Source organism: Trifolium pratense, linkage group LG6 (genome assembly GCF_020283565.1).
Source record: "Trifolium pratense cultivar HEN17-A07 linkage group LG6, ARS_RC_1.1, whole genome shotgun sequence".
In the NCBI taxonomy this organism is placed as follows: domain Eukaryota; kingdom Viridiplantae; phylum Streptophyta; class Magnoliopsida; order Fabales; family Fabaceae; genus Trifolium; species Trifolium pratense.
The window spans coordinates 42,725,222-42,869,400 of NC_060064.1; the positions used below are offsets into that span (position 1 = coordinate 42,725,222).

A 144,179-nucleotide genomic window follows, 5' to 3' on the forward strand; every position below is an offset into this window, starting at 1 on the left:
GAACAAACTGATTAAAACTCTCCGGCAACGATTGCAAGATCAGATCAGTTGCAAGCTCATTTCCAAGTGGAAATCCCAATTTTTCTAAGTTCCCCACGTACCCAATCATCTTGAGCACATGTGGACTTACTAGAGATCCCTCAGATAGCTTGGCTGAAAACAGGACTTTGGAAACCTCAAACCTCTCAATCCTGGCTTGCTCTTGATAGAGCGTTTTCAAGTGTTCGATCATATCGAATGCATTCATGTCCTCATGTTGCTTCTGAAGCTCAGAGGTCATGGTAGCCAGCATGAGGCACTTTGCATCCATGGCATCATCAAGACGCTTCTGATAAGCATCCCTTTGTGCCTTAGGAGCATTGGCCGCAGGTTCATCCTCAGGGTTAGGTTGGGGTTCCTCAATAGCATACAACTTTTTCTCGTGCATGAGGACTATCCTCAAGTTACGATGCCAGTCAAGAAAATTTGTCCCAGACAATTTCTCTTTGTCAAGAATGCTTCGCAAAATATTGTTTGAAGTATTGGTGTTTGACATGGTGATCTACAATTGTAAAAGTGAAAATATAAGTATTGAACAATTTTAATACACATTTAATTAGGCCTTTAATTAAACATGTGCTCTCACTATTTTACTCAAAACAAATGACCCTCGACATTTGATTCGGAAAATCCCGTTGGAAGATTTTCTAGTGAGAATGAGATCCATATTTCACTTCGTTTTAAGTCAGCGTTGGGCTGATTACACAAAACTTAGTTATTTAGGTAGGAAACTCCTTTCCAATTGTATCTCATACAACTCTCATATCCTTTCTATTGGGTGAATAACGCTTATTCTAATCCATCACATGGAATAACCCAATATTTGCTTCTAAAGTCATATAATCTTATTATATTTTCTTTAGTTAAGTTAGACCCATTAAATAGCGATCGGATAAATGAATTACCTCACCGCAACTTATCAATATTGACAATGCACTTCGCGTTGGCAAAACCTACATTGATCGATATTGATCTTGAAGGGCGCTATTCGTTGGAAAGCGATAAAACTTAATATTAATTCCTTTGAGGGCTTTTATAATTAATTTGATCTCACCTTACCACGGCTTACATACAATGACGTCACTCCATACATAACATGCATCAACATACATAATATAATAAAATGATATGGTTATGGCCCCTAGCGTGATTGTTCCCTCAAGCCAATGAGAGAACCTATGCTATGTCTAAGAACGACCTACTTCTCCAAGATAGATCTTCATTGCTGTCCTTCCTGTCCTATTTGCTAATCTTATATTACATCACTACAAGAAACTCGTGTTCATACGAGGGAGTGAGATGAGAAAAGAAATTACATCAAGAGAATATAAGAGAGGCACGACACGCAGACCGTATTTAAAATCCCAAATAAAACGAAAAGAAGAACTAAGGCCATAACCATTCATCATGCAACATTAATAACAATAAACATACAATTTATTATTATTACATTAGTCCAATTAATAAAATACCATGATTGATCACCTTACGCAGAGTTAGCCGGGGGTTCCGCTGCCCGGTCAGCGGACGGTGGTTCCTAATCGCACCAACACTTGATGCTTCAGATACAAAACCTAGCCGTACTCTGTTTTTATAACAACACAACCCTTGTATTGTTACAGTAATCATTCATCAAAACGTTTCAGGATTTTGTTCACCATAGACGATTGGATATATGATGCTTCACCAGTTATCGGTTCCGAAGCTCACGCTCACAATCATCCATGCTCACGACAATCACTTAAAACTTTCAATGAACAATATTTTCTGTTTATATAACAACACAACACTTGTATTGTTATAAACCCTAATACAACTACCATTCATCAAAACGTTTCAGGACTGCTAGTTCTAGATGAACGATCGGATATATGATGCTTCACCATAAACGGTTCCGAAGCTCACGCTCACAATCATCCAAATTAAACGCCAATCACTCAAACATTCGAATGAATGACACGATCAATGTATCACATACACCGATGCGTCGTATCAGAAATATATATCACATATATATTTTAAAACCGATCAATCAAATTTTATTAATCCTTGTTGTTCTTATTATTAATACCGATTCAAAACCATATTAATAAAACAGTAATAAAACAACAAACCGATTCATGGTTTCACAAGTGGCTCTGATACCACTATTGGGAAATCGTTTCATAAACAATTTTATAAACGCAGCGGAATTTTAAAATTAAAATTTCCCATCAATGGATTCTTGTGAATGAGCATGATCAGGTCTAGAATATTACCATTGAAGAACAAATTTGTGGCCGCCTTTCTTGATCACAAGCACCGCACTTGCAGCACCTCCACTTAGTCCACACGAACAGGAACCTTCGATCTCACAGTGCTAGCTGTTCTTGGATGAAGGCTGAGGGAATTTTGTGCGGTTTAGGGTTTAGAGAAATTCAGAATTTCTCTAAATTCAGTTAGGGTTTCTAAAAAAATAACTTCTGAACCTCATAAGGCTCTATTTATAGAGTTTCTTATGAGGTCTTTAGTTTACACGAAATTGGGCTTCTCAAGCCCAATAACCGTTTGTCACTAACTGCACCCCCGCAATAAGTCTTACTTATTTTTTCCCTTCTTAACTGTCCTTATGTGTGTGACCCTGTAGGTTCTTATGACGTTGGCAATAATATTAATCGTAATATTATAAACAGTGAGCGGTATCTAGCAACACATCACTGTTACCCAAGTCACAGGAATGTCACGTGATCTGACTAACCTTTTCGTGATAAATATCTTGTGCACAATTACCCTTTTGCCCTCATGTCTATATTGAACACAAGGCATAGTATGTCATCCTTGTCTAGTTCAATATTGGGCCCATAGACATATCTCCCGTTATGTAGGAGGGACAAATTCCATCTAGGTCACTCATGTCCCTCAGCATGATTCGTGAGATACCCATCAACCAACTTTATAATTATCCAGTTACGGATAACGTTTGAATGGCAACAAGGTATTACACTCCTGCATCTAGGGTACATAGTGGTTTCAGGTCGAAGGGTGGGATACACCTTTTATCACTATGAGAAAACTTATGACATTTCATAACACTCTATGTAGTATTCTCATGGTGGGTCAATCCGATATAAAGTTACCCTTAACATTTATATCTATGTGAAGACTTGATAACTCATTATCCATGATCAGTGAGATATGATCATCAGTCTACCAACATAATAGTCTTTATGCTTTAACGTTATCCCATTTCACAATAAAGCTTGACTATGGATATGTTTAAGAATAGTGTTCTTATATTTAATGGAATCTCACGATTAAGTCATACTTAACGTTCCATACAATGAACTTACTATTCTAGGGACTCTATTATTATTTAACACATAAACATAATAAAGAAAAGCCTTTATTTAATAAGTAAATATCCAATACAAGTATCATGCAATTATAAATAATTGGCCTCTAGGGCTTACACCAACAATTAGAGTGCGTGAGAACTGGTTTGACGGATACCGAAGCAGGTCCATCTGAAGGATGAATATGATACACGTTTCCAGGTATCTGAGAAGGATCTTGCGGAGGTTGCACCGGCGGTGCAGCTGCTCCGGCAACGGCGTTGCGAGCCATGGAAGAAAGGAAGAAAACAGAGTAAAGAAAAAGGTTGAGAAAGAAACGGTTAGAGAAACCGTTACGGCGGCGCAATAGAGCTTATTGCTCTGATACCATCTTAAAGATGGCAAAGAAGAATGGAGAGAACAGAATTCATTGGAGAAGAGAGAAATTCTTTATTGAATTGAAAGTGTAAAGTGATGATTACAATGTGTAGTTACAGAGCTTTATATACAAGTGGTTCAGCTTTAACTGCCTATGATGTGGCATAACAAACTCTAACAAACTTCTACTAAGGACTATACTAGTATACATTCTCCCTAGAACTCTTATTGTGTTCACTATCATGTGATTCAAACACCTTTGCATCAGTGGCGTGTGGCTCAAGCAAGTTAGCATCACTTTGTTCTTCTAGAGTGTCACTCGTATTTTCCATACTTAATACAATTCAATCAAAGCGGTCCTTGCAATTTCTTACTTGTAGATTTTTCTTTTTTGTTGAAAAAACTTGTATAGAAATTAACTTCTAGTACATATTAGTCTCTTGGATGGCTAAAACGTGTTTTACAAGTTTGACCATGTAGCAAAATGGAGTATCATACTAGTACTTTTCAGCAGGGGCATCTCCGAGTTTTTAGAGGTTTTGTGCAAAATATAAAAGTGACCCCTTAATATATATATAAAATCATTCTTGTTGTAAACATATAAATTTTCAATATTAAACTAATTGCATTAAATCAAATGGGACAATAAATACAAAATAATTATTTTTTGTACATAACGTCAAAAAGGAACATCCTAATGTAAGATTAAATTTTATGCAAAGATTAAAATAGACTAGAACTATATTTAAGAGTATAGATAACTAATCTATTGATACTCATATGATATTTTATGAACATTACCAATATATAACTATTATTTTAGGACCTAAAAATTAATCTATTAATATACATTTGATATTTTATAGGTATAAACAATATATAAGTAATATTATAGAACCTCAAAATTTTGAGTTGAGACCCTCAAAATTTTGAGCTCGATGCTGTCGCACATGTGTTGAGGCCGCCTCTGACTTTCGGTAGAGGACACGTGTAAATCCCCACCGATGGTCTAAATTTAGGGATGGCAATTTGACCCGTACCCAGAGGGTACCCGCAAAAATTACCCACAACGGGTAGGGTAAAAACCCACATTTTGGGTACGGGCACGGGTATGGGTAATTACCCACAAAAATGAACGGGTATGGGTGCGGGGACGGGTACCTTAGTACCCACCCCGCCCCATACCCGCATAATATATATTTATTTATTTTATTTATATTATTATATTATAATATATGTAAATCAATTTAAAACAATACAACTCTACTAAACTATTACATATTTTTAATAAAAAAAGTTATTTATAACCTAATATAAAAATAATGTGAATATTTAACATAAATATGAACTTTAACATAAGGTTAGTAATAATTTTGTTTATAATTTTCATTAATCAATATTAAAATCTTTGAAATTTTTTTAATTCTATTAAAATTATATGATATTTTATAATTGATTAATTTATTTTTATTAAAAATGCGGGTAACGGGTACTGGTATGGGTACCTAGGTACCCATAGGGTATGGGGACGGGGGCAAAAGTTGTTACCCACGCGGGTATGGAGATGGGTACGGGTATTTTTTCAATCCGCGGGTATGGGGATGGATACTATAGTACCTTACCCATACCCTACTCATTGTCATCCCTATCTAAATTTCACAAGACAACACTTTAACGGGAGAGAATCTTTTGCGTACTATACAAGATTGTAGAAACATGTAAATTAATGCAAAACTCGAACATATTGCATAATGCATAAGCCAATTTTTAAGATCAATTTAGTGATTCGGTCATACATGAATTTCTTGTTCTTTTTGTATGAATTCTCTTCTATTTTACATAAATAAAAAAGTTATAGCCCGTACATACACGATCCTATATCACGATTCAACTTCTGATGTTGGACTCTAACCTCGAACTAGATATAAGTAAGAGCCATGAGCCCAGCTCGGAACTTAAGAGCGGTGGCGGTTAATGAAACTAGATTAAGGCAATTTCTCTTCGTTCCTACACTTCTCAAAATCCTATAATTTGTCCGGATTTAAAATCATAATGTTAAAAAAGTAATCTCTTTTCACGCATTAGGATTTTGAAATTCGATCAAATCATAGGATTTTAAGAAATGCAAGAGTGCGAGGAGAAATAGAGCTAGATATAAGTACTCATAAGTCAAATCCAATATTAGAAAAACAACCAGGTTTCATACTTATAATAACTTGTTCATCTAAATTTTAGTGATTTAAATTTGAGGCTCCTTTATCTGTGAAACAGTGAAAGTGATTAATAAATATTTTCAAATTATTTATACTGTTTAAAGAATATTTACCAATTATTCACAATTTCAGTAAAAAAAAAAAAAAATTCACACTGTTACAAGCTAGGAAGCATAGACACCTCTATAATCAAGTGTGTCGCAGTGTCCGACACTCGTATGACACTCGTACGACACGTGTCGGATAGGTCAGACCGGTGTCTAGAAAAAGTCAAATTTTCCTTAACTTTGACACACCTATGATCGGTGTCCGACACCTGTAAGAGACTCACACGACACGTGTCGGACAAGTGTCCTAAAAACAATTGTTTTATCTTTACGTATACTCTCCTTACGCACATATCAGACATATCTACAAGAGTTAAAGATGCGTCGAAACAACAATATTGATCAATGAGGGATTGAAGACATTGCATTTTAATTACAATAATTTTAGTTTTCTCGATAGTAGATGAATAAATAAAGGTAAAATATTATTATATTTTGTTTTAAATCTTTTTTTAAGAAACAACTTGCTCAACTTAAATTTACATGTATATATGTTGATTTTCAATTTATATCTTTTATAAATATATAGCGGTGTCGGTGTCCTATATTTTTTACATTAACGGTGTCGCGGTGTCCGTGTCAGTGTCGTGTCGCGGTATCCGTGTCGGAATCCGTACTTCATAGGTTACAAGTATAAAATTCTAATCCAAATACTTCATTTTAGCATTCTAAAAAAAGAAAGAAATGACAAAATGTTTGAACATGCTATATCATCCATTGTTTACTTCATTTGTGTAGATAAGTTCCATTCCATGTTCAATTGCTTAGTGTAATTAACCAAGACATTATACTCAAAATGATTAGTGAGCTCTCTTATAAAAATGAATTGTTCAAGAGAATCCAAATTCGATTTCTAGTAAAAATAATTCGTAACCAAGCTCGCAGTCGAACATTAAATTACTAAAGTCCCTGTGTTTAGTGTCCTCTCCCGGGCAAAAGGACCGAGAGTGAACTAAACTGCATAAATAACGATCTGATTAAGACTTCAACTAACAATATCCAAAAACAATTTTGAATTAATTCATTAATTTATTATACACCTAACAATTGTGGCACTCACTATATCCATCATTGATGTTATTTTTTTTTTATCAGAATCCATTGGTTTTTTCCCCTATTCATTTACTCTCATTTTTTTTTTTTGTTATAAAGTACTCTATCTCATTTTAAGTGTCACATTCATATTATTGGTTCTGTTTGTTTCAGATTTTTCATCAAAAAAATCTATTTTTTTTTATCTTACTTGTGTTTGTTTCAGATTTTTTCAAAAATAATTTTAGTAAAAAAATAATTTTTTTCATCAAAATGAGAATATATTTTCGATAGCTTTTATCAAAATTCATTTTTTATCACTCATCATCCCTCACCATCTTTAAAAAAATAGATTTTTATGATTGTAAACAAACGGAAAATAGCTTTAGATTTTCTTCAAGAAAATCTATTTTCTTGAAAAGGATTTTTTTCAAAAAAAATCATTTTTTTAAATCTCAAACATACAGGCCCATTATTTGTCATTTTAAATACTACCAATATAGTATTATAATCACTTTTTATACTAATGCATTTATTTATTGTATCTCAGTCTACTTAACTACTCCACTGAAGATATGAATAAAACACAAGAATCAGGTACATATATATTTTGCCTAAGCATAAGTTGGCTTCTGTCAAGTCCTATAATGATAGTAGATATATAAAGCAACTCGTGCCTTCAATAATTGGACATCAGAATTATTATATAAGAGCAATTTTTTTAGCTTCTACTCATATAACTAGTGGTACACATTTTAATACTTTACCAGCTAATTTCTGTTTCTCTTTATGTTCTGAAGAATTCATTCAAGTTGTCAGCATCTATACGCTCTAATATACGGCGTGCTTCTTCTTCTGTTGTCGGTACTACATTTCGAAGTTTAAATCCATTTTTCATAGCCTTTGCTTCTGGACGTACAGTGAAAGTGAAATGGAAAGTATTTGATACCTGTGTTTACATAATAAACAAAACCGAGAACCGTTTTCAATAACTTGGAAGTTTTCAAATCAAGTGCAGCCGTCAAAACTAAAGAAAGATTGCTTCTCTAATGTGCAGATTAGTTAGACTAACCTCGCTAGATCGTAGCTCGGGTCTCGTAACATGAGCAACAACTTCAACATTGATAAGTGGCTGATCTGGATCGTGAAGTTCAGTGTACAGAACACATGATTTGAGACGCAAGAAATCACCCACATCAACCTGCTCAATGGTTAATTTCAAAGATTGTGCAAATTGTGCATATAATACACAATCATGTAACTGTCAAATTTTGATATTTTAAAAAGAATGAAGAAAATACTCACAGGTCTGAGGAAATCAACATGATCAACTTCTAGAAAGTAAGGAACTAATCCAGCAAAGGCATATGCTGTTGAGAAAGCCAATTCAAACGCACGATTCATCAAGAAACCTCCGAATATTCGACCGTGGATATTCCTTTGTTGCGGATGGCATATTAAGGAGTTCTCAAGGCTGGTATCCCTGAGGAGAATGCTGTCTCGGTCGGCTAAGGCTGGCATGTCACAGAAAATTCTTCCCTCAGCCAATAGGTCACGGAGTTTCTTTTCTTCCGCATTCTCGTGGTCTTTCTTTTCGCCTACTCTTTTCCGCTTTTTCAAATTGTTTCTTGCTTCAGCTTGTTCGTAAAGAAGTTTTTCGCGAGCAGTTTCAGGTGAAAGTCGATTCACTGGAGCAGCCTTCCCAGTTTCTGAGTCTCGAGCAACGAAGATGAAGTTGGCTGTTAGTACTACTGAGTCTGAATCACTGTTCTCTGCATGAATTACAAAGACACCTAAGTTGTTGACCACGTGTGGTTTAATATTTTAGACCCTGTAACACTGACACTTCAGATTGAAGACGTGTCTGCTGTCAAAAACTGACACGATCCCGATTCCGAACACATTGTTACTTTCAATTATTTCAAACCCTGTGAACCAGTACAGTTTTCTAAACAAGTAGTTTAAGTTTGGAAATGTCAATTACTAAAATTACAAGTTATGCGTGAGCCCTAAGAAATGTACCTCGTTTGGATTGAGTAACCTCGAGTTGAATTTCAATTGAGGAGCGTCCAACCCAAATGACAGAACCAACTATCGTGAGATCAATGTCAACACTAATTGGCTTCTTTAGTACAATCTTATCAACAGAAGCGGTGACAAGTATAAGAGGCCTTGTTGTACTGTCTTCATCAGAACAATGCTATTCCACAAACACAGTAAAAAAATAGGAACATGAAATCTTAATTTAAATTCAGTGGTCACATGCTACACCAGATAACAGTAAACTAGTAAAGTAACATACTCAGCCAGCCTAATGGAAAAAAGATAAAAATATACTTAATTTATGCTGTCTCCAAATTTAGATGAAAGTTCAGTCAGCACTTCATGAAAATAACTAATAAGTATCAAAATCAAACTACTTTTGACCTACTAGGCTTCCAGATACAACCTAGTTTGAAGTTCAATCTCATCCTAATTTACATCCCCACTTGAGAACATTATCATATTATAAGCACTACCTACATATCAATTCTAAAATATATACCTCGAAAAATCAGAAATACAACTGAAACAATATGCATATTCTTAAAATAAAAATAAAAACCGAAACCATAACTGCCTGTCATCAACTCACAACCTACTTTGAATACCAAGTTTCAACCCCATTTTACATCCTCACTTCATCATATAATCATATAATTTTATAGAGTAAACGGTTATGGTCTTTGAATGTGTCAGGCGCTATCACAATAGTCCTTAAAAAAACCAAAATTTCTCGAATGTGTCTTTCATTAGTCACTTTAGTCATCAGATGTATTTTTCTTAAGTCAATTTGGTCCTTAAACGTGTCTTCCATTAGTTAGTTTAGTTCACCAAATTACAAACAGAATATACACTCGAAGATGTTTTTGTAATTTTGATACATTCAGGATTATAGTGATAATGTCTTACACATTTAGCAACCAAAATAATTATTTAGTGTATTATAAACAATACCCACAATCATAATAAATTTCTAGAAAAATTTCAAAAGCTTAAAAAAATTACTAAAAAACAAAGAAAAAGAAAAAAAAAAGGAAAGTTTGACATGGCACCTTAACAGAAATGGTTCCAGCTAAAGCATCAAGATCTTCAAGCAACTTGCCAATTCTAACATCATTCCAAGGATCCCTATATTGTTCTCTAAGAACAAAATCAGAAGAAAAATTATAAAGAATACTCGTTCTACTCTGAGAAGGTGTTTTAGTGAGCAATTCACTTTGTGGAGGAGCATCTCTTGGTGGGTCAAGAAGTCTCTCAAAGATTTTGGTCCTTGCTTCCCATAGAGCAGTGGTGACTGGAGAATGGTACATCCCCGGCCATAAAGCGATAGGTTTCCGGTCGCCGGATGTGTTGGCTGGAAGAGGGTTTTCAAAAGGGGTAGTGGATGTGGCTAAGGTGGATGAAACAGGGATTGTTCCATTGACGGGAATTGTGGTGTTGTTGGAATGAGTGGAATTCAAATCCATTGAATTTTTGCTAGAATTCTTCCTACAACGAAGGCTGATGTATAGTGCTGTATAATCTTTTTTTTATTATCGCAAGAAAATATAAATATATAAATATTTGTGCCTGTTGTGGTGTGTGATGTGATTGATTAGGCAACCTAAAACTCACATATATATTAAGAGTATTTATTAGTTTTTTTTTACCAAGTTTCCACTACGATTACTAATTACTGATCTCCGTAATAGAATTTGTTGGCATATTCTCTATACGCATGAGTCATGAATCGAACTCTTGACCACATAATTAAAGAGATCAAAATCTATGCCACTTGGATTAAATGTTAAGACGGTTCATTAGTTAAGAAAAATAGTTTAATTTTTAGGTAGGTAAAATTATTTTTATACATGCATTCAATAATATATGAGTTTAATTGTTGTGCGCCGGTTGTTTTATACATGCATCAAATGATGTGTTGCCACACCATTTAATGAATGTGACACATCATATGTTTTTAAACGCAATACAAAATGTATTGGTATATTATTGAATGCGTGTGTAAAATAACTTTACACTGACAGTGTACATAAATTAAATTTAATATATATAAATATATGGGGAGAGATCAAATTACGCCGGTGTAACATTTGAGTAATGTTACACCGTTCAATAACATTTCAGATCAAATTTTACAAAATACATCGTTGGATTGAAAATTTATATCATATAGATCATTCATGTTAAATTTTATAAAAAAGTAAAATTATTTGATATGTTATTGAGATTAATCAAGCTTAACGATATTCAATAAAAACACATAAAACATTAATCTTGATCGGTCTCAATAACATATCAAATGATTTTAGATTTTTATAAAATTGATCCCTCCCCTATATATATATATATATATATATATATATATATATGTTGGATCGTTATAATTGATGATAATTTTGAGAAAACAAAGCATAATCCATAAAATATGATGAGAGAATAATAGAAGGGTATCAAGAAATAAATTTAATTCAATTTAATTCAGTATTTAATAAAAATATAACTTGAAAAGTTAATATATGAAAGAAGAGATTATATTGCGAAAACATTTTATTTATATTGGAAGATACTTACAAAGGATCTCGAGAATTCTTCAGATTGTTGTACTCAGAGAATTTTTCAATGATCCATAATGAAAACTAAACTTCCTTTTATAGAGAGGAAAGAAGAACCTATACTGACAACTGTCAGTTAAAACACAATAATTACATGACAATTATTTCTAATACAAACACATAACTTTTACAAAATAGTCAAAAGTAATAATAATGATGTCTGCCACGAATCACAATACAAACAAATAACTTTTACAAAATAGTATGTACCAAAAAAAAAAAAAAAAAAAACTTTTACAAAATAGTCAAAAGTAATAATAATGATGTCTGCCACGAATCTATCTTTTTGAAAAGCAAAGATTCCCTATAATTGTGTCGTCCATAATGACAATAATGCCGTTTGAACCAATAATACCTTTAATCTTGAAGATCTATAATCCCATAACAATCGTCTCCATTATCCCGGGTTAAGCTTTGAGACGAATCTCCCGAGTCCTCATCGTTGTTGATGTCTGACTCCGAAATTGCTGCTTGTAATTTCTTTAGTAATTCTTTTTTGCTGGTCGAAGAAGATAAATCGGCCAAAAATTTTAATTTTTCGGCTAAGAATTCTCCTTCTTTCTCTGTGGCTTCTTTGGTAACGAAACACTTGGGGTTTTTATTGAACCAATCTTGTAATCCTTATGCTCCGAACGATCCAGAAGATGTTGGCATTTGGAACTGATAATTCTTTTTTGAAAGTCCATGAAGTAATCCACGAAATTCCGAAAGTAGCATGAAAAGCTAATACCTTTAAATGATCTGACACATTAATTCTTGAGTTAAACAATTCAAAAGCTATAGCTGCATAATCTGGATAGATATTGATTTCTGGGCCCCATTCATGGAACCATTTAATAAACCATAATGGGAACTTAAGGGGGAAGTCTTTCTTAAACCAGATGAACCAAGAATGATCAAATGGTTGATAATATAACATATTGGACCAGGCTTCCATGTAGTCATAATTGAAGGGTGATCAAGAGGTAGACTTTTAAAACTCTTTTAAAAATCAAACTCAAGAGCGGAAAAACCCCTTTACCTAGAACACTTAGAACAACAAGAATCACTATGTGTTCATATGTTTACCTCTTGAAGCGTCGAGGAGTTTGATCACGAGCGCTGCACGAACGACAAACGCCTCTACTCAGTCCACACGAACAGCCCCTCCGTATACAGTGCTAGCTGTGAATGATCGGAAGTAGAGAGATTGAGAGAACAAGAAATCCTAGTGCGGCTAGGTTTTCTAATAGTTTTTCACGTGAAAAAATAAGTCTGTACAAAGGTTCTATTTATAGAACCACTTGTGTGTACCATTCCTTATGGTGTACTGTATTTCTCACTTAAGTCTACCGTACCTTACGGTGTACCAAATTATAAATGAATCTCATCCATTTAATTAATCTCTCTTCTATCTGTTCTTATGTGTGTGACCCTATAGGTTCTCGGAACGTTGGCAATAATATTAAATCATATATTTAATATTATAAACAGTGAGCGGTATCTAGCAACACATCACTGCTACCCAAGCGACGAGAATATCATGTGATCTGACGAATCCTTTCCGTGATAACGATCGTGTGTATAATTACCCCTTTGCCATTATATCTATATTGAACACAAGGCATAGATCGTGTCACCCTTGTATGGTTCAATATCTTATTTCTTGATCCTAGAATATACTGAGCAACGAATAAGCTCAATATCTCATATTGACTTAGTTCGGCGTGGCCACGCATTTTATCAGTCATATTCCATCAAGAGGCCTACAGATATTGCTCCTGTTATGTAGGAGGGGCAAATTCCATCTAGGTCACTCATGTCCCTCAGCATGATTTATAGAGTACCCATCAACCGACTTTATAGTCATCCTGTTACGGACAATGTTTGAACGGCAACTAAGTACTCTACTCCACATCTAGGGTCCATAGTGGTTTCAGGTCGAAGGGTGGTATACACCATTATCACTATGAGAATAACTTATGACACTTTTCATAACATACTATGTAGCATTCTCATGGCGGGTCAATCCAATATAAATATTACTCCTAATATTTATATCTATGTGAAGACTTGATATCTCATATCCATGACTCGTGAGATGAAGTCATCAGTCAACTCACATAATAGTCTCTATGTTTTACTGTTATCCCACATCACAGTAAAACTTGACTATGGATACTTTAGGAATAGTGTCATTATGTTTAATGAAGTCTCACTATTAAGTCACACTTAATGTTCCATTAATTAGACTAGCTATTCTAGGGACTTTATTAGTTTGAAACAAACATAATAAAGAAATGCCTTATTATATATATTAAATATATAAATCAAAGTCATCATATAAAAGACGATTCTATCAAAATAGATTGGCTTTTAGGGCTTACTCCAACAATCTCCCACTAGCACTAAAGCCAATCAGATATTAACTCAACATCTATTGGACTAGCGTCATCATCAAGCATCTTTTATGCAAGATTTTCTATTAGTGGATAAGGAACTCTTTCCTATGTTGGTACCCGATACATCTTCCAATTTACACTTTTGATCTTCTATCAAAAGAAATAAAGTGTCAAAACTTGTATTTGAATCGTTGGTGAGATCTGGTTTTCCGTTGCTTGCAAGATTAAACCATTACCATCTTTAATGAGGTCAATGGAATCTGCAACGTAAGGAAAACAATTTTCTGTCTCATCTTATGAGACAAACTATTCAAATCATATATTTGACCTTTGTAATAGATATATCAATCTTATGAAGCTTGTAAGCTTACAGATTTGACATCCGAGCATAAAGTTTATTCCAGACTACAATCTGGGTATACTGTTCTTCGGTTTTGGACAATCAGTATCATTGTAACTCATTTACAATGATCATTTCCAGATCCGATCAAGAAACCATCCTTAGTGATTTTAAGATATCCATCGATATTCTTGATGGTGATCTAATGGCAATCACTAGAAATAATTGGTACATATTGTTTATGCTAATAGCATATAGTACATCTGGTCTAGTACATATCATGATATACATGATCAACCCAATTGCCAAAGCATTTGGATACTTCTCATGCATCCCTTTCTCATCCAATGAGGTTGAATATTGTCTTTGAGACAAAAATACATCATGTGACGTATGCAATAATTTCAATAAAATTAAGCACATGAGGTGTCTGTACACTTCATCAAATTTGTACATAGGTTAAGGTTGAGATATGTCAACAATCTATTTCTATAGATCTTGATTCCTAACTTTTAGGAAGTCTCGCCTAAGTATTTCATCAAGAAACAATTACCTAATCATGTCTTACATGTGTAGTGTATGAAAATTGTCTTGATGATCAGTATGTCATCCACATACAATACCAGATTAATTTAAATACTCCCACTGACTTTCTTGTGTGCACAAGAGTTCCTTTATTAATCTTAGTTTTCATAAAACTTGATTAATAAAACTGATAATTCAACTTTGAGAAATTTGAACAAATTCATAAATGAATTTTGTAATTTATATACTTTTCTAGCATCCTTTAGATTAACGAAAGCCTATCCATATGTCAAATACATATGTAAGGTCATTCCAATTAAGGAATGCAACCTCGTTATCCATCTGCCAGAACTCGTAGTAAAACATACAATAATTGCAAGTGGAATCAAATGAGTTTAAGCACTATGATTGAAATAAAGGTTTCATCATAATTGCATCATGATTTGTATGAAACCTTTCACATTCAATCACACCTTAAATGTATTCACAATACCATCCATGTGAGTCTTTACAATAAGACTCATATTTATCCTATGAGTCTTACTCAATTGGATGACAAAACAATATCCATATATGTTTTGTGTACATGGACTCTTTATAAGTCACATTCTCATCTTCCATGAGCATCATATATCACCTTGTCGAGTCATGGTAAAACTGTGACTCTCAACTGTGTGATATGACATATCCGACTTATATAGGTCTTGTGCTACTCGAACTGGTGATCCAACAACAACTCTTGTTGAACCGATTCATGTTCCATTCTCAAAACATGTGTTTTGTGGTACTCGAATTTACTCAAGTTCTACATCACTCCCACTATCTCTTCTAGAGACACTTCCTTCTAAAGGAATATTTTAATTCTAGTAACAAAACAACTTTTGTCCTAGAGAGTGTTGTAGAATTAATATTTCTAAGTTTCTTTAGGATCCCTCCACAAATACACATTAATCCAAGTTGGAATTATGTTTATCTTATAAACTGTGCAATCCCAAACTACCATAAAGTTAAACTAGGTACTTTTACCTCCATATCAAATATGGTGTCTTTATGATTTCTTTAATTGGAACTTTTGTGGGTAAAGAATAACTCTAATTAAAATAATTTTTCGAAAGAGTCGTCGGAGATAAAAGAACTATCTTATTTGTAATCATGTCAAACATGATGTAATATAAATAGTTGTTACTATACTCCTTATCTAAGTATTTACCATTACGACTTGTTTGTATGGTCTTAATACTTTTCAAAATTATTCATTTACTTCATAAATTCTTTGAACAAATTCAAAGAATCATACTTTGTGTCAACCACACATATTCACATCTACTAAGTTAATTAGTAACGTAAATGAAGTAAAAGAAATAAAATTATATCTAGCAAATAATTAGTTTAGTAGTTCATATACATCTCATATGTATATATTTCAAATAGATCAAATGTCACTTTACCTTAGTTGGTAATTGACATACTGAACTATTTTTAAAAGTGGAACTCACATCCTTCAAATGATATAAATCAAATGAGTCCAAAATTCCTATCTATGGAATCTAGAAATGTGTGACTCACTTATTAATACTAAACAATATTGCTACTAATATGCATAAGGTTCAAATCTTATTTGATTCCTTTTCATGATTGTTATATATAAGGTTATCAAGTTAATGGAACTCACTTCCATTACTTGATTAGAACACTAGAATAGAAATCATTGTTGGAATAATGTAACAACACTTGTCTATTATTCATGCAAGCAGTCATTTTTCTTGTCAATACAAGGTTTAGGTTCAACGTTTCTATTATTAAAGGAAACTTAATAACAATTATTTGGTTCCGTGTCAAACTCAACTTCTACGATCAATGAGACTATTTCATTCTAATCGTAGGTTGATTTTATCTATAGTCAAATTTTCACTTCTTTAAAACAACTTCATATTTCAACAAATATGAAATCAACAACCGGTATCATATACCTAAGATAAAAGATGGATAATTTAACTTTCTATAACAAGGTCAATGAAGAAGTCTTACTTCTTTCTTCAACTTTAACTCTTTCAAAATCATTAGTAGTTTTTCTCGTATTTGAGAGAACAATTCTCAATACATGTACCAATTCAGAAACTCCTTTCTGAACTATTTATCCTTCGTAAGGACATTTTACAGTAAAATATAAAATATATGTCAAATATATCTAACTACGAAAATAAGAATATTTGTATCATGATTAAAACATATTTAACTAGGTCTTTAATTAAATATGCTCCCACTATTTTACTCAAACCAAATGACCCTCGACATTTGATTCGAAAAATCCCGTTGGAAGATTTTCCAGTGGGAATGAGATCCATATTTTACTATGTTCTAAGTCAGCGTTGGACTGATTACACAAAACATAGTTATTTTAGGTAGGAAACTTCTTTCCAATTGTATCTCATACAACTCTCATATCCTTTCCGTTGGGTGAATAACACTTATTCTAATCCATCATATGGAGTAACCCAACACTTGCTTCTAAAATCATATAATCATATTATATTTCTTTTAGTTAAGTTAGACCCAATGAATAGCAATCGGGTAAACTAGTTACCTCACCGCAACTTATCAATATAGACAATGCACTTTACGTTGGCAAAACCTACATTGATCGATATTGATCTTGAAGGGTGCTAAATGTTGGAAAGCTTTCAACTTAATATTTCTTTTAAGGGATTTTAATTAAATTTAATCTCACCGTATTTTGTATCTCATACAAAACGTGTTTCAATTTACATGACACTCATGTAAATATTTGTTTAACAATTATATAAAATATTCAAAACATATATAATTAAAACATTCATCTCATGCATCACATACATAAAATAAACTAAGGTAGTATAGTTATGGCCTCCTAAAACAAAAGAATTAAATAAACTAATTTATTACAATTCTTTGACCCTCGAGCAAACTTCTCAAGTTTCTCCATCGTCATCCTTTGTTTGACTTTGTCTCCCGTCATCACGAGCAATTACAATTATTTAAAATAAATAAATAAAGTAAATAAATTGTCACGACACACAGGTCGTATTTAAAAATAATAATAATAAACCACGACACGCAGGCCGTATTTGAACCAAATAAAATAAACACCAAACATGCTAAGGCCATAACTATACACCTCTAATAATTAATTAAAATTTAATAATTAATTAATACATGTTTAGCACATATCTGATATGCATCATATTTAAAATTTAAGAAACGTACCGAAACTTATTTGGAAAGACAATTAAATATATGATACTGCTTAACAAACAATCCGGATACAATCAGGAAAAATAGAAACAAAATAATAAGAATCGAATGCATTGATTTCCATAAATCAAAAATTAATTCACATTCCTAAAATAAAAATTGTAGAGTTACACATCTGACATGCTTATCTCGATTTGAAACACTTTTCAAAAGCCATTGCAAAATCAATATCCAATAGTGATTGCAAAATTAGGAACCATCCTCTTGAAAAACTTTGACTTGATATTGAAACAAATATATATATGTCAACAGACAAAATTTAATTAAATCAACATGTGCAGTAGAAAAATTTAATTAAATCAACCGAGAAAACAATCCAATTGTATTAATTTGATTAAATCAAAATTTAATTTAGAAACATGTGCAGTAGCAATGTTTATCAATATCAAATCAAAAAATTTCAACATCATATTGTAAATCATATTTACAATACGACCTTCATACAAAAAGGTGTTAATTTATATTTTAATCAAATTAAAATAAATCAAGCATGTCAAGAATGTAACTCCTTATTCAAACGATTCAAAAGGCAAAAGTTGGATCCACATATTCAACAGAATCATATTCTGTTCTAGAGTTTCCAATCATATTGAAAACTTGGAGTATATCGCAAAACCTCTCTCTCTTTGAAGCGATTGGAAAAATATTAGCGATTGAATCACATAAACAAATAGGAATCATATTCTTATCAATATGCTAACAAAACAGTAAACGAACATATAGAATTCATGATATCTAAGAAAGCTCTGATACCACTGAAGGGTGATCAAGAGGTAGACTTTTAAAACTCTTTTAAAAATCAAACTCAAGAGCGGAAAAACCCCTTTACCTAGAACACTTAGAACAACAAGAATCACTATGTGTTCATATGTTTACCTCTTGAAGCGTCGAGGAGTTTGATCACGAGCGCTGCACGAACGACAAACGCCTCTACTCAGTCCACACGAACAGCCCCTCCGTATACAGTGCTAGCTGTGAATGATCGGAAGTAGAGAGATTGAGAGAACAAGAAATCCTAGTGCGGCTAGGTTTTCTAATAGTTTTTCACGTGAAAAAATAAGTCTGTACAAAGGTTCTATTTATAGAACCACTTGTGTGTACCATTCCTTATGGTGTACTGTATTTCTCACTTAAGTCTACCGTACCTTACGGTGTACCAAATTATAAATGAATCTCATCCATTTAATTAATCTCTCTTCTATCTGTTCTTATGTGTGTGACCCTATAGGTTCTCGGAACGTTGGCAATAATATTAAATCATATATTTAATATTATAAACAGTGAGCGGTATCTAGCAACACATCACTGCTACCCAAGCGACGAGAATATCATGTGATCTGACGAATCCTTTCCGTGATAACGATCGTGTGTATAATTACCCCTTTGCCATTATATCTATATTGAACACAAGGCATAGATCGTGTCACCCTTGTATGGTTCAATATCTTATTTCTTGATCCTAGAATATACTGAGCAACGAATAAGCTCAATATCTCATATTGACTTAGTTCGGCGTGGCCACGCATTTTATCAGTCATATTCCATCAAGAGGCCTACAGATATTGCTCCTGTTATGTAGGAGGGGCAAATTCCATCTAGGTCACTCATGTCCCTCAGCATGATTTATAGAGTACCCATCAACCGACTTTATAGTCATCCTGTTACGGACAATGTTTGAACGGCAACTAAGTACTCTACTCCACATCTAGGGTCCATAGTGGTTTCAGGTCGAAGGGTGGTATACACCATTATCACTATGAGAATAACTTATGACACTTTTCATAACATACTATGTAGCATTCTCATGGCGGGTCAATCCAATATAAATATTACTCCTAATATTTATATCTATGTGAAGACTTGATATCTCATATCCATGACTCGTGAGATGAAGTCATCAGTCAACTCACATAATAGTCTCTATGTTTTACTGTTATCCCACATCACAGTAAAACTTGACTATGGATACTTTAGGAATAGTGTCATTATGTTTAATGAAGTCTCACTATTAAGTCACACTTAATGTTCCATTAATTAGACTAGCTATTCTAGGGACTTTATTAGTTTGAAACAAACATAATAAAGAAATGCCTTATTATATATATTAAATATATAAATCAAAGTCATCATATAAAAGACGATTCTATCAAAATAGATTGGCTTTTAGGGCTTACTCCAACAATAATATGAGTAATTCTGGGGAGTAAAGCGCCTAGTGAAACTTCTGGTATGAGAAGGATGAGCCTTCCAATCAGAAGGTGATAATATTTTTAAAATTTTAAATTTTGAGAAAATAATTTTATTTTTATCATTCTTATCAAAAGTATGAGTTATATCAATGGACTCAGTATCCACTAAAATAAACTCATAAAATAATCTGGACTTTTCTGGGTGAGAAGGTAAATAATGAAAACCTTGAGGGAAAAATTTGGAAGTAATTTGTAGTAATACTCCATCGGAATTAAATTCTGGTTCTAATAGGAAAAGAATCTTCTTGTAATCTTTTTCCATGAAAGGACGAGATAATGAATCTGGGGGGTGTAGAAAGATAATTTATCTGGGATTCTTGAAGGGGTATTTAATGAGGACGGAGTGTTTAAAGCAAAAGTTAATGGCGAAACTAATTTTGAATTTAATGATGGCCTAATACCTCTAGGTGAAGAAGAGGGATAGAAGGCTGGTAAGGCCAAATGGATTAATGGGGTGAATTTATTCTGAGTTGATAATGAAGCAGAAGCAGATGAATTCTGTAATACTTGCTTTGCTGTAATAACCTTTTTGGACTCCTCAAGAGGAGGGCCATAACTGTCTTTTTTACTTATTTTCCCTGTAAAAATTCTCTGGTAAGAAAATCTGGTAATGAATTCTTTTCTCCTTTAATATGTTCTATATCAAAATCAAAACACGATAATAAGGCTTGCCATCTGGCAAAAATATGTTTGGAAACTAAATTCTTAACATCTTTTTGTAAAACTTCTTTTGCAGCCTTACAATCAGATCTTAATAAAAATTTCTTTGAAAATAGATCATCTTGAAATTTAGTAATACATAAAACAATAGCTAAAACTTCTTTTTTAATAGTACTGCAATTTAGTTGTGCCGGATTCCAGGTTCCAGAATAATATCTAACCACTTGCTCTAGGGATGACTCAGGTAATCTTTGTTTTAATATTCCTCCAAATCCTAAATCAGAGGAATCCGTTTCTACAATAAGAAAAGCTTGGGGATCTGGGATTCCTAAGCAGGGTAGTCTTTTAATTAGTTGCTTAATTTGTCTAATACTTTGACTCATGGTATTATCCCATGGGGGAGGATTCTTCTTAAGTCTTTTGAATAAAGGTAAACAAATGATCCTAATGTTGGGAATAAAGTCAGCCACATAATTTACACAACCTAAAAATCTTTGTAATTGAGTTTTATCTTTTAATTCATCTGGGAATTTATCTCCAAATTCTATAGCTCTACTAATGGGAGTAATGGTTCCTTGATATATGTTAAATCCTAAAAATCTCACATTAACTTGGAATAATTTCATTTTTCTGGCTGATAAAACTAATCCATTGTTTTTAATGATTTCAAAGAATTTTTCTAAGTGGTCAAAATGTTCATTTAGAGATTTGGAAAATACTAATATGTCATCTAAATAGACAATAGAAAACTCTTGATAATCATTCAATATATCATTCATAATGTGCTGGAATTCACTAGGAGCATTTTTTAATCCTAGAGGCATTACATTCCATTCATAATGACCGAAGGGGACTACAAAAGCAGTTTTATATTTATCCTTTTCTTCTAATTGAATTTGATAATATCCTGACTTTAAATCAAATTTAGAAAATATAATTGAATTAGATAATCGTCCTATTAAATCCTTTTTATTAGGAATGGGATATCTAATCCATCGAAGCACTTTATTTAAGGGTTTATAATTAATAACTAATCTGGGAGCACCTCTCTCTAATTCTCCCGGATTATTGACATAAAATCCTGTACAACTCCAAGGAGATTTACTGGGTCGAATTAATTTTTTATCTAAATAATCTTTAATTTCCTTTTTACAATATTCTAAATATTGGTGATTCATTTGAATTGGTCTTGCCTTTGTGGGTATAGACCTTTCATTAAAGCTAGGTTCATATGGTAATGATACAATATGCTTCTTCCTATCCCAAAAGGCATTGGGATGTTCGGAACATATTTCTTTTTCAAAATGTTGCTGTAATAGAATAATTTTGTCTTTTAGGGCCCGTTTGGTGCACAGGATAAGAGACAGGATAGGATAACTGTATCATATCCTGCCGCAATCCAGTGTTTGGTGATACAGCAGGATATGATAAGTTAATCCTGAAGCTTATCCTATCCTGTCTCTCTAGTTATAATTCTTATCCTGAATTTGAGCTGGGTTACCAGCAGGATAGGATAAGAAAAAAGAATTACTGGTTTATTTTATAAAATATATTTTAAAATACATAAAATAAAATTAATAAAATATAAATAATTAATTTTTAAATATATATGTGATTTTTTCACAGGGGTAATTTTGTAATTTATATATTCTAAAAAATCAAAACTTTACTAAAATTACAATATTTTAAAGTAAATTTATTATTAAAAAATTGACAAATAGGGATATTAATTTAAATTTTATAAAAAATTAAATATAATTCTTTTGCAATAGTAGTTTTATTATTTACGTATGAGATATATCATATATTTATTTGGCTTATCTAACATGTATATATTATTGAGTTATTTATTTGATCATGATTCATATAAAAAATTAAACTTGATTATTTTCTCATGATTTTTATTTTAAATTATATAAAGTTATTTGATTACTTATTTATATTTTTTATTTATAAAATTCAAAGTATTACAAAATAATTTTTAAAAAATAACAATTGCTTTACAAGAGTAATTTTGTCAATTAAATATGTTATATATCTTATCATATTATTATGAGCAAATATGTATTAAAAACAAAATATAATAGTTATCATGTTTGTTATCCTGTGTGCACCAAACACAGGATATGATAACTGAGTATAACTGTTATCCTGCTGTTATCCTATCCTATCCTTATCCTGTTTTATATCCTATCCTGTCACTATGCTATCCTGCGCACCAAACGGGCCCTTATATTTTTAGATTCTAATTGGCTTTCTATCCTTTTATATTGAATTTCTTTATTTAGCATATTAATATGTTTTTTCTTTTGAGAAATTAAATTAATTGTAGATGTAGAAAGGTTTTGAACAATATTTAAATCTTTAATTCTGGGTGCTTCGAAAAATCTAAATATAACTTCCCTTCCCAGGGCGTTTGAAGTGATAGCTTCATGAGAAACTGTAAAAGGGTATAATAATGAAAGAAACGGTGTACCTAAAATAATATGTTGATGTATATTTTTTACTAATAAAAAATGAGTTCTATAACAAACATGATCTTTACAGATCTTAGCATCTGTTAATTTATACTGAACTTGTAATTTATGACCTCCTGCACCACTTAATCCTTGCAAAGTTTTTTCATAAAATTTTGTAGGTATTAATCCTTCTTGGATACAGTTCATGTCTGCACCAGAATCTATTAACGCTACTAGATCAAATCGTTGATCCTTAACAAGCAAAGTAATTGGACAAAGCCATTTATGTGTAATCATTCTATTTAGAGTGACAATATAGGGGGGATTATCCATATCTTGCTTCATATTTGAAGTTCCAACTTCATTATTTATAATTTGTTTTCCCTTTAATTCTAAGTATTTAACTTCTAGCTCTAAATCTTTTACCTTTAATAAATCTATTTCTTGTTTCATAAGAGAGATTTCATTTTGTAAATCTTTAATAGTTATTGAGGGAGTAATAATAGGTTTAAATCTATTCATGATTTCTTTAAATTCTATTTTTTGAACTGTATTTTTGTTCTTTTCTTCTTGATCTATCATGTTTTTAATTTGTAACATGAATTCTTCCTTTTGTGAAGATTCAGGCATGTCTCTTAATATACTTATTAAGGTAGTAGCTTGATCACTAGTAATTACATTTATACCTTTAATACATTTATCGCAAGTACATAATTCAGCTCCTAAACAACAATCTTCTTCAGAACTTATTTCTGACTCGGAACTAGTTAATATTTGGTTAAGGTCATCTTCTTCATAAGAAGATTCTTCAGAGCTAATAGACGAAGTATCATTTAACATAATATCTCTTAATACATTAATAAGATTTTCTTTTAACTGATCACTGATGTCTAATTTATGAATTTCGTTAATTTTTTGTTTAACACGGCAAGTTTTTGCATAATGACCAAAACGCCCACACTTAAAACATTTAATATCAGATTTATCATTCTGAAATGTTTTCTTCTTTCCTTTAGATTTTTTATAAGATTTATCTCCAGAGAGTTCTTTATTTTTTCTGTAATGATTTTTCCGTTTTTTATAAGGTTTATAATTGCTAGAAGTTTTCGTGTAATTTTTTCTAGCCTTTTTACTAGGGGCTCTAATGGGCTCTATTCCAAATTGTTCACAAAATGACCCTAATTCTTTTTTACTTTGAGTTACCTCTGATTTAATTTTATTCTAAATTTTAAAATCTGTACAAATTCCTATTCCAGTTTCTATAATTTGGCTAGATATTTGTCCAAAAGTTAATATAGAGTAAGGAATGACTCCATTACTCTTAGCTTTAATGGCTATTCTAACCTTTTCTGCTAATAATCTAGGTAATCCTGCTATAAATCGTTCTTTCCAATAATCAGCACCACCATCAGGTCTATTACATAATTTTGATAAAAACATATCTTTATACCAACGATAATCACTCATTGTAGGACAATAAAGGTTTGCTAATTGATCTGCAGCTCTATCTTGTATTTGAGCTGGATCTCCTACAAAGTGTTTGGTAATTGTATGTAATAAAGTATTTACAGCATCTTCATCTCCTAAGACGCCTGTTGTTGGATTTAATTTTTTAGCTTCTAAGATAGCATGTTTTTCCTCAGGACTAATTATATTATCCCACCATCCTTTTAATTGTCCAGTAAAACCAGTAATTATTAATATAGCAGCTTTTTTATCTGAATTTTCACCTATATTGATTTAAAAGCTGTAGCTGCCATGGTCATCTCTTGAATGGTATTTAATATATTTTGTTCACTATGTCCATCTATGTTCCATTCTATAATTGAATTACCGCTGTAAGAGCTGGCAACCATGTCTCTAGCTTCTTCAAATTGAAGATCCGGAAAACTAGGTCTAGGATAATAGTTTCTCGTTCTTCCTTGGTAACCCATGTGTTTTCTAATTCTATTAATCTCAGAATTATCCTCATTCTTCTCTAATATATTTACTTGTGCTTTTGCTTTCCCCTTAATAGATAAATCAGATAATTTCTTCATAAGATTATCTACTAATTCATCTTTTCTAGGCCCTAATTTAACTTAGCATAAATCCTTCTCAGGGACATTAATCAATTTATATATAGGTCTTTGCGGATCTAAAGGAAAATCCTTGTAAGACTCTATTTTATTATTTGTAAGAGGAGTATGAGACATTTGAGTCTCTACTCTATCTAACTGATCTGCTATGGTGCTATGGTATTTGAAAAATTCAGCTGAGACTGAACTTTTCCTATATCAGCATTTTCTGGTGATTTAAAGGGATAAGCTTCTAAGGGTATATTATGACTTTCTATCTTAATGGCTTCTAATGGAGGATGAACAGATTCAATAGTTTTATTGGTTAATGTTGTCCATTTTTTAGCAGTTTTCGTAGCAACATTCAAATAATTTGTTTGTATGAAAGGATTAGTTATTTTTTGTTCTGTACAATATTCTTCAAACCAAGTGAAGAAATAGACATTAATTCTTTTATTTCTAATATAGTCATAAAATCTTTTAAGATAATAAGCAGTTTGTATTTTCTCAAAAGTTCCAAAGTACCAATCTCTTTTTTCTTTATTATAATCCGCTTCAAAGTCTTCTCTAATCCAAGCTTTATCTATTTCAAACTCTCCTTCTAATTCTATAACATTAAGAATTTGTGAGGCAGTAGGAGACATAGGAGGAGAATCATTTCTTCCCTCAGTCTCATAGATAGGTTGAGGAATATTAGGAGTAAAATCAACTCCTGCTAAATTAATATTAATGGTAGAATCTATAGATCTTCTAGAGCTTGTACTAGCTCTACTACTAATAGGTTCTTCAATCCTCATGGATTGACTTCTATTCATTCTGATCCTAATGCTACCATCATTTTCTAATATAAATTGTCTAGGTTGTCTTGATTCTAATTTTGGGGGAGGCATTATATCCTGTAATATCCATTCTTCTGGTAATTTTTGTCTTAAGTCAGAAGCCTTTAATCTTTTTGCTGTAGTAATATTTGATCGTCTTAAATTAGCTTCAACAATAATGGTTTCATTCTTCGGCGAACTTCTAATTGCTTTAAAATTGTAATTAATATTTGAAACTTTATATTTAATTCTATGACATACATCTATATTGGCAACTCCTTCATTAAATAAGTCATCCATACATTGAATATTAATTACTAATGAGGTAGGTGTGAAACTATCTGTTAAGTTCATAGAGTAATTAGGATAACAGTTAAAATAAACTGGTCCATCATTTAGATTTGATTCAAGAATAGCTATTATAGATTCAGGAAACGTTTTAATTCTGTTGTCCCTTAATACCAGTAATATTGGAGTATTTAATCCTAATTTATGTAGAGGTTTTACCGCAACTTGAATTAATCCTAAATGAATATACCGAAAGCCTTGTTTTATATGTTCTTCTAGTAATTTTTCATTTAATAGATTAATAGTTTCCCGTTGATGAGTTATCGATTTTGATGATTCTATAGTTTGAGTAATACTATGTGCTCTAAAGTTGTCAAACATACTTGATTTATAAATCTCTTTGTAACTGATTTCAGGTAATTTCCAATTCTGTAATTTGTTTTCAATTTCAGCTATTTCTAATTCATGGTTTTGATATCTATCTTGGTCACCTCTAGCTTCTAATTCTTGGGGTGATAATCCAGAAGTAACTATGGCACGATCTCTCCTAGAAGATCCTAGTTCACTTAAAGTTCTAAGTATTCTAGACATACTCCTTATTTTCTTATTTGTTTTTTCTATTTCCTAGCGTTGGTAAGCCCGGATAGTTGTGTTGGTAAGCCCGTTAAAATCCCAGGAGATATATATTGTTCATTCGACTGAAACTTGGTCTAGGTTTGATGATTTTTTATTGGGTATAAAATGAACAAAATCGTTTAAACTTGGTCTAGTTTTGATTTGGATATGGAATTTTAAGACTATATTTGAATTGATGAAATGTGATGGAGTGGTAGTTAATCATATTCTATTGTTTGGATTTGTAAAAAATGAATAGAGTGAAACACAATGGAATTCATTCCATCTCATTCCATCCAATGCTAATCAAAATAGAGCTATAGTTAATTTTTCTTTCCCCCTAATTTGGGGTGTATGGAATAGAATGAAGCTTCGCAATTAAAATATTACCATTTTATCCCTATTTTAATTTCATGTTTCCTATTATTCCTCTTAAATAGGCTCTTTGATTCTTTCACGTTTTTTTCTCCCTCGACGAGTCTCTTCTTGCCTGTGAATGCGTTATTGTTTTCATTGTTCTTGTTCGATCTATGTATCCGGTATTTTTCAAAGTTTCAAACTAGGAAGGTTTGTTTCTATACTAGTTTCATTGTCTCTGTAATGTGCTTCTTGTATATGTGATGCAAATATAAAAATATTAATCAAAAGGAATGTTTCTTCTTTTTTCAAGCCTTTCCCAGTTTTTATTAGTATATAAAAAAAAACTTTCCGGTTTATATTTTGACACCTCTATTACTATTCTAGAATTTGTGGTTCAATTGGAGTCTTTTTTTGATATAGTTTCTGCCAGTCCAGAATGATTTTCTCATTCGAATATTTAATTTTGACTTAAATGCAGTTTTACCTTTCTGTTTTGAAAAAATCGGAATTTTACCTCATCCCCTATTTTAAAATGCGGAATTTTACCCCCTATTTTGTAATTTGTTGAATTTTGCCCTCCCCAAAATTCTGCAAAAAATCTGCTTTCGGTCTTAACTTCAAAGCTTCGCACATAACTCAATTTGGATCAATAATTCACAAAACTGATACCGAAATTACCGTAATCGAGTTAGCTTTTCAAAGAATCAAACCTCACTAAATTTGGAGTTATAGAGCGAGATTAAATACCGTTTTAGTGAAGGTCTATCATATTACTAATTATACAGAAATCTACTTCTGACCTTCAAATTCATCATCGTCTACCGAACGCATCATAACATCAAATTCGACGAAATTAAAATGCCAACATCGTCTACCGAACACACCGAGCCTCCAAATTGTTAGTTTTCCAGACATGTAAATACTGTTAAAAAATGAGCTGCAAGGTGAGAGACATGACAAAAATACCAGTAGTAGTTCAATAAGATAATTAATTTGGACATACCTTTACTAAACGGTAATTAATCTCTCGCTGTAACTCCGAATTTAGTGGAGTTTTATTCTGTGGAAAACTAACTCAATTGCGGTCATTTTGGTATCAGTTTGGTAAATTATTGATCCAAATTGAGTTCTGTGCGAAGCTTTGAACTTGAGGCTCAGAAGTAGTTTTGTGCAGAATTTTGGTTGGGGAGGGGGGGGGGGCAAAATCTAACAAATTATAAAATAGGGGGATAAAATTCCGCATTTTAAAATAGCGGTAAAATTTCAATTTTTTCGAAACACGAGGGGTAAAACTTCATTTATGCCTTTAATTTTTATTTTTATTTTTGAAGGAGATAAGATTTTAGTAATAATACATATATTTATAGAATTTTATTTATATAATAAATTTTTTGAAACATTTATATAATATTTTTTAAATAAGGGTATAATTGGAATAAAGAAGTAATAATTTGTTCCATTCCGTTTAATTTCCAAACAATGAAATATTATTCTATTCCGTCTTAAAATATCCAAACAATGGAATGAAATTTTTATTCCATTCGTTCAATTCGGCTCTATTTTATTTTTAAGGGGTTATTTGATTCCAAAAAAAAAAAAAAAAAGCAAAGGGGTTACAGCCATTGTGAAATATCAAATATGTGTGTATGAATCTTACGCTATGTGCATTTGTGAAAAGAATAAAAATTCATTTTTTTTCTTCTTCAAGAAACAAGAATTTATTTTTCTCCCATTTTCATTTCACCCAAAATTACACTTTCGATTCTTCCAAAATCTCTCGCATTCTCACCGATTCCCAAAATCACACTTCAAACTCACAATCTCTGGCGTTTCTCTTTTCTCCGCCGATTCTTCAATGATCATTTGTGTGCATCTTCCGCATCCCGCGATTTCAATGAGAAATTTTCAAGTCGATTTCTGAATCAATTGTTTGCGGTATCAATTCTTGTTAATTTCATGTCTATTATATGGTTCTAAACATATATTTTCTGATTCAAGTGATTTTCTATATCATCAAGTGGTTTTAGGATCAGAGATTTTAACTCTGTTTAGGGTTTTGATTTTTCTAATTTGATGTTATGTATGTTTAGGATTTGACATTTCAGATTAGATTTTAAGTCGATTTTCACTTTGCTTAGGGTTTTTCTTCACATCATCAAGTTTGATTTATGCATGTTTTCAGTGACTTAAATGTTGTTTGATTTATGCATGTTTTCAGTGACCTAAATGTTTTCAGTGGCCTAATACATATATTGTTTGCAGTGCTGGAGGAATTTGGTTTGTGATTGATTTTCGTGGGGGAATTCTGTGGATGAATTCTAAAATTTATACATGTGATGTTACAGGGCTGAGGTAGAAGGCAAAAAAGAGTGCTATGGTGTAAAAATAGGTGAAAAGTGGGCTATTAATTTATGTTTCTGACATGAAAATGTGGCCGGAAGTGGACTATTAATTTATGTTTCTGATATGTTGCAGGGATGAGGTAGAAAGCAAAAAAGATAGATACTCCATGATGCAATAATAGGTGAGAAGGGGCTAATTTGTAGTGTGAGATTTATCAACACTGTGTGGTTTCTTATGATTTGATGACTTAATAAATTGGATTTGTTTATAACATTATATAAGCTACTTATTGACACAGTTCTGTAGCAAGTAGCAACTAACACATTTGTTTATATAACCCCGACCATTACTAGTTGGTTCATGCATTATGGGTGGTGGCACCATTGGTGTTCCATCCCTCTGGGCTTTGATTGGATAAAAATTGCTTATAATTTTGATGACGTTATGAACTGGATATGGTACAGTGGAATTGTGTTTGCTAAAGCTGAACAGAGTTGGTGGTATGAAGAGCAGGATCTTCGGTTCTTTTTCCAGTATGGAAATAATCTTAGACCTCCAGTTCTTCTTTTTCCAGGATCAGCAGGAGCTTATGCACATCTCAGATTGTTACGGGAAAAAGTCTCAAAGTTGACTATGAAGCGAGGTAATTTCAATTGTTAGTGATGTAATATATATAATTATATCTTGTTCAAAAAAAAAAATATAATTATATATGAACAACCATGTTCGGCGCTGCCGAGTAATGTAAATTAGGATTCGGATGTTCCTGTTGCTGCTGTTTCTGAAATTCTGGTTTCTATCACATCACTTGAGTACTTGTTCTAATGTTGGCACTGAAAAACCTGAACCAGATATTCAAATAAAACGTTTTGTGAGAAAGATATAAAAAAGTCTTTGATTGATTAAACTACCAGTTTTTTGTTGAGCAAACAAGGTATAAAAACTACACTTGGGGCTGAATTAGTGATTGTATGTATAATTCTATTGTGTGGTTCACAATTCAAGAATTTGATTGAAATCTTCAATGTATAATTCTAAAATTTGTGTTGGACCGTTGGTAAGTGTGTTCCATACCCAAGTTATTCTTCTATCTCTACATTATACTCTTTCTGTGTTCCAATTCACACCCTAGACTTTCAATATGCTATTTATGCTTTTTGATTGATTGCAGAAATACCTTAAAAGTTGGATCAGTTGACTTGAAATTAGTACAGAAACTCACAATTTATGAACTGAGTTTGTTTCTATCACATCATAAAATTAAGTGTCTATGTTTCTTGTCTATTCTTATACAATAGATATGTTTCATTATTACCGACAGTAGGCATATACTCTACAAAGGCATATAATCCTCCAAAGTTCAAAGTTCTTATGAAGGAATATGTAAGCCTCTGCAAAGGCATGTTTTCTCCTACCTTATTTATCTTTTTTGTCCGGTAAGTTCCTTTGGCTAAAGTTGTTTCTCTTATGTTGTTCATTTGGTTAGAGCATATCTTGCAAAGAAAATGATGCGTAGAATTGCTTTAGCATTAGATGGATCACCATGCGTTTGAAGGTGATAGAGCTTATGATCTATTTTGGATTATGCGGATAGTTGGTTACCCGGGTGTAAATGACATAGGATGGTAATGAAATCAATCTAGCCTATCTAGGACCTGAATCTCTAAAATTTTTACATTTTTTATCTATGTTTGTTAGACCTTACATTATTGAACTAAGGCATCATACTTCTAGGGCTTTTGACAGAGGCTGTTGCCTGCATAAAATCTACTAACAATTCATTAAGAATGATTGGATCTTCTGCTTAAGAAGGAAAAAAAACCTTAATCGTTTAAACAGACAGTTTTTTGTTTGTCAGGATAATGGACATATCTGGTTTATAATCGATATATGTTGGGAACGATTGTGGCTGCTGATTTTATCATTCTTAATTATTCAAACATATTTGCTACGGTAATTATGGGATAATTCAAGAACATTCAATCTTCTGCTTGAAAACACGAAACTTTAATTGAGGAAACGTGATTTTGCATTATGAACTTAATAACCCTTGTCCCTAATGTTACATAAGTTTTGTAAGGGATGGATACCTCAATGACCCTTGAGAAAAATGCATTATGAATTCTTCATTCATAATGGAAAAGTTGGATGGCGGCTTAGAAGTGATTTTACATTAATATAGATAACAATTTATATTTTTTAAGTTATAATTTTGACCCCACTTACTAAAATTTCTGGATCCGTCCCTGAATATAGGAAACGTGTTCTGTCCCAAAAAATTTAAATCTTCTGCTTATTGCCTTAATTGCGACCCAAACAACTGTCTCTATCGATGTCCCCTTTTCTGTCAGAAATAAAGTATGAACCTTTATTCATAATGCATGAATGGATGCCTATTTTGATTTGATGACCCTTAGTCCCTAAATTCAATTTGCAACTGCAACTAGATGTGATTTTGTGTTATGAACTTAATGACCCTCATAAAGGAAAAAAGGATGGTCGCCTTTAAAGAAATTTTAATATGAACTTTTTATTCAAAACGTGTATGGTCTCTATTGCCTTATTATGACTGTGAAACTGTCACTGAGATGATATATGAGGCACATATGTTAGAAATTTTGCTTTGATGACCTAGTCCTAAATGCAATTTTGCAACTACAATATGAAGTGCTTTTGCAAATGCAAAATGGAGTGCATGGTTGTGTTGGATTAGCCTATTGATAATGGTTTCAAAGGAATTCTCTAAGGAAGAAACAAATCAACTCAGGCAAAGTACAAAAAAGCTAACTCTTTAGAGTTTGAACTATTTCTCACAACATTTATCCTGTATATATGACATTATGCAGACCACCTATGTCATATAGTGATGCTTGCATTGTGATCAATGAATAAACCATAACAAGGTTGCATCTGTTAATGTTTTTGGCTGCAGGTGATTTTATAAGAATCAAATAGCACTAGATTTGTGTTGATAATTATAAATGCAAGTCTTGGATTTAGTAATTGACAATACATGTGAACTCTTATAAGTGGCCTCTCGGTTTTGCAGCATTGAATCAATCGATCATGTAGGTGGTACAACCTCTCCGGTATGCAGCCTACAAACTTGCTGTGGTGACTGATGACAATTCTTCCAGACAATATTATTATGTAACAGGTCTGTGCCGAGAACCCTCAAAGATATTTGCATTCAATTCATGGATGTTGAGATACCCATTTTCTCATCTTGTTTATTCAAAAATATCCAATCTTTGTCTTGATAAAAACAAAAGAAACATAATAATTGAGCAAATGTATTTTGTCCCAAGACCCTGTTTAGTACTGATATTTTGAAAGTTAACTTTACTCTTTTTGTTGGATTAGGTAATTTTGGAACTTTGATTTCAATGTATATTTGCATTGATACTTGTTCGAATACCCATTTTTTATTTATAATTATTCAAATTCAAGACCATTCAGTCTTCTGCTTGAGAAAAAAAGTGAACCTTCAATTTTGTAAATCAAAATTTAAAAGGGGTGGAGTATATTGCCCTAGTAACCCCAAATTTGACCGTTGGAATCAATGAATATACTTTGTTTTATAAATTGTGTAATGGATGCTTAATGACTCTATTCCCTAATGTTTCACAAGTTTTGCATGGAATGGATGCTTGAATGAGACAAATCAGATAATGACCTCAGAGTAAAGTCCAGTATGACCCTAATTGTGGATGGTATTTATTGTTTTTTTATGACCCTAATCGTGAAACTGTCAGTGAGATGAATTTATTTTCATTATGGATAAAGCGTGGTGTGGTAAACATGAACCCACTAACTCAAAATTCCACAATAAGATGAATATACTTTGTTTCGTGATTTTTGTAAGGGATTTTCTTGATTGCCCAAAAATGCAGGCTGATGCCTTTATGTCCCATGACCCTTTTGTTTCTTTGATACCAATGTTTTCAAATATTAACTTCTTTGGCACTCTTGAAATTTGGGCATCCCTCATACAATTATACCTCTATCTGTGAAATACCTTTAAGTAATTCTCTTTCCAAGCTAGCACCACAGAAGCACTTCTGTGGAGAGCGCTTCATGTGGTCTTTTAACCACTAGTATATGTCATCTGTGTGAATCCTGTTAAAAACCCATCCTTGAAACAAAAGGAATAAAAGGAAAACAAATTACCACCAATTGTTATTAGAAAATAGTTGTTTTGTGTAAGAAACATTTTCCTTTATAAAGATTTGGAAATATTTTTTTCTCAGCTAATCATTATCTTTTGGCTGTTTTTCTGTGAAAAGTTTACCTCTACAATACCATCTTTCATTAATGAATTCTTTCATAAAAGAATTTGAATCAATTGATTTGTGCTGGTTTACTTTTGCAGGTTGGTTCTGCAGATGCGTTATCCTTTTTTTTTTTTTTTTTTTACCTGGCATTGTTAGTAACTTATCTAAAGTTTTGCATGGTGCAAAATCAATGATAAGTGGGGCTGCCGGAAGCATGGAAGCTATTGACCTAGCAATTAGAGTTTTGGCAGAGTTCCATATAGTTCTCCAGGATGATGCTAATACATCTGTCCTGGATATGAAAGTGTCTGCAAGCTTTGATTCAGACGAGTGTATTACTCTTTCTCTTTTGGACGAGATTCATAAAAAATAACTAGTTCTCAAACTCAAGTTCAAGAAATGGGAATACTGGTCCTGACGGAGAAACCTTGTATTTGCATGTGACCCCAACAAAAGATTACATCAGCACATGTAAATAAGCTGTTGACTGCAACTTTTCCACATGTAAGTTTGTATTGATGGTCAATAACATTCGTTTCCTTGGATTATTTTCAGCTTTCGGAGTTCTTTATGACCATAATGCTATGTGTTTATTTTAATACTTCAACGTAATGATTTATGTGATCAGTAAAACCATTGAATTTCAGATCTGTATCCACTCTTCACAAAAGGTGAGAAAGGGACTTGTTGATGCCATAAAAGGACTCTTATTGGAGTGCTTCTACACACTGGGGGACAGTAGACTGATGCTTCTGGTGAGCTCTGAACTGGTTAACCAGAAATAATGTTTGCTAAGATTGTGCTATAGTATGTTTCACTGTGGCTGTCTGGTTGACATATTATGACGAAAAAATTGCTTATATAGTTATGTGCCATAGCTTAGTGTAAATTAGTGTCCTTTGCAAGCACTTAATACTGAGTTTGATATATGCCTCAGTTAGTGAAGGTAAAGGTAAAGGTGTAGTCAGTAACAACTCATTACTAGTATTACCAATTAGGGGTGTCAAAAAAATCCATTTATCTAGAATTGAATCTGATCTATGTATTAGGTAGTACTAGTAATGAGTTGTTACTGACTACACCTTTACCCAAGGTTGTCAGAACCGGACCGGTCATCGAACCGACGAGCTCACCGGTTCAAGGTTCAATTGGTCGGACCGGGTTCAATCGGGGTCGAACCGTTTTTAATTAAATATATATTTTAATTAATATATAAATAAATATATATGAATAATTGCTCAATATTTCATAATTTCACACAATAAAAAGATAAAATATCACAAGTCAAAATAAAATAAAATTTATAATTCAAACCAAATGAAAAATAGATGAAAAACAAAAACTTTCCCTATTCCTACGACGTCGTTGTTTTGTTTCAGATTTTTAAAAAAAAAAATAAATTAAAACGACGTCGTTTTGCCCTCTTTTTTTAAAAAAAAATAAAATCTGCAAAACCGCTTGAACCGCCCGGCCGGTTCGCCGGTTCGACCCGGCCCGACCCTGGGTGACCCCTCAATATACAAATATCAACATCAAAATCCTGCTACACAAAATTATAAACCAAAATCAACACACCAGAAGCCAAAAACACCAAGACAGTAGCCCGCAACAAAATTGAAACTATTACCATTGACATAATGTTTGAATTAAATTAAACTTCCATAGTATTACAATTTAAGATGCATGGACAAATCAATGTGAAACTGCAAGTAGTAAAGAGAATCACCTGCCTGTATAGCTCAAGTAACATATCTCATGTACAAAACAAAACTATGAATTTCATTTAAATAAATGAATGAACAATAGCTTTTTTTTGTCACTATAGTTACATTATATTTCCTATTCTCATTAACAATTGCTTCTCTCCCTTGCAGCTGCAAAGTGAACACTGACATGCTTCTTCTTTTCAAATCTCAGCTTGTTGCAGCACAGTAAATTAGAGAATATATAACACTAGTTCATAATAGAAGGACAACAACATTATAATATAGATAAGGTGATGCTTACCTGAACAAGGCAAATAGTAATATTCCTTCTTTGATTTCCATAAAGTTATATCAACTGCATCCATTCAAAATTGACACATCCATTGAAGAAGGCTGCATGGAACAAAGAATGGATTTCACATAATACCACATAGTAAACAAATCAAATTAATTTCACTTTCCCATATCAATCTATCATTCAAATTGGTTACAGAAAGACATGACAACACACAATTTAAACCAGAATGTTAATAAATTAACCTCAAACTAACTTCGATTATTTGGAAATCCTTCAACGAATAAAAGGTGGAAGCAGGTCAAAAATCGTATTCTCAGAAGAACAATTGCACACATTGCAGAAATACAGATTAAACTAAAAAATGCAAATAAGTGAGAAACCTTTATTGACATTCTGAACCCTAGATCTCATGTCCTCCATTTTTGGTTAAGTTCATAGTAACATGATCTGGAACCAAATAAGTTCACAATCTGACTTCTGAAGAAAGCTCTAAATTAATGGAAAACCCAGATTCATGGAAAACAAATCGCAAATTCATGGACTTCTGAAGCGTTTTCGGAAGATAGAAACCGAATTGAAGCGTTTTCGGAAGATAGAAACCGAATCGAAGCGTTTTCGGAAGATATAAACCGAACCTAAGCGTTTTCGAAAGATAGAAACCGAATCGAAGCGTTTTTGGTAGATAGAAATCGAATCAAATCATTTTCGGTATATAGAAACCGAATATAAGGAAGATGAAGATGTTAAGATGGCGTTTTCAGAACACAGAAGCGTTGTTGTTCTGTTTTCATCAACACAACACAACCCAAAAACATAACAAGTTAGGAAGATGAAGATGGAAGCATTAGACAAAGGTGATGTTGAAAGTGGAAGAAAAGGAAAAGTGAGATAGGAAGATGAAAGCCATTAGCGAGTTAGCAGTGTTTTTGGAAGATGCTGTTTCGGTTGTTGCAGTACGAAACAAATTGAATTTGGGTCGTAGAAACTGAAATGAAACATTAGGGGCATTTTGGGATTTTTGGGGGGTTTGGGAGCAAATAGGGAGGCCTAAAAAGCAATTTTCGTGTCTCGCCCACTCACTTACAACACAAAGGCCTCATCAAAATGCATCCAGATCCAGCAGTGTGCAACAACAACAAGATGTTTTCTCTTCCGACCCCGTGTTTCTTTTATATCTCCTGAATTTCTAATTTCGCCCTTGCAAAAATCTTCGGTTTATAGAAACCGAAGTTTTTTTTGCCTTGAAAACAAATTTCGGTTTATAAAAACCGAAATTTACTCTGAATTTGTACTAAAAAAAATTCGGTTTCTTCCAACTGAAGTTTTTTGCAAGGGCAAAATTGAAATATTCGGAGGTATAAAAGAATCACGAGGTCGGCAGAGAAAACATCCAACAATAATTTTGTCAAGATTTTGGACCACGTGGCACTCCGTTAATTTCTAAGAATTTTTTAACGTTTGTGTAACGGTAGGGACCAAAAGTAAACTGTTTTCAAATTGCAAGGACTAATAGCCAACAAAAAAAAGTGCAGGGACTAATACCAAAACTTGATACAATTACAGGGACTAATTGCATATTTAAGCCTAAAAAAATTGTACAAAATTCCTTCCACGGACTTTTTCCCAATCATCAAATAATCCCCTCAAGATCTTGACACAATGGTTGCAATTGTTTAAATTAACAAAACTAATTATATAATTTTAAGAATGATTTGTTTTATGGGAAAGTTTGGGGTAGTTTTGACAAAAAAATGTTTCTTTTTATTAAATCATTTTATTTTTAAAAAAAGTTTTTATTCTTCAAAAAAAATAATTAAAAAACAAAACCTGACGTAGCCATCCACATAGGATGCTACGTGTTAACAAAAACCTAACATTTGAGACTAAAACCAAAACTAAAAATTATTTGGGGACGAAAAAGAATGGTTTTAAAGTATATAGACGAAAATCAAAACTCCCAATAAAATTGGGGACTGAAAATATATTTTACCTTTTATTAAAAATATTCTCCCACCTCTCCTCCACTCCATCTACTTCAAACCAAACCGACCATAAGTTAACACTCCTTAATTCCAAGCCATTATTTAATATAAAAATAAATAAACGACAAGCGAAAGAAATAGAGTGCTACAAATTAAGGTATTCAAATCCTTCTGCAATCTGATCAAACAAAATAAATATGATTAAATAACACAAATACTAGATTGTCCCATAAGTGTAGCTCAAATGATAATTATTATGAATATTATTGGAGTGACCGAGGTTTGAATTCCGGATTTCACATTTCTCCACATTTAAAATGTTTGAGAGTCTAGGCAATAGACTACTTGACAAAAAACACAAATACTAGATTAATTAATTGGTGAGTCCATGCACCTCATTGAACAAGCTGGTCACAAATTCTACAATGTTGTTTTGAGAACTTCCACCCTCACCAAAAGCTCCAACAGCCCAATTCTTCCATTTTGTGGCATTGCTCTTAATCTCTTTGCCTTTCTCACTCTCCATTATTTCCAATATACATGCCTTCAATTTGTCTTGCCTCAAAATCTTTTTCACGTCAATTGGAGCTCTAATTCCAAATTTCCAAACATCGACAATAAACTTCGCATTGGTGGCTTGATCGGACCATTGTGGTATTGCAATAGTTGGAACTCCTAAGCTCAATGCTTCCAATGTAGAATTCCATCCACAATGTGTAAAAAAACACCCTATAGCCTCATGTGCTAGAACTTTTAGTTGAGAGCACCATGTCACTACTAAGCCTTTTTTTGATTCCTTTTCAAAATCTCTTGGGAGTTTAGTCTCTTGAGAAGCTCTAACGACCCATAAGAAGTAGCTTCCACTATCTCTCAAACCGTAAGCTAATTCTTGTACTTGCTCTTCATCAAGACTTACCATAGTTCCAAAAGAAACATAAACAACAGAACCTTTTGGCTTTTCGTTTAGCCATTCCATATATTTTCCATTAGTCTTGAATTGTGCAACACCATAATCTTCATCATCTTTGAGTCGTTTATCTAAAAACATCGATGGTATTGATGGTCCAATGGACCTAAATTTTGGCCAAATATTCATTGTCCAATCGGCTATCTACAATCATTTTGTACATGTTACAAAAAACAATAAAAATAAACAAAATTAGTCTAGGAATAATGGGAGCACACAATTTAAAATCAACTAAGCTTTTTATTAATTAATAATATAAAAAGTGAGATTGTCACTGGAGACCGGAGATAGTTCACTATTGATCTAACTAAACCATTATTTTTTTTTTTAAAAAAAAAAACTAGTTTAAAGACCAGTGCATTCGCATGGGTCATTGACTTTTATTTGATATTTAAATTTGTCATTATATTATGGTAGAAAATTTATTTATAATAAAATATTTAAATATTTGTTATATAGTATTGTTCAAATATAAGTGAAACTATTTTTTGTAAAATTTATTAAATGAATAAATTTGATTATAATTATCAGTGATAAATTATTCAATTTTTATGTATCCGTCACAAATAATAGTCCAGTGTATATTTTGTAATAAAAAATTAGAAATTTGATTAGGAATATTTAGGATAATTTAGTAAATTTGATAATTAACTTTATTGTATTAGTATTATTATATTATTAAAAGTTAATAGTATATTGTTTATTATTTTTTTTTTTATGAAAAATATTGTTTATGTTTCTATTTCGGGTGTGGTTATGGTGCATAAGCATTCCTTATGCACCATGCATAAACAATGAAAATTACTCAACGTACCCCCTATTTACTCCACGCACCCCCATATGCTACCCAATTACTCGCGCCCCCCCCATTTACTCTGCGCGCCCCCATATGCTACCTCATTACTCACGCGCCCCCCATTTACTTGCGCCCCCCATTTGCTTAGCGCACCTCCCAATTTTTTTCTTTTTCTCCTAGATTTCTCACGAGCCCCCCAGTTATTTTTCCTCCCCCAGATTTCTAGCGCGTCCCCCAGTTTTTTTTTCCTCCTCCAGATTTCTAGCGCATCCCCCAAATTTCTAACGTGCCCCCCATTTCCAATTAAATAATAACTTTTGTTCCTTTGAAGTACATATTATAAGAATCTATTTTCAATTAATTGTGTTGGATGATTATATAGTCATATTTTAATTTAAAATTATATATTAAAACATGTACTGTAATTGTAACAAAAAAAAAAAGTACTGTAATTATGGTTTAATTTATTACAATTAAAATAAATCATTAGACGAAACTATTGGTTTTTTGTTTTATTACAAAATCATTAGACAATTATTTTGGTTTCACATAGAAAACTATCAAAATCATTAAACCATACTTATGGTTTCAGTAATAATCAATATTTAAAATCATTAAATCATTTAGTGTAAAACCATTTTACAATACAAATGGTTTCAGTGTATAACTATATGAAACAATTTAACCAGCATAATGGTTTTCAGGATTTTTAAAACCATAAAAACACAATATTGGTTTCAGTAAACACATAAAACCATTTTATAATACAAATGGTTTCCCTGTTTAACTCTCTGAAACTATTTAACCAGCATAATGGTTTACAGAATAATTGTAACGAAAATTCATACTTATGGTTTCACTGTTGTAACGAAAATTCATATTCTCGAGGAAAACATACAACCAGAGAGAGTGACTGGCCTCAAAGGGTCTCAAAATATTCAAATAATTTTGTATAAAATTCTGCGAATTTTTCAAGAAATATTAATATTTTTAATAACATTTCTTCCTCATTTAAATAATTAAAAATAGTTACAGGTGTCCAAAAATTCACAAAGAGATACCCAAATTTCAAGAAAATTATGTATTATTTTTATATAAAATAAAATTAAAAAAACGGATTTAATAGGACCCACACGCGCCTACACGCGCCGCATGACTTTTTTTAGAGAATATATAAGGTTTTATAAAATGGATATAAGGTTTATATATTTTGTAGCTATGGCAAGTGAGTTAAGAAGTGAAGTGATATCGTAATCGATGACTTGATACACTTATAAAATACAACTAACAGTATTATCGTTGCTTGGCTCAAACCATGATAAAGTAGAAAAATACTACTAAACATAACGATTAACTACTAAAATTTTCCTATAAAAAACAAGTTCACTCGATCCTCAAATTTTAAAGTTTTTTTTTTTTAATTTAAAAATAATTGAAATTTTTTACTCCTCTCCAATACACGTGTACATGTAGCAGCTCTCTTTGTAGTGTATGGACTGATAAATGACTGTGCATTGTATGGACACTTATAATTGGTAAAGTTGTAGGAGAAAAGAGAAGAACAAAGTGCATTTGGTGCAAACTTAAAAATTTGAGTGGGTGCAAAAAGTATAAAATTGGAAGTATTGGTGTAAATGCATAAACTTGAGGGTGTGCAAGTGCACCCACTCAACACAACATAGCTCCGCCCCTGCCGGTTCGTTCTCTCTTGTTTCTGAACGGGAGACGACGAAACTTATACCGTTTTGATCGTCGTTCGATTTTAGATAGATACCTTATGTTAGTTTAAAAAATAGACAATCGAATCACTCATAAAAAGAGGTCAAAGTATCTCTCTAAATTTGAATATAACAACACCTAAAATGACACCATCACCGTTAGGATTATAACACGTGTGAACCAAATCTAATGGTTGTGAAAGCCTTATGCACCATAACTTTTGCCTTCTATTTCTATATTCCTAATTTTGTGCATATTCATCTTATTTTTTCTATAATTTTTTTATTGACTATTTTATTCTCTTTTTTCTTTTAATAAATTATTGTGTTGATCGTATTAATCTGTTTTGTTGCTATTTTTATGAGCATAGATTGTTTTGTTTTGTTTCAATCTATATTTTTTTTTTGCTCTTTTAATCTGTTTTGTTTTTATTTTTAAGCATATCATTTTTTTTTGTATTTATCTTATATTCTTTTTATATTTTTTTTAGTGAAATTACAATGAAGGATATAAAACTTGCAACGTGGTTAAAAGTAACAAGGATAAATTAGTAACTTTGGTGGTAATCGATTTTAATATATTAGTAATAGTAATAGATTATCCAATTTTTTATGTATCCGTCATAAATAATAGTTCCGTGTATTTTTTTTTAATAAAAAATAAAAATTTTGATTAGAAATATTTAGGATAATTTATTAAATTTGTTAGTAATTAACTTTATGGTATTATTATTATATTGTTATTATTAATAGTTTTTTTTGTACGAAATTATGAATAGTTTTTTTTTGGTCTTAAATTAATAGTTAATAGTATATTGTCTGTTTTTTTTAATGAAAAATATTGTTTATGTTTCTATTTATATACTCCTAATTTTATGTATATTCATCTTCTTTTTTCTATAGCTATTTTATTCTCCTTTTTCTTTTAATATTATTGAGTTGATCGTATTAATATGTTTATTTTTATGAGTATAGATTGTTCTGTTTTTTTTTAATCTATAATCTGTTTTGTTTCTATTTTTAAGCATATCATATCATAATATTTATTTTTTTGTATTTATCTTATATCCTGTCTATATTTATTTTATATTTTTTTTAGTGAAATTATAATGAAGGATATAAAACTTGCAACGTAGTTAAAAATAATAAGGATAAATTAGTAACTTTGATGGTAATCGATTTTTATATATTAGTAATAGATAATATAAACAGTGATCTAAAAGAGTGGCTGAAATGCCACCGAAGAAAAAGTGCACTTGAGGATATATGCGCTCTTCATGTTTTATAAGAAACAATTCATTGAATAACTGATGTATTTTATATATTATAGCTCAAATATATTAATTTTTGATTGAGTCTAAAAAAGTCAATTGTCTAAAATGATTGGATGAAATATTATGCAGTAATCAACAACAAATTGGTGACCAAGACTCTTTAAGATGAAAGAAAACAATAATTGGACATGTTTTTCTCTCTAACATTAGATTTGATTTGTCCAAGAAAACAATAATAAAAAAAGCAAGTACATAGAAATAGAGATAAGAGTAAACCATCTTTGTTGTCCTTCAAGTATGGATCTTTCTTCTACTTAATCTCTAAATACAAAAATAATAAATGGTGCTAAAGAATATTAAAATTGTTTTGCTAGTCATTCATTAAGATACTATGAGTTGTCAAACATGAACAAAATACTTTTAAAAGGAAGAAGTGAAAATGGAAGAAAACCAATCATAGGACTTATATTTGTGTGTAGGTGAGAGAGATAAGATAAGTCTAAATTTATGTACCTCTTTTTCCATATCATAAAATGTATTGCATAAAATCCAATCAGCTTTGTCAATATTAGAGAATTGACCCACCAACATATCAAGCAAAACTTGATTCTCTCCTCCTGCTAAGAAAAATGAAGGCATGTCCCCAACTTCAAATCTAGGCAACAAAGGAAGTAAAATCTCATCTTCATCTATGAGTGGAACTTTAAGCTCTCCTTGATGAACATGATAGTAAATACTACTCACAGACATATTTTGAGTAAGATAAGAAACACCAATAATTCCAAATCTCTTAGCAACATCAAGAGCCCAAGTAAAAAAAGAATCATAAATAACACAATCAACTTTGTCACCTAATATACCAAGTTTTTCAATAAGTTCAGCAAGAGTTTTTGGTCCTTCTTGCCAAAATCGATCCAAATAGATTTTTTGTGACCCTGCTTCTTCAACACCGCCATTATCGAATCCATCAGAAATGGTTTCGATTGCAATGGAAGGTGGTACACTTTGCAAGGTCTTACGGTAGTGAAGTGTGGTCACTAATGTCACTTTTACTCCTTCATGTTGTAAGAGTTTTGAGAATTGAAGCATTGGATTTACATGACCTTGTCCTGGATATGGTAACACTAAACAGTGCACTTTTTTTCCTATGATTTTCTTATCCATTTCTTCTTGATAAGTATATTTTTCCTCTTGTTTGCTCTTTTTTTCCTATGATTTTCTTATCATACAAATGTTTAATTTCTAGTACATATATGATATATCATTCGTACTTATGCCAGTGGGAGTGGCGTCCCTTCATCTTTTAGGTGGCTCCCACCCTCTTTTTAAATTTAACGAGTGTTTCTTATAAAAAAAATCAATTTTCTTTCTTTAAAGTATTCCTTATAAAAATATTTGGAGGAAGTAAAAAGCTAAATAAACGGAAGGAACAAATTGACTCAGGCGATATTTATGCTTTTACAGTATACTCCCTTCGTCCCATGTTATAAGCAAACTTTTTTTACACTTATTAAAAAAAGTAAAATAAAATAATTTAAGTATGACTTTTTGTTTCAAGAAAAAACACAATTATATATTTGATTATCGGAAAAAGAAGATAGTGAGTAAATTAAATTCAATTTGTATTAACTTTCATAAGAATAAATAAAGATAAATCTTGAAAATGATAAAAATTTTGTTTTTTATTATAATTTGTGACAAGAAAAAATGATTTTTTTGACTTATAATATAAGACGGAGAGAGTATGCGCTATGCTACCTAGGGAATGCCATGTCGTTCACGATAAGTGTTACTCCCTGTGTCATAAAATATATGATTTGTTTGACCACATTTACGTTTGTCAATGTACAACTTTAATCATTAATATGTTTATTTATTTATTATTAAAAATTATAAAAATTGTATATTTTGAAATACTCATTGAGACGAATCAAATAACATCTCATATGCTAATATTTGGATATATATATATATATATATATATATATATATAGAAAAATATGATCAAAATAGATCATATGAATAATACACTAATGGTCCATTTGATCTGCAAAATATAAGTACTGGACATAACAAGTCAAGACAGAACAATACAAGACAAACATTTAAGGTATTGAACCAACTTTATATTTTACGATGTTTGGTGGACAAAATGTTATTTTAGTATTTTAGACAACTTGTGCAGAGAACAAAAATTTATCCCGTGGTTTTGTGGGGACAAGAATTTCAGTTTTTGTCCTGTACCTCGCCCGCCCCACAGTTTGTCCAGTATCAGAAACAGTTTTAAAATCAAACATAATACAACATAAGTTGTCTCATCCAGTCACTTATTTTTTAACAGGTCAACAAACACACCCTAAGTCAAAATTAAGTCATTTATTTTAGGAACAAGAGTAATTATTATATATATGACCACGAGGTAACGTGCTACCTACCAAAACTTGTAATTATTATATATATGACCACGAGGTAACGTGCTACCTACCAAAACTTGTGTATTCAATTGCCAATCATACACATGATATTTGGTATCAGCATCATGAGTGCTATCACTTATCAATGCTATGGCACATTTATTTATTTTTAGGCTTAATTGTATTTTTGGTCCATTTATTTTACCTGTTTCCTTATTTTGAAATCAAACATTCTTTTTTTTTTTTCTTCTTTGTTACTAATAAAATCAAACATTTTTGTCCTCCTATTTTGATTTGTTTTGCATTTTTGGTCCTCTGCCCCCTTTTTAAACTAGGTGGCAAGAAAATTTCTTATGTGGCAATACTATGTGCCAAATTAAGCAATACATATTAGCATATGTATTTTTTTAATAGAAAATATAATTGAAACAATTAAATAATTATATTCATATAAAAAACATTTATCTAAATAAAAAAAATTATAAATTCAATTGGGGCCAAATTCAATTATAAATTCTTTTTTATGGTGCATGTTGCACAAGTTAACGATATCATTATAACGAGTACGAATTTTGTACGAATTAACTACTATTAGATTGATAGTTTATATCATAGAGATCATCCATGTCAAATTTTAAAGAAATTGAAAATCATACGATATGTTGATACCCATAAAAATTAATGATTTATGAGTTTTTATTAAATACCTTTAATCTTGATAGGTCTACACTTTCTATATTCTTCCTTAAACCCAAACTCTAAGCAATTCGTTAACAAAAATAAATAAAAATTACAAGCAAACATTTTTTTTTTGTACAAGCAAACAAATTATTAAATAGAGTAAAAATTAAGGTACTGCTTTTGCAAGCTAAAACAAAATGAATACGATAAAATAAAAAAGGAAATAAAAAGTACAAGACTTGTTAATTTTTGAGTCCATGCACCACATTGTGTTGAGGCAAAATCCATTTTAGTGTTTTAATGACAACAAACCTTATGGAATAAATGTTTAGTTTTATGAATGATGATCTACTGATGTTTGCACTTGAGTTTTTGTTGAAAGATAGATATTAGCAAAAGTGGACGAGCTAGAAGCCACTCACATCAACAAGTGCATTTATATACTCAAACAGTGAAAGATTTGGAGTATCATCAGATGATCACAACAGTAGTATCACAAACATCAAGAAGATTTTTTAAAATACTGTTGTTTGAATCATACGAGGATTGATTTAAGGTTCAAGCAAAGAAAGTAAACTTCATGATTAATAGTCTTCATCTTCATCACAAGGTTTACAATGAGAATTAAATATTCAAGGAAGATTATGATGATTGTAGTTGAAGAATCATAATGGAAAAACCTGCATCACAAGCTACAAAAGAATATACTATGGATAGATGTTACAAAAGGATTACAAGCTACAAAAGGATCGATGTTGTGTGACAAAACTCACATTGAGTTTTGTACTACATGCTTTGAGGATTTACTACTGCAATTAACATCAAAGTATCATCCTACCAAAGCTTCTTAAGATGACAATGTTTGAGAATGATTTTCCATGAGTTTTACAAAGGAGCTTATGCACAAGGCATAAAGGTTTTAATCATTCTCATTATGAGTACACTCACACCATTACTGAAGAATCTCAAAGATACTCAATGAACATACAACTGTGTGAAAACATCAAAAGGAATTATGGGAAGTTTTGCAGCAACAAGATTATATGTCCCACTAATTAAGAAAAGTGTTGAATACTATTTCAAGCATGATCCGAGAACATTCTCCAGTTCAAGGAATAAACTCTTCCAGGTTAGTACTTCAACACAAACAGTTATTGTGATCTAACAAGTGTTCTTGAGTGATTAATATAGACAAGAACTAAAGCTCATTCATTATATATCACTCTACTTGAAATTGTTGAAAACTGCAAGTTTATGAGAATGATCAGAGAACATTCTCCAGTCTGCACTTTTTCTCACGTGCAAAGCTATACATCAACAATAAGCACTTAATTGATATCATCTGAACAAGAGATATACAAATAAACACTTTTGCAAAAGGACTTCATTGAATAGAATCTCTACAGGATATAAGTCATTTAAGGCAAGGATTAAATGATAGAAAAAGAAAGCTTCCTATTTGGTCATGTTTAAGGAATAAACATGAACATGTCTTTGACAATTTATTTCTCAAGTTCACATGCTCTATTCATAGATTATTTGAAGACATTTATGGACCAATGAAAAGGAGACAACAAGTTTGAAATGGTACTTCTCAAAGGACTTCATAAAATATATTCTACTATGTTCTTGATCTACAATGGAAAGCTACTTGTACTTTTGCAAGTATACATGAATAGTAAAAGGATAAGAAGACCAGCTATCATCATATGATCATCATGAATATCTTGAGGCCCACAAAATCAAAACAAGCAAAGCATACCTCTCTATTTGATCTAGGCCAAGAATCAAAAAATACATTGGGAGAACGATCTAAGAACGTTCCAGAATCAAGCAAATTTCCTGCTCATGTTTGAAAGATTCTCTCCAGCTGTATCCAGCTGTTATAATTGATCTTCCAAGGCTTCAACAGTGCTTGTTTGTGGAGAAAAAGTTTATACAGCTCAAAGATGCTCAAACTCACGCTCCTCATGACATCATCATTCTAAGAACATTCTCATGAAGCATCTTCTCTCTCATCAAATATTATTTGAATAATATTTTGATGTGGCTTTTAAAGGACTAACGGCTAGTCTTGTGCTCCACTCAAACTTACTTGGAGACCACAAAACAAAGGACAAACAACATCTATAAATAGCACACTTGGGTGCTTTGAAGACTTGAGAGCTCACACTACAACATTCATTCTATACTTGTCTTTTTCGTACAAGGTGCCAAGCTCTTCTTTCATCACTCATACTCAAGCTCTCCATTCTCATCAGTACTTCTGAGTATATTGAGTGTTTTGATTTGCTTCTCAAATTAACCTTTGAGTTTTTCAACAAGCAAATATCTCAAGAGTTTCAACTACAAATTTCAACATCTACACTTGTCTTTTTCGACCAAGTCATCAAACTCTTCCACTCTCACTCCAGCTCTCTAACATCACATACTTGGATCAGTATATCATTGAGTGAACTGAGTGTATTCTTCTATTAGCTTCTCAACTTGATTTTCTCTTCATTTGAAAGCTTGTGATTCGAACAACTTATTGTAAAAGAAAGATTGGCTCAAGTCAATACGTAACTATTGATTGAGTGACACCTTAGTTTGTAGGACTGAGGTAGATATTAAGCTTGTAGGGCTTAAGATTATTGATCTTGGTTTAGATCAAGGAGGTTTGTAATTTGAGATTACTAGTATCTCAAGATTATAGTGGATACTCACGGAGCGTGAGGGACTGGACGTAACCCATACTATTAGGGGGTGAACCAATATAATTGTTGTGTGTTGATTCTCTCTTCCCTCATCTTTTATTTCGAGCAAACACTAAGCACACAATTCACTTTGAATTTGTTTGACTGCTAACCAGATCCTTCTGAGATCATTCTAACGTTTTCTGTTGAGTTAGTTTTTAAAAGAGTGCAGGATTATTTTTTAAAAGGGTCACAATTCAAACCCCCCTTTCTTGTGCCTATTTGTTCCACTTCACATTGAACAAGCTGGTCAGAAACTCTATGATGTTATTTTGAGAACTTCCACCCTCACCAAAAGCTCCAAATAGCTAAATTTTTCCATTTAGTGGCATTGATTTTAAATGCTTCCAATGTGGAATTCCAACCACAATGTGTTACAAAACATCCAATAGCCTATGTGCTAGAACCAAGCCTTTCTTTGACTCCTTTTCAAAATCTTTTTGGATCTTAGTATCTAACAACCCATAAGAAGTAACTTTCACTATCTCTCAAACCATAAGCTACTTCGTGTACGCTCTTCATCAAGATAAGACTTACGAAACTCCCAAAAAAAAAATACTATGTATAACCAAAGAGTTGAAATCATCAATAGTAAACTATAAACTAATATCTACATTAATATTTAAACTAATATGTATCGAGAAATTTATAGTTATTAAAAATAAACTCTAAATTAATATTTACATTAATATTTATACGAATATGTATATAGAATAATTTAAAATTATTTATAAAATTATTATTATTTTTAAAAACTATTTGGGCTGATACCAAGCCTCACACATGTCTGTCGCTGTGTGTCAAGTTATCAATACTCTTAACTACAGGCTTATTAAAAAGCTATATAGTACGAATAATATATAGAAATTAGGTGGGAATACACATTCTAAGTGGCTTTATACTTTTAATATAAATTAAAGTAAAAAAAAAAAAAAAAAATGCTAGATAATTGTTACACCCTCCGGTCCTATATATAAGGAACACTTTGAAATATTTTTTTTGTCTTTTTTATAAGAAACACTCTTTAAATTTATTCTTTATTAAATAGATAATTCCTTGTATACCCTTATTAAATTATATAAAATGCAAATATTCCAATGTTATGCGTTAATTACACAAATACATTCCCAAAGTTAGTTTTGGAATAACACATAACATTTTAGAATAAAAAAATAAGTCTCCTTGATATGTGTGTTTTTCGCAATGTATTCCTTATATATATATATATATTTAGGTAATTTGGTTTAAAATTATACGATAAAATTACAATAGATTTTGCATGATATAAGTTTAATGATGTCACATGATAGAGCAAGATAAAAACTATTATTTCGCTTCTCGTTCTACATATTATTTCTCTTATTTTCATTCACGAGACTATATAGTGACTCTATAAATATAAAATTATTATAAACTCGATTCTCAAATGAAAATTTAATTAGTCAAGGATCATAAAGTGCTCTACACTTCTCATTCTACACCAGTTAGAGTCTCTCTCTCTCTCTTTCTCTCTCTCTCTCTCTCTCTCTCTCTCTCTCTCTATATATATATATATATATATATATATATATATATATATATATTTCTATATCTCTCCCACAGGATAATTTTCATTTTTTAATAATATTTATTTTCTTATGTGTTTCTTTTTTCTTTTGAAGGTTATCTATTTCATTTTTCATTTTATGTTATTTTGAATGTTGTATATATTTTTCTTTCAATTGTTTATAAGATTGATTTTATTTAATTTACTTGAGTATGAAAATACGATATATGTTTAAGGATGTTACAAAGACATAGTGGGGTGAGAAATACTCCCCCGTTCCTTGTTCTCCGTTCAATAAAACTAAGAAATTTTCTCTCCCTCGCTCTCTCTCACATCACTATCTCCTATGACACATACTTTGATCATTGTCCCAAAAAGAAGCAATCTTCACGTATAAACGTCAAATTAGAAAATCTATGTATGGATCTTCACTCACATTGAACAGCCGGATGTAATCTAGTGAAAGTGCGATGAACACAAAATATGGAAAAATTTCTGTAGTCGGAATTAAAATTTTAATTAGTCAATGTGTATTTATAATAGTGGAGTGGTAAGTGTTTCCTGTTTTCTATGATATACCAATAAGAGATTCTCTCTATCTCTATCTCTATTTCCATCTCTTTCCCGTCTCTGTTACAAGACTCTATAGAGAGTCCATCAACAGAAAACAATTGTTAATTCTATATTATTTTTTAAAAAATAAATATCAATAAAATTCTCGTGCTCAGTTATCACTATCTTCTACTTACACTTTTTATTATTGGGGGTCACTTTTCATCGTGCTAAATAAAATATGAAATATGAAAATTTGAAATATGAAATATGAAATTTTGAAATATGAAAATATGGATAACGTCCGCAATCGATATTCAAATTTTAATTAGTCAACGTGTATTTTTAAGAGTCGGGTGGGAAAAACTCATTGTTTTCAATTTTACACAACTAAGACTCTCTCTCTCTCTCTCTCTCTCTCTCTCTCTCTATTTCTATCTCTCTTCCGTCTCCGTTATAGAACTCTATAACTGCTCTATGAACAAAAATTAGTTGTTAATTCTTTATTATTTTTTAATGAATATCAAAAAAATTCTAATACTATATATAGTATTTTATTTGGGATTTTTTTATTTTCAAAAGAGATAATCTCTAAGTGTTGTTGAACGGGGAACGAGGGAGTACTTCATAATGCACTATACCACTGCAACATCTTTGAACATACTCCCTCCGTCTCATATTATAAGAAAAAAAAATCACTTTTTCATGTCCCAAATTATAAGAAAAAAAACCAACTTTTATCATTTTTAAGATAGACTTTTACGTTGTTTCAAAAAAAAAATAGACTTTTATTTAATTTACTCTCTCCCTTCTTTTTCCCATAATCAATAACCAATAAAAACTCTTTTCATATCTTTCCATGAAACTTATTTCAAAAAAACACAAAAAGTCATTCTTGAAATTATTGATAGAGATTTAGCAAGTGTACTAAATAGTCGTCAAGTAATAAAATTTATAAAGTTCGTATCCGCAGGGATTTTTTCAATCTCGACAAAACAATTAAAATAATTTAGGATTAATAATTAAAATGCAAACGGGAGAGTTTAACTTAGTTTGAATTTTTATCATAAACTTATAAATAACTTGGGATTCAAATTGAATGAAAGAAAAACGATTGATCCTTTTGGTTCATCTAATTACTACTTCTCTTGGTAATTTCATGTATAATAACGAATTTACTCAATTTAGTTTCACGATTAGACTAAATCAAAAATAATTATGCCCAATGTCTTGGTAACATAATCCTCTCCCTTGATCATCGATCCCTAATGTCTTAGGTAATCTATGATCAATTGATGTTTACAACCTTTAATCCTTTAATCTCAATTAACGATCCGAAATGTCTTAAGTGAAAGTTAATTGATCAATCGTTCCTAGATCGATCATTCATTCCTATCGTCATAGTAAAACAAATAATTGAAAACATTACACAATTGATCAAGTTATGCAAAGCATTAAGAACAAGGAATGATTGAAGAAACTAACTTCGTAATTCATTGATCATAACATATGATAATCACATGGTTCAAGAAAAATAATAATCAGAATCCCCTAAAGACCAATCATGAGAATTTAGCTAAACATCATACTAAAGAAACAATGAAATAAAGATAAAACCATGTAATAGTGTGCAGGCTTGGTGTGCGAGCTGTTTGTTTCAGGCTTAGTGTGCAGGCTTGGTGTGCGAGCTGTTTGTCGGGTAATGACTTCAACATAAGGCCCAAGTTGTCTTCCTTTCATTGTACCAAGCCCATCATATTAAATGATATACTCCCTTTTAGGCCATCACCCACACTACACAATATGTTACTAACTTCATAAAATAAAAACTACACAAAATGAAATATTAATAAAGAAAAATACTTAATTGACTCAATAAACTAAAAAAAATGCAATTTATTTAAAATGACTCAAAATTAAACACTAAACTAATAAAATGATCTTAAAAACTTAATTAAAAAGACTCTAAAAATAGCGATTGATGAAGATTCATCACAACCCCAAACTTAATCTGTTGTTTGTCCTCAAGCAACAATTCTTTCAAAAGAGTGCAACTCAACCTCAAACACCAAACCAAACATTCATGTTAATCTATCTCCGTAATCAATAAGAACAAGAGTAATGCTAGCGTCACTCGTTTGGACACTCTCTTTCAAAGACACGCTCAAGTATAACGCCACATTACCCCTTTTTTCTAATGACCAACCTATTAACCGGTTCAATGAGTAAATCCAATTTTTTTTTTTCTGTTTTTTTTTGTTGTTATTCAGTTCTACACTACCCATTCAATCTACCTGCATAACATCAAACCCTCAACCATCAATATCCTCCACCGGCTTCTAGCTCCTGCTTGTCTCTTTCCCTCTTATTTTGACACCATAGTTTGTGGATTGTGAGAAGAAATTTTACTCTCTCTGAAATAGTCACTTCTCTCAAGCCTTTGGATTTCCCTAATGAACACCCATTTAACAACTGGAGACGAGATCTGGTTCCTCCTCTGTAAGTTTGTGGATTGTGTTTTGTTTGGTCCGAGACAACCCATCACCTTCGTCGCCATCTTTTGCATAATGTTTTCCGACTATCATCTCACTAGTCACTACACATGAAAAATCAGATTCCAAACATTTAATGAGTACAAGGATTATTGATGAACGATGAGATGGTTTGGGAGATGATGATTTAATTAATAATTACCTGCACGACGGGACCATCGTTTCAGAGAGAGATTTTGGCGTTTCAATTGTTGAACCAGTTATTCAGGTTGCCGGTTACTCTCTTTAATTAAAAGAGTGACGTGGCATAGTATTAGAGGGTGTGTTAGAACGCGTGTGTTAAAATGAGTGACCATAACATGTCATTTTACAAAAATTATCATGCTCAAGGTCACTTTCATCTACTAACAACCAATCAGAAATTCAAAATAATTCATCCAACATTCATCCATCAAGCTCAATTCTTTCTTCACACAATCTCACAAAAATTCCCTCAAGTGTTTAGGGACATACACTCAATCAACACAATCTACATCTTTCTACCATAAGCTTGCAAGGACTCTGAAAATCGATCGACAAACAATGAATATGCACCTTTTGAGGACTTTTCAGGTTATAGCGTGGCTTAGGGTTATTGAAGGGTGGACATTTTTAGTAAACTAGGTAGAAAAACTTGAAGTTTTTAAGATCACCTATTTCAAACAAAAGTGGACAAATTAATTGATCCCCAAAATCATCACATTCATACTAGAGAACTTAGTTTTCACAATTTTTTCCTCATGCAAATGAATCCACAATGTGTGAACTCATTCCATGCTCAATTTTTTTTTTCAAAGAAGTCCCTCAACAAATTTTTTTGATTCATTTTTTTTTCCAAACATAGTTATGCATTTTGCATTCTATTTGATTTATTTTTCATTTCTTTCACCATTTCCTTTCTTTTCATGAGCGACATTCTCTTCATTTTTTTTTCACAAACTTTTTCAAAATATTTTTCTTTTAGTTCTCTAGTACCCCACCCCAAACTTAATAGTTTGCAAATCCCAAGAGCAACCCCAAACTTAATGATGAGCATTGTGCTCAAATCACAAGTTAGGTGATCAACTTCAAGAAAATCATTTTTTTTTTTTGTAAAAATTATGTGGTTTTCAAAAAGAAGTAAGATCAAAACATTTTTCTTTCAATAAGGCTCAAAGGGGCTAGCAAGGGATAATAATATTCAAGGGTAGGCTACAAAGGCTCAAGCTCACAAAGACGTGCCTCGGTGCATTATTCATCGCAATCAATCAATTAAGAGAATTCAAGCAAGTTCTAGAGAATAGGAGAGACGTGGAACTCACATAGTCAAAAAATAAATTCAAGTGTTTAGGCTCAAGACCTCACAGTTAGGATAATAGAGAAGAATTAGAGCCATTAGGAATCATGCCAAACAAACAGAAATCATTTCCTCAAAAATCATCAGCAAACTAATATAACCAAAGAGCAATAAATAATGTAAGTTGACAGTTACTACTTAGATGGAGAGTAAACTAACAAGCACATTCTAGTTAAATGCTCAAAATCAAGTCACGCATAAAATATTAACTCAAACAAATAAGAATAGAGTAGTGACAAATTCATTCAACGGTGCTTTTTATTACTTAATAAAATGCAAAAATTAAAAGAAAATTAAATACCGAGTTACCTATGTTAGGGTGGCATATATGTCAAAAAGAACACGTCATCCTTCTTTTTTCGCTTGTTGGTTAAGAATTCCATGAACTTAGCATAGAGAAGCAAATGTTCCCATCTTCCAACAACTAAGCTTTTGGAACAAGCACTCTCCCACCTTGGAGAAGGTTGAAACTTCTTTTGCAAGAGACTTTTTGCTCTAATCTCCATTGGTTGAGACTCAAATGTCACATAGAGATCTATGCTCTTCACTCTTCTCATGCCATTATTTTTGTCTTTCAATTTTTCTTCTTCTCCAATAGCATGATGTTTCATCTCCATCTTAACCAACTTGTCACACTCATTTGCCTTTTCAACAAGATTACCACACTCAACTTCAAATTCATCAAATGAACCTTGATTTGACCTCAAAAATTCATCTAAAATCTTTTTGAGTTGAAAGTTGTAATCAATGTTGATCACTTCGCGCTCTTTTTCCTTCAAACAATACTCCTCACAATAGTCATTGTGATGATTCGCTCCACAAAAATCACTTCTCGCCTTAAATCTCAAAATATTTGCATCCAATCTCTCTTGCTCATAAGATAGTAAACATAGTTGATAACAAATGATAGCTATTTCTTCGGAATCAGCCAATCTATTATCAATCCATTTCATTGCTACCAAACTTAGAGAAAATTTTTAGTAGCAAAATAAACTAAAGAAGACATAAAGAGAAAATTGCATATATACAAAAATAAAATGAAAATATCATGAAAAAAAAATCCTAAGTAAAATAAATTGGCTTGTCAAAATTAATCAACAATCCCCGGAAACGGCACCAGAAACTTGATAGAGATTTAGCAAGTGTACTAAATAGTCGTCAAGTAATAAAATTTATAAAGTTCGTATCCGCAGGGATTGTTTCAATCTCGACAAAACAATTAAAATAATTTAGGATTAATAATTAAAATGCAAAGGGGGGAGTTTAACTTGGTTTGAATTTTTATCATAAACTTGTTGAGGCAAAATCCACTTTTGATGTTTTAAAGATTACAAACATCTTTAATTATATTTTAAATGATTCTGATCATTTTGTTATCTAACAAGTGCTTTTGAGTGGCATAAGTTTAAACAGATTCTAACAATCCACTTGCAAAGTAAAAATCCTGCAAAGTTTAAGACCATTCTGAGAACATTCTTAACAGACAGACTGCAGTTTTGGTTATAAGCACGTTTTGGAATAAGTGCTTTCTGGTTTTTCAAGTCAACTAAGAACAAAACAAATAAGCACTTTACAATTGATTTTTGGACCAAATCACTACAGGAGATAATCTCTTTTGGGATCAACAACATGTGATGGAATTTAAGTATATGCTTTCCTAGTCATATATCATGAAGAAAACCATGAGCTTGATCAATTGTGGTATTGACCAACCAATGAATATATCTGATATAATATCATAGACCAATCACAATGGAACAACCAGATTTGAACTATGAGTTGTATTGTACTTATGCAAAGTACACAAATGGAACATTCTTCAATGGTGGTGTCATAGAAGTACTTTTTGTCTCATATGCTCTTGTACTATTCCAGCTGGTTTTATTCTCAAGCTAAGGCTACTACTGATCAGCCCTTAGAGCTATTGAACAGCTGCACACCACAAGGAAGGAAGGATGAAGGTTCATCACAATTGGCTGGTGCAGTCAAGACTGTTTCAAGACTGATGCAAGACTGATCCTGCACACAGTTTTTCAAAACCATTTCCAACTGTCATAAGTCCTTTTCTGAGCATCCAAAACGGCTATATCTGATACATGACAGTGGAAGGAAGTAAGAAACAACTCATATGTACTTGGTTTTGCTCACACATATTTGGATCTTATGGATCAAAGCCAAATGGAAATCAAGACTGTTCCAAGACTGAACAGAGAATCTGCAAATTATACAGAAGTTGTCTGCTGCATGTAGAGCACTGAGTAACAGCTCTATTTTGCCCTCTAACTGATATACTTGAAGGCCAAGCTTCAATCTCAAGCAAGCATCTATAAAAGGCAATCAAGTCCAAGGGAAAGAGCAAGAGTTTTCAAGCAATTCAAGTGATATAAAACACATTCAATCTCTTTAGCTCAAAGTTTTTTTTTAAGTCACTCTTTTGTATCATAATCCGAGTACCAATCTCTTTTAGAGTGCTTTCATCTAAGCTTCTCTTTTGTATTGAGTCTGAAAATAGCTTAGAACCAAATCATTCACATTGTAATTGAGTGTTTTTTTGGTCAAGGTGACTAGGAAAGTTCAAAGCTCTAGGAGCTTTGGTAAGTTGTTGATCTTAGGTCAAGATCAAGGTAAACTTGTAAGTCTTGGATCTGTAACTTTTAAGTGATTCTAGTGGACAAACTCACAGGAGGTGGGGACTGGACGTAACCCAAAGATTAGGGGTGAACCAAGATAACTCTTTGTGTTTATCTTCTTTCCCTTAACTTTTATTTTCTGCAACTGTTTTTACACAGCACAGATCATTCTTAGAACGATCTCACTGAGCACAAAAATAATTTTATCATTAACTATTTATTTTGTGACTTGAGTTTAAATTTTAAAAGGGTCACAATTCAAACCCCCCCCTTTCTTGTGAAAAACTTTGCTACTTCAAAACTTATAAATAACTTGGGATTCAAATTGAATGAAAGAAAAGCGATTGATCCTTTTGGTTCATCTAATTACTACTTCTCTTGGTAATTTCATGTATAATAACGAATTTACTCAATTTAGTTTCACGATTAGACCAAATCAAAAATAATTATGCCCAATGTCTTGGTAACATAATCCTCTCCCTTGATCATCGATCCCTAATGTCTTAGGTAATCTATGATCAATTGATGTTTACGACCTTTAATCCTTTAATCTCAATTAACGATCCGAAATGTCTTAAGTGAAAGTTAATTGATCAATCGTTCCTAGATCGATCATTCATTCCTATCGTCATAGTAAAACAAATAATTGAAAACATTACACAATTGATCAAGTTATGCAAAGCATTAAGAACAAGGAATGATTGAAGAAACTAACTTCGTAATTCATTGATCATAATATATAATAATCACATGGTTCAAGAAAAATAATAATCAGAATCCCCTAAAGACCAATCATGAGAATTTAGCTAGACATCATACTAAAGAAACAATGTAATAAAGATAAAACCATGTAATAGTGTGCAGGCTTGGTGTGCGAGCTGTTTGTTTCAATTCATCCTCCACCACTATTCTGTTTCCTTCCTCCGTTCCTTTCTCTCGCGCTCCAGTGCCCAGCCCCTCAATTTGCCAAGAAACCTTTCTTTTCATTTCCTTGGTTCGGGTAATGACTTCAACATAAGGCCCAAGTTGTCTTCCTTTCATTGTACACAAGCCCATCATATTAAATGATATACTCCCTTTTAGGCCATCACCCACACTACACAATATGTTACTAACTTCACAAAATAAAAACTACACAAAATGAAATATTAATAAAGAAAAATACTTAATTGACTCAATAAACTAAAAAAAATGCAATTTATTTAAAATGACTCTAAATTAAACACTAAACTAATAAAATGATCTTAAAAACTTAATTAAACAGACTCTAAAAATAGCGATTGATGAAGATTCATCAATTATCATGTTTTACTTTTCTTAATAAGTGTGAAAATATATATTTTTCTTATATTATGGGATGGAGGGAGTATATAGCAATTTCACACTCAAATAAATGAAATAAAATCAATCACAAAAAACAATTGAAAAAAATATAGACAATAATCTAAATAATATAAAATGAAAAATGACATAAACAACATTAAAAAGATAAAAGAACACACAGAGAGAGAGAGAAAAAGAGAGAGGATCTATCAATGTTGTTGAACGGGGAACATGTGATTACTTCCCGCCCTACTCTTACTATGCACTTGTAACCAAGGTTGTCAGGATCGAATTTTTACCTTAACTCGTTTTGCATAGGTAAACTCGAATCATAAAATCGTACGAGTTTGCCTAAAATTAATATTATTATGTCTATGACATATACTAATATAATACTATAAAAATCACAATATTTTAAAATGTTAACTTAATTATAAAGCCAAAAATACTAAATCACCATATAAATAGCATCATGTCCATAAACTTGCATCAATATACATAATTAATCCAACAAAATCATATAAATATCCAAATAACAATCCAAAATAAGAATATTCATAAGTTTCTAACTTAATTATAGTCTCCTAAAAGTCTATAACATCATCTTCAAACTGTGTTTTTTCTTTGAAAGACGTGTAGGGAAAGTTTTTGTCTAATGGGCCAAAAAAAATGAAATTGGGCTAGAAAAGTTTGAAAATGTAAACTCGGAAAAACATGTAAACTTGCCCTAGTTTATCCAAGTTTACTGTTTCCACTCCGAGTTAACTCGGCTAAACTCTTTTTTCCATGATTTTACCAAAAATCGAGTTTACCTTCGAGTTAACAAGTTAACACTCGATTTTAACAACAGTGTGTACGCGCGGGCGCACACACACACACACACACACTCCACACACACACACACGCACACACACACTCCCTCCGTCTCAAATTATAAGGGAAAAATCTCCATTTTGTTAAGATGTTTTATATTCAACGGTTGCGATTGTTTTAATCCGGATAAAATTGACCAAAATGATTACTACATATATAAACCAAAACTATTGGATTGTTTTTCTATATATTGAATAACAGTTAGCACTAATTAATTAATAATAATACATAATAACAATAATTATAAAAAAAAAACATAATAACAATAAATTTATTTATTTTAAAAACAATTATTGTTGTAAAATAAAAGCACCGTGCTCTAGTGCAATCCGCAATGCATGCATATGTCAACAACAAATAAGAAATGTTCCTTTCCCTTGATCAATAATTAATTTGTGAATGTTTGCTTGTTTGCAAAATGGAACAAACTATTCACAAATTCAGTAATGTTTTCATACGAACTTCCCCCAACACCAACTGCGCCTTTTGCCAAATCCTTCAATTGCATGATATTACTCTTAATCATTTTTCCTTTTTCACTTTCCATTATTTCCAATATACATTTCTTCATTCCATCTTTTCTCACAATTTTTAATTCATCAGTTGGTGGCCTTATTCCAATTTTCCAAACATCGACAATAAACTTTGCATTTGTGGCTTGATCCGACCATTGAGGCACCGCGACGATTGGAACTCCTAAACTTATCGCTTCCAATGTGGAATTCCAACCACAATGTGTTACAAAACATCCTATAGATTCATGTGCTAGAACTTTCAATTGGGAGCACCATGTCACAACTAAGCCCTTATGTGACTTTTTCTCAAAATCTTTTGGGAGTTTGTTCTCTTCAGTGGGTATAACTACCCATAAGAAGTAATTTTCACAATCTTTCAAAGCACAAGCTACTACCTCTAATTGCTCTTCATTGATTGATGCCAAACTACCAAAAGAAACATATAGAACTGACCCTTTTGGCTTATCATTTAGCCATTCCATACAATATTCTTCACTTTTGAATTGTGTTGCACCATACTCTTCATCATATTTAATTCGCTTGTCTAAGAACATTGATGGTATCGAAGGCCCTATGTTTCTAAAGTTGGGCCAAATCTTCATGATCCAATCTGCAACCTACAAGGAAATTGAGTTTGTAACCCTTGCAATTTGAAATATGAGATTTGTTTTACCGTCCTACCTACTTCTCGTGCACTCTATGCGTTTTCATTTTTACCCTTCCGTTACTTAAGTAGCGGACGTTACAAAAATGAGTAATTTTGTTAATGTCGTCCGCTATATTTTTTTTTGGTTTACCACGATATTTGCTACAAAAAAAATTGATAGGTTGTCTAGGTTGTCTTTGGGGGATATCCGCTACCTAAATAGCGAATAAGGGTATTTTGATAAATTCGTAAGGCACGCGAGAAAAGAAATAGAGTGGCAAAAGAAATTCTCTTGAAATATATATATATATATATATATATATATATATATATATATATATATATATATATATATATATATATATATATATATGGTCAGGATCAAATGACACCAACTAGTTTGACATCAAATGTTACAACTCTCAATAACGTTTTAACCGATATGAATTTTACAAAATCCACCGTTGGATTGAAAGTTTATATCGTATAGATCATTTATGTAAAATTTCAGACAAATCCAAAATCATTTGATATGTTATTGAGATACATCAAAATTAACGGTTTGTGACAACTGATGGCTGGAAATTGCTCTTTAAATTCTTTAATATGCTCACGGACCCCTCAATATATACTTTAGAAATTTAGAGGATTTTTAACGGGGTTACTTTTACAACCCTATCATTTACTCAAATGTTGTCCGCTACTTAAGTAGTGGACGACATTTTTTTTCTAAAATTTCTGATTTTATAACATCCGCTACTTAAGTAGCGTAGCGGATGTGTAAAAATAGTGTGCGTGAATGATGATAGTCAATATATGATCTTTTTAGTAGTAATTTAGGGTTGTTTTAATAGCAATTGAAGCCCAAAAGCAAGCAAATACCTGAAAAAGTGAAGTTACTTGGCCTAGAAGCAAGAAAAGTGGAAAAAAATTAAAAGGGCAAAAACGTAATAAACAACGCAAGTCATCGTACCTACGACGAGATCCAGTGTGGCGCGATGAGAAGGAGGTTTAAATTGAAGAAAATCTGCAACAAATCTTTTCCATCGTACCACGATGACTTGTCATCGTGGCACGATAAAGGGAGTTGATGAAAAACAGAAAATTTGGAGAAGATATTCTATCGTACCATGTTGGGTTTTGAATGTTGGCTACAATTTTGCAAAAACAACAACAACCAACTGTTGGACCAAGATGTTGTAGCATGTTTGTACAACATATGTCTCCTGAAGTTGTGCGCGTTAATACTCTGTTTTTATATCTTTTGAAGATTTGATTTACAAATATGTTCATGCTTATCCAGCAAGCTAAACGCGCCTTCTACTGCAAGTTAATCAAAAGGCGGTTTGTTTTATTTGTTACAAAAATATGTTTCAATATTTTTGTATCAAATCTTTTAGTTGAAGAAATATTTTTTTGGAGTAAATCTTTTCTCAAAGAAATATTTTTGGGAGTCGAGAGTTTGTTGAAGAATTATTTTCAAGCAAATCTTGCGAGCTGTCCATTGAAGATTTAAGCAAATTATTCTGAAGACCTAACTTGGGAATCAAGATTATTCAAGGCTATAAATACGAAAGCCTAAACCTTGTTTTAGGCATGTAATCTAAACTGTGTCTACCAAAGCGTGAGTTTTAGGGTTTAGAGTGTTTATTGTTAATTGTGAGCCTTTCTTGTATCACATTGATGCAAGCTTAGGACTAGGGTTTGAATTGTAAGTTGTGTACTAACTCCAAAGCTTTTAAGCAAGGAGGTTAAGTAGTTTGTGATCGTTATCTTAAGCTTTTAAGTACGGGTATAGATCGATTGTGTCTTGAAGGGTGACTTCGCCATCATTGTTGTTTGTATACTATCACAGGTTGTGTGGTAGTGAAAAGGAGTGAGACAGGGTCTCATATCTAGGAGTTCCTAGGTAGAGTATAGCGCGAGTAGTTGCTAGGTGATAAGTCGTAAACTTGGATGTTTGCTGAGGGCTTAGAACTAGGGCTATTATAGTGGATTCCTCATGGATTGGTATCCCCCATAGTAGGTGTGTTTACACTGATCTGGGTTAAAAAACCTACTGCGTTCCTTTTATAATTCTGCACTTTATTATTATTATTTTGTTCGTCTGCTGTGTTATATAGACAACTGCTATAATATCTGTCACAACACTTGTACACTGCGTAACAGGAATTTCATACCACAATATGGTCCATCGTGACCAAGATGAAGCAAAATTACATGCCATCGTGGCCACGATGGGTCCGCAGAAAAAGCCCAAATCCAGCTTAAAAACTATAAATAGAGCCCTCATCCTTCACTATTATTCATTCCAAAAATATTGAGAGTTGTTCAATACTCGCTCTAGAGTTAAGAGAACTCTAAGGAGGAGGCAAAGAGGGCCAAGGAACTCCAAGGCCAATAAGGTTCTTTTCTTTATTGTCTTTGTAATTTATTTTTCCTAGGTTAGGTCGAGTAGATGAACTCCCTTACGAATGCTTGAGACATGTAACCTTAGATAAAGTTTATGCTCAATTGTTATTACGTTATTTTTCTATATTTGTCTTGGTTTTAATTATTCATTCTTTAGTATTGATCACATTAATTGAATGAACCTCGAGGGAAATTATCTGATCCCGTGACAACAACTTAATAAGCCTGATTGAAAATACATTTCATCCTACCTATATGAGACCATTAAATTCAGTATCTGACGTTACTAGGGCATGATTAAGATTATCACGTAGTTAAATTCTGCACTGATGTTAGGAAACCGAGCTGACTTAGAGAACTTGTTAAATTTTGAACTTCTAAAGGTAAGGACGCCCCCTCGAGGCTGAACCCATTAAAGGTAATGACACGAGATAACAAAGGCTAAACCTAGACTAGCTTAATTGGTTCGACCTAAACAGATTGCAATAGAAGTAACGTTAGTAATACTAGGTTTACTTTACTGAAACTTAATCTGGTAGCTTATAACTGATAACAAGGTATAGTATAACACCACTTACCAATCAGGAGTAAGGGAGTTCGAAACACTTAACCACACACACACCCTTTTATTATTATTGTCCTTTATTTTCTTGTTGGTAAAAAAAAAAAACTAAATTTATGTGTGATAGTTGTTTGAAACATACTTCCTCCGGTCTTTTTTATAAGGAACAATTTGGAAAAAAAAATTAGTCTTTTTTATAAGAAACAATCATTAATTTATTCTTACAATTTCATTTCTACCCTTATTAAATTGTATCAAATTAATTCATTCCAAAGTTATGCATTAATTAGAGTGACATATTCCCTATATTACAAATTTATAATAGACAAGGATAAATTAATACACCAAGGTTAGTTTTGGAATAGTTTGTAAAATTTTAGAATTTTTAATAAGAAAGATAAAGTTCATTGATCTGTGTGTTTTTTTTCCAAATTGTTCCTTATAAAAAAGACCGGAGGGAGTATGTTTTATGTTAGCCTTTTTTTTGTTTTCACCACCTATATCTAGCCTATTTGACTGCTTAATCTGGTTCGGAGGTCAGTTCTGATATCAAGTTGATGAATTGAACATGTATTTTATTCCCATGGTACATGGTTCGATTCTCACGGAAGATAAAAACTCCACTAGAGAGAGTGTGGAGAAAATCGTGAGGTGACAGTGTCAAAACCGCCTAAAATGGAACCCTGAGCTGATACACTAATCACTATTAGACCAACTAACTAATTATTGATTATTATGGAAAATATATGATGATAAAGAGTTTGGAAAATATATTGATCATTGGTATCTGTTGGGTGAGTTCACTCCCCAAGTGAGACCCACGCCAATTAAAAGAAAATAGAAAAAGAAAAGAAAGAATAAAAGGGGAGGTGTTAAAAGTCTTTGGGCTTAGTATTGTTTTAAGCCCATGTTGCCATGTGTTTTGGTCACGTGAAGAAAATAAAAGGGTTGTAACATAACACAATTGGAGAACAACAACAACAGTAGCCGCGTGAGAGGAACAGAGTTGTGCGCCGACAAATTGTGAGAGAAGAGATTTTGGTTCTAGGTGATAAAGAGTGTGTAGCAAAGTTGTTTTGTTTGAGCTACAACTTTAGTAAGTGGTTTCTATCATCTAGCTAGTTTTTACTAGTTGTTTAAATCTCTCTCTAGGTTATGTTAGTTTACCCACTTGTGTGAAAATTAAGTTGTTGTTTGATTCCACCTTTAGGTGATGATTATTGGTGTTCCTAGTATTTACTAGAAGACTATTTGTGTACCCATTATTGATTTATAGTGGAAGATTTATCTGGCTTTGCCCGTGGTTTTTTTATTCTCTCACATTGAGAGGATTTTCCACGTAAAATTCTGGTGTCTGATATTTATTTTACCGTCGTTATTATTTTGCTCTGCTATTGGAATTTTCTGGTTGCCCATTTAATTGCACAGGTGGTTGGGAGAGTTAATTCCGCATTTTAAAGAGACTATTTAGTCTGGTTTCCCCAACAAAGTGGTATCAGAGCTTTGGTTGATTTGTTTTGTGCAATTTTAAAATGGAGAAAAATTCAGAGCCGAATATGATTAAGCTGAACTCTTCCAATTACACACTTTGGAAGACTCTCATGGAAGATTTGTTATATACAAAAGATTTGTATGATCCCATTGAGGGTGAAAGTGCTAGATCGAAGGATACTTCAGATACTGATTGGAAGAAGATGAATAGAAAAGCAGTGGCTATTATCAGGCAGTGGCTTGATTTAAGTGTGTATCCTCATGTTGAAGCTGAAACGAATGCTCATACAATGTGGAATAAATTGAAAGAATTGTATGAACGGAAGAATGTGCAGAATAAGGCATGTTTGATTTGAAAGCTGGTTAACATGAAGTATAAAGATGGTGAGTCAATGGCAGAACATATGAGTGTGTTTCAGAACACGGTGAATCAGTTGACAGCTACTGATATTAAGCTGGATGATGAGTTGCAGGCTTTATTATTGCTCAGTTCTTTGCCTGACAACTGGGATGTTCTTGTTGTGAAACTGACAAACTCAGCTCCAAGTGGGAAGCTGGTAATGTCAACAGTTAAAGAGAGCATGCTTAATGAAGAGGCTCGAAGAAAAGAGCGTGGTTTGATTGGTTCTCATACTCAGTCAGAAGCTCTTGTTACAGAGTCACGGGGGAGCAGCCAAAGTAAAAATTTCCATAAGCATGATAAATCTGAGAGGCGCAGCAAGTCAAAAGCCAGAAAAGAATTTACCTGTTTTTATTGTAACAGGGAGGGACATATAGAGAAATATTGCAGATTGCTCAAGAGAGATCAACTAAGGGAAAGAGACGATGATAGTGAGAATGAAAGTGATAAAGACACTTCTGCAGTTGCACATGATAGTGCTACCGATGTCTACATTATTTGTGATGATGATGATTCCATAAATCTTGCCAGCCATGATTCAACTTGGATTATTGATTCGGGTGCCTCATACCATGTTACTCCTAGGAGCGATTTCTTCTCATCTTATACCATTGGTGACTTTGGTACGGTAAAAATGGGAAATGAGGGAGTTTGTAAAATTGTTGGTATGGGAGATGTTTGGGTTGAAACTAGTATTGGTTGCAAGCTTCAGTTGAAGAATGTTAGACATGTTCCAGATATCCGTCTAAACGTGATTTCAGTCAAAGCCTTAGATATTGAGGGCTATCACACTTACTTTGGTGGTGATGGAATATGTAAGATCACCAAAGGTTCTTTAGTGGTAGCAAAGGAGCAATGTAACGACCCGTTTTTCGTATTCGTATATTTTATTAAATGTATTTTATTTATTAATTGGCTTTTATTATTTTAGTGAGCGACGAATAATTATTTAGCCGAACGTAAGTTATTAGATGCGAGAACCATTGTTTTGGGCTAATGGGCGTGAGAGGCATGGGCCTAAGCCATTTGGGCTTGGTTCATGATAATGAGAAGTAGTATAAGTAGCAAGTCCAACTTATGAATAGTATCATAACTTCATTTCTTTGAGTTGAGTGAGTAGAAGCAAGATAGAGCAAGAGCTAGGGTTTTGGCTAAGAGAAAGCTTGAGCAAGAGAAGGCTTGGATCATCATCTTTGCTTAAGGTAAGAGATTAGAATTCATGATTCTTGAGTGACAAGGAGGGGGGAGATTGTCTATGTCTCCGTTCCCGAACTCTCCCACTCAATTTCTTTTAGACCTTTGATAAGCTTTTGTATGTGAGTGTGATGTTCTTCATCATCACTTTGTATGTGTTAATCACTAGCTTGATTTCATGAAGAATATGTATGTGTTTGGATCATTTTTGAAAAGTTTGAGAAAGTTACTTAAAACCCAAGAAATTGGCTTGATTTTGATCATTAGAGGTATTTGGATGTTTGGAAGGGATGATTAATGTTCCTTGATACCATATATGTTTGGAATAGCTGTTTATATGAATTTATAACATGTTTGGATGAATTTTTGAGTTGATTTAAGGTTAAACCGCCTTAGATAACTCAAGAACAGATATTCTGTTCTGGTGTGGTTCGCTAAGCGACCAGGGGTTCGCTGTAGCGAACAGGTTCGCTGGATCTCGCCGAAGCTCGCTATGAGCAGGTGGTTCCCGGGGGAGGTTCGCTTAGGCTCGCTAAGCCTTCGCTCAGCGAATAGTTCGTTGAAGCTCGCCAAGTCTCGCCAAGTCTCGCTATGAGCAGGTGACTTCCTGGTGAGGTTCGCCAAGTCTCGCTAAGGCTTCGCTTAGCGAAGGCCTCTGTGACAGCAATTTTTGTTGATGTTTATAAGTGTGATTAGGCACTTGTAACATGGTTTAAGAGTATCCTTACATGATTGTTGATACATGTTGATACTGTTAATGCTTATTGTTAATCGTTATATGATTGATAAACGTGTATGCAATAAGTTGTAGCTTAAAGTGAGCAATGTTATGTTTTGGCATTAATTTGCAATGTTAAGTGAATGTGTTAGGATTGTGTTCCCGCATTCATAAAAGAGTAGCTTCGAGCTAGAGAATATCATATGGTTGATATGTGTATACATACATGCATTCATGATTGTATGTGAACATTGGAAACTTGGGTTCCAATAACGAAAATGGATTATGTGTCCATAATGAAGCCGAGGATCGGATTAGATGAATCCATGAGTCCGGAGTTGCTATCCAACAGGATATAAAACTGTTTTGGCTTATCCAAGGGAGATAAGATGGTTCGGTAAGTTCCGACATATCCAGCATGATACAAAACTGTTCTTGGTCCACCGTTGGTGAGACATCTTGGTACCACATGCATTTAGTTATGTCTAGGGATGGCATGACAGTGAATTAATTGGCATTAGATACCTTAGGGTAAATGCGCATATATTTGATAAATGGTACGTGACATTATTTGGTTGAATTGTGTTGAACTTTATTAATTGATAATCGTTTAGTGCGATGTTTTGGCGTGAGTTAGAATATGTATGATGTAGTTCGAAAGTGTAAGGTCTTTCTTATGCTCGTATGATATGCGATTATGTTTTCTAACTCTCTGCTTTGTGTTATTTGCTGGACCTTTGGGGGTTCAGATATTCAGGCTGAGGATTGTGCCGACGTTTAGACTGCTGTACTAGCGTGGTGTTGAAGTACCTTTTGGTGAGGAGACTTAGCATAGATTACTCCTCTTAGTACTAGCTTTTGACTAGAGTTTGTAAATAGTGAATGCTCTGGTAATGTAACATCGAGTCGGGGTTACGCTTGGATTTCATCGTATATCGGTGTTACCTTTTGATATGCTAGTTCTTGTATAAGTGACATCCTTAGGGATGAATATGGCTTATGTATATATATATATGTATATATATGCATGCTTGGTTTGAATGAATCCGCTGTTGCTTTTCATGTTAAAGTTCATGACGCTCTGTGTGTATGTATTGTGTTTTTAATTACCGCGTGGCACTCTGCCTTTACACTTGTTGAAAAGTTTTTAAAATTACGTTTTTAAGGGTAGTATGGGTTAGGGTGTTACAATAGTGGTATCAGAGCCTGGTTGGTTCGTGTGAACCAATTAGGACTTTTCTTTTCCCCGTATGAGCATGTGTAGGGAACACTGTTAGTACTTTCTAACGTCTAGTTGTGATTCGTTCAGGAATCATGGCTGCTGCGAGAACGAATGCTCAGATTGCGGAGGCTTTGGCCGCACTTACCAACATTGTGGTTAGAGATCATCAACCTGGAAGAGAGGTAGAGATGAGGTTGGAAAGGTTCATGAAGCAGAAACCGCCAACATTTACCGGAGGTTACAACCCGGATGGAGCTCACAAGTGGCTGGAGGAACTTGAGATAATTTTTGAAGCAATGGATTGTTCCGAGGAAGGGAAGACAACCCTTGGGACATACGTGTTGCGTGAGGAAGCGAATGTGTGGTGGAAGAATGCCAAGTTGAGGCTAGGACCCGGTGGTATGGCTATACCATGGGCAATGTTTAAAAGAGAATTTTTGGTTAAGTATTTTCCTGTGGATGTGAAGAACAAGAAAGTGGTGGAATTCATGGAGTTGAAACAGGGAAATATGACGGTAGCTGATTATGCCGTCAAGTTTGAGACTTTGTGTGCGTTTAGCCCGCATTACAACACTATGGAAGCGGAGAACGACAAGTGTGTGAAGTTTGAAAGTGGTCTACGTCCAGACATTAAGCATATGATTGGATTTTCACAGATAAGGGATTTTGCGACCCTTGTGAACAAAAGTAGGATCTGTGATGAAGATGGTAGAGCTAAGGTGAACTACTACAAGGCTGCGAATGACCGAAAAGGGAAAGGACAAGAGCGCGGGAAACCTTATGATAACCGCGGTAGGGGTAATACAAGTGGTGGTAAGAAGCCGGTGAATGGAAGTTGTTACAACTGTGGAGAAAGGGGTCATATGTCTTATGATTGCCCTAAGAAAGGAGATAGGTGTAAGAATTGTGGAAAGCTGGGCCACAAGACCGAGGTTTGTAGAGGAAAAGTGGTGTGTTTCAATTGTGGTGAAGAAGGCCACAAGAGTCCGACTTGTAAGAAGCCCAAGAAGGTGATGGGCAAGGTGTTTGCTTTAAGTGGAGAGGATGCTAGCCTTGAGGACAATCTCATTAGAGGTACGTGTTTCATCTATAACACTCCTTTAATTGCGATTATAGATACGGGAGCGACGCATTCTTTTATTTCTTTGGATTGTGCGAAGCGTCTTAGTATTCCTTTAACGGATATGATGGGTAGGATGGAAATAGAAACTCCTGCTAATGGTTCAGTGATTACCCGACAAGTATGTCGTAACTGCCCCGTAACCATTTTTGGTAGGCATTTTGGTATGGATTTAGTGTGTATTCCACTTAGTGGTATGGATGTGATTTTTGGTATGAATTGGTTAATCTTCAACCGGATTCATATCAACTGTCGTGAGAAGGCCGTTGTTTTTCCGAAGCCGGAGGAGAACTTGCATTTGATGAACGGGAAGGAAGTATCGGAAGCGTTGAAAGAACATGCCGAGATGTTCATGATGTTTGCATCATTGAAACTCGAAGGAGGAGTTAAGGTAGAAGAGTTACCGATCGTTTGTGAATTCCCAGATGTGTTTCCGGATGATATATCTGACGTGCCTCCAAAGCGAGAGGTAGAGTTTTCTATCGACCTAGTACCTGGAACTAGTCCGATATCGATGGCGCCGTATCGAATGTCAGCGTCGGAGTTGAATGAATTGAAGAAGCAACTTGAAGAGCTGCTTGAGAAGAGATTTGTTCGACCGAGTGTTTCGCCATGGGGAGCGCCGGTATTGCTTGTGAAGAAGAAAGATGGAAGCATGAGATTATGTATAGACTATCGTCAGTTGAACAAAGTGACGATCAAGAATAAATATCCACTTCCGAGGATAGATGATTTGATGGATCAACTAGTTGGAGCTTGTGTGTTTAGTAAGATAGATTTGAGATCTGGATACCATCAGATTAGAGTGAAGACGGAAGACATACCTAAGACTGCATTTAGGACGAGGTATGGGCACTACGAGTATTCAGTTATGCCGTTTGGTGTGACCAATGCACCTGGAGTTTTCATGGAGTATATGAACCGAATTTTCCATTCATTTTTGGATAGATTCGTGGTGGTGTTCATCGACGACATTTTGATTTACTCAAAATCCGAGGAAGAGCACGAGGAGCACTTGAGAATTGTTTTGCAAGTCTTGAAGGAGAAGAAGTTGTATGCCAAGTTGTCGAAGTGTGAATTTTGGATGAAAGAGGTGAGTTTCCTAGGGCATATAATTTCAAGTGGAGGAATCGCGGTAGATCCTGCGAAGGTTGACGCTGTGTCACAGTGGGGAACGCCGGAATCTGTTTCAGAGATTAGAAGTTTTCTTGGTTTAGCCGGTTATTATAGAAGATTCATCGAAGGTTTTTCGAAGTTGGCTTTACCGTTAACCAAGTTGACGAGGAAAGATCAAGCGTTTGTTTGGGATGGTAATTGTGAGGAGAGCTTCCAAGAGCTCAAGAGGAGATTGACTACTGCACCCGTGTTGATTTTACCCGATGCCAAAGAGTCGTTCGTCGTGTATTGCGATGCTTCGAAGTTAGGACTTGGCGGAGTGCTTATGCAAGGGGGTAATGTGGTAGCATATGTTTCAAGACAACTGAAGGTTCACGAGAGGAACTATCCAACGCATGATTTGGAGTTAGCCGCAGTGGTGTTTACTTTGAAAGTGTGGAGACACTACTTGTATGGATCGAGGTTTGAAGTGTTTAGTGATCACAAGAGTCTGAAGTACTTATTCGACCAGAAGGAGTTGAATATGAGGCAACGAAGATGGCTCGAATTCTTAAAGGACTACGATTTTGAATTGAGTTATCACCCCGGAAAAGCCAATGTGGTGGCCGATGCATTAAGTAGGAAAACTTTGCATATGTCATCATTGATGGTGAAAGAGTTAGAGTTGATTGAAGAGTTCCGAGACTTGAGTCTTGTGTGCGAGGTTACTTCTTCAAGTGTGAAGCTTGGAATGTTAAGATTGACGAATCCTTTTCTTGAAGATATTAAAGAACGTCAGAAATCGGATAAGAGATTGATGGAGAAGATGGTACTCATCAATGAAGGTAAGGAGACCAATATCAAGATGGACGAAAGTGGAGTCATGAGATTTCAAGGAAGAGTTTGTGTACCGGATGTACCCGAATTGAAGAGAATGATCATGGAAGAAGGTCACAGAAGTGGTTTGAGTATTCATCCTGGAGTAACCAAGATGTATCAGGATTTGAGGAAGTTATTTTGGTGGCCGGGAATGAAGAGGCAAATTTCTGAATTTGTTTATTCATGCTTAACTTGTCAGAAATCGAAGATTGAGCATCAGAAGCCGTTTGGTTTGTTACAACCAATGTTTATACCCGAATGGAAATGGGATAGCATTGCAATGGATTTTGTGGGAGGTTTACCGAAGACCAAGAAAAGTAACGAGGTGATTTGGGTAGTGGTAGATCGTCTGACGAAGTGTGCTCACTTCATTGCTATCAGGAAAGGTACTTTGGTGCCTAAGTTGGCCGAGATTTATGTGGAGCAGATTGTGAGGCTACATGGTATTCCAACAAGTATTATTTCGGATAGAGATCCGAGATTTACTTCCAGATTTTGGGAAAGCTTGCAAGAAGCTTTAGGAACGAAGTTGAGGTTGAGTTCAGCGTATCATCCTCAGACAGATGGTCAGTCGGAGAGGACGATACAATCCTTAGAGGATTTGTTGAGAGCTTGTGTTTTGGAGCAAAACGTGAATTGGGATTCTTGTTTGCCGTTGGTAGAGTTTACGTACAACAACAGTTACCATTCTAGTATCGGAATGGCACCGTTTGAGGCTTTGTATGGGAGAAGGTGTAGGACACCTCTGTGTTGGTATGAAACAGGAGAAGGTGCAATTCTTGGACCTGAGATTGTACAAGAAACAACAGAGAAGATTCGGATGATTCGTGAGAAGATGAAAGCGTCTCAGGATCGACAGAAGAGTTATCATGATAAGAGGAGGAAGGACATTGAATTCCAAGAAGGGGATCATGTATTCTTACGAGTTAAATCGACTACTGGAGTAGGGCGTGCGTTGAAGTCAAGGAAGTTGACATCGAGGTTTATTGGACCGTTTGAGATTTTGAAGCGAGTTGGGAAAGTTGCGTATAGGATTGCATTACCGCCATCATTGGCGAATTTGCACGATGTTTTTCATGTATCACAGTTGCGCAAGTATGTGTCTGATCCGACACACGTGATTGAATCGGACGATGTTCAAGTGAGGGATGACTTGACCATTGAGACTGTACCCTTGAGGATAGAAGGAAGAGAAGTGAAGAGGTTGAGAAACAAAGAGATTGCATCCGTGAAAGTCGTGTGGGGAGGACCGGCTGGTGAGAATGCGACGTGGGAGTTGGAAAGCAAGATGAGAGATTCTTATCCCGATCTGTTTCTAGGTAATTTCGAGGGCGAAATTCTTTTAAGGGGGGTAGGATTGTAACGACCCGTTTTTCGTATTCGTATATTTTATTAAATGTATTTTATTTATTAATTGGCTTTTATTATTTTAGTGAGCGACGAATAATTATTTAGCCGAACGTAAGTTATTAGATGCGAGAACCATTGTTTTGGGCTAATGGGCGTGAGAGGCATGGGCCTAAGCCATTTGGGCTTGGTTCATGATAATGAGAAGTAGTATAAGTAGCAAGTCCAACTTATGAATAGTATCATAACTTCATTTCTTTGAGTTGAGTGAGTAGAAGCAAGATAGAGCAAGAGCTAGGGTTTTGGCTAAGAGAAAGCTTGAGCAAGAGAAGGCTTGGATCATCATCTTTGCTTAAGGTAAGAGATTAGAATTCATGATTCTTGAGTGACAAGGAGGGGGGAGATTGTCTATGTCTCCGTTCCCGAACTCTCCCACTCAATTTCTTTTAGACCTTTGATAAGCTTTTGTATGTGAGTGTGATGTTCTTCATCATCACTTTGTATGTGTTAATCACTAGCTTGATTTCATGAAGAATATGTATGTGTTTGGATCATTTTTGAAAAGTTTGAGAAAGTTACTTAAAACCCAAGAAATTGGCTTGATTTTGATCATTAGAGGTATTTGGATGTTTGGAAGGGATGATTAATGTTCCTTGATACCATATATGTTTGGAATAGCTGTTTATATGAATTTATAACATGTTTGGATGAATTTTTGAGTTGATTTAAGGTTAAACCGCCTTAGATAACTCAAGAACAGATATTCTGTTCTGGTGTGGTTCGCTAAGCGACCAGGGGTTCGCTGTAGCGAACAGGTTCGCTGGATCTCGCCGAAGCTCGCTATGAGCAGGTGGTTCCCGGGGGAGGTTCGCTTAGGCTCGCTAAGCCTTCGCTCAGCGAATAGTTCGTTGAAGCTCGCCAAGTCTCGCCAAGTCTCGCTATGAGCAGGTGACTTCCTGGTGAGGTTCGCCAAGTCTCGCTAAGGCTTCGCTTAGCGAAGGCCTCTGTGACAGCAATTTTTGTTGATGTTTATAAGTGTGATTAGGCACTTGTAACATGGTTTAAGAGTATCCTTACATGATTGTTGATACATGTTGATACTGTTAATGCTTATTGTTAATCGTTATATGATTGATAAACGTGTATGCAATAAGTTGTAGCTTAAAGTGAGCAATGTTATGTTTTGGCATTAATTTGCAATGTTAAGTGAATGTGTTAGGATTGTGTTCCCGCATTCATAAAAGAGTAGCTTCGAGCTAGAGAATATCATATGGTTGATATGTGTATACATACATGCATTCATGATTGTATGTGAACATTGGAAACTTGGGTTCCAATAACGAAAATGGATTATGTGTCCATAATGAAGCCGAGGATCGGATTAGATGAATCCATGAGTCCGGAGTTGCTATCCAACAGGATATAAAACTGTTTTGGCTTATCCAAGGGAGATAAGATGGTTCGGTAAGTTCCGACATATCCAGCATGATACAAAACTGTTCTTGGTCCACCGTTGGTGAGACATCTTGGTACCACATGCATTTAGTTATGTCTAGGGATGGCATGACAGTGAATTAATTGGCATTAGATACGTTAGGGTAAATGCGCATATATTTGATAAATGGTACGTGACATTATTTGGTTGAATTGTGTTGAACTTTATTAATTGATAATCGTTTAGTGCGATGTTTTGGCGTGAGTTAGAATATGTATGATGTAGTTCGAAAGTGTAAGGTCTTTCTTATGCTCGTATGATATGCGATTATGTTTTCTAACTCTCTGCTTTGTGTTATTTGCTGGACCTTTGGGGGTTCAGATATTCAGGCTGAGGATTGTGCCGACGTTTAGACTGCTGTACTAGCGTGGTGTTGAAGTACCTTTTGGTGAGGAGACTTAGCATAGATTACTCCTCTTAGTACTAGCTTTTGACTAGAGTTTGTAAATAGTGAATGCTCTGGTAATGTAACATCGAGTCGGGGTTACGCTTGGATTTCATCGTATATCGGTGTTACCTTTTGATATGCTAGTTCTTGTATAAGTGACATCCTTAGGGATGAATATGGCTTATGTATATATATATATGTATATATATGCATGCTTGGTTTGAATGAATCCGCTGTTGCTTTTCATGTTAAAGTTCATGACGCTCTGTGTGTATGTATTGTGTTTTTAATTACCGCGTGGCACTCTGCCTTTACACTTGTTGAAAAGTTTTTAAAATTACGTTTTTAAGGGTAGTATGGGTTAGGGTGTTACAAGCAAAGTCCCACGAGTCTTTACAGGATGCCTGTAAAGTTGTGCAAGGAGGAGGTGAACGCAATTGAAGATGTATCGGCTGATTTGTGGCATACACGCCTTGGTCATCTGAGTCAGAAAGGACTCAGCATTCTTGCGAAGAAAAATTTTCTTCCGGTAAAAGGTACACCTTTAAAAACTTGCACTCATTGTTTTTCTGGTAAACAACATAGAGTTTCCTTTCGTAGTTCTGGTCCTCATAGGAGGCAGAATATTTTAGATTTAATTCACACTGATGTTTGCATGATGGATAGTAAATCTCTTGGTGGTGCTTTATATTTTGTTACTTTTATTGATGACCACTCTAGAAAAGTGTGGGCTTTTGTTTTGAAATCTAAAGACCAGGTACTAGGTACTTTTAAGCAATTCCATGCAAGTGTTGAAAGAGAAACAGGAAGGAAACTTAAGTGTATTCGAGCAGACAATGGTGGTGAATACAGAGGTCCATTTGAAGAGTATTGCAAAGAGCATGGTATCAAGCTTGAGAAGACAGTTCCAAAGACTCCTCAACACAACGGAGTTGCAGAGAGAATGAATCGTACCATTAATGAAAGGGTTAGGTGTATGCTCTCTCATGCAAAGTTGTCGAAAACCTTTTGGGGTGAAGCAATGAAGACTGCAGTGGGTTTGATCAACCTTTCTCCTTCTATTCCACTTGATGGTGATGTTCCAAATAGAGTTTGGACAGGGAAAGATGTCTCTTATGGTTATTTGAGAGTGTTTGGCTGCAGAGCTTTTGTTCACATTCCAAGAGATGAAAGATCCAAGCTTGATAAGAAATCGAAGCAGTGTTTGTTCATGGGTTATGGCAATGAACAGTTTGGCTATAGATTGTGGGACCCTGTTGATAAGAAAATTGTTAGAAGTCGAGATGTGAAATTCCTCGAAGACCAGACCATTGAAGACTTTGAGAAAGCTGAGAAACAGAAATCTGATGCTAGAAGTTACATTGATGTTGTGCCTAAACTTCCTAGTGGAACCCTTGTTGATGGGGGAGATGTACAGGTAGATGATGAGAATGTAACTGATGATCACACACATGATCATGATGAGTCAGTTGAAGAGGAGCCTCTTGAGCCATCGGTTGAACCTGAGTTGAGAAGGTCAAGTAGAGAGCGTCAAGTTTCTCAGAGATATCCTCCACAAGATTATGTAACAGTCACTGATAGTGGAGAGACAGATTACTACCAAGAGATTATAACAGATGTTGATAAAGAAAAGTGGTTTGAAGCCATGCAAGAAGAGAGAAGTTCCTTGCATGAGAAAAATACATTTAAGTTGGTGAAATTGCCTAAGGGCAAAAGAGCACCAAAGAAGGCTACCAAGGTAGAACGATCCCTCCCCACTTGAGTCGTGAGGGGGAGATTTGTTGGGTGAGTTCACTCCCCAAGTGGGACCCACACCAATTAAAAGAAAATAGAAAAAGAAAAGAAAGAATAAAAGGGGAGGTGTTAAAAGTCTTTGGGCTTAGTATTGTTTTAAGCCCATGTTGCCATGTGTTTTGGTCACGTGAAGAAAATAAAAGGGTTGTAACATAACACAATTGGAGAACAACAACAACAGTAGCCGCGTGAGAGGAACAGAGTTGTGCGCCGACAAATTGTGAGAGAAGAGATTTTGGTTCTAGGTGATAAAGAGTGTGTAGCAAAGTTGTTTTGTTTGAGCTACAACTTTAGTAAGTGGTTTCTATCATCTAGCTAGTTTTTACTAGTTGTTTAAATCTCTCTCTAGGTTATGTTAGTTTACCCACTTGTGTGAAAATTAAGTTGTTGTTTGATTCCACCTTTAGGTGATGATTATTGGTGTTCCTAGTATTTACTAGAAGACTATTTGTGTACCCATTATTGATTTATAGTGGAAGATTTATCTGGCTTTGCCCGTGGTTTTTTTATTCTCTCACATTGAGAGGATTTTCCACGTAAAATTCTGGTGTCTGATATTTATTTTACCGTCGTTATTATTTTGCTCTGCTATTGGAATTTTCTGGTTGCCCATTTAATTGCACAGGTGGTTGGGAGAGTTAATTCCGCATTTTAAAGAGACTATTTAGTCTGGTTTCCCCAACAAAGTGGTATCAGAGCTTTGGTTGATTTGTTTTGTGCAATTTTAAAATGGAGAAAAATTCAGAGCCGAATATGATTAAGCTGAACTCTTCCAATTACACACTTTGGAAGACTCTCATGGAAGATTTGTTATATACAAAAGATTTGTATGATCCCATTGAGGGTGAAAGTGCTAGATCGAAGGATACTTCAGATACTGATTGGAAGAAGATGAATAGAAAAGCAGTGGCTATTATCAGGCAGTGGCTTGATTTAAGTGTGTATCCTCATGTTGAAGCTGAAACGAATGCTCATACAATGTGGAATAAATTGAAAGAATTGTATGAACGGAAGAATGTGCAGAATAAGGCATGTTTGATTCGAAAGCTGGTTAACATGAAGTATAAAGATGGTGAGTCAATGGCAGAACATATGAGTGTGTTTCAGAACACGGTGAATCAGTTGACAGCTACTGATATTAAGCTGGATGATGAGTTGCAGGCTTTATTATTGCTCAGTTCTTTGCCTGACAACTGGGATGTTCTTGTTGTGAAACTGACAAACTCAGCTCCAAGTGGGAGGCTGGTAATGTCAACAGTTAAAGAGAGCATGCTTAATGAAGAGGCTCGAAGAAAAGAGCGTGGTTTGATCGGTTCTCATACTCAGTCAGAAGCTCTTGTTACAGAGTCACGGGGGAGCAGCCAAAGTAAAAATTTCCATAAGCATGATAAATCTGAGAGGCGCAGCAAGTCAAAAGCCAGAAAAGAATTTACCTGTTTTTATTGTAACAGGGAGGGACATATAAAGAAATATTGCAGATTGCTCAAGAGAGATCAACTAAGGGAAAGAGACGATGATAGTGAGAATGAAAGTGATAAAGACACTTCTGCAGTTGCACATGATAGTGCTACCGATGTCTACATTATTTGTGATGATGATGATTCCATAAATCTTGCCAGCCATGATTCAACTTGGATTATTGATTCGGGTGCCTCATACCATGTTACTCCTAGGAGCGATTTCTTCTCATCTTATACCATTGGTGACTTTGGTACGGTAAAAATGGGAAATGAGGGAGTTTGTAAAATTGTTGGTATGGGAGATGTTTGGGTTGAAACTAGTATTGGTTGCAAGCTTCAGTTGAAGAATGTTAGACATGTTCCAGATATCCGTCTAAACGTGATTTCAGTCAAAGCCTTAGATATTGAGGGCTATCACACTTACTTTGGTGGTGATGGAATATGTAAGATCACCAAAGGTTCTTTAGTGGTAGCAAAGGAGCAAAGTCCCACGAGTCTTTACAGGATGCCTGTAAAGTTGTGCAAGGAGGAGGTGAACGCAATTGAAGATGTATCGGCTGATTTGTGGCATACACGCCTTGGTCATCTGAGTCAGAAAGGACTCAGCATTCTTGCGAAGAAAAATTTTCTTCCGGTAAAAGGTACACCTTTAAAAACTTGCACTCATTGTTTTTCTGGTAAACAACATAGAGTTTCCTTTCGTAGTTCTGGTCCTCATAGGAGGCAGAATATTTTAGATTTAATTCACACTGATGTTTGCATGATGGATAGTAAATCTCTTGGTGGTGCTTTATATTTTGTTACTTTTATTGATGACCACTCTAGAAAAGTGTGGGCTTTTGTTTTGAAATCTAAAGACCAGGTACTAGGTACTTTTAAGCAATTCCATGCAAGTGTTGAAAGAGAAACAGGAAGGAAACTTAAGTGTATTCGAGCAGACAATGGTGGTGAATACAGAGGTCCATTTGAAGAGTATTGCAAAGAGCATGGTATCAAGCTTGAGAAGACAGTTCCAAAGACTCCTCAACACAACGGAGTTGCAGAGAGAATGAATCGTACCATTAATGAAAGGGTTAGGTGTATGCTCTCTCATGCAAAGTTGTCGAAAACCTTTTGGGGTGAAGCAATGAAGACTGCAGTGGGTTTGATCAACCTTTCTCCTTCTATTCCACTTGATGGTGATGTTCCAAATAGAGTTTGGACAGGGAAAGATGTCTCTTATGGTTATTTGAGAGTGTTTGGCTGCAGAACTTTTGTTCACATTCCAAGAGATGAAAGATCCAAGCTTGATAAGAAATCGAAGCAGTGTTTGTTCATGGGTTATGGCAATGAACAGTTTGGCTATAGATTGTGGGACCCTGTTGATAAGAAAATTGTTAGAAGTCGAGATGTGAAATTCCTCGAAGACCAGACCATTGAAGACTTTGAGAAAGCTGAGAAACAGAAATCTGATGCTAGAAGTTACATTGATGTTGTGCCTAAACTTCCTAGTGGAACCCTTGTTGATGGGGGAGATGTACAGGTAGATGATGAGAATGTAACTGATGATCACACACATGATCATGATGAGTCAGTTGAAGAGGAGCCTCTTGAGCCATCGGTTGAACCTGAGTTGAGAAGGTCAAGTAGAGAGCGTCAAGTTTCTCAGAGATATCCTCCACAAGATTATGTAACAGTCACTGATAGTGGAGAGACAGATTACTACCAAGAGATTATAACAGATGTTGATAAAGAAAAGTGGTTTGAAGCCATGCAAGAAGAGAGAAGTTCCTTGCATGAGAAAAATACATTTAAGTTGGTGAAATTGCCTAAGGGCAAAAGAGCACCAAAGAAGGCTACCAAGGTAGAACGATCCCTCCCCACTTGAGTCGTGAGGGGGAGATTTGTTGGGTGAGTTCACTCCCCAAGTGGGACCCACGCCAATTAAAAGAAAATAGAAAAAGAAAAGAAAGAATAAAAGGGGAGGTGTTAAAAGTCTTTGGGCTTAGTATTGTTTTAAGCCCATGTTGCCATGTGTTTTGGTCACGTGAAGAAAATAAAAGGGTTGTAACATAACACAATTGGAGAACAACAACAACAGTAGCCGCGTGAGAGGAACAGAGTTGTGCGCTGGCAAATTGTGAGAGAAGAGATTTTGGTTCTAGGTGATAAAGAGTGTGTAGCAAAGTTGTTTTGTTTGAGCTACAACTTTAGTAAGTGGTTTCTATCATCTAGCTAGTTTTTACTAGTTGTTTAAATCTCTCTCTAGGTTATGTTAGTTTACCCACTTGTGTGAAAATTAAGTTGTTGTTTGATTCCACCTTTAGGTGATGATTATTGGTGTTCCTAGTATTTACTAGAAGACTATTTGTGTACCCATTATTGATTTATAGTGGAAGATTTATCTGGCTTTGCCCGTGGTTTTTTTATTCTCTCACATTGAGAGGATTTTCCACGTAAAATTCTGGTGTCTGATATTTATTTTACCGTCGTTATTATTTTGCTCTGCTATTGGAATTTTCTGGTTGCCCATTTAATTGCACAGGTGGTTGGGAGAGTTAATTCCGCATTTTAAAGAGACTATTTAGTCTGGTTTCCCCAACAAAGTGGTATCAGAGCTTTGGTTGATTTGTTTTGTGCAATTTTAAAATGGAGAAAAATTCAGAGCCGAATATGATTAAGCTGAACTCTTCCAATTACACACTTTGGAAGACTCTCATGGAAGATTTGTTATATACAAAAGATTTGTATGATCCCATTGAGGGTGAAAGTGCTAGATCGAAGGATACTTCAGATACTGATTGGAAGAAGATGAATAGAAAAGCAGTGGCTATTATCAGGCAGTGGCTTGATTTAAGTGTGTATCCTCATGTTGAAGCTGAAACGAATGCTCATACAATGTGGAATAAATTGAAAGAATTGTATGAACGGAAGAATGTGCAGAATAAGGCATGTTTGATTCGAAAGCTGGTTAACATGAAGTATAAAGATGGTGAGTCAATGGCAGAACATATGAGTGTGTTTCAGAACACGGTGAATCAGTTGACAGCTACTGATATTAAGCTGGATGATGAGTTGCAGGCTTTATTATTGCTCAGTTCTTTGCCTGACAACTGGGATGTTCTTGTTGTGAAACTGACAAACTCAGCTCCAAGTGGGAGGCTGGTAATGTCAACAGTTAAAGAGAGCATGCTTAATGAAGAGGCTCGAAGAAAAGAGCGTGGTTTGATCGGTTCTCATACTCAGTCAGAAGCTCTTGTTACAGAGTCACGGGGGAGCAGCCAAAGTAAAAATTTCCATAAGCATGATAAATCTGAGAGGCGCAGCAAGTCAAAAGCCAGAAAAGAATTTACCTGTTTTTATTGTAACAGGGAGGGACATATAAAGAAATATTGCAGATTGCTCAAGAGAGATCAACTAAGGGAAAGAGACGATGATAGTGAGAATGAAAGTGATAAAGACACTTCTGCAGTTGCACATGATAGTGCTACCGATGTCTACATTATTTGTGATGATGATGATTCCATAAATCTTGCCAGCCATGATTCAACTTGGATTATTGATTCGGGTGCCTCATACCATGTTACTCCTAGGAGCGATTTCTTCTCATCTTATACCATTGGTGACTTTGGTACGGTAAAAATGGGAAATGAGGGAGTTTGTAAAATTGTTGGTATGGGAGATGTTTGGGTTGAAACTAGTATTGGTTGCAAGCTTCAGTTGAAGAATGTTAGACATGTTCCAGATATCCGTCTAAACGTGATTTCAGTCAAAGCCTTAGATATTGAGGGCTATCACACTTACTTTGGTGGTGATGGAATATGTAAGATCACCAAAGGTTCTTTAGTGGTAGCAAAGGAGCAAAGTCCCACGAGTCTTTACAGGATGCCTGTAAAGTTGTGCAAGGAGGAGGTGAACGCAATTGAAGATGTATCGGCTGATTTGTGGCATACACGCCTTGGTCATCTGAGTCAGAAAGGACTCAGCATTCTTGCGAAGAAAAATTTTCTTCCGGTAAAACGTACACCTTTAAAAACTTGCACTCATTGTTTTTCTGGTAAACAACATAGAGTTTCCTTTCGTAGTTCTGGTCCTCATAGGAGGCAGAATATTTTAGATTTAATTCACACTGATGTTTGCATGATGGATAGTAAATCTCTTGGTGGTGCTTTATATTTTGTTACTTTTATTGATGACCACTCTAGAAAAGTGTGGGCTTTTGTTTTGAAATCTAAAGACCAGGTACTAGGTACTTTTAAGCAATTCCATGCAAGTGTTGAAAGAGAAACAGGAAGGAAACTTAAGTGTATTCGAGCAGACAATGGTGGTGAATACAGAGGTCCATTTGAAGAGTATTGCAAAGAGCATGGTATCAAGCTTGAGAAGACAGTTCCAAAGACTCCTCAACACAACGGAGTTGCAGAGAGAATGAATCGTACCATTAATGAAAGGGTTAGGTGTATGCTCTCTCATGCAAAGTTGTCGAAAGCCTTTTGGGGTGAAGCAATGAAGACTGCAGTGGGTTTGATCAACCTTTCTCCTTCTATTCCACTTGATGGTGATGTTCCAAATAGAGTTTGGACAGGGAAAGATGTCTCTTATGGTTATTTGAGAGTGTTTGGCTGCAGAGCTTTTGTTCACATTCCAAGAGATGAAAGATCCTAGCTTGATAAGAAATCGAAGCAGTGTTTGTTCATGGGTTATGGCAATGAACAGTTTGGCTATAGATTGTGGGACCCTGTTGATAAGAAAATTGCTAGAAGTCGAGATGTGAAATTCCTCGAAGACCAGACCATTGAAGACTTTGAGAAAGCTGAGAAACAGAAATCTGATGCTAGAAGTTACATTGATGTTGTGCCTAAACTTCCTAGTGGAACCCTTGTTGATGGGGGAGATGTACAGGTAGATGATGAGAATGTAACTGATGATCACACACATGATCATGATGAGTCAGTTGAAGAGGAGCCTCCTGAGTCATCGGTTGAACCTGAGTTGAGAAGGTCAAGTAGAGAGCGTCAAGTTTCTCAGAGATATCCTCCACAAGATTATGTAACAGTCACTGATAGTGGAGAGACAGATTACTACCAAGAGATTATAACAGATGTTGATAAAGAAAAGTGGTTTGAAGCCATGCAAGAAGAGAGAAGTTCCTTGCATGAGAAAAATACATTTAAGTTGGTGAAATTGCCTAAGGGCAAAAGAGCACCAAAGAAGGCTACCAAGGTAGAACGATCCCTCCCCACTTGAGTCGTGAGGGGGAGATTTGTTGGGTGAGTTCACTCCCCAAGTGGGACCCACGCCAATTAAAAGAAAATAGAAAAAGAAAAGAAAGAATAAAAGGGGAGGTGTTAAAAGTCTTTGGGCTTAGTATTGTTTTAAGCCCATGTTGCCATGTGTTTTGGTCACGTGAAGAAAATAAAAGGGTTGTAACATAACACAATTGGAGAACAACAACAATAGTAGCCGCGTGAGAGGAACAGAGTTGTGCGCCGACAAATTGTGAGAGAAGAGATTTTGGTTCTAGGTGATAAAGAGTGTGTAGCAAAGTTGTTTTGTTTGAGCTACAACTTTAGTAAGTGGTTTCTATCATCTAGCTAGTTTTTACTAGTTGTTTAAATCTCTCTCTAGGTTATGTTAGTTTACCCACTTGTGTGAAAATTAAGTTGTTGTTTGATTCCACCTTTAGGTGATGATTATTGGTGTTCCTAGTATTTACTAGAAGACTATTTGTGTACCCATTATTGATTTATAGTGGAAGATTTATCTGGCTTTGCCCGTGGTTTTTTAATTCTCTCACATTGAGAGGATTTTCCACGTAAAATTCTGGTGTCTGATATTTATTTTACCGTCGTTATTATTTTGCTCTGCTATTGGAATTTTCTGGTTGCCCATTTAATTGCACAGGTGGTTGGGAGAGTTAATTCCGCATTTTAAAGAGACTATTTAGTCTGGTTTCCCCAACAAAGTGGTATCAGAGCTTTGGTTGATTTGTTTTGTGCAATTTTAAAATGGAGAAAAATTCAGAGCCGAATATGATTAAGCTGAACTCTTCCAATTACACACTTTGGAAGACTCTCATGGAAGATTTGTTATATACAAAAGATTTGTATGATCCCATTGAGGGTGAAAGTGCTAGATCGAAGGATACTTCAGATACTGATTGGAAGAAGATGAATAGAAAAGCAGTGGCTATTATCAGGCAGTGGCTTGATTTAAGTGTGTATCCTCATGTTGAAGCTGAAACGAATGCTCATACAATGTGGAATAAATTGAAAGAATTGTATGAACGGAAGAATGTGCAGAATAAGGCATGTTTGATTCGAAAGCTGGTTAACATGAAGTATAAAGATGGTGAGTCAATGGCAGAACATATGAGTGTGTTTCAGAACACGGTGAATCAGTTGACAGCTACTGATATTAAGCTGGATGATGAGTTGCAGGCTTTATTATTGCTCAGTTCTTTGCCTGACAACTGGGATGTTCTTGTTGTGAAACTGACAAACTCAGCTCCAAGTGGGAGGCTGGTAATGTCAACAGTTAAAGAGAGCATGCTTAATGAAGAGGCTCGAAGAAAAGAGCGTGGTTTGATCGGTTCTCATACTCAGTCAGAAGCTCTTGTTACAGAGTCACGGGGGAGCAGCCAAAGTAAAAATTTCCATAAGCATGATAAATCTGAGAGGCGCAGCAAGTCAAAAGCCAGAAAAGAATTTACCTGTTTTTATTGTAACAGGGAGGGACATATAAAGAAATATTGCAGATTGCTCAAGAGAGATCAACTAAGGGAAAGAGACGATGATAGTGAGAATGAAAGTGATAAAGACACTTCTGCAGTTGCACATGATAGTGCTACCGATGTCTACATTATTTGTGATGATGATGATTCCATAAATCTTGCCAGCCATGATTCAACTTGGATTATTGATTCGGGTGCCTCATACCATGTTACTCCTAGGAGCGATTTCTTCTCATCTTATACCATTGGTGACTTTGGTACGGTAAAAATGGGAAATGAGGGAGTTTGTAAAATTGTTGGTATGGGAGATGTTTGGGTTGAAACTAGTATTGGTTGCAAGCTTCAGTTGAAGAATGTTAGACATGTTCCAGATATCCGTCTAAACGTGATTTCAGTCAAAGCCTTAGATATTGAGGGCTATCACACTTACTTTGGTGGTGATGGAATATGTAAGATCACCAAAGGTTCTTTAGTGGTAGCAAAGGAGCAAAGTCCCACGAGTCTTTACAGGATGCCTGTAAAGTTGTGCAAGGAGGAGGTGAACGCAATTGAAGATGTATCGGCTGATTTGTGGCATACACGCCTTGGTCATCTGAGTCAGAAAGGACTCAGCATTCTTGCGAAGAAAAATTTTCTTCCGGTAAAAGGTACACCTTTAAAAACTTGCACTCATTGTTTTTCTGGTAAACAACATAGAGTTTCCTTTCGTAGTTCTGGTCCTCATAGGAGGCAGAATATTTTAGATTTAATTCACACTGATGTTTGCATGATGGATAGTAAATCTCTTGGTGGTGCTTTATATTTTGTTACTTTTATTGATGACCACTCTAGAAAAGTGTGGGCTTTTGTTTTGAAATCTAAAGACCAGGTACTAGGTACTTTTAAGCAATTCCATGCAAGTGTTGAAAGAGAAACAGGAAGGAAACTTAAGTGTATTCGAGCAGACAATGGTGGTGAATACAGAGGTCCATTTGAAGAGTATTGCAAAGAGCATGGTATCAAGCTTGAGAAGACAGTTCCAAAGACTCCTCAACACAACGGAGTTGCAGAGAGAATGAATCGTACCATTAATGAAAGGGTTAGGTGTATGCTCTCTCATGCAAAGTTGTCGAAAGCCTTTTGGGGTGAAGCAATGAAGACTGCAGTGGGTTTGATCAACCTTTCTCCTTCTATTCCACTTGATGGTGATGTTCCAAATAGAGTTTGGACAGGGAAAGATGTCTCTTATGGTTATTTGAGAGTGTTTGGCTGCAGAGCTTTTGTTCACATTCCAAGAGATGAAAGATCCAAGCTTGATAAGAAATCGAAGCAGTGTTTGTTCATGGGTTATGGCAATGAACAGTTTGGCTATAGATTGTGGGACCCTGTTGATAAGAAAATTGCTAGAAGTCGAGATGTGAAATTCCTCGAAGACCAGACCATTGAAGACTTTGAGAAAGCTGAGAAACAGAAATCTGATGCTAGAAGTTACATTGATGTTGTGCCTAAACTTCCTAGTGGAACCCTTGTTGATGGGGGAGATGTACAGGTAGATGATGAGAATGTAACTGATGATCACACACATGATCATGATGAGTCAGTTGAAGAGGAGCCTCCTGAGTCATCGGTTGAACCTGAGTTGAGAAGGTCAAGTAGAGAGCGTCAAGTTTCTCAGAGATATCCTCCACAAGATTATGTAACAGTCACTGATAGTGGAGAGACAGATTACTACCAAGAGATTATAACAGATGTTGATAAAGAAAAGTGGTTTGAAGCCATGCAAGAAGAGAGAAGTTCCTTGCATGAGAAAAATACATTTAAGTTGGTGAAATTGCCTAAGGGCAAAAGAGCACCAAAGAAGGCTACCAAGGTAGAACGATCCCTCCCCACTTGAGTCGTGAGGGGGAGATTTGTTGGGTGTGTTCACTCCCCAAGTGGGACCCACGCCAATTAAAAGAAAATAGAAAAAGAAAAGAAAGAATAAAAGGGGAGGTGTTAAAAGTCTTTGGGCTTAGTATTGTTTTAAGCCCATGTTGCCATGTGTTTTGGTCACGTGAAGAAAATAAAAGGGTTGTAACATAACATAATTGGAGAACAACAACAATAGTAGCCGCGTGAGAGGAACAGAGTTGTGCGCCGACAAATTGTGAGAGAAGAGATTTTGGTTCTAGGTGATAAAGAGTGTGTAGCAAAGTTGTTTTGTTTGAGCTACAACTTTAGTAAGTGGTTTCTATCATCTAGCTAGTTTTTACTAGTTGTTTAAATCTCTCTCTAGGTTATGTTAGTTTACCCACTTGTGTGAAAATTAAGTTGTTGTTTGATTCCACCTTTAGGTGATGATTATTGGTGTTCCTAGTATTTACTAGAAGACTATTTGTGTACCCATTATTGATTTATAGTGGAAGATTTATCTGGCTTTGCCCGTGGTTTTTTTATTCTCTCACATTGAGAGGATTTTCCACGTAAAATTCTGGTGTCTGATATTTATTTTACCGTCGTTATTATTTTGCTCTGCTATTGGAATTTTCTGGTTGCCCATTTAATTGCACAGGTGGTTGGGAGAGTTAATTCCGCATTTTAAAGAGACTATTTAGTCTGGTTTCCCCAACAGTATCATAATGAAACATAAAAGACGAAAAGAGTGCAAATATATGAGAAGACTTAGTTAAGCTGTTTACCTCTTCGTCCAGCTCGTAGAAGGAATTGCAAAGTATCCAATCAGCTTGATCAATGTTAGAAAACTGACCAACTGCAAGATCAAGAAAAGTTGGATCTTTTTCATAGTTTAATAAGAAAGAAGGCATGTCCTTATATTGTAGTTTAGGAAGCACCGGTAGTTGAATCTCTTGAACATCAAGAGGAACTGCTATTTTTCCCACAAGAACATGATAATATATACTATTAACACTCATATTTTGAGTGAGGAAAGATACCCCAAAAATTCCATGTTTCTTAGCAACATCAAGAACCCAAGGGTAGAAAGCATCATAAATAACACAATCAATAGGGTAATTTGTTCTATTAAGTTTCTCAATAAGGTTTTCAAGATTTTTTGGTCCTACTTGCCAAAAGTGATCCACATATGACTTAAAACTCCCTGCTTCCCTAATCCCACCATTGTCGAATCCGTCGGAAATGGTTTCGAGTGTGATGGAAGGTGGTAGTTTTTGCAAGATTTTGCCAAAGAAAAGGGTTGTGACAAATGTTATTTTTATTCCTTCTTGTTGTAAAAGTTTGGAGAATTGTAACATAGGATTAATGTGACCTTGTGCTGGAAATGATAACACCAAACAATGTGGTTTGTTCTCCATTTCCAATTTCTAGTTTTCGATGAAAACTAATCTTGTGTGGTGTTACCTAAGGAATCAACTTAAAAATTGATCATCATATAAATAAGGAAATTTTATGTGAGACAAAAATTAGGCGACAATTTGTTAAATAGGTTTAGATGTGGCATATTAATATGGAAAATGCTAAATATTTAAAGAAAAGATGTTATCAAGTGTTCTAACAAAATAAAAATGATAACAAATTAGTTGGTAAGTGGTGATTAATGATGGACTTGATACGGAGGTATACAGTTCGATATTCGCAACTGCAAATGGAGGAGAGTTGAAACTACTTGATGTCAAATCAAACTTCCGAACCAGATTAAACGGTTCATTGGACGGGATTCTGGTGGTGAAAACAAAAAAAATAAAAATGATAACTAGAGTTTATAAGACGTTTAAGTTACCATAAAAGGTTTATATATTTATTAATCATTAAAGGAAAAGATATTAAATTCTTATTTTTATGTTTAATGTATATTTTTCGGACAATTATTTTATTGGTTTCTAAACAATGCTATTTTCTTACCAAAAAAAATGCTATTTTTAAAATTTAGATTAAATGTACTATCCCTGTGATTATTTTTAATTTTTTTTAAGAACTTTTTATAAAACTCATTTTAAATTTTCAAGCATTAATTTACTTCTTTACCAACATACACCTAATTAAAGTATATGCTTTTCTACAATTATATAATAAATATTCTAGAAAAATATTAATTCACACTCTCTCTTGAAGAATAAAATGGTAAGATAAGAACAATAGCAACAATTTAATGGACAAATTTAATACACTCTTATATTTAAATATGGAGATAATATCAATTTTCTTAATCTTCATAATTTTTTTAATAGAGTCTTATATTTAAGAACGAAGATAATATAAAATTTCTTTGTTTATATTAATAACAATTTAAAAGCCGACAACAATTGGATTTTTTTTTACTAACACAATTGGATTCTTGTTATTTGGAAATTTGGCATGGTTAATATCACCGGCCGATGGAGAAATTTTAAATTGATGCAACAGTTTATGACAACACTATTTTACTTTAAATATTATTGTCACGACAATTTATAAAAGAATTCTTTAATTACTTTGAAAGTTACTATGCTATTGCGGAGTCATACCTCTGTGGAGAGACTGTTCCTCCGTGACAATTTTATTTTTATAACAAACAACTAGACATTTACGAGTGCGGTGCACGGGTCTTATGCAATTTTAGACTATAATTTAAAAGAATTATTGGTATAAATTAAAATAATAGGTATTATATGAAAATCTCCACTATCTGCATTATAAATGAGATGTTACACGACTCTCGAATACTGTAAAGGAAATTTATAATGTTGCATGAACTCAAGTCTCATATATGAAATTATTATTTGTAAAGAGCAACGTTGTTATAAATCAGTTATGTAAAAATGAATTAGATCTAATTTTAAAAAAATGATATCCTTCACTTTATAATACTAATACATGTGATATTACAGAGTATTAAATTAAAAACAATATCATGCTACCAACGCAATTATTTTTCAAAGATTAAATGTATGCATAAAAAACGCAAGCACATATAACACATGTAAAATTTCAAATTAACCCATGTTATTCGAAAAACATTACTAAAAAGAAGACTAATTTCACAAGAAATAGGAAATGGGTAGCGAATGGCCTAGTGGTAACAATCTTGTTAGTTTACTGTTTCTTAATGTTTATGGTCCTGGGATTGAATCCCATGTTCGTATAAACCGCAGTACCCTCAGGGGCAAAAACGGAAATTCAGGGGTAGAAAAGAATTGAGGGGGGTTGGGAGAGAAACCATCTTATAAATGGGTTCTATTCCTCGTGACATTTTAAATGGGTTCTATTCTACAACAATCACTACGTACGGGATTAGCTACGAAGGCGTTTGTAGCTAATCTCTAGTAAAACAGAGTTAGCTACCGATTTGTTGTGAATTAGCTGTCATGTAGGGCGTAGCATGGATTGGGCGGCAAATCACCTATCAAAATATTTCCTAGCTAATTTGCAACTAATATAAAGAATATCTTAGCTAGTTCCCAATTAATACCTAGTTAAATAGTGTTCAAAATTTTGTGTTTCCTAACTAAATCGCTAGGATACTGTCACAACGATTTCGCAATAAATCTCTAGCTAAATATCCTAGCAATTTCGCAACAATATCCAAGCTTTTCAAAAAAAATATAATTATAAAATGCTAATTATGAATCCATGCCCAAAATCCAAGCTAATTATAAATTATTTATCGTCTATTACAAAAATCAAAATAAGCCTAATTAAATTAACATGATGTACAACTACAATACTAAATTTGATGCATAACAAAGTAACTAAACACATGCATCTGCAGAACTTAAAAAACTCAATAAACTTATACAAGCAAAACATGTATCTACATAATAATTCTAAGTAATAACAAAAATTTGACTTACATTCTGACTTAATATTCAAGAGAACTTTCTCTCCCTTCTTCATTGTTTTCACAACCTTAGCCAAAGCAGGACAAAAATAATCTGTATCAAAGACATATGCATGATTAGTTAATTAATTATCCGATATCCGAACACAACTGTTATATACCGGACAAAATTCAAAGGTTTAAACTATGATACTAACCCTCTTCAACAGTGAACTCGACCTCGTTAGATTTTGAAATAATCGTCCCATCTTCAAGACGAGCTTCATACTTAACTCCAAAAAGGATTAAAGCACATAAAGTTTGAGATGTTAATGATCAATGTTATGTTACTACCATATAAGTGAAACTCTATCTCAAAGAGGATAATAGATTAAGTTGTGAACCAAGACAATATCCCACCATCCTTGCTTCACACTAATCCAAGACAGCAACTTCACATCAAACTGAAGAGTTGCGTTTGGTGGAATAGTGGGAGGAGACCCAGACTCTCCATAAGTCAATTCTGGGGTTATTGTGAAAATAGCATTTTCACCCAGAGTGAGGAAGCCTCGAAGAAATTACAGATCAACATATGCAGAGAAATCATAGATTAAAATAATTCCAGGATAGAATATCAAGCCTTATGTAGAGAAAACACAAGAAAGGCAACAGCCTAAAATAACCCCATTCTGCCAACAAATTAGAAGCCTCACTTTCTAAAATCTCGTAAAGACCCTCTCCAGAAGTAGCTTATATAGTGGAAGTAGCTTAGGAAAATTGTAACTCCAACGATTATCTCCTCCGTGATCAGAATTGCGAGGCGAATCATCCGAAGAATAATTAGAATCAATCAAATAAGTATCATCTAATTCTATTTCATACAGTAAAGTAAATTTGGTGAACAAATTCAATAATCTGAATTCAATATTTACAAGACCTAATAAATTCTGGTGAACAAATTCAGTAACAGCAGGGCCAATAGTTTTAATATATAATTATAACTGTAATGAAAATGCATGTGGATCATAGCTTAGATTCAGACTCACATTGTACCAGCAACAGCAGGGCCAATAGCTTTGAATAGAGACATAGCTGTCAGGATAAGTCATATGCAAGGAATTATTAGGTGATGCCACAATTCCCACCTCTCTAAAAATAACACAACAAAAGCATCTAACAAGATAATTCTTATTTTCTCAAATTAAAAACTATTAACAACTATGTCAAAGATAACATTTTAAAACTACACTAAATATATACAAACTGAATAAATTGGAAGAAGACAGAAAGCTTATGAGAATTCGGATAAGAAGATTATGCATTATGATGCTTCAAAATAGTTACAATGGTGTAATATAATAAAAATGTAATGAAACTATATTGAATATGTCTTCCAAGAAACCTGCTTAGACATTTTAAAACAAAGCATCCACTTAGAAGTAAAACAAATATTTCACCCTCAAAAGATCAAAATTCAAAAAAAAAATTATGCAATGTGAACTATGGCATGCTTCACATAATCGAAACTAAACCAATACAACTCAACATAGACACATATTCTAATAGTATGTTTACTAGGTGTTCAACCCGTGCGTTGCACGGGTTTGATTAGAATGTTTTAAAAAAAAATCGTGTTTTATAATAAATTGTATTAAAAATAATAATTTTTTTAGATGTGTTGAATTATTCTTTGATTATAAAAGTGACTTTTAAAATATTTTTTATTTTTTTTTCTCCATTCAAGTGAATCTATAATATAGATAGATAGATAAAAATTGATTTAAATACAGACAATGTGTCGTTCAGGTGTACGTATATAGAATTAATAGAAGTGCAGTGGATTAGTTTATTATATTAAAAATTTGTTTTATTAATCTTATTTTTTCTGGGTTTGATTTATATATCTTCAAATTAGTGTAATTTTTATTTTAATATATTTTTTGTTTTTATGAAAATATAGTGGATTATTTTTCTCTGTATCTCTCTATCTTTATCTTAAGTATTAAATTTTTTTATACTTTAAAGAGACTTTTTATATTAGACTAAATATTCAAAGAGTTTCCGAAACAACTTTGTCATGCTTATGCAATGTAAGTAGTATTTTATAGGGTTATTAAATATATTTTTAATCATCTAATTATATTTCAAATTAAAGTCAAAACACTATTAAAATGAAAGATTTAATCTCCATACAAAGTCAAAATACTATCAAAACATTTTATTGTCATTCTGCTTGAATAAATTTGTCGTATTGTTGATCAAACAAAGTGATGAGATTATGAGATCGCTAAGCATTCGAAATGAGACTTTAAAAAAATGCACTAAAAATGAATATCTTATCGTATATATTTTTATTCTCATCACTATGAATATCTTATTCATTTTAATTTTATCGGTTTGACATTATTTTGGCAACTTACGGTTCACATCTTGAATTCACTAAGCATGTAAAAAAACACTGATCATAAAGACGTACTATAGTATAGTCTACTAATATATTTTTAAGGATCGACATCGACTTATATCCTCTCTATGTTTCTCGTATTATTTTATTAGTATATAAAAAATATAGACACTTGTCTTTGACCTTTATAAACTCAATTACTATTTTTAGGTAAATATATAGTGTTTTTATTTGACAAAACAAAAAATAGATATTTAAAGAGCTTTGAAATCAACTTTGTCAAATTTTATATTAGAGCTAGACTTCAAAAGAACATTTTTAATAAAAGAATATATTTTTTAAAAGAGAAAAGAAATCATACATGATCTAATATTCTTCAGATAAATAAATTTATCTTGAACCTCTAGCATTTATAATCATTGATTCAGAATATCTTTTTCTTTTTTCTTTATGAATTTGATAAAATAAAAATTGAAAACACACAATGAATAAATATGGCTAATGATGTCAACTTAATAGAAAGAATACGTAAGGGCAGAGTTATCCTTTCAATTATACTAATAAGTAATCATCACTAACTCTTCCTTTTCCCTCAATTAATTGGTAACAACCATTTGTTATTGTTAAACATCGTCTCTTTCATTTCTACTTCGTTTTTTCCTATCATCATTATAATAAATAAAAATCCTCTTTTTACAATTGCATTTGCATGATGTGGAAATAAGATGATTTTGTTTAAAGGTTAGCTATTATATAAAAATGTGGTTGTCTTTACATTAAAAATTAAAATTTTTATTTTATAATTTGTTTATTGAATAAAATAATATGATATTCAATTTTTTAAATTTTAAAAATAGTCTGACTTAAAATATTGACAAATAATAGACTTATAAAATTCATATTTTAATTTTGAATAAAAAAAATTATACTATTTAGAGATGTGATTTTTAAAAGATAATAATTATTTTAATAATAACAAAAAGAGTTAATACTACAACGAAAATAGCTAATACTACAAAAAAATGATAAACAAAAAGGAATATTGTTACCCAAAATAAGGAATATTGTTACGCAAAATTAAAAAAAAAAACTAATTAAAGGAAAATTTATTAGGTATATCCAGCACAAATAAAAAGAAAATCAAACACACCTTTACTCAAAAATTAAAAGATTAGTTGTGTCAATCTTTTTTAACTAAAAGATTGTTATAGGGTGTTCAAGCACCTCGATAAAAATATCAAGGGTTAGAGATTTTTGAAAGGTTGCAATCATAAGTCCATATAAAACTTTAACATTGATTCACATTTTCTACTTCATTACTCTACTTCATTATAGTAGCTTCACACTCAATAAATCAATAGATCGATAAGGTGCATGAATTGGTATAATGATAAATGGAAATATAAAAGTTAATGAAGAGTTACAATGTGAAGGAAACATGTATATATAGGAGTATATATACAATATGTATAAGGAAACATGAAGTTTTGTAAAGTACAATATGTTAAGGAAACATAGGAGTTGTATATACAACATGCATTGCAACAATGTCTCACTCGTTGAATATGAAAAAGAAGAAAAAAAAGATACAATGAGATCACAAAATTTTAGAAAATTATTATTCTTCTACAACAAACCTAATAACTCTTCCAAGCTCAAAATATAAATTTCAGATGCCCATATATGTATGAGGAGTGATTGTACATAAAAGTTTGACACTCAAAATAAGTACACAAAAAACAACATTAAAAGGGTTATCTTTCACCTTTCATAATTTTTTTTATAGTGCTCGTTAGTAAACACTATAATTTTATTTGTTATGAGATGAAGCACTATGATTTATGAGATTGCTTTTAGCATATATAACGACTAATAAAATGAGAAAGGGTGGATTTTTTTGTAACTTAAGCTTAATTACATCAATATTAGAGATTACAACATAAAAGTTCACATCATACAAAACCAAAAGAGAAAGTGAGAAGGTTTTCTACAAACCAAAAGAGTTACAACATAAAAGCTCACATCATACAAAACACAGATACAATTGTTTCCCCTCTACATATAGTAAACAATTACCAGACTATATAAGAGAGATTGAGAAGATTTTTTCTACAAATCAAGAGAGCTACATCATAAAAGTTGACACTATCCACCTCATACATAGAATTGCTACCCCTCTACATAGCAAACAATTATTACCATTTTATGTTGTCATCATACATATTCATGTCTTCTATCTAGCTCAATCCAAAGAAGTCTGAAAAAAAGTTTGGAATGAAATTAATACCACAACAATATATCAAATTCTACAATTGTACAACTATATTTTTAAATTGGCTTAACTACACATTTAGTCCCTTACGTTTATTTTAGGTTTCAATTTGGTCCCTTACGTTTAAAAAGTATCAATTTGGTCCCTTACGTTTATTTTAGGTTTCAAGTTAGTCCTTTCCGTTAGTTTTGTCACTAACACCGTTTGAACAGTACACGTGTCAGCGTGTCCAAGTGCCACGTGTCAGTCCACATATGCAAATTGACTGCCACATGTGACAAAATTAACGGAAAGGACTAACTTGAAACCTAAAATAAACGTAAGGGACCAAATTGATACTTTTTAAACGTAAGGGACCAAATTGAAACCTAAAATAAACGTAAGGGACCAAATGTATAGTTAAACCTTTTAAATTTTATGACAACTTACTAAAGTTCCCGATGGTATAACTTGTATTAAAACGTGCACATTCCACTTCCAGGTTAAATGTTACACTTTATGTGTTGCGATAGCAATCGATCACTCCATTTGCACGCCTCAGAAAGCTACACGAAACATGAACTGGTATGTGCTTAAATTAAAAGAGTAACATCATACGTTGATTATCAAGAAGAAAAAAGGACACAAAATGAAAATACAAACCTTTGATTATTATTCTCCTTCTACAATACACACATCTCTCAAATTGAAAGTTCACACAGTCATATCTACCGAGGAATTGTTCATAAGGCACATATATATAGTCAATTAATGCCACATTTTAATTTTTTTGTGGGAATTGAAAGGCTAAGAAGATCTTTTGGTAGGAAAATAGTAAATGGTTGCTAATATTAAAAGAGTGCACCGTTTCAAAAAATTTACAACTTATCATATGACTTAGGCCATAAAAGTAAGGGATTGAAAGGTTAAGAAAAATAAGTTAAAAAAATAAATTAAAATAACATTAAAAGGGGTGATCTTTCACCTTTCATAACAATTTTTATTTATAATAATAATGCTCCGTTATTAATTATTTATTATTAATTAGTAGGTGAATGATTCAATTAATTAGTATGTGAAGGAAACAAAAGGAATGTACATAATATTTAGAAAAATTTTGAGTTTTGTGGAGATGACACATAAGCAAAAAGAGTTTTGTAGAGATGACACATCAGCAAAAAAAAGTTTGCTTTACAATGAATATGAATATATAGATAGATATAGATAGATAGATTAGATATGATAGATGACACTAGCTGAAGTGCAAGCTTCAATACCATGTCATGTTACAAGTTATTTCAAATGCTAGAAAATAATTTATTGCACAATTAGAAAAACTACATAACTATTAGAGCACAATTAAAAAATTAAATGAAAATAAAAGCAAAAGTTTATTTTATAGTTGCAACCTTAGCTAGGTTATCTCTTCAACATAAGTTGCCTCTGCCATATCTCCGTCGTATGATTCTACTAACAATGATCAACAACCAAGACCAAAATACAGTAATACTGACAATTTCCCAAACCTGAATCGAATAAAAAAGCACGATATTAAGCAAATTGGAAATAGAAATCCGAAAATTAAAAGAGTTCAAGCTAAGAAAGTACCAAAAAATCAAAGAAAAGTATCAAGTTAAAAATGATAATCTGAAATTAGGGTTCAGGATTGGGCAAATTTATCCAATTGTGAATCAAAAGTACGAGAAATGCACTACAAAAACAAAATGTCAATACCAGGAAAGCTATGGAGAAAGGAAGAATGAGAACGTCAATGTGAGATTTGAGAGCTTGACGATGATACAGTGTAGATCGAAAGCGAGATTAGATCGAGAACACTTTGAGATCCGGTGAGATGAGCCACAACGGTGGTGCACGATTCACAACGGTGGTGAGATGACTGATGACGGCGGTGACAACGGAGAGTAATCGGCGACGGCGGTGACAACGGAGAGTAATCGGCGACGGCGGTGACAACCGAGAGTGATCGACGGCGGTGACAACCGAGAGTAATCGGCGACGGCGGTGACAACCGAGAGTGATCGACGGCGGTGACAACCGAGAGTGATCGACGGCGGTGACAATGGAGAGCGAGCGCAATGGTGGTGGAATCGAAAACGGTTAGAGAGAGAGAGAGAGAGAGAGAGAGAGAGATTTGGGGAAAAGAAAATTAAATGAATGAAAATATGTATTTTATTATTTATTTTGAGGAAATGTTTTTTTTTTATTTGGCCAAAAAAATACCTTTTTTAATTTTTAGTCATTCCAGAAGGAATGAATGGATGAAGGAAAATTTGTGGCTAAGCAACTACAAGTTAACTTGAAAAGATATTTGTAGCAAGGTTTTGGTAGCTAATCTGATATTTTCTTGTAGTGAATATATAGGTATCAATTAGAGTTGTCAAAATGGGCTAGTCCGAATGAGCCGGTCCGTCAAGTTCGAATTGTTTTAGGGTGTTTAGTCCGGCTTGATAAAATCCGTTTAAAATATGGGCTAGCTCGAATGGGCCACAGGCGGCCTGCAAGCTCGAATAAATTATAATTTTTTTTTTCAAAATAAATACTATAAGTAACTTGTTTTGGATGATTTGAACTAAGTTTGTATTATAAGAGTTTCTTTTGCCGCTCTAATAGTGTCTCAAATATCATCCGCTACTTAAGAAGCGGACGGTGTTTTTTCCTTAAATTTCTCATTTTTACTACTTAAGTAGAAGATGAGTAAAAATAGAGCACGCGAGAAACTCGTAGGTAGTGGATGAGTAAAAATATGGCGCGTAAGAAACTCTTAAGTAGCGGATAAGTAACAATAGGGCGCGCGAGAAACTCTTAAGTAGTGGATGAGTAAAAATAGGGCGCACATTTGCGCATCATGCGGAGATTCCAGCCTTGCAGCCATTCTGCGTTGACTTTTGTTGACTTTTGATGGTTTATGCATCCAGAACCTATTTTGCTCAATTTTTCGTGTGAAATCCGATTCCGGAGTTAGTTTTCTGAGATAATGCATGCTTAATATAATTTGCTTATATTATTAGCATTGTGTTGAAAAGGCAATAATGGGTCTGGGCGTTACAGGTAGCGGATGAGTAAAAATGGGGCGCACGAGATTTTTTTATCCTATATAGTATATGTATAATAAAAGAGTAATATTAACATATTAGTTAATTTGAATGTTCAATTTTGGTATGCACAACAAAGCGTATTAGTTTTTATAGTTATTTTTAATATTGAGTTTGAACACTAAAAGTAAAAAAAATTAAATAAAAAAATCAGGCCCGACCCTTTTTTATCCGGGTTTTTAGTCCGGCCCAATAAAGCCCGCAGCCCGACCCGAATCGAGGCGAGCCGTCCGTTTTGGCAGCTCTAGTATCAATGCTTATTTAAGATACAATACTTATTAAGTACTTAATTGTATTGTTTTGCTCCACCTATAAGCTGGTAACAATGCTTAAAAAAATCGTTACCCATCATTAAAGATTGTCTAAATTCTAAAACAATGAAATAAAGTGAATTTTTGAACAAAAAAGCAGAGAAGTGAAATTTATTTTTTTATTAATTCAAGCGACTCTAATAATCATTTTACAATTGTTTTTGAAGAAACTAGCTGGACACCCATGCGTCCGCACGGGAGTTGCGGCGTTGCCGCTCCTCACTTGCTAACATGAAATAATAATTTACCGGAAAGTAATTCAAAAGATAAAAAAATAAATAAGAAAGGATATAATATTTGGTAAAAAAAAATAGAAAAAGAACAATGGTAAAACCATCACAAAAAAACCTCAGATATCCGTATTAGTATAATATGAATTTTGTTCAAAAAAAATATATAAATATAGATAATGGAGAAATCATGAAAAAATAGGCTACCTTATTAATATATTAGTAAAAACATCGTCTTGTAAAAATAACCAAAAACTTATGTCTGTGTATTCAATATATGAGTATAAATATAGTCCCGTAAAAATTATTAGAAAATAGGCAACCTTATTAATATGTTAGTGAAAATATAGGTCTCACAAAAATCATCAAAATAATTAGGTCACCGTATTAAATATTAAATATGAGTATAACCCGTAAAATTGTAAAAAAATAATAGACAACATAAAAAATAAGTTTCCATGTTAATATATGAGTATAAATATAGGTTCAGCATATATTATAAAAGAACATGCAAGCTTATTAATATGAGTAAAAAACATAGGTCCCACAAACATTACACAAAACATTAGGTCATTGTATTAACATATGAGTATAAAATAGATCTCACAAAAAATAGTAAAAAATTGGAAACTTTATTAATAAGAGTAAAAGCATATAGCCCTGCAAAAATCAAACAAAAGATTATATCATTGTGTTAATATATGAGTATAAATATATGTCATGTAGAAATTATGAAAGAATTGACAACCTTATTAATATATTAATAAAAAACATAGGTCTTGTAAAAATCAACAAAATAATTAGGTCCCTGTATTAATATATGATCTATTATAACCCGTAAAATTATAAAAAATTAATTTTTTTATTAAATTATTATTAAAAATATAAATCTTGTAGAAATTAAAAACAAAAAAGGTTTTGGTATTAATATATGAGTATAAATATACGTGCTACATAAATTATTAAAGAACGGGAAACCTTATTAATAAGAAGAAAAATATAGGTCCCTCAGAATTCACACAAAAGATGATGTCCTCGTATTAATATATGAGTATAACTCGTAAAATTAATAAAAATATATACAATTTTATTAACATATGAGTAAAAATATAAGGCCCGTAGATATAACCAAAAAAATTATGTTCCCATATTAAAATGAATATAACCTGTAAATTATTTAAAAAAATAGACAACATAATATATTAGTAAAACACAAGTTCCGTGAGACTAAATATAAATTCTGCATAATGTATTGGTCAATCTATTTCAAAAGAATGACCAATGTATTGATGACAAGTGAATTTTTTGTTCCGGTAAAATAAAAGGTAATTTATTTCTCAAAAAATTAATTTGTCCTTATATCAACAACAAAAATTCTTCCAAAACAAAACTTCTAAAAAAATGTCATTTATTTTTTAACTTTGTATTTAATTCTTTTTTTTTTTAAACTAAAAGTATCATCCGCACAACTCTGCAGAGACCAATCCCCTCGAGATGACTAAGAATTCTTATTGTTTTAGTCTCAACATTTTTTCGGAAGTTTTTCACTTATATTAGTAAAACACAAGTTCCGTGAGACTAAATATAAATTCTGCATAATGTATTGGTCAATCTATTTCAAAAGAATGACCAATGTATTGATGACAAGTGAATTTTTTGTTCCGGTAAAATAAAAGGTAATTTATTTCTCAAAAAATTAATTTGTCCTTATATCAACAACAAAAATTCTTCCAAAACAAAACTTCTAAAAAAATGTCATTTATTTTTTAACTTTGTATTTAATTCTTTTTTTTTTAAACTAAAAGTATCATCCGCACAACTCTGCAGAGACCAATCCCCTCGAGATGACTAAGAATTCTTATTGTTTTAGTCTCAACATTTTTTCGGAAGTTTTTCACTTATATTAGTAAAACACAAGTTCCGTGAGACTAAATATAAATTATGCATAATGTATTGGTCAATCTATTTCAAAAGAATGACCAATATATTGATGACAAGTGAATTTTTTGTTCCGGTAAAATAAAAGGTAATTTATTTCTCAAAAAATTAATTTGTCCTTATATCAACAACAAAATATCTTCCAAAAAAAACTTCTAAAAAAATGTCATTTATTTTTTAACTTTGTATTTAATTTTTTTTTTAAACTAAAAGTATCATCCGCACAACCCTGCAGAGACCAATCCCCTTGAGATGACTAAGAATTCTTATTGTTTTAGTCTCAATATTTTTTTGGAAGTTTTTCAAATTTTCTCCCACCATATTCTGATATTAAATTAATTAAATATATGACAAAACTTAGAAATGGTTCCATTTTTCTCCCACCATATTCTCATATTAAATTAATTAAATATAGGACAAAACTTAGAAACAGTTCCATAGGTACTGTTGATATTGTTCACCAATTAAAATGCGACACCTGAATTAATTTATTCGTCATTAATAATTTATTAAACTCCGTCAGTTCACAATTATCTAAAAATCTAAAAGTGAAACTGGGTTTTTAATTTTCACAGTTGTTATCAACATTGATTGTATCATTGAAAGTGAAATCAACAATAACAACAGTATAAACATGCCAATAACCCCCAACCATGGAGAGGCTTTGATGAAAGGCCAACAAAGTTAAAAAATCGTTTGAGTCCTCCCATTGTTAAGCCATAAGTTGGGAAGCTGAAAAAGGAACAGATGAATTGAAGGAAAGAGTAGTGGTGATCTCCATCGCTTTACTCTTCTCTTCCACTTGCTCGACGAAATTCGAATTGACAGCGTGAATTTTATTAAAATTGAAATTAGTGATATGGAATAAATTAATCCATGTGTCATGTTTCAATTGGTCACGGTAAAAACCATTTCTATGGTTGTACAAAAAAAATAGTTTCTATGGAACTGTTTATAAGTTTTGTTCTTAAATCTATTTAGTTGAATTAAAAATTAACTTAATTGAATATTGGCTTGAAGTCCATAAATGAAGTTGATATTAAAAAAAAAAAAATCAAAAATATATGTGTAGACAAATATAAAATAAACGGACAAATATAACATTAATATTTTATTCTTTTTAAGTAATTAGTATTGCTGGCTTATTGATGAAAACTTTCCATATAAAACTTTTCAAAAAATAAAAAAACGGAAACATAAAATAAAAGGACAACTATTTTTGTTTTAAGTAAGATTAAAAAAAATATGTGTAGACAAATATAACATTAATATTTTATTTTTTTACGTAATTAAAAAAATGGATTTGTAGATAAAAAGAAGAAAAAAAATGTGGGAGAAGAGGTAATTTAGATTAAAAAATAAATAAAAATAAAGTGATGTAATTTAATTTGGGTTACATACAAAAAATTGGATTTGTAGGTAAAAAGAAAAAAAAAAGTGTAATCTACCTATATTAACAAAAACGTGGCAAGATGGTCGATGCCCATTTAATAAATATGTATAGGATATATCGATGCCCAGTTAATAATTGATTTTTATTTACTAAAAAATTGAATTTGTATAAAGTGAGGTATTTAAATTTGGGTTACATACAAAAAATTGAATTTTTAGATAAAAAGAAAAAAAGCGTGAAAGAAGTAACAAATAAAGTGAAGTTTTGTGGTTATAATTGGCCATTTAACTCATATTGATTATATGTTGATTCCAAAAATATAACAAATTAATTCATATGGCTTAGTGGTAAATGTAATAAGAAGTGTAACTAAAAGGTTAAAGGTTCGAATCCTACTGAAATTTTTTTTTAGCATTTTTCTACTAACTTTTTTTGATAAAGACAAAAATTAACACTGAATTGATTATGTGTCAAAAAATGAATAAGGGGCAAATTGGGAATTTTATTAGTATCTTCTTTTCTTATATAGTAGATTTGAACTCGCAATTTAAGATTACAAGGGCGAAACATGGTGATTAATGACTATAAACAAAAAATTGCCGGTCGATCAAGATCCAATAAGTGAGTCAATTGTTAAACAATTAATGTGCTTTTATATGAATGGTTTGAAAATTGAATATTTGAATCTAGAAATAATTAATTTTTTTTAGGAATTTAAAATTTTAGACAATTCAAATGTTTTAATTGAATTTCTTTTATTTTAAAATATTTTTCTTTGAATAAAATAATATTTTTAACTTTAACAATTACTTAATAAAATCTCATCATTTTAAAATTCTCAAAATTTATCAACAAATTAAACAGTAGAATTTATTTCATTAAAATAATATATGAATTACCCTCTACAATTGCCTCAAAAATTTAGTCACCCAAACATATTAAGGGAGTTGGAAAATTTAATTCCATGCTAAAATTTTATTTGAAAATAGGCAAAGTTAAGCTTTTTGAAACCAAAAAAAATACGAAAAATCAAACCAAAGAAATATTGCTTGTGCATTTGTATCAACATCATACCGAAAATTTCTCAACGCACCTCAACATTTCTCCCCCACTTCCTAGCGCACCTAAAAAAATTCGGAAAATACGTTCCGAACTGTTTTTTAGTGTAAAATTTACACTATAAAAAATTCGGAAAACGTTTTCCGAATTTTTTGGGGAGTGGGGGAGAAAGTAGGTGGTTGCGTTGAGAAATTTTCCATCATACCTCTTTCTCCAGCTCAAAGTAAGAATCGCAAAGGATCCAATCAGCTTTGTCAATATTAGAGAATTGGCCCACTAATAAATCAAGAAAACCCGGTTCTTTATCATAGGTAAAGTAGAAAGAAGGCATGTCCTTATGTTGTAGTAGAGGCAGTGCTGGAAGAGAAATTTCTTGGTCAGCATGAGGAGGTCTTAACTTTCCCACATGAACATGATAGTATATATTATTCATATAGCAAGATTTTGAGTTAGAAAAGATGCACAAACAATTCCACATCTCTTTGCAACATCTAAACACCAAGGCATGAATGAATCATAAATAAGACAATCAACATGGTTGTTTGATTTAGCAAAGTTGTTAATAAGATCAACAAGAGATTGTGGACCAACTTGCCAAAATTTATACATATAGAATTTAAAACCATTTTCTTCTATAGCTCCATCTTTGTCAAAACCATCAGAAATTGTTTCAATTGTAATGGAAGGTGGCAATTTGGATTTGGTTATGTTGTTGTAGTTGGAAAAGGGTGTGACAAGTGTTGCTTTCACTCTTTCTTGGTGTTGTAAGAGATTGGAGAATTGTAGCATTGGATTAGTGTGACCAAGTGCTGGAAATGGTAATACCAAACAATGGATGGTTTTGTTCTTCATTTGTTTGACAAATTAACTCTCTTGTTCGATGTGTGTTGGTGGTGAGAGAAGAAGAGGGTTGAAGGGTAGAACTTATATTCACTAAGAAAAATACTTGTTGGTCATAAACCTTTGAACATTCAATTTAATCACACACAATGGTGGCTCTATATGTATTACATTGGGGATTCAAGGCCCCACAAGGAAAGCATATGGAAAAACATTTATCGGGAGAATTCAACCCCTTAAATTGATCTCGGTTACTAAAATAAGTTATTTTTTATTTCTATTTTTAGTATATATACTTAACAAGTTTCGCGGGATACTGTTTAACTCACTAACATACATTTATATATTTATCACAAGTTCGATCTTTTCACTTTACAACTTTTCATTACACCATTTTCTACTTCCTAATTTATTTTGTGTAGGTCTTCTCACTCTTCAACCAAATCTTTTACACAATGTCTTTTTCTTGGAATTTGATTTGATGTAGTCGATCTGCATATATGATCAGAGCCGTCGGATTTTGATCATACGGTTGACAATTTAAGAATATTTTTATATAAAATTTTGATGTTAAAATATGGACGTGATCAAAATCAGACGGCTAACAGCTTCCTGACTACATGCAGTCACTAACTAGTGACTATACTGAATCTTGGTCCCATTTTGTCTCTTAAATTTACTCTTCTTAATTTTTATGTAGCCTCTCATTGAGGGCGACACGATACTTTTTGTCCTTTTCTTTTTTTGGTTATAACTTCCCTTTCAATATTAAAAATTTGATTTTTACTTCAACACTAACTAATTTTTATATACTCATACATTCTCTCTCAACCAATATTTTGTTGGGATTTAAGAGGGGGTTTTTCAAAATTTTAATCCTCTTAGCGGAATAATTCCGATGAACGGATCTTGATTAAATCATTAATCACAAATCAAATAACACAAGTTTTTATGTATTTACCTCTTAAAGCGCAGAACCTTTGAAGCAAAAACAATTTCTGATCACGAGCAAAGCAACCTAGCGATGCCTCTACTCAGTCCACACGAACAGCTCCTTCAATCTCAGTGCTAGCCGAAACTTAACCGAAGGTTTTAGAGAGAGAGTTAGGGTTTAGAAAATTAGGATTCTGAATTCTAAATTCGATTAGGTTTTCCTCTACACATTATGTTATCAACAAGTCATACTTGTTCGTCCTTATCCTAATTTTCATCTCACTTAAAACGTGCATAATTATCTTTTATAATTATTCTGTTATTATCTATTTAGTAGTTATCTAATTAATAATAAATCTCATTTATTATTTTATAAACAAATCTTATTTATTTATTTTATAAATAAGTCTTATTTATTTATCTATCTCGTAAATAAATCTTATTTATTTATCTTATAAATAAAATTAACTTATCTATTTCTCTGTCATATATTTGTTCTATGTGTGTGACACTGTAGGTTCTCGTAACATTGGTAATAATATTGAATCATGTGTATTTAATATTATAAACAACGGTTAGCACCTAGCAATACGCCATTGTCACCCAAGTGACGAGAATGTCATGTGATCTGACGAAACATTTCTGTGATAACGAACTTGTGTATAATTACCTTTTGCCCTTTATATCTATATTGAACATAAGGCATAGATTGTGTCACCCTTGTATGGTTCAATATCTTATTTCTTGATCCCAGGATATACTGAGCAACGAATAAGCTCAATATCTCATATTGACTTAGTTCGGCGTGGCCACACATTTTATCAATCATATTCCATCAAGAGGCCTATAGATATTACTCCCATTATATAGGAGGGGTAAATCTCATCTAGGTCACTCATGTCTCTCAGCATGATTCGTGAAGTACCTATTAACCAACTTTATAATTATCCTTTTACAGAGAACGTTTGAATAGCAATAAAGTACTTGACTCTACATCTAGAGATCACAGTTGGTTCAGGTCAAAGGGTGGTATCAATGTTTTAAAAACCGGACCGGATGTCGAACCATTGTGGCCTCTGGTTCATGATTCAATTGGTTCAATCGGTTCGACTGTTTTAGAACCGTTTGAACCGGATAATAAATAAATAAATAAATATATAATAAAATATAAAATATATATTTCAACATCAAACCCAAATTTCAATAGTAATAAAAATAAAAGTACAAATGTCTATTTCACTAACTCATATTTCAAGAAGACATGGCCCAAGCCCATTACACTAACCCTAGATATAAAAGAAAGTTGCAAACTCACATACATATGCCAAAATAATGAAAACACAGTGAAAACAACCCCAACTATCTATCTCTTCTCAAATTCATCTCTTCTTCTTTCTCTCCCTCTTCTCTCTCTAACCATTAACATGAATTAAAAAAACAACACAAATAAATGCTTTTTTCATCTTCACTTCTATCAAAAACTGCTTTCAATTTTATTCAAAAACATCTGTCAATTTCATTTCTTCTATCACTTCCATCAAACACTTTTGGGATTCTTGGATCTTATGAGAGAGTGAAAAAGGAATTAAAAATTTCAAATCAATAAATCCGAGAAAAGAAAAAAACAATAAAGATAGGAATTTTAGTGGAAAATAGAAAATGAAACCAGGTTTTTTCTTTGAAAGGACAAAGACGATGGATTTTTTAAAAAAAAATTAGTTTTTTTTAAACTGAGTTAAAAACCGGCCGGTTTTTCCGGGTTCCCGGTTTTGCCGGTTCATACCGGTTCACACCAGTTTTTTACCGGTCCACTGACTAGCAGTTCTGGCTAGTCATCCGGACCGCTGAGGTGCCCAGTTCACGGGCGAACCGGCCGGTCCGGTTTTAAAAACATTGGGTGGTATACACCATTATCACTATGAGAATATCTTACGACACTTTTCATAAATATTATGTAGTATTCTCATGGTGGGTCTATCCAGTATAAATATTACTCTTAATATTTATACATATGTATAGACTTAATATCTCCATATTCATGACCCGTGAGATTTGGTCATAAGTCTCAATACATAACAATCCCTGCGCTTCAATATTATCCCAATTCACATTAAAGTTTGACTATGGATACCCTAAGAATAGTGTCTTTATGTTTAATGGTGTCTCACTATTAAGTTATACTTAATGTTCCATTAAATAGACTAACTATTCAATGGACTTTATTAGTTTAAAACAAATATAATAAAGAAATGTCTTATTATATATATTAAATATGTAAATCAAAGTCATGATATATGAAATTTCTGGCATACAGTGGACAGGTGTTGATCAAGGTGTATCAACACTTGTCTGTATTAGACAGATGTTGCTAAAGGTGCACCAACACTTGTCTATAAACAGAGCACAAAACATAAAACGATAAAGACAATAAAGTAAATAACACACAAGAGTTATTAATCCAGTTCAGCCTAACAGTCTACTCTGGGGGATACCAATCCAGGAATGAAGTCCACTATCAGCAGTATTACTTCGAAGCTAAACTCACCCGTTTACAACTTCTCACTTAATCACTACCCAATGACACTTCTACCTAGGAATTCCTAGATATGAGACCCCGTCCCAATTCCCACCTTAACAACACACTCAGCGTTGTTATCAACTTCAACGATTACAAACGGTGGAGACACACTCCTAAGAAACCAGGATTCACTCTTGCTTAAAAGCTTGCAAGCAAATCACACAACACACTAGAACAATCTCCGTACTTCAAAGCTTAGGAGAAGTTAACACTTACAACTCAATAAACACAGGTCCTAAGCTTGCATCAATGAGATACAAGAAAGGCTCACAATTAACACTCTAAAATCCCTAAAACACACGCTTTGTAAGAACACGATTTTAGATGCTTGAAGCTTGCCTTCGTATTTATAGTAGTAGAACGGCTTGGGCTTCAAGACAAAATTAGGGCTTCTAGAATTGCAGCAGCAACTGATATATTTTTGAAAATAATAGTTCTATTTTTGAAACACAAACATATATTTTCCAAAAATATAATTCCTTTAGAAAATATAACTAGGGTTCGGCTGCCTCCTGAAACACATTAAACACGTGCGTCTTCCTCTGTAAGAAACCTTGAAACAATTCTTCAATCAAATCTTCAAAAGATTGAGTAAAAAATAAAAACCGCTAGCTGGCGCGCACAGTCAGACAGACAGGTGTTGTTCCAAAGTGTACCCACATTTGTCACAACACTTGGTGTAGGCACATATGACTCAACACTTGGCTAATGGATGTTTTTGCAAAATGTAGCCAACATACAAAAACCCAACAATCTCCCCCTTTGGCAAATTTTGGCTAAACAATATTAGACCAGTATATAGAGAGATACAGTATTACCTTTCCTTCGAGTCAACATGATCACACAACTAGGAAAGAAAGTAACACATAATAAAACTACTTCCAAAAGAGTTAAGTAGCATCAGAGGCAATGCAACAGCGGAATAAAAACAACTAGCCTCATGGAACAACACAAGGGAGGAATAAACTCCCATAGTAGATGCAAAAAAATAGGAGAAATAAACTCCTAATAGTTAAAGCGCATCCATTCATCATAAGAACATCATGGAAAAATAAATTCCCATAAACATCTGAGAAAAATAAATTCTCAGTCATAGTGGATAGTGGACTCATTAGTCAGGTGCCATAACACTTGGCACAACACTTGTCATCAAACATATTCAGGCGATCAAGAGATACTATCACTCACACCCCCCCTGAATTCATGCATACTTATCATTAGATAGAGAAAGAATATTCACTACTCCCCTTCAACACATGCATATTACTCACACTCCCCCTCAATACGAGCATAGATCATTAGCGCAGAAACAGTCACCAGATGCAAGAACATCCATCCACACACTTGTCACACACACACACCACTCCCCCTCAACACATGCATATTACTCACACTCCCCCTCAATACGAGCATAGATCATTAGCGTAGAAACAGTCACCAGATGTAAGAATATCTGTCCACACACTTGTCACACACACACACCACTCCCCCTTTTTAGCCATAATTTTGACAAACACCATAGAGTAGCAGACAAGAGAAATATCAGAGTGCACATATTACAGACCATAATGCACACACATGTGCTAGAAATCCAGAAGCAACAAAAGAGAAATACCAAAAGTACATCAGAAAAACATAAGAAAAACATCAGAAATCAGATAGAAGAACTTTCATCAGAGTCCTCCATCATATCCTCAGTACCATCCTCAGAGCCACTAGTTTCAATACCTTCTTGTCTATCAGGCTCACCCTCAGCAATATCAACAGCTTCATAAGCCTTGAGGGCCTCAATCACACGATCTATCTTCAATTTTCTGGCCTCAAGTGCTCTGCTAGCCTCAGTCAAGTCAGCAATCATCTGCTTCCTAGAGAGTATCCCAGCCTGGACAGATGAGCCAACACCTGCTGCAACATTTGTCCCTTCAAGCAGCCTTTGCTCAATGGTCAGCCCTCCCTTTCTTGTACAAGGAACATCAGTGCTCCTCAGAATATCTGGATGCTGCTCAAGGATGACATTACACAGCAAAGTGGGAAAGGCTACTGGCTTTTCAACAGCATAGGTCATAGCATGGCTTAATGTTTCATGAAAGAAATAAGACCCATAATCAAATTTTGCCTTAGTACCCACAGAATAAATGAATTTGCCTAAACCTCTGGCCACATCACCTGAGTGGGTTGTAGGCACCCAATTGTGTGCAGCAACCCTATTTAAAATGGCATATAAGGGAGAGAGAGAGGTTGCAGCCAACTTAGCCTTAGTAGGCCAGACCTTCACCCTGCCACCTGTGATAACCTTGCAGACCTCATTGTCTGTAACCTTCAGATCAGCCACCTCTTCAGTATGTCTTTGCAGATATTGATTAATCACAGTTGGTGAGAATTTGACACACTTCCCACGAACAAAAACTTGCCTATATTCAGGATTTGCCCTATATTCAGGACTTGCTGGATCATTACAATTTGCAGCCACATTAATCAAAAATTCTTTGACAAGCCTGTCACAGCACTTGTCCAAACCACAGATCGTCTTCATCAAACCTGCATATTCAATAGCTTCAACAACACTTTGGCATTGAAGGATATCTTCTTTCAGATTCCTTTCTAGAGCCAACCTCCTGTGATACACAAACTTCCATCTAGCAGACCCATTCTCCAGATGGAATGACACATTATCCAAAGGAGCATAGGGAACAGATTGAGGAACTTTCTTTCTTCCTATACTCTTCCTGGATGTGCTGCCAGATGCAGCAACATCTGTCTCTGTCTCAAACTCAGAGTCACTAGTTGGTGGAGCTTTCCTTTTCTTAGCTTTTCCCTTCTCCTCAGTTCTAGGAACCACCTTACTCACAGGCTTTGGAGGTCCATATAGGGGCTTTTTACCAGTACCTTTTGCAGCCCTAGTTGGTTTGGGTGTTTGGACAGGTGTGTTAGCAGTTTCTACACCTTTACCAGCCCAGCTTCTAGTCCTCCTAGCCACACTAGCCTCAGAATTTGTTGGAGCAGACTTATCACTAACAGTTGTTTCATTTACAATTACAACATCAGGGTTTTCATTGACATCCTTATCAGCAGCAGACTTAGGTTTGGGACTTTCATCAGACTCAGAATAGTCCACAAGGTTTTCTGGTGCCAAAGATGTGGTAACATCTGGCACAACATTTGGCTCAGCGTCAGGTGTCACAACACTTGACGCAACATGAGTCTCAGGACCTGTTTTCTTGAGAGACTCAGCAGCACAATCATCATTGGTCTTAGTGGAAGCACCAATAGTAGCATCAACAGCAATAGGGGGTTTGGAACACTTTTCCCCAAATTTTCAGACACAGCAGGGTTCTCTACATCTAGGGTTTCAACAGAATTGGAAACATCAAGGCCTAGATTAAGAGGATTCTTACCAGATGCGTCGACATTTTCTTCTGCAGGATTAATGATAGGAGTAGCAACACCACTCGATGGAAGTGGATCAACATGGAGTTCAGACATTGTAAAACTCCTCCTCAATCCAGTTTTTGATTTCTTGCTTTTCTTCTTCGTTTTCTTAATCGAAGCAGAGGGAGATGAAGAGTTGAGGCCTACTTGTGGTGTCTTCTCCTTCTTCGAAGTTTTCTTCACCTTCTTCGTAGGACTTATAGGTGGTATACTTGAAATAGGAATGACGTTGACGACAAGGGAATCCATACCCATTGTAGACTGAGATCGAGTAGCTTCGTCCTTGATTGGAGTGGATTTTGTAGCGTTTGACATAGTGATTGTAATGAAGTAGAATTTGTGTTTGATAGGAATGGAAGTTGAGCGATTTCTGAGAGAGTAAGAAGTTTAGTTGGTTTTCGTGAGGGAAGGAGGAAGATGAGAGGTTTGCGTGATGATGAGTTGGTTATGAAAAGAAAATAATAACTCCCCTAAGTTAGCGTGCACAAAAAGTGGGAGAGAGAAATCAACTGCTGCACGCTCTCCATGCAGTAACTGCTATTGATCTTCAAATAGGAAAATTCCTAATTTGCCCCTTAATTTTTCAAATTGATTTGCGTCCAAGGCCTTTGTAAAAATGTCTGCCAACTGTTCTTCAGATGCAATGTGTTCAAGTGTCACAATTTTTTCTTCCACAAGCTCTCTTATAAAGTGACGTCGTATATCAATGTGTTTAGTCCTACTATGCTGAATAGGATTTTTAGAAATATTTATAGCACTCAGATTATCACAGTAAAGTGTCATGACATCTTGCTCAACACTGTACTCCTTCAACATTTGTCTCATCCATAATAATTGTGAACAACTACTACCAGCTGCTATATATTCTGCCTCAGCTATGGATAGAGACACACTGTTTTGCTTCTTACTAAACCAAGATACTAGATTGCTTCCCAAGAAGAAACATGCACCAGAAGTGCTCTTTCTATCATCAGCACTTCCTGCCCAGTCTGCATTACAATAGCCAACTAAAGTAGAATCATTACCATGAGAGTATAATATTCCATAGCCACATGTTCCATTGACATATTTGAAGATTCTCTTTACTAGAGTCAGATGACTCATCTTGGGTTCAGATTGATATCTAGCACAAACTCCTACTGCAAACATGATATCAGGTCTGCTAGCTGTAAGATATAGCAAGCTTCCAATCATACTTCTGTAGAGACTTTGATCCACATCAATTCCTTTCTCATCTTTGGTAAGCTTCAAATGTGTAGGTGCAGGTGTCCTTTTGTGACTACCACCTTCCATTCCAAACTTCTTTACAATGTTTCTTGCATATTTTTCTTGAGAAATAAATATAGTGTCTTCCATTTGTTTGACCTGAAGACCTAAAAAGTATGTTAGTTCCCCTACGAGACTCATTTCAAATTCAGATTGCATCTGTTGCACAAAGTGTTCCACCATCTGTCTTGACATTCCACCAAATACAATATCATCCACATATATCTGAGCTATCATTAGCTTCCATTTTTCCTCTCTTACAAACAGGGTTTTATCATTACCACCCTTCTTGTATCCATGGCTGACAAGAAACTCAGTCAATCTTTCATACCATGCTCTAGGGGCTTGCTTTAAGCCATATAGAGCTTTCTTTAGTTTGTAGACATGATTAGGAAAACTTGGATCTACAAACCCTTTTGGTTGTTCAACATATACCTCTTCATTCAGATAGCCATTTAGGAATGCACTCTTTACATCCATCTGATATAACTTGAATTTTAAGATGCATGCCACAGCGAAGAGCAATCTTATAGACTCCAAACGAGCAACTGGAGCAAAAGTTTCATCAAAGTCTACTCCTTCTATCTGGGTGTATCCTTGTGCCACAAATCTGGCTTTATTTCTAGTAATATCACCATTTTCATCAGTTTTGTTCTTGTAGACCCACTTTGTACCAATAACATTTATACCATCTGGTCTGGGTACTAGATCCCATACCTCACTTCTTTTGAACTGAGAAAGTTCCTCCTGCATAGCATTGATCCAGTATTCACCAGTCAAGGCTTCTTTAACATTCTTTGGTTCAATCTTAGATATGAAGCATGAGTTAGAGATTGCTTCTTTTGATCTTCTAGTTGCAATTCCTTGATTTGGATTTCCAATGACAAGATCCAGAGGATGATTCTTCTGTGTTCTAGTAGATGGTCCTTTGTTTGGTCTAACATTTTCTGTAGCAGATTCAGAATTTTGATCAGATTCAGGTTCAGCTTCATCATCATCTGGTGCGGCGACAGGTGTGAGAACATCTGTCTCTTCAGCTGGATCTGCACTTGTCATATCAATATCATCAACAACAACATTTATTGATTCCATCATAGTTCTTGTTCCGGAGTTAAAAACTCTGTAGGCTCTACTGTTGGTGGAGTAACCTAAAAATATCCCCTCATCACTTTTGGGTTCCAATTTTCTCCTAGGTTCTCTATCTGCCAAAATGTAACATTTTGATCCAAACACATGAAAATATTTTACAGTAGGCTTTCTATTCTTCCATAGTTCATACAATGTTGTAGCAGTACCTGTTCTCAATGTTACTCTATTGTGAATGTAACATGCAGTATTCATGGCTTCAGCCCAAAACTTGTAGGGAAGATTTTTGGCATGCAACATAACTCTAGCAGATTCTTGTAAAGTTCTGTTCTTTCTTTCAACCACAACATTTTGTTGAGGTGTAATTGGTGAAGAAAATTCATGAGCTATTCCTTCAGTAGCACAAAACTCAGCAAATTTAGAGTTTTCAAACTCCTTACCATGGTCACTTCTAATTCTTACAATACCACAATCCTTCTCCTTTTGAAGTTGTAAGCAAAGATCTTTGAATTCTTCAAAAGTCTCAAATTTTTCCCTAATGAAAATGACCCAAGTGTATCTAGAGAAGTCATCAACAACAACAAAAACATATTTCTTACCTCCAAGACTCTCAACCTGCATGGGTCTCATCAGATCCATGTGTAGTAACTCAAGAACTCTAGAAGTAGACAAGTGTTGCAACTTATGGTGCGACACCTTGGTCTGCTTCCTAATCTGACACTCACCACATATGTTTCCTTCATGTATCTGTAGACTTGGTAGTCCTCTGATAGCTTCCTCAATATGACTCTCTTCATACTCTTCAGGTTAAGGTGTCCTAACTTTTGATGCCACAGCTTAACCTCATCATCTTTAGTTAAGAGACATGTAGATACATTGGCTTCTTCTAGAGGGACCCACAAGTAACAATTATCCTTTGATCTAACACCCTTCATAAGTATGTCTCCTCCATTGTTGCTGACAAGACATTCATTTTTTGTAAAGTTGACCTGCATGCCTTGATCACATAGTTGGCTTATACTAATTAGATTAGCAGTTAGCCCTTTTACAAGAAGAACATTTTCAAGTTTTGGTAGACCATTGTCAATCAGTCTTCCAATACCCTTAATTTCCCCCTTAGCTCCATCTCCAAATGTCACAAAACTTGTTGTATAAGATTTTACCTCCTTTAAATACTTTTCAACACCGGTCATGTGTCTGGAGCAACCACTATCAAAGTACCAATCTTCTTTTGATGAGGCTCTGAGAGAAGTATGAACAATCAAACTTTTCTCACTACTTTCAGCTGTACACTCCTTGATGTTGGTTGTATCCTCTTTTTGTTTCCATTCCATCTTAGTTTTAGTAATGGATGGATATCAGACTCTTGAAGGAATTCACTTGGATACCCATACAATTTGTAGCAGTAAGGCCTTATGTGCCCCTTTCTTCCATAGTGATGACATCTCCATGAGTGGTATTTGCTTTTGTGTCTAGGTATAAATCTAGGTCTCTGCATTCTTTGCTGATGTGGAGCCATGTGTGGTAACACTTGTCTATGCTGTCTAGGAGACAGGTGTGGTGACATCTTGCCATGCATTGTTTGAGAAGGTTGCTTACTTATCTCAGGCATATATTTCCCTTCTTTGTTGTAATCCATAATCCTATTAACATTTTTATATTCATACCCAATGCATGTTTTGGCTCTACTAGGAGTAGGTAATGTTTCTAGGATTTCATCTAGATCAGTTCCTTTGAATAGCCTAAGAACATGCTTCTTTAAATTCTCAAGATGAGAGTTTAATTCAGTTACCTCTTCATTCAGATGAGCTATCTGTGTTAGTTTCTTGACTTTATCTGCTTCTAAGCTGATGATAGTTGCTTTCTGCTCCTCAATGGTTCTCAAACACTCTTCACATTTAGTACCAAACTCAGAGATTTTTGATAGATTGACAGTTCTCTCAGTTTGCAATTTGGTAATTATTTCTTTTTGCTTTTCTGAGACCCTGCAAACTTCTTCACTTTTCAGACACAATTCTCTGTATGATTTAGCAAGTTCATCAAAGGTCAGCTCTTCATCGCATGATTCAGTGTCAGATGTGCATACACTTGTCAGTGCATGTATAGAATTTGCAGCGTCAGCTTCTTCTTCAGAATCCTCATCTGACCAAGATACAGTTAACCCCTTCTTCTGTTTCTTCAGGAAGGTTGCACATTCAGTTCTAATGTGTCCATACCCTTCACATTCATGACATTGGACACCTTTATTTGGAGCTGATTTTTCATCTGTTACAGGTTTTCTGAAATTCCAGTAAGTGTTGCGACCAGTGTCAGCTGCACTTGTCTTTGAGCGTTTGTCCATTCTCTTTAGAACCTTATTAAATTGTTTTCCCAGAAGAACCATTGCATCAGAGATGCTACTTTCAGACTCTGTGTCGCTCTGTTGGTCTTCTTCCTCAGCATTCGATACAAAAGCAATGCTCTTGTTTTTCTTATCCATCCTTTCATTTGTAGCTACCTCATAGGTTTGTAATGAACCAACTAGTTCATCCAGCTTCATTTCTGTGATATCTTTGGCTTCTTCTATAGCTGTGACCTTCATATCAAACTTCTTAGGTAAAGACCTAAGCATCTTCCTTACCAGCTTTTCTTCAGGTATCTTTTCACCCAAGGCATCAAACTGATTATCATAGTCAAGTATGGTCATGTGAAATTCCTGAATGGTTTCATCATCATTCATCCTTAGATTCTCAAACTTAGTGGTTAGGAGTTGTAGCCTTGACATCTTCACTTTAGAGGTACCTTCATGAACAGTTTCAAGGATGTTCCAAGCTTCCTTAGCAGAGACACACTTTTTGATGAGTCTGAATATGTGCTTGTCAACACCATTATACAGTGCGTATAATGCTTTTGAGTTTGCAAGAGCAAGCTCATCCTCTTCTTTGGGCCATTCTTCATCAGGTTTCAACTCAAGAGTTGGTTTACCATCTTTGTCCATCTTCACAGGTGGAGTCCACCCTCTCAGAACTGCTTTCCATGTCTTGCTATCAATTTGTTTTAGGAAAGCCATCATACGAGACTTCCAATAGTCATAATTTGAAGCACCAACCAGAAGAGGTGGTCTGGTAACAAGCCCTCCTTCTTTGTCCATACCTGCCAGAAAAAGTTTCCCTGGAGCTCACCCTAAAATTCAGAACAGGGTCCCTGCTCTGATACCAATTGAAATTTCTGGCACACAGTGGACATGTGTTGATCAAGGTGTATCAACACTTGTCTGTATTAGACAGATGTTGCTAAAGGTGCACCAACACTTGTCTATAAACAGAGCACAAAACATAAAACGATAAAGACAATAAAGTAAAGGGTCATGCTAACTAGTGCCCCCGGGGCACTAGTTAAGGATACCAAAAGGAGTAATTTTTGCATTAAAAAGAGAATTTTTTATACTTATAAAAAGTAGATTACACAATTTCCAATACATTCATACCTTATTTAGCTCCTTAACCAGTGCCCCAGGGGCACTAGTTAGCATTTTCCTAAAGTAAATAACACACAAGAGTTGTTAACCCAGTTCAGGCTAACAGCCTACTCTGGGGGATACCAATCCAGGAATGAAGTCCACTATCAGCAGTATTACTTCAAAGCTAAACTCACCCGTTTACAACTTCTCACTTAATCACTACCCAATGACACTTCTACCTAGGAACTCCTAGATATGAGACCCCGTCCCAATTCCCACCTTAACAACACACTCAGCGTTGTTATCAACTTCAACGATTACAAACGGTGGTGACACACTCCTAAGAAACACACTAGAACAATCTCCGTACTTCAAAGCTTAGGAGAAGTTCACACTTACAACTCAATAAACACAGGTCCTAAGCTTGCATCAATGAGATACAAGAAAGGCTCACAATTAACACTCTAAAATCCCTAAAACACAAGCTTTCTAAGAACACGATTTTAGATGCTTGAAGCCATATGCTTGCCTTCGTATTTATAGTAGTAGAACGACTTGGGCTTCAAGACAAAATTAGGGCTTCTAGAATTGCGGCAACAACTGATATATTTTTGAAAATAATAGTTCTATTTTTGAAACACAAAAATATATTTTCCAAAAATATAATTCCTTTAGAAAATATAACTAGGGTTCGGCTGCCTCCTGAAACACATTAAACACGTGCGCCTTCCTCTGTAAGAAACCTTGAAACAATTCTTCAATCAAATCTTCAAAAGATTGAGTAGAAAATAAAAACCGCTAGCTGGCGCGCACAGTCAGACAGACAGGTGTTGTTCCAAAGTGTACCCACATTTGTCACAACACTTGGTGTAGGCACATATGTCTCAACACTTGGCTAATGGATGTTTTTGCAAAATGTAGCCAACATACAAAAACCCAACAATATAAAAGAAGATTCTATCAAAATAGATCGGCTTTTAGGGCTTAATCCAACATATTTAAAGGTCTAGTTTTTTTACTTTTAGTCAATTTTGTTTTGATTCTCTATTTCTCTCCAACAATTGCAAATTTGTATAAATGATTTTTAATTTTTTTGTTTTATAAAAAAAATAGTATTACATATTCATTTTTTTTTACAAGTCAGAATGATATATATATATATATATATATATATATATTTATATATATAGGGGTTTTCTAACTTAGACCCTAGTTAGGTCTAAGTTAGCAAGGTGCACCTTTTCAATTGGACCAAAATACCCATTCTTTTTAATTAATTAACCAAAATACCCATTAATAGATGCGGATCCAGTGTCGCGCGCGTACCGAAGGACCATGGTTACAGACCGTTGATTTCCATCAGACAGCCAAGATCTGATCTCATCAAGACTGTCTGATCAATCCGACAGCCCAGATCATCCTGATCCATCAGATTCCAGCGCGTGCGTCACACTGGATTACACCCTGGAGAGAGAAAAATTTGCTTTTTAAAAGTAGGACACGTGTCACACAATGGTTGGCTGGACGTGATTTTTGTTCATTTAATACTTTGAACTCAATTATTTCGTTGTAAATTAATTTTTTATTTTTTTTTTTATACCAAAATTCATAATTTTTTTTTTCTACAAATAGAGACTTGGTTCGTTTGATTTGGACACCAAAAAAAAATGCAATTTTTCACTACCTTAATCTCATTTTTTATCTACTAAATACGTTACTTGTGTGTTGTAATTTAACACGCACCACTCAACCAACTCACTGAAACCATTATACCATGAAAATAGTAGATAATATTCTGGAACTTTTGGTATATTTTATGAAATTTTTGGAGACCTGAAACTATTTTTAGTTAATTAAATGAGATAAAACGGTAATTAAAAACTAATGTTTGCTTCTGAAACCATTTTACTGGTAGAATGGTTGCACATAGTTGTATTCTGAAACCATTTTACTGGTAGAATGGTTTCAATGAGTAATTTATTAATTGTGTTTGCTTCTGAAACCATTTATCTGGTACAATGGTTTCAGAGAGTTGTAATCTGAAACCATTTTGCTGGTAGAATGGTTTCAGTAAGTTGATTATTAGTTATTTGCTTCTGAAACCATTTAGCTTGTAGAATGGTTGCACATAGTTGTACTCTGAAACTATTTTACTGGTAGAATGGTTTCAGTGAGTAATTTATTAATTGTGTTTGCTTCTGAAACCATTTAGCTGGTAGAATGGTTTCAGAGATTTGTACTCTGAAACCATTTTCCTGGTAGAATGGTTTCAGTGAGTTGATGTAAGGTAGTGAAAAATGAGATTAAGGTAGTGAAAAATTGGGTTTTTTTTCTGTGTCCAAATCAAACGAACCAAGTCTCTATTTGTAGAGAAAAAAAAAATTATGAATTTTTGTATTAAAAAAAAAATAAAAAATTAATTTACAACGAAATAATTGAGTTCAAAGTATTAAATGGAAAAAAATCACGCCCAGCCAATCAGACAGCGACACGTGTCCTGCTTTTAAAAAGTAGATTCTTTTCTCTCCAGGGTGTAATCCAGTGTGGTGCACGCGCTGGAATCTGATGGATTCGGATGATCTGGGCTGTCTGATTGATCAGACAGTCTTGATGAGATCGGATCTTGGCTGTCTGATGGAAATCAACGGCCTGTAACCATGGTCCTGCGGTACGCGCGCAACACTGGATCCGCGTCCATTGATGGTAATTTGGTTAATTAATTAAAAAGAATGGGTATTTTGGTCCAAGTGAAAATGTGCCCTTTGCTAATTTAGACCAAACTGGGTCTAAATTAGCAGCCCTCATATATATATATATATATAAACAATTAGTCTTCCCAGCACAAGACGTACCAAGAGAGACTAACAAAGGTTACAAAGAGTCAAAGTACAATACCCAAAAGAAGTTAAATAAGACCCAAGCAAAACATAAAGACTAGACCACCAACTATGACAGTCAGTGGCAGAACCGGAAAAAATATTGTGGGTGGGCCGACAAATAGTCGATCTATTTTCGAATTGAATTTTTTGGTCCCTCTATTTTGGTACCAACAATCTATATTTTTACTCTAAAAATTGTGATTTTTGGCCATAAAGGTGATTTATTGTCTCCAAATATGAAATATCAAATTTGAGACCAAAATTCACATTTTTTTGGCATTAAAATTTGCTATTTTTATGACAAAAAAGCAAAAAAATTGAGATAGGACTAAAATTGCAATAAATGTGAAAATATGGAACTTAAAAAATTAAATTTTTTTATATTAAAGTATTAATATAAAAAAGCTAAAGTGATGGCAGTTCAAAGCTAAAGTACAACTAATCGCTTTTAATCACCTATAAGGGAAATATTTTTTTTTTTTTTTGAAAACTTGGTATCCGGCCTTAGAACCGACTAATCTAAGGGGACCAATCCCACCGCCCACTTGCAGGGGCCCATTTAAAGCCAAAGTTTGAATCTTGTCCAACATCTAATGTAATGAGTTTGTTGATCCTCTAAACAATCTGTGATTTCTTTCGGTCCACACAACCCACACACAGCCAAGTCATGCTTTATGTTGTTTGGTTGTGATCATTGTCAATGTCAACAAATGTGTCCGTATCAATTATTGAATTCTTATAAAAAAAGAAAAAACAATTATTGAAGGTCTTTTCTTCTTTTTTTTTTCTTTTTTTTTTGACGGCAAGGTCTTTTCTTCTTTATTACAGTACTAGTATTCAAGTTTGTCAATTATTGGTATGCAATGCATGACATGCAATTTACTTTTCTCGTAGACCTCGCCCATTCAAAGTTAACACTTACTAGTATCTTAAATAGTCTGTTTGATTGGAAATAAAAAAAAAAAGCGAAGAAAAAAAAAATACATAAATTGAATAAATTAAAGAACTTAAAGTAATATTAATTTAAATTTATTCATCACTTTTTTTGTTTTCTTTTCTTTTAATTTTCTTTCATTCTAATCAAATGTATTCTAAATATAGATATCTTCTTTCGATATAATGTATAAGTTAAGATTCTTTCCATTTTATGTTTTTTTCATTTTTCCATTGTCAAAGTTTTGGAAATATTTACAATAATATGATATTTAGTAAGTTTAATTATATTTTATACGCATCATGACGCTTTAAAATTATTATAATAATAAAGAAGAAAAATACACAAAGAAAAGGGAAAGAAACGCTACTCGTAATATACAAATATTTGTTAGTTGTAAGATTCAACCATGTTAGGGATTGTGATTTACTTTTAATTGATATACTTATATGCGGTACTCGGGAGTGAGCCATGACCAACCGCTACCTCAATAGCTAGTGCTACGGTGAATAGTTTTACAAGTGATTTATCATGGACATAAGATTATTTGAAATTTTAATGACCATTAATAATGCTTTGTAAAAGTAAAAAATCACAACTTTTTTTTTTATGACTAAAAAAATGACATTATATTATAAACGTTAATTTATGGTCCGTTTGGTCTGACTCATTTAGGTCTTATAAGCTATCTGAAAGTTAAAAGTAAAAATAATAGCTTTTTAGAAAAAGCTAAAGTTGTTTGGTGGTCGTTGTTTTTTTTAGCTTCAAAGCTATTTTTAAGCTAAAAGTTGTTTGGTAAAATATATTTTTAAAAACTTAATTTTTTTTTTTACAATCAAGCGTATAAATAAATAAATATTTTAAAAATAAAAGATAAGTATTAATTTTCCACATTAAAAAAGAAAATTGCTTTTTATAATTAAGAGCTTTATTAAAAAAGTGTTTTGTCCAACTTCTTATTTTAAAGAGAATAAAAAGCTAAAAAGGTCAGGTCAAATGAACTCTTAATATGATTTACATTTTTATTATATGTTATTTTAATCGATCAAGTCATTATATTTTTTTTCAGTGGCTGGTGCGGTTTCTTTGTAGTTGTTGTATGCAGGGGAGTCTGTTTTGAATAGTAATGGTGTACCCCATTGCATTGTTGTTTTTTGTTTTTTTATCCTTGGTGGTTTGGTGGGTTGTTCTACCCAACTACCCATTGCTCCTTTGTATTTTTGTTTCACTGCAAATGCAGTGCTACGGATTTAGACATTACATATTAGTGTGACTAAATATGAAATATGAAAGAAACTATATATTAACTAAATTATACCGAAAATAAGAAATAATATTATTAAATACAATACATTTATAATAAAAATCAACAAATTCTGATTTGTTTTTTTGTCTTTCATTTTCATTATATATGATATGGATTATAAATATATTTTTTTTACAATGGATTACATATTTTTTAAATCCTATAAAATGGTGACTTTCTAAGTTTAGTCCTTACTTTATTTTTATTAAATTTTTAGTCCTTAGAAAATTATCCTGCACTCAATTTTGGTCCATATTGTTAAGTCGACGTGTATTTTTGAATGATTTTTTTCGCAAGTAAAAGTTCCTAAAAAAAATAAGCACAAAAATTCTTGCGAAACTGACCAGTAAATTTGGCAAAGGTCGGGCCTTTGGAACATCCTTCAGCAAAACTTGACAGATAATAACAACATGGCAGAGCTGTTGTTTTCTATTTTGCAGGTACTGAGAGCAAAACAAAGTTCCCTATTCTCAACAGTGCTCTGGAGCTTATGGCAATCTTGTAATAACAAATTGTGGCGAAGTCAAGCAGAGACAGGACAAGTAGTCTTTGATAGAGCCTGTACGGTCCTTACGAATTGGCAAATGGCTCAAACATAATAGAAGAAAAACATCAACAGACAACAACAACCAGTAGCGGCAACATGGACTAAACGGAGTTTGGGATGCTATAAATGCAATATTGACGCATCCTTCTCCCAGGTCTCAATAAAGTCGGAATAGGCACGTGCATCAAAGATGATCAAGGCAGGTTTGTCCTCGCTAAAACGGAGTGGTTTTCACCTGTTTGTGATGTGAAAATGGGTGAAGCACAAGGGCTTCTACACGCTTTTAAATGGGTTAGGGACCTACAGCTGGAAGATGTTGATTTCGAACTTGACGCACAAATTGTTGTTATAAAGTTTCATAGTAAAAAGGATGATGTATCCGAATTAGGAGGAGTCATCAAAGATTGTCAACAGTTGCACAACACCTTTTTCAAAAACTGAAAGGTCGAGTTTATTAGGAGACAGGCCAATGTGGTCGCTCATGTATTAGCATGGGTAGCCCCATCTCTAGCTAGTTTCCACACTTTTACTGATACACCTAATTGTATTCACAACATTATTATTAATGAAATGTTTTAAACGTCTTTCCGTAAAAAAAAGAGAAGTGTGACCGTTTGTTTAAAAAAATATAGAAGCGTGACCGACGTCAAGTACGTCATATTTATATGGTTGTTGTTATTGTATGGATGCTTGCAAACACTTTAAGGTTTAAATTAGTAGATGTGTGAAGTGAGAGGTAATTAAGAGTATAGAATAACATACCTTGTGTTATCTAAAAAAAATAGAATAACATACCTTGTAGGCGGTGTGAAGCCTCATTTATTGACGAGGATGAGATGGTTACGATATCCATATCAATGTAACAAAAGAATCAACTAGGTCAATAAAACTAAGGTTAAATATGTTTTTAGTTCTTATAAAATTATCATATTTAGTTTTTGATTTTAATAAAAAAAAAAGTGATATGTTTTTGTCTCTATAAAATTATTATGCATGCAGTTTTATTCTCTACTATTAAATGTTTATTTTTTAATGATTATTTTGCATACACGTTTAGGATATTATAAAAAGTTTTTCGAAAAAAAAGGATTTCAAAATTTGATTTCTATGTCGAGATTTTTGTTACTTTTGTCTTTATCTTTTAAAATTTTTAAAATTGATAATTAATTCTCCTCATTTTAAAATTTTGTAAAGAAACTTTTTATGGTGTTATAAATATGTGCAAAAAAAAATTATTCAAAAATTTAAAAATTTAAGGATAATTAAAAATCAGCAAGGACTAAAACTGCATATTTTTTTAAAAAAAGATTAAAACATATCACTTTTTTTATAGGGATAAAAAATAAATTTTAATAATTTGGTAGTAACTTAAAGGCTAAAAAGCTTCCAAAGGTTCTTTAAGTTTCACGTTTGTAACAATTAGGTTTTTAAAGTTTTTTAGGTAACTATTTTAGGTAACAAATAGGTCCTCTAAGTTTCAAACTTATTGCACCGTTACTCTTCCGGTTAATTGCACCGTTACTCTTCCGGTTAATCCCCTCCAACATATGCATGTGGTTTATTCATTAAAATATTCATCATGGTAGAAGTCAATGTTAACGGCCATAGCAACAAGCTAACTGGAAAATATCAGTGCAACAAGTTTTTGTACGGGTGATAATTGGAAGAGTAACAGTGCAACATGTTAAAAACTTAAAGGACCTATTAATAACCTAAGAAACTTAAAGGACTTAACTGTTATCTAAAAAACTTAAGGAAAATGCTAAACAGTGCCCCGGGGGCACTGTTTAAGGAACCAATTATAGTAATATCATATTGAAGTTTGTGCAGTCAACGCCTCGAAAGTCTAAAAAGTATTATTTTCAATTTTAAAATTTCCTTTTTTGGTTTCCTTAACCAGTGCCCCGAGGGCACCGGTTAGCATGACCCAAAACTTAAAAATCTAACTTTTACAAATAAAAAATTTAAATGACCTCCGAATACATTTGACCTAACTAAAACTATATTTATCCCTCAAAAGTAACAAGGAGCAGGGGCGGAGCTGCACATGGGTTGAGCAGGGCTATGGCCCACCCTCAAAATTTCAAATTTTTTTATGGGTATCCAGTATCCTAGTTAGAGGCGATTTTTTAATATGTAGCGACTGTGTTAAACCCCCCTAAAATTTTTGTGTATTTTGCTCACAAAAGTCGCATAGTAGTCTTCTATTTGTGGGGTTTATAAACCTCTTCTATTATAAACCCCCATTAACGTGTTCTGCTAATTTTTTTCCTATCGTTAATAATTCAAATGTCCTCTTTAAATTATTTCCTTAAGCATCCCTTCTAATATGTTCTATTATTTAATAATGTATTAAATACCGCCGAACATTGTGTTGTGTTTTTCGAGAGTCTTCAATTCATTTATATCTTCATTATAAAGCTAAACGTTTTGTGTATTTTGCTCACAAAAGTCACACCGCTAAACGTTTTGTGTATTTTGCTCACAAAAGTCACACCGTACTCTGCCATTTGCGGGGGTTATAAACCTCTTGTGTTACAAACCCCCATTAACGTGTTCTGTTAATTTTTTTCCTATCGTTAATAATTCAAACGTTAATGGGAGAGATTCATATAATATTATGATCATAAATACAAGAGCTAATTAAAAATTGTGAAGTTTACACATGAATTGACTTAAAAATAGGACAAATGTCGTGATGAAAAATATTCAAAAAGACCAAAACTTACTGAATTTTTTTAACGAGATTAAAATTGAAATATAGTATATTTATAAGGTCTGAAAACTTATTTAACCCTTAGGGCATGTTTGGTTCGAGGTAGATATAGAGGAGGGGAGGGGAGATGAGGGGGTAATCTTGACAAAAACAAAATTTTTGAGTAAACAGTCACTTTCGTCCCTGAAAGTGTCGCTCGCTGTCATCAACAAATCCATCCCCAAATAAAGAAAACCTACCCAGAATTCATCACCAAAATTCATCCTCACCCACCAACCACACATAAGAAAATGTGAAGAACATTGCTATGCATCTGAAGGTAAAAAAAAAATGTCATACTAGAATTTCACTTTCCAATCTTAATGCATCAAATTCAATATTTATCTTACTCTTGGACTTGTTGTTGCGCTGCTGCTGGCAGAGGAGTGGTTTGATGTGTATTGGAATAGCTGTTGCAGAGGGTCTTGGAGTTGTTGCTGCGGTGGCGGCGGCAGAGGATCGGGATTGTCTTGGAATAGCTGTTGTGGATGAGGATCTTGGAGTAGCCGCTGCGGATGAGGATCTTGTACTTGTTGCTGCGGAGGAGGGTTTTGGACTAGGTGGTGTGGAGGGTCTTGGATGTTTGTTGGTGGTGGTGGTGTGTATTGTTATCGGTGAGGAGTGGTTTAATTTGTATTGTTATTTTTAATCTTTTAAAAATTAATATTAATTAAAATAAAACCATGTGGGCATAAAAAAGTCCAACAAATCAATAAATATTCTAGTCAAATACCAAATCATATCACACATCATCATAGTTAACAGATGTTTAACGTTTTGAACTAAACTGACTAACAGAATTAACAATCGGGGATATTTTTTTAATTTTCGTTCATTCAGGGACTACTATGACAGCGAGTGACACTTTCAGGGACGAAAGTGACTGTTTACTCAATTTCTTTTTATTAAATCATTTTTTTTTTAAAAAAAACCTTTTTTATTCTTAAAAATTAAAAACAAAAACAAATATTCCGTTTACCAATTTAAAAATTTTGTTTTTAACTTTTTTTTTCAAGAAACATTTTTTTATCAAGATTACACTCTCAACTCTCTTTCATCTACCTCGAACCAAACAGAACTTAAAAGTATAATAATCATGGTAATAACATATCATATATTAACAACATGTATTTCAAATATTTATAGTTCAAACATCAAATGTGATAATACAACTCAAAATCCACAATTGTTTAATAAAAGTCTTATACCAAAGAAAATATAGTATATTTTTAAAATTAAATATTTTTGTGAATTTACTCTAAAAAAAGTTTAAGATGGTTAATCCTAATTTTATGAATCCTCTTTTCTATTTATAAGGGTCAATTAGGTTTACTTCCTCCCAAAGTCATCGAAATCCATTATCTCTTAGGGTGTGTTTGGTTGGGGGGTTTTGAAGGGGAGGGGAGGGGAGGTGAGGGAATATTTTAAAGTTTTTGTGTTTGGTTCAATTTTTAGAAGGGGGAAGGAGGGGAGGGGAGGTGAGCAAAATCTCTCCAAAGACCACTTTTTGCTTCCCCCCAAATTGGGGGGATTTGGAGGGGAGGGGAGGGAAGCTTTTTCAAAGTTTATGAAACAGACAAAATTATCCTCAATATATTTTAGAATTCCAATATTATCCTTATTACCATTTTTATTATTAGGTTTTGTTGTTTGTGTTGCCTATACTCTTTGTCTGTCTCTCTGCTTGTTCGTGCTGCTTGCTCGTCGTTGCTTGCTCGTGTATCTAGTATGTATCTGTTTGTTTTTTCAGATTACTTGCGTTTATATATGTATATATGTGTATCACATTTTCCTACGCTTATATATGTATATATGTGTATCACGCTTTTTTCTGTGTATATATTGCTTTGCATCACCGTTTTCCTACTTGTCAGTTACCCAAATTTGCGTTTATATATGTGTATTGTTTTGATCTTGTTACACGTGATATATACATATGTCAATTTGTGTCAATTTGTGTATATGAACTTTTTATGTATGTAGTTTAAATGTTAATTTTTTCATAGGAGTATTGATAGTTTGTTAAACTATATAATATATGTGAAATTTATTTTTTTAAAATATTTTATTGAATTAGATGGATCATCAAGATCGAGAAATTGCTATTAATAGATGGTTTGATTTGCGCCGACGAGCTGTAGCTCAACTTATGTGTGTAATTGTTTATTATTATGTTCGGATGTCTCGTAAGAGAAAATTAAGTTATAGTATGAGCTCAGAGAGAGAAAGGGTGCGTGAAGAAATAATGTATCGAATTAGTAGAAATCTATTAAGAACGAGTCCTCAAACTTTATTTACATTTTAATATGATTCTTAATATTTGGAACACTTGTTTGAATATTTACGAATATTTTGAAGGTTGTACAATGTACTTTGTTTGAATATTTTCTTCCGTGTTTTATTGAATCAAAGTTTTGGTTTTAGTGTTATGTAGTGAATTTCTTGGTGTGGTAGGTAGTGAGTTTCATGTATGTGGTATTCTTTGAAAAGTATGTGTTATTTGTTTTGGTGTAATAATAAAGAGATATTGGTTTTTAAAATATGAGTGTTATAAGATTTTAAGGTTAAAATGTAAATTGTTTTTAAAATACCTCCCCTCTCCTTGCGAACCAAACATATATTTAATAAAAATATCTCACCTCCCCTCCTCTCCCCTCTTCTGAACCAAACACATATGTAATTAAAAAATTTCCCTCCCCTCCCCTTCCCTCCCCTCCCCTCTATAAAAATACTTCACCTCCCCTCCCCCTATTTTGAACCAAACAGACCCTTAATTCCACTAATTTTCTACGGATTTACAATTCATACCCACATTCTATTTGGGCTCACTTTCACACCTCCACTTCCCAATTCTCTAATTTTCCTATTCACACCACTTCCTACACCCTACTCTTCTACTAATAGCGCTATTTTATCCTCTAACACTATTATTCTCTTATTTTCTCCCATTCTTACTTTAATTGCTAAATTAAATAAATTCTAATTTACGGTTTCTCTTACTAATTCAACTAGGGGTAAACCCGTGCGTTGCACGGGTTCGATTAAAATATTTTTATAAATTAAAAATAATAATTGTGATAAGTATAATTACACATTCGATTAAAATACATTGTTAAATACTTTTTACGATATGGTTATATTCAATATTATATATGTGTAAAAACAAAAAAAGTGTTGAGAATTAAAATAATTTTTATTGAAATGATGTATCATATTTTATTTTAATTGTGTCATCGTATAAAATCTTAGTTTTCATTATATGAGTTGCAATTTTAGTCACAAATCACTTTGCTTTTTTATTTTTAATGTATCCCTTATTTATTTATTTTCAATAAGAGTTGGATGTCATACATACTTATACTTGGTGAAAATATTGCTCATGAGTAATCTTGAACTAAGAAGTATGGTGGTTTTGACATTTTTTATCACGTGATCTCGTGTTCTGAACATTACCTATCAAATAGCAACGTTACTGCTTACTCCCTTCTATACAATTTAAGATGCCAAATAACTTATCTATTTACCTCTCTCTCTCGTTCTCTTGAAGTTTCTTATCAATTATTCACTTGGTGAAATTTTATCCCGATTTTATTAGTCTCGATTTTCAGGAAAATATATCAACCCAAAATTTAATTATGGGCTCGATTAAAATACACATTTAAAATATTTTCATAAATGAAAAATAATAATTATGATAAGTATCATTATATATAATTAAATGATTGTTAATATTTTAAAATATACTGAAATAGATAGGTTTAATATTAATTTATATTAAAAATAAAAGGGTTATTTAGAAATATGAAATTTTGTATTGGTTTATATAATTGTTGTAAGTTTAAGAGGCAACCTAAGAGGGGGTGAATTAGGTTTTAAGACTTTTTGGTTAGTTATTTTAGAGGTGTTTTGGATTCCTTTTATTTTTCTTGAAAGTTATGATGAAGGTAATAACAATATGCTGAAAAATAAAAGAGAGAAGGGAAAGAGAAAATCGACACAAGAGAATTATAGTGGTTCCCCTATTGGTACGTCCACTCCCTTCACACCCCGCGAAGGAATTTACTATGTTAGAATCTTTGTTACAAGCAATCTTACCCCAAGACCCCCTAACAATCTTTCTAACATACAACACAAGATAGCACCCCACTATCTTAAACAATAAGAATTTTCACCAAACCCTATGATGAAATTCTTATACAACACAAAGAGAAAGCACCCCACTTTCTCTCAAACACGCTTGTTTCCACAAACTTAGAAAACAAGCAACAATACAAAGTTAAGAATGAAGAAAACTATGTATGGCTGTTATCAAGTCAATATCACTTTAAATAATGTATATATCTTAGTGCTCAGAAACTTTTAGTTTCACAAGATATATGTTTGAAAGTTTATGAGAGAAAAGTGATATTAAACTTAGAAATATTGTGAATATGAAAGTTGTTATCAATTGTAATGATCACAAATATATTTATAGAGGCTTTAGAAAATGTCCATGAAGCAAGGCAACTCTTCAAAAAATCTTATAATAAAAAGTTATGTTTAAAAATCACAATGGTTCATAAAAAGTGCATTCTGTCCAGGATATATTAAATCGGTTGTTACAGACAGACGATTTAAAAAATGATGTTTTCAAAATTCAACCATTGCACTGTTTTGGAAATACAACCAGCAACATATCTTTTTAAATCGGTTAACGAGCGCACTGATTTAAAAGGCCCTGACAGCTATTTTTCAAAAGAGAAATGATATATGGACACGCATATTTTGGACAACATTGGACAACAATAATAAAATATATTATTTTCACATGACAACAGGTCAATTTTGTAATTTTCTTATGTTGGTAAGGGTAACTTGATAATTTCATTGACAAAATCTTCTCTCTCTTTACAACCCATCGTCTTCCTCTTTTTCTTCATAACGCAGAATCGTCTTCTTTTCTTCACCCATGGCTGCCTTTTCCTCTTTCTCTACATAAGCCGCCACTCACCAACTCCCTCTATATGGCCGCCGCTCTCAGCAACCCAGGACAAAAAACAACAGAAGATTGAATAACAGTTAACACCCTTATAGCACAAATTGAATCAATTCCATTTCAACAAATTTCAAAAAATGGATCTAACATCCTTATAGCAAGTGTTTAATTAAAATGCAATTAAAAATTGATTGATAAATGTAATTAAGCTTTATGCAAGTGTATCAATTTAAATGGAGTGAAAAATTCTCTTTGTTTGATTTCAAATCAGTGAGAACGGCGACGAAATGGCGAGGTTCGGTCATCACAGTGAGTTGGTGTGTGGAGAAGATGGAGGAAGGACGTCACCGATGTGACAGACGAGAGCGACAACAAGAGGAAGAGACTGTGAGTTGAAGATGAAATGACAGAGAAACAAGATGAAGAAACGGTGTTTTTCTCCTTATTTCCTTTGTTTAACCTTTTAATCTTAGCCGCTACTTTTCTCCTTGCCACTTGTGACTCATCTGTGCAATGAACAGATATAAATGGAGCGGGTGGAAAAGGAGCATAGCTCCACTCTAACGTTGTCATGTGAAAATAATATATTTTATTATTGTTGTTCAATGTTGTCCAAAATATGTGTGTCCATATATCATTCCTCTTTTCAAAAAACAGCTTTTTATAATTTATAATTTTAAAGACTTGCTTCATATGGACTTTTATATTTAACTTAGAAACTTTATTTTTAATTAATTTATAAAATAATTTCTGAGCATTCTAAGTTATATAATTATTGAAAATGATAAATCAAAGATCAGGACCATACTTACAATTAATTTAAATTAAAAATCCTAAGACTTGGTCTTCATCTTGTTTCCTCTTGTTGAGCCTCCATAACCTTTCTTCTTTTGTGATGAGAGTTTGTTATCATCAAAACCCACCCAAGTTCAAGAAGGAAATCTTCTTCACAATTGTTTTTTTATTTTTATATATATCAACAAGCACTTATATGTCATTCGCGTGATTTGCTCGAAATTTTTAATCGTACCATTTAGCATTATTGATTACGAAATAGGCTTTATACGTTCCCATTCACACAAAAAAATTAATTAATTAATTGATTTAAATATCTTTATTAAAGAATATAACACTAATAATTTTCTTTTAAAATAAAATTTATGTATTTTGTTTTAAGTATTATTTGAGTAATTTGATTTAAAGAAATTTGGTTTAAAATTCTATGATGAAATTTGGTTTAATTAATTCAAATATATTTATTGAAGTTTTTTTTTTGTAATGACTAGTTAGAGAAGATTCAATTGAATGCCACATAAACAACCTCTCTAATTGAAGTTTTTTTTCTTTCAATAGGTTAGATAAGATTCAATTGAATATGCCACCTAAGCAATTCTATCGAGAATGCCCGAAAACTCCGTGGAAATTTCGTAATGTATATAATAGAGATTTGAAAAATATTTCTCGGATTCTCTATAAAATATTACTTCTGCAAGTAGAATTGTTTGGAAGAGACCTCGTCATTCTGAAAACACATGATTTAAGTGTTTGTTTTGCATGTAAAAGTAACATACATGGTAAAACCATATACATGTACAGGTACGAGCTACTTATTGATTTTTATTTGGTTAGAACTATTATATTCTTTGAGCGATTTATTTGTTGATTGAAATTGTTATTTGTTCCTTCTCTTTATTCTTATTTGAATTCACAACATCCAACAATTTTATTTTTCGCAATTCCTTCTAGGCACCTTTTAATTTGATTATTATGAACTCTTTTTTTTGGTGAATTAATTATTATGAACATTATTACCCAATTCTAGTCGATATTTTTTAATTTAGTGATTACATTATCTAATGAATGTACAGTAAAAGTTCAATTCTTATTTTACACTGGTGTGAGTTCAATTTACTTTATTTTATTTACGAAGGTGAGTGAATATTATGTTGTTGATGACTTGATGTGAAAACAAATAACCAACACATGACCTAATAATTTAGTTAAAATTTGATGCCTAAGTTTTGAATTTTTTGTGCTTCATTTGATAAAAGTATAATATTTTCAAATAATTAGAGGTTCAATTGCTAAAAATATAATGTAAAATAATTAGAGCTCAACTATAATTTCTTTATGTGTGTGTGTGTGTGTATATATATATATATATATATATATATATATATATATATATATATATATATATATATATATATATACTTCTATTTGATTTTTTAATTTTTTTTCTTTTTCAGGAGCAATGGTTACTGCACAGAGCGATGTCGTAAACGACAAATGATCTATGATGAGAACATGGAAATAGAGAAATCTATGAAGAGCTTAGTTATCTCAACCTAATATACGTCTGAAAAATCTCAAATCGTCACCGCAAAAAATCCATCTTACCTTGCTAACATCTAATAATCCCTATGTTACCTTATCAAATATGTTTTATGAATGATCCCTTAATCATGCTTCATCAACTCTTAGTTTTGCATTTTTTATTATTTTTTTTATATTAGGAAGGAATACTATTATTGTTTATTTAGCAAAAAAGGTATTAGACTATATATTTTCCAATGGAACTTTAATTTCAGTATTTGCGTATAGTATATTTATTTATTTATTTAATTTTTGGTTGTATAACTAGAAAATAATTTTTTTTTCTTTCACGTTTGGTTAGTATCGTTGTGAGTCTTTTATATCTTTTTAGAATTTTTTTTATCAGTAACATGGTGACTACAAATTCTATTTGTGATGACTGAAGATTCGAATTCCGTTCCCTACATATATAATACAATATTCTTGTCAACTGATCTAAGCTCACAGAACATTTTTTAGAACTTATTACTAGACAACAAGCAACATAAATAAGAAAAAGGGCAATCAGAACATGGTGATAAAAGATAATATTGAAGTTCATAATTAACAGAATCATTGTAACTAACTTAACACATAGAGATCGACTGTCACTCTATAAGGGATAAGGTTCTTTCCGGAGAAATAATAACTGATTTTGTGGGTTCAAATGATCAATTGGCTAATATATTTACTAAGTCTCTTAGCGGACCTCGGGTTGAATATATTTGTAATAAGCTTTATGCATATGACATGTATGCTCCAGCTTGAGGAGGCTTGTTATAATTAAGAAAATATTTATAGATTCTTTGACTATACAACTTCCTAGATTAGTTGTTAATATTCCTAGACTCTATAACTTCAATGTATTTCATTTCATTGTATCTTCATAAATATAAATTTTGACACACAGAAATTTACAGAAAATTACAAAATGAAACAATTAAGTAATAATAAGATTACCCCGAAAGAAGGTCTATAGTCGGCTGGAGCTCCACCCTTTTCTCCACCAAACTCACCACCAGGTCCTCTAGGACCTCCACGATAACCATCACGGTCACCACCAAATCTCCTTTCTCCCTCGAATCTAGGTGGACCCCTATTCAAAAACAACATTTCATTCAAATTCAAACAACACAATAAAAACATTAACAGAAAAATTTCAAAAACACAAACAACATTGATGGATACCTAGGGCTATCACCGCCGAATGGCCTTGCACCAGTTGGCTTAGCCTGTTTCTTCAAAGTAGCTGGCACAATCTCATATGGAAGATTGAGGTAAGTCCTAAGGAACTCAATTCCATCATTGGTAAGAAACGAGTAATAGTGCATCCAAGCAAAAGTTTCTCTGACATATTCCCTTGATTTGAAGCTCTGCATGAGCTTAATCACTTGCAGATTTGGTACATCAATATCTGGATGCTTTGCAAGATTGTAATCCTTCTTTGCATAACAAACTCCCTCTAAACAACAACTTAATCAAAGTTAACATACCTTGGAAGAGGTATTTGGAGATCTCTCTACGATTTTTCTCGGAAATGATCTGATAAGATAAATAAACAAATAAACATATATATATAAGTTGATTCAAAGTTAAATTTTCAATCTATGTTTGAAATGGAATTGAGAAGTACTATGGTTACAAGTTGTGTGTGTGGATGAGGAGGCGCGGCGAAAAAATTCACTTCTTCAGTGATGGTTGGTGCTGCAACCCTAATGTACTGTCGAATTGTGTTTTATGATGACGATGACGATCGTGGTAATCACGGGCCTATTCGGCCTTTCTTTCTGGGCCTATTCTTCGGCCTCTAAATTAACCAGAATACCCTCCTCCTATGTCCCCGGGAGATATCTTCCTGTAGTGTAAATTTAACCGAAAGATATCTCTTAGTAGTATAATTTTATCGAAAAATATCTTTTGATAATCTGTTTTTTAGTGTGAACAATTTAGGAGGCAAACAACAATCATCCAATATTTTTGTTATGGTGAAAAATAATGTTACTCAATACCTTTTTTGTAGTGAAGTCAACTCATTTGATATAACATTCATATTTCAAACTCATTTGATCAACTCATTTGATATAACACTCATTTGATATAATGTTATTTTTATTGACCTTTGGTGAAGAAGATCTGCATCATGGAAAACTTAATGCATATGAAGTTTCACTTGGTGGCAGACTCAAATGCATATGAAGATCTTCCATTCTTTTAATTTTTAATAAAATATAATTTTTAATTATACAATCCAATTAATACTATTTAATTATTATTTATTTTTTTGACAAATACTCTTAATTCAATATATATTCGACTTTAGATTTATGGTAATTGTGAATACACATAAGGAAAACTTAATAAAATGATTTTTTTAATAATTTTTTCCAATTTGTGTGAATGGATCAAATGAATCACTCGTTATTTGACGGAGGGAGTATTTTTTTTTTTTGGTTTATAATGTGCTGAGAATTGAACTCGGGTCATATATCATACTACCCAAATCGCTCACTACTAGACCAAACCTGATGGCATGACGGAGGGAGTATTTTTTATGTTAACAAAAACAAATTCATTATATTTAACAATAAATGTCACTTAATGATGATTAAGTGATTTACTAATAAAAAAGTACTGTAAAACATTGCTTAATACTTGAGCTAAGCCTCTTCCAATCCCATGTCTACAATTTCGATTGTCAACTGTAGTTTAAAACACTAGTGGTAAAATAATAAAAATCAAAACTCTATCATTGTGACTTTTGAAAACATGTTACCAATTAATTATTTGTGACATTAACGTTTTCCATGCTTAAAAAGATTTTTTTTTTCTTAGATGAAGTGGTAAATCCACTGAAATTAAACTCACATAATTGTCAGATCTCGGGTTCGAATCCGAGTCAAGACGTTCGGCCTAACAATTTCGACATTTTTTGTCAGTTAAGTTAGGACTTTTGGGACAAAGAAGAAGGATCTTGATAACATTAGCTTTTTGTTTTTTTTTTTACGGAACATTAACTTTTTGTTAACTTTTAAAGAATTCAATTATAACAACTTGATACTAGAACTGAACTAGAATAGATGGTCCTGTGATGCCATAACTTTTAAAGAATTGAACTCATACCCACTTGATGCCAGAGCTAGCTCATTTGGTAGTAGGAATGAATTGAACATGTACTTGAACTCTAGGGTACGTGTTTTGATTCCTACGAAAGGCAAAAACTCTACAGAGTGAAGTAGAGAAGATCGTGAGGTGCAGTGCCAGATTTCCTACTATATAAGAGGAGGGGCCCGAGCTGTTCCAGAGGCTGTAGCACAAGAGCGAAAAGAAGTGGTCACAACGGGTCACCTTGTTGCACTCTAGTGGCTGCCATAATATGTCCATTGCCAAGGTACAACCTCGATGTCTGACCGAACAATAGAGAAACTCAACCCACAAAGAAATAGATGGACATTCCACTCTCACCTCTTGTAACAATGTCGACCTGTCAATCATGTTGAAAGCATTCGAGAAGTCTACCGTGAGCATAACCAAATTGAAAATCACTGGATCAGCACCATTTTGGCATTGTGCAAAACAGCCTCAAACACCACCTGATATTCCAACCCCAAATTGAAAATTATTGAGATATTGGCCACATCTTTACCGTCTCCTTTCATAGCGATCTTGGATACTAGATATCTCCAAATAGTATCTACTGCAATAAGTCGTTCCCGCCATCGGTCTTTAGTAACAGAGTCAAGGGTGCGGAAGCTACAAACTCTAACAAACTAATTGGGCATCTTCCTCCAAGCCAGAAGTTAATTAACCACTAGAGTGATAGCACCTAAAAGATCTCTTACCACCGGAGAATCTTATCCACACATTGCATCTAATAGGTGTTGGACACGCAATCCATCCCTACCACATGATGTCCCTTTAAGGAACAATTGAATGCATGTGAGAACATTGTCAACTTCAACCACATGGGGAGCTTCAACAAACATGGTGGTTGGCGTAGAGGGAGGTGGCCTGTACAAGTGTTTATTCCCCAAAACTTTCAAAGTGTCTTTATTATACTAAGTCACTCCAGATGATCTAAATACCTTCACAGTCACTTTGAAGTTTCCATCTGCAACTTTACGGAGACATTGATGTTATTATTTAGGCTAAATTGCAGTTTTGGCCCCCCACGTTTCATAATTGTGCGATTTTGGCCCCCCACGTTTCACATGTGCGATTTTGGCCCCCCACGTTTCATAATTGTGCAATTTTGGCCCCCTACATTTCACATGTGCGATTTTGGCCCCCCACGTTTGCCCCCTTTTGCATTTTTTTGTCCCCGTTGACTATTATAACCAAAAATTGTTGACATGGAATATTTTTGACACATGTCTTAATTGTTTAAAGAATACAATATTTGGTTTTGATAATAAATGAGTCTCTTCATTGATACTAAATGTAATATTTACATATACTAATAATGCACAAAGTGCATATATAAACATTCCACATTTCCTAATTGTCTTTAACACTTGTAATTCTTTACCAACACCAAATTAGGAATAATTGGTAGATACACAATAATAATTTAAGACAATTAGAAATATTTCATTAAGACACGTGTCAAAAATATTAATAATAAATTAGAATAGTTGGATTAATTTTTTTTTTTTTAAAAAAATAATAATAAATTTTGGTTGGCCAATACAATTAAGACACGTGTCAAAAATATTTCATGTCAGCAATTTTTTGTCAAAATAGTCAACGGGGACCAAGAAATGCAAAAGGGGGCAAACTTTGGGGGCCAAAATCGCACATTTGAAACGTGGGGGCCAAAATCGCACAATTATGAAAACGTGGGGGGCCAAAATCACACATGTGAAACGTGGGGGGCCAAAATCGCAGAATTATGAAACGTGGGGGGCCAAAACTGCAATTTAGCCTATTATTTATCAAGATATTGTATTTCTTAATGGAAAATGTTAACATGTGTTATTAGAATACATGTTAAAGAAACAAAAGTAGAAATAATATATTAAAATTTGGGTCAATTCTAACATGAAAGATTGAATGAAGTGGTGCATGGTGCACAAGTGTCGAATAACATTATAACGAATACGAATTTTACAAAATTCACCGTTGGATTGAAAGATTATATAATATAGATCATCCATAATTTTTTTTGAAAAAATTAAAAATCGTTATTGAGACCAATCAAAATTAATGAATTCAATAAAAGCTCATAAGTGTCATGATATGATTGCAATTTTAATTATATTGCAGAAATAATAAATGTTTATTCAATTATGAGTAAAGAGAATCTCATACTATGTCAACTTAATTAACTACATGCACATACCGAATCATACCAAGTCAACAAATGCGATCCCGCCATTCCAAAAAAAAAAAATTAATCCCAGATTCTGAATGACAAATTGAATGAATGTAACCATATACAGTACTGCTATCTAAAAAACAAACAAACAATATAGCAATCGTGTATTACGCTAAGAAAATAAAGTTAAACAATACTAGAAGAAAAGTAATTTGTTACGTTAAAGAATACATTTTTTTAGAAGAAACAAAATGCGCAATAGAGCTCGCATGGGTTTGTAATGATTCCCTGATTAGCTAACCCTGCTCTCGCGTGGCCAATTTTGCTAATATCGACCTCCAACCAAATATGCCTACCTTAATTGGTACATCATTCAACCACATTCTTTCCAAAGTCGAAATAACCATGGGGTGTGATAGACATTATTTTGAATAAGTCGTGTGATTTATAGCTCATAACAACCAATGCAATTTTTTCTTAAAAAAAGCAATTTGGATGAATAACTAAGATATTGAGCTCAAATACGTTCATGAGCTCCCATTAGAACGAATCGTTCGGGAGAACCCGATTTCAATTCTTAGCGAGAATAATTCTTAATCAGACTTTACTTACTTTATGGCCGAACTATGAATTATTGGGACCTCCTTTATTAGGAACCGGAGAATTAACATCATAATGATATTTGGATGGACGAATCCAAAGAAAAGTTTATCCTCAAAGTTTATTATAATTGATAACTATATTTAAATATAAATAATTTAAACTCACATCTATCTAAAATTAATTTTTACTGCGTTAAATCCAAATAAAGATCGACACTCAACTTGTTAGCAAAACTCTTTCAGAGTCAATGAATGCATGTTAATCAATAGATCCACAACAAGAAGTCAACAATCCACAGTTGAACATTTGGTTCATTCCAAACAAGTCCCTACTTTTGTTGGAGTTGATGAAATTGAACACCATTAATTCTTTCCACACCAAAAACAAACTTAATTCGATTACAATTTCAGTGAACCTTTCTTCCAATGAAAAGTCATCAATTAAAAACACTATTCTCCAAGTCTCAAGTTTATAAACCAATACATTTATGAATTTTTAGCAACATGCCAACTTGAAAGTACAAATAGTAGTTATTTTCTTATCTTATTATACTTTTTTAAAAAAAAAAAAAAAAAAGGAGTAGCAAAGTGCTACTGCCTCAAAAGATATATAAATAGATAGATGAGGATAGATGTAATAACCCAAAATCTTATTGTAGTTAATAATAATTATCATTGGCCTAAAGTTAAATTAAGTTACTAATTTAATTAAAACCCAGTTGTTGTAACATTCTAGCTAAATAGATATTAGTGGCAAGTGCTCTTTTTACTTTTTACTACCAATTAAAAAATTTAGTTACAAATTATTTATACTATAGTAATTATTTAACAAAAGAGAGGGTAATTTAGGTAATTGGGATGAACATGTTATAATGGATAAACATAACCCAAATCAGGATATTATTTTTTTTCATTCAATTTCTCTCTATTTTCTCAGGAACTCTCCCGAACCCACACTCTCTCCATATCATGATTTCAAAATCTTTCCAATTCCTCTCTAACACTAAGTACATGTAATATATTCATGGAGAATAAGCTTCTTCCAATGAGTTAGAGAGTCCATTGAAAGGAATTAAAGGCTAAAGCTTCAAGATTTGGGTTAGTGAAAGGAAAGAGGGTTTGAAACCGACAAGATTTAAAGAGGTCCATCGCCATCTTCATCTTCATCTTCAAATAACTAAGGTGAATTCTTTTATTAGGCTTTAATTTTGGTAGAAACTAGAATTTTAAAGTAAACCTAAGTATGAGAAGTGGCATGTGTTGGAATGTTAAGAAATTCTACCCCAACTATTGCTAAATTATGATTGGAGACTTCAATGTAGAAATTAGAGTATGTTAGATTCATATTCTGTTATGATTTAATTACAATCTAGCTGAGATTCTAGAATATTCAATATTGGAATGGTTTTGGGACTGTTTTGGAACTATTGGCACTCTTTTAAAACTAATAGACTTTATTGTAAGAATTAAAGTATGTTAGAATCATGTTTTATCATGATAGAATATGAACTAGTTAGAATCTCATGTTAATATTTCATTGGGGACTGTTATAACACATTAAAGAGTAGTTAGATTGTAGTAAAATAGTTTGAATGGACTGTTTAAACACTTTGGTAACTTTGCTACAAGTATAACAGCTCTTTTAGACGTTAATTGTCACTAACAGAGGTGATCATCCCTATGGTTTTGTCTCAACTTGTATTCTTATGAGCTTAGGTGATGTAGACATGAAATTATGCTAGTTTATACTCTTTTGTTTAGTATTATGTGTACTCATATTTTGAATTAATAGGAATTGCCAAGTAACTAACCATAGTTTGGTTTAGTGGTATTAATGATGCTTAGAGGCTTTATTTTAGCCGAGCATAGTTTCCTTTTAATTTATAGTTAAAGGAAAGATAAGAATGAACCGGTGTGGCTAGAAAAGAATGACATATTGTGAATATAAATACGTTGAGATCAATAATCTATCGATCTAGATAGTATTTCAATGAAGCATATGCATGTGAAATGAAATGACTCGGAACACGGTTGAAGTGATATACTTTATGTGAAGAAGATTGCTATTGTTTGGATTTATAGGACACATTAGGAAATTGATTTCGATATGGTGCCACTTATACATTATTTACAAGTGTGTTAGGATTTTTCATGTTAAATATGATAAGTTAAATAAGAATAGATTCACATTGAGTAAAGTACCGGTAAATTATATTTTAATGTTTTATTAGAAATATAAAGGTACCGTTCGCCACCACGAAGAGATAAGGTGGTATAGCCGTTCGCCACAACGAAGAGATAATGTGGTATATCCGTTCGCCACCACGAAGAGATAAGGTGGTATAGCCGTTCGCCACAACGAAGAGATAATGTGGTATATCCGTTCGCCACCACGAAGAGATAAGGTGGTATAGCCGTTCGCCACAACGAAGAGATAATGTGGTATATTCGTTCACCACTACGAAGAGATAAGGTGGTATCCGTTCGCCACAACGAAGAGATAATGTGGTTAGTACCGTTCACCACAACGAAGAGACAATGTGGTTTATGTCAACATAGTGGGAAAAGATAAGTGATATTAGATATGACAAGCTTATTATTAGTTTTAAGTGTAGGTGTGCGTGTAGAACTTCGTATATGATTAACAAGTGGTTCCTGTTAAAGATTTTATCAAATATTGTTTCCCTTGATGTTGTAAAATAGTATTTTTGGTATAAGTTTTCAAAGTACGACCGCTTTAGTGTGCATAATGAAATGAAATAGCTTTATATATTTTGCTGATAGTTAACCAACACTTAGAGAACTACGTGGCTCTGATTCCCTAATTGTTTAGGGATACGTAGGACCAGGGACCCTCCCTGTCGAGCTATAATTTCAGTAACTGTATATTTTAAATAAGTGTCTTTGTTATAGTGTATAGATTATAGCTAGTGTATTAGGCTTGCACGGGCTGACGATATGATGAGTTAGTGTTAGCTTGTGCGCCGGTCATGATCCGAGATTGGGTCGTGACAATAGAGATACAAAAAAAATATCTTATTATACTTAGCTATCTTCATAGTTGTGTAACTATTTATTACTAGGGGTAAACCCGTGCGTTGCACGGGTTCGATTAAAATATATAACTAAAATAATTTTATAAATGAAAAATAATAATTGTGATAAGTTTAATCACACATAATTAAAACATAATTAATTTAAAATATGATCATGTTTAATATTAGTATATGTATATAAAAAAAAAGTTGTTTAGAAATATTAGATTTTATTTATTTATATCATAGTTTTGTTTATATTTTAATGTAATAGATCTCTTATAATATTTTATAAATTTGAAGGGATACATCATATTTTATTTTAATTGTGTGCTCCTATAAGATCTTAGGTTTTCTTTATATGAATGACAACTTTACAGTCATATGTCACTTTGCTTTTTATTTTTTTATGTCTCCGTTATTGTATTTTCAATAACAGTTGGAGGCATGCGTACATACATACTTTTTTTTTATCACGTGATCTCGTTTTTTGAAAATTACGTATCAAATAACGTAACCGGCCGTTTACTCCCTTATATGCAATTTAAGGCACCAAATAGCTTTTCTACTTACTTCTCTTTCGGTCTTTTGAAGTTTCTCCTCACATATTCATTTGGTGAAATTTTATCCCGACTTTATTAGTCCCAATTTTTTTAGTATATTGTTTAGTTTACATTTGTTTTCTTAGTCTTTTTTTGTTTTGGTTTGTTTTTTCTTTTTTATGGTAAAGTTTGTGACCCTACAAATTTATTTTTAGTTTTTGAGTCTCTTATTTAATAATATTTGCTTGAATATTTAGTGTATTTTTGTTATAATATATATAAGGCTAAATTGCAGTTTTGGCCCCCCACGTTTTATAATTGTGCGATTTTGGCCCCCCAAGTTTCAAATGAGCGATTTTGGCCCCCCACGTTTGCCCCCTTTTGCATTTCTTGGTCCCCCTGACTATTTTGACCAAAAACCTGCTGACATCGAATACTTTTGACACGTGTCTTAATTGTATTGGCCAACCAAAATTTATTATTTTTTTTTAAAAAAAAAATTTAAGGAAAGGTCACGTGACTCTTTTTTTGTTGGGGTTAATTATTTATTTTTTTAAAAAAATTTGTAAAAATCAACAATAAAAAGCCTTAATTTTAGCAATCAGATGTTAGAGTTTTCTAACCAAAATTGCGATTTAAGACTACCAACAGAGGTACTAACATCTGATTGTTAAATTAAGACTTTTAATTGTTGTTTTTTACAATTTGTAAAAAAAAATAAAAAATTAATCCCAACATAAAAAGAGTCACGTGACCTTTCCTTAAATTTTCTTATAATTTTGGTTGGCCAATACAATTAAGACACGTGTCAAAAATATTTCATGTCAGCAGGTTTTTGGTCAAAATAGTCAAGGGGGACCAAGAAATGCAAAAGGGGGCAAACGTGGGGGGCCAAAATCGCTCATTTGAAACTTGGGGGGGCCAAAATCTCACAATTATGAAACGTGGGGGGCCAAAACTGCAATTTAGCCTATATATAAACCTTAAATACTTTTTGTTGCCAATATATAAGTTTGGATGATGATTTCATATATTTGAATTTAGGTTCAGTTATTTGGCTCAGGTAAAGAAAGTTTATTTTGCATGTCTCCCGAGAGGTCACTTGGTTGAGGAGTTAATCTTCAACCTAGAGGAACTTGGTTCGAGACCCGACACCCGAAAAAGAAAGTTTATTTTAGAAGAATTTAACATCTCATCTTATTATTTGCTTAAAAATGTTATATTATTCATATAAATATCTCTCTATATTTATTTTGGGCCGTAAATACTCTTAAATCATATTCTCAAAGTCCTACATATATGTTTCAATCATATTTTTCGTTTATTATAAGCAATTGTTAAATAATTATGACTATCTATTTTAACAAAATTAAAAATAGATGATAGTTTTTGTAACTTGAAAGTTGTCCTAAGTTAATATTATTAGTGGTGTGAAATTATAATATTTTTATTATATGCAAAATTTTAAAATTCTAAATTATTTTTTTTTTGTTGTAGGTATAATTTTTTTTCAAGTAAATGCATGCATGATAGAATTGTAATTTACAATTAAATACGTAAACTGATTGTATATGACATGCAATTAAAACTCAATATGAAAATGAAAGGTCCCATGAATAAAAACTAAACCTTTCAATATTCATTACTTTTAATCATCATTAATTAAATAGAATAAGAAAGGGGAGAAGTTACAAATGAGTATTAGGATTTTCTTTTAGAAGTGTCAC

The 144,179-nt window shown here is 33.2% G+C and overlaps 5 protein-coding genes and 3 long non-coding RNA genes across 24 annotated transcripts; 2 read left to right on the forward strand and 6 right to left on the reverse strand.

The window, feature by feature from the left end:
* Positions 1-7,595: 7,595 nt before the first annotated feature.
* LOC123889434 (acyl-coenzyme A thioesterase 2, chloroplastic) lies at positions 7,596-10,778 on the reverse strand. 2 transcript variants are annotated; one of them, XM_045938773.1, is made up of 5 exons: positions 10,176-10,778; positions 9,103-9,280; positions 8,386-8,852; positions 8,153-8,281; positions 7,596-8,029 (listed from the first exon to the last, which is right to left on the reverse strand). In XM_045938773.1, the coding sequence occupies exons 1-5, from the start codon at positions 10,587-10,589 to the stop codon at positions 7,868-7,870; spliced, it is 1,350 nt and encodes a 449-aa protein (XP_045794729.1). In that variant the 5' UTR covers positions 10,590-10,778; the 3' UTR covers positions 7,596-7,867. The 2 variants fall into 2 exon arrangements, with proteins under 2 accessions (XP_045794729.1, XP_045794730.1); XM_045938774.1 differs by having other exon boundaries at positions 8,153-8,217; positions 10,176-10,704.
* Positions 10,779-29,406: 18,628 nt separating this feature from the next.
* LOC123889436 lies at positions 29,407-36,472 on the forward strand. 13 transcript variants are annotated; one of them, XR_006802549.1, is made up of 8 exons: positions 29,407-29,713; positions 30,041-30,167; positions 30,254-30,302; positions 30,586-33,053; positions 33,171-33,278; positions 34,494-34,899; positions 35,043-35,150; positions 36,270-36,472. It is a non-coding gene; the product is annotated as an uncharacterized LOC123889436 (long non-coding RNA). The 13 variants fall into 13 exon arrangements; XR_006802553.1 differs by lacking the exon at positions 36,270-36,472 and adding an exon at positions 33,753-33,803 and having other exon boundaries at positions 35,043-35,280; XR_006802555.1 differs by lacking the exon at positions 36,270-36,472 and adding an exon at positions 33,753-33,803 and having other exon boundaries at positions 29,412-29,713; positions 30,586-30,764; positions 35,043-35,280.
* A 2,145-nt stretch (positions 36,473-38,617) lies between these two features.
* On the reverse strand, positions 38,618-44,451 carry LOC123889437 (mogroside IE synthase-like). The gene is made up of 2 exons (XM_045938776.1): positions 43,650-44,451; positions 38,618-39,492 (listed from the first exon to the last, which is right to left on the reverse strand). The coding sequence occupies exons 1-2, from the start codon at positions 44,298-44,300 to the stop codon at positions 38,755-38,757; spliced, it is 1,389 nt and encodes a 462-aa protein (XP_045794732.1). The 5' UTR covers positions 44,301-44,451; the 3' UTR covers positions 38,618-38,754.
* A 15,492-nt stretch (positions 44,452-59,943) lies between these two features.
* On the reverse strand, positions 59,944-88,618 carry LOC123889766 (UDP-glycosyltransferase 74G1-like). Its single transcript, XM_045939258.1, has 2 exons — positions 87,865-88,618; positions 59,944-60,889 (listed from the first exon to the last, which is right to left on the reverse strand). The coding sequence occupies exons 1-2, from the start codon at positions 88,495-88,497 to the stop codon at positions 60,146-60,148; spliced, it is 1,377 nt and encodes a 458-aa protein (XP_045795214.1). The 5' UTR covers positions 88,498-88,618; the 3' UTR covers positions 59,944-60,145.
* Positions 88,619-95,217: 6,599 nt separating this feature from the next.
* On the reverse strand, positions 95,218-97,738 carry LOC123889767. Of its 4 annotated transcripts, none has more exons than XR_006802638.1 (4): positions 97,328-97,738; positions 97,003-97,119; positions 96,044-96,175; positions 95,243-95,599 (listed from the first exon to the last, which is right to left on the reverse strand). It is a non-coding gene; the product is annotated as an uncharacterized LOC123889767 (long non-coding RNA). The 4 variants fall into 4 exon arrangements; XR_006802641.1 differs by having other exon boundaries at positions 95,244-95,599; positions 96,044-96,159; XR_006802640.1 differs by having other exon boundaries at positions 95,218-95,599; positions 96,044-97,119.
* A 6,328-nt stretch (positions 97,739-104,066) lies between these two features.
* On the reverse strand, positions 104,067-111,732 carry LOC123892308. The gene is made up of 7 exons (XM_045942102.1): positions 111,199-111,732; positions 110,994-111,064; positions 110,741-110,885; positions 110,527-110,638; positions 109,901-110,433; positions 109,657-109,846; positions 104,067-104,446 (listed from the first exon to the last, which is right to left on the reverse strand). Exons 1-7 carry the CDS (start codon positions 111,730-111,732, stop codon positions 104,067-104,069), a joined length of 1,965 nt encoding a protein of 654 aa, XP_045798058.1.
* A 22,100-nt stretch (positions 111,733-133,832) lies between these two features.
* On the reverse strand, positions 133,833-134,509 carry LOC123892309 (40S ribosomal protein S10-1-like). The gene is made up of 4 exons (XM_045942103.1): positions 134,453-134,509; positions 134,148-134,421; positions 133,920-134,055; positions 133,833-133,841 (listed from the first exon to the last, which is right to left on the reverse strand). The coding sequence occupies exons 2-4, from the start codon at positions 134,336-134,338 to the stop codon at positions 133,833-133,835; spliced, it is 336 nt and encodes a 111-aa protein (XP_045798059.1). The 5' UTR covers positions 134,339-134,421; positions 134,453-134,509.
* Positions 134,510-139,514: 5,005 nt separating this feature from the next.
* Positions 139,515-141,770, forward strand: LOC123892563. The gene is made up of 2 exons (XR_006803211.1): positions 139,515-140,057; positions 141,117-141,770. It is a non-coding gene; the product is annotated as an uncharacterized LOC123892563 (long non-coding RNA).
* The last annotated feature ends 2,409 nt before the right edge of the window (positions 141,771-144,179 follow it).

Excerpts from the sequence above, each read along its gene's own strand:
- LOC123889437 (XM_045938776.1), bottom strand. The coding sequence starts at position 44,300 with ATGGATAAGAAAATCATAGGAAAAAAAGTGCACTGTTTAGTGTTACCA. Across the intron at positions 39,493-43,649 it reads TTTATGATATGGAAAAAGAG|ATAGCCGATTGGACAATGAA; the intron begins GTACATAAATTT and ends AAATGATTGTAG.
- LOC123889766 (XM_045939258.1), bottom strand. The coding sequence starts at position 88,497 with ATGGAGAACAAACCACATTGTTTGGTGTTATCATTTCCAGCACAAGGT. Across the intron at positions 60,890-87,864 it reads TCTACGAGCTGGACGAAGAG|GTTGCAGATTGGATCATGAA; the intron begins GTAAACAGCTTA and ends ATTTCCTTGTAG.
- LOC123892309 (XM_045942103.1), bottom strand. The coding sequence starts at position 134,338 with ATGCAGAGCTTCAAATCAAGGGAATATGTCAGAGAAACTTTTGCTTGG. Across the intron at positions 134,056-134,147 it reads TTCGGCGGTGATAGCCCTAG|GGGTCCACCTAGATTCGAGG; the intron begins GTATCCATCAAT and ends GTTTTTGAATAG.
- LOC123892308 (XM_045942102.1), bottom strand. The coding sequence starts at position 111,732 with ATGTCAAACGCTACAAAATCCACTCCAATCAAGGACGAAGCTACTCGA. Across the intron at positions 110,886-110,993 it reads GAAACAACTGTTAGTGATAA|GGCTGCAAAAGGTACTGGTA; the intron begins GTCTGCTCCAAC and ends CAAACCAACTAG. Across the intron at positions 110,434-110,526 it reads TGAAGCTATTGAATATGCAG|CAAGTCCTGAATATAGGGCA; the intron begins GTTTGATGAAGA and ends GTAATGATCCAG.
- LOC123889434 (XM_045938773.1), bottom strand. The coding sequence starts at position 10,589 with ATGGATTTGAATTCCACTCATTCCAACAACACCACAATTCCCGTCAAT. Across the intron at positions 9,281-10,175 it reads CTGGAACCATTTCTGTTAAG|CATTGTTCTGATGAAGACAG; the intron begins GTGCCATGTCAA and ends TTTGTGGAATAG. Across the intron at positions 8,853-9,102 it reads GGTTACTCAATCCAAACGAG|AGAACAGTGATTCAGACTCA; the intron begins GTACATTTCTTA and ends TAATTCATGCAG.